At 38.5% G+C, this 144,179-nt stretch overlaps 1 long non-coding RNA gene across 1 annotated transcript; it reads right to left on the bottom strand.

Moving 5' to 3' along the window:
- Window positions 1-51,803: 51,803 nt before the first annotated feature.
- On the bottom strand, window positions 51,804-113,636 carry LOC309608905. Its single transcript, XR_014233155.1, has 3 exons — window positions 91,398-113,636; window positions 71,908-72,114; window positions 51,804-61,812 (listed from the first exon to the last, which is right to left on the bottom strand). It is a non-coding gene; the product is annotated as an uncharacterized lncRNA (long non-coding RNA).
- Window positions 113,637-144,179: the final 30,543 nt, after the last annotated feature.

The raw sequence follows: 144,179 nt of genomic DNA, 5'->3' as shown, positions 1-144,179 counted from the left end.
CCTCCGCATGGCCTCACGTGTAGTCTTAGGATGGGTGCATAGACTTTAGGCCTGATACCCGGACATTTTTGCTAGGATCAGAATGTAGGCTGACTTGCTTATCGAGAGGATTAAATGAAATGCAAAATGTGTTCCTGCTGTTCGGTTTTCTGCGTTTGATGGGTGCTGTATCTTAGCCAGGCCAGAGCTCTAAGAAAGTGCATCACTTGAAATAGTCGTATCATATTCTTTTAGGGATTCATATTAATATCCCTCTTGAGAGACTGACAGTTTGCATCTACCCACCTATATATTTATGTAGTTCTTATCACTAAATTATCTTGAAACTCGAAGGATAAAGATAATGCATTTTACCCACACCAGGTGACTAGGATGAGCTCTCCCTGCTGATGGTGTAGAAGTGAGAAGCATCATAGGTAGAGCTTCACTTTTGGACGAATGCTCTTTAAATAGATATTAAATTACATAGACAAACAAGTCTCAAAAGAATATTAATATACATGACAATGCACCACACTGGTAAGTGAGTTTTTGAGCTTTCAAATATTCTGGGATTTCATCTTCCAACAGAAATTGCGATTTCATTAGCATTTACAACTAGCCTTCCAGGGGTGTTTGCCAAAGGGATGAAAGCAGGAGGAAAAAAAAAAAAAAAAGAAGCAGCCCTTCCACAGGCCCGCACAAAGGTGCTAATTAGTGATAGTTTTCCTCTATGGGAAATGGCCCAGGATGCAAGGCTTGTGACCATAGACCTATTTCCATTATGCCTGGGAAAACAACAAACATGTTAAATTAAATGAAAATATTACTTTGTGGAGCTTATGTCAACTAATGGCTTTCAAGCATACAAGGAGTTAGAGGAGTTATTATGCCCAGGATTATGAGAAATTATGTTCTAGAGAGGAAATTAGCCCCTGCCTAGGTAAGGTGACCCTGAATTTTCTAATAGCAAGACTATTTTGATACAGAATAGATGAGTTACAGAGGGAGGGTAGAGCAACATTCTGTGATAAAAATAAAAATAGATTTTTGTTTCTCCTTAAAGTGAATCCATGCTAACTTACCTACTCAAAACTTCTAATTTTCCAGAGAAGACTCTTCAGTGAATCAATCAATACCAGCAGGGACCATTTATTGAACGTTCACCATATGCCAGGCTTTCTTATCTCATTTCATTCTCATTATAACTCTGTGAGGAATGCATTATCATCCCCACTTTTCAGTCGGGCAAGATAAGAGCCAGTGAGGTTGAATCGCTTCTCTAAATTCACACAGGTAGAATGGGATAGAACCAGGTTTGAACCAAAGCCTTTGACTTAACCAAACTCAAGTTCTTTATCCATCTGAAAGAGGTGTAAAGACCAGACCATGGCCCCGGATGTTGCCCTGAAGCCCAGGCAGATGAGTTGCTTGAATGAATAAAAACTTACACAATGCTGCTGAGCGATTTGCAAGTGGATTATTTAGATAACTTGACTCTCCACTCTTCCTGACACCACAAGAACACACTCCCGGGTATCTCTGAAGGAGAACCATTCATTCAGTAAATATTTATTGGGTACCTACTATGTGTCAAATACTATGCTAGTTGCTCAACCTTGGAAAATGAAGCTTCTCAGTTGTGTTATTATCCCTCTGTGCCCGGGGCAGTGTTTCTGGGAAGAAGATGGAATGGTAGATTCCAGTTTATGGGTGAAAAATGAAGGAATAAACAGGGTTTGGGGAAGGAGGAAGAGCTGTGCTATTGAAAGAGACAGCAGTGGGGTTGGCTAAACTTTTGAAACATCTATGTGTGACTAACTCTCCTTTGACTTTTGAAAAGGGCAAATTTAGAAAATGGCACATGGTGTGCTGTGCATTGGGAACACATTTCATTCCAAGTGATGATTTAGGATGCAATAATAAAACACAGCCCCAGAAGTTTAGATTATGTCAAGGAGACGGCACGGGAAAGGGTTATTGAGGCAAACCCATGGGGTTCATTTGAAGCAACCATCAGGGGCGCGATCCATGTACTTCAACTCAACTCTGAAGGCCACATCAGATACAGATCCCTTGGCCAGTCAGCAGCAGCCTGACCCTGTGTGACAAGGCTTGGTCTGCATGTTATTAATTATATACTAAGGAGGAGTAAGAGAAGGTTCACAGATGGATACGCACCCCCAATGTAGATTCCATAGTCACTTAATCTGGAAGTGAATCCCAAGGTTGGTTCAGATATGAAGAGTTGGAAGAAGGGACTTGGATCAGAGGGTATTAAAACAAAGGGAAATGTCCTTAAGACAGGACCTGAAACTACTTGTGGAAGAAGCCCATTTATTTTGGTGACACACATGGAAAGTCACAGATAATGCTTTGGGTGTAGTCTATTTGTTTGGGTCCTGACCTACTTGTAGAGCTTTAAGCAGAGAAAGGTGGTCAAAATAGAATTTCCAATCATCCTAAAGTCTCTTGAAAATCATATAACAGATTGTGGTACATAAGTCATGAAACTGTTATTAGTGACCTTAGTCATCACCAATTTTTCTAGTATCTTGCAATATCTGGGAGTTTCTAACTCTTTTCCTAATCATACCTTTTCATCTCTCCTTGTACTTCCATCCCACGCTGTAAGGCTGGTGTGAACACACAAATATGCTCCCTACCCATCATACTCTTTCCCCTTCAACTTGTCACATGGCCTCTGAGGAGTGCACTTTGATCAGGCCCATTTTGCTGCCATAAACCCCCTCCTGGATTAGGTATTTTCTACTCTCCCTACCCTTCAGATTCTGCAACGTGGAAACCCAAAGAACCACCCTGGGAATTTTTAGAACAGAGGAGGAGAAATAATTCACCATAAAACCAAAATTCTTTTAGGGGAGAGAGTGGAGAGGGAAGAGGCTAGGAATATCCATGAGTGAATAATTTCATCCCTTTATAATAGCATGCAGGTGAAATCCCAGCAGAAAATGCAATATTTGAGGTTACCCTTCTAGGTATTATTGACCCCAGGGAATCCCTGAACAATGTAACTTATTAACTATTCCAGGAAGTGTCTGTGGAGTCAACGGAACCAGGTGACTTCCACCTCCAGGCCCTGTGGAAATATCACTGGCATCATGGAATGCTCAAATGTGGGGTCATTGCCTTTAGAAGGATCAGATTTAGGACTTTGGGGTGACTGGAGTTGACCTTCACACAGAGGTCTCTGACTTCTGATGCTCTAAAACAAAGCCTAATACACATGAGGTCACAGGAATAAGCAGTCCTGGGTCAACCTGGAAGCTTCAGTGTGGTTAAACAGTAGATGAGGTCATCACAGAGAAATGTGATGAATCACCAAGGAACAGTATTCTGTTTTTGTAGAGAAATGCTTTCCAGTTAAATGTTCACGGCTCCCTATCAATCACCTACAGGAATAATAATTTAGATGAAGCTTGCTCTCATCCTTGGTGGGAAGGAAAGGAATCAGTGTTCAGAGCAGTAATATAACAACATACGTTGCTAACCTCATTACTTCCGCTTATTCTTTAGCAATGACCTAACCAGATAATAAGCACTCAAGTTACAGTTTATTCATGGTACTATGGGCTCTCCAAGACTTATGTCTACTTAATAAGGGTCCACTTCTTTATCCATGGTGCCAGAGTATGGCTGAGTAAAATCAGCCAGGGCATACCTCCCTCAAATGAGAGCATGACTCTGTACTACAGCTCAAAAGGCAGAGATTGAAATGGTTTAAAAGCTATTCATTGAACAGGTATTTGGTGACTCCTACTATAAATTTTATGTCCTCTGTTTGTGAAGTGAGATATGACAAGGAGCAGACACACATGTCCCTTAGCCTCATTAACTCAGCAAATTCAGAGTCTAGCCAGGAGGACAACAATAGAGGGAGGAGTTACAGGTGCTCTGATTATAATCGTGTGGAGGTCAAAGGTCAGGATATATAGAGCTAGTCGAGGGCTCAGGAGGCCTCCAACACCCCAAGGAAGGTCCACATAAGCCGAACCTTCAATGGAGACCATGAAGTGTGGGCAAGAGGGTTCCAGGTAGAAGGTCCCTTTTGTGAAGATGTCATTCCTCCGTAATATCTCCGTGAGACAGACACAGAAGGTTTGTCAGCAAAACGCAGGGGACTTGGGGGAGATGGATACTTCTTTCTCAGGGCAGCTGGGATGCATATTTCAAGTGAAATCCTTGTCAATAACCTTCCCTTTGTACTTTAATGAATGTGTGTTGAACACTTTTCTATCTTCTGCTCAGATCTGTGTCCACAGTTCTGGACAGCTTCCAAAACGGTGATAGGCAGACTTCTGACAAAAGTAGTTATTTTTGAGTTTTTTTTCCCCCTCCTCTTCCATTAGCCATGGCCTCTTGCCATGTTGAGTCTCACAAATGGACACAGACCAATCAATCACCCTTATAAAAATGCCAAAATTCAGCCTTTCCTACTGTGAAATGAATACACTGACCTTAACACAAATGTAGAAATAAATTAAAAAAAAAAATCTATCCCCACCATGGACCCCCTGGCGGCCACACTTAGATTTCCACACATTTCAGTTTGACAAGGCTGACATTGCTGAGAACTTCTTACTTCCTTTATTTAAAAAGCTGGAAGCAGATTAGATATGCCCCCCCCCCACAAATTTACTAATAAGAACTTATTTACATAGAGGCTCTGCCTATGAAGAAGTGTAGATAGGAAGAGCCATTATCTGTCCAGGAGGAAAAGTGAGAGAAAGCTGGATTGAACATAGTGAAGGGGGAAGGAATGCTCATGATCTATTGATATTAAAACAAACAAAAATGAGTTTTCTCAATCTAGGGACCTCTAAGACTTAACTGCTTCACTCAGCGTCAACCTCTAGTTTATGCAGCATAGACCTGGATAAGGGTGAAAACCCTGAAAGTGGCCAATGTCAACTCAAGTCCTGGATTCATCATTTGCCAGCTCTGTGACCTGGAGCAGGTCCCTCAGTCTTTTTAACCTACAATCTCTTCTTCTGTAAAACAAGGACAATACTACTCACCTCCTGGGGTACTACAGTGCACATCTCTTGTTCTCACCATTTCTATGCTTTCAGGAACATAAGTCTAGTTATCTCTGGAGGAGTGTTCCTTCCACTCTCAAGGCACGTGGTGTTAGAGGATGACCTCAGACTCTTGGGAGAGGACACGGGATTTGCCTCTGGACTTTCTGAGCACTGTGACCGCTGGCCATGGGGGCTGTTTCAAGTTCATGCATGTGACACAGGCTGGGACAATGAGACTCCCACTGAAGATATTTTAGGGAATTATTGGGGAAATGATCTCTGGGTGCTGGAGTAACTAAGCCGATAGAAATTAGACCAGAAGCTACTGGAAGCCTTGGAGAAGCCTGTTTAAACACAAACCTGACAGAGACAGTCAGAGGTGGGAGATGGAAAAAGACAGAGTTAAGTCCTTGGATCCTGCTGTAGCTCGAGACTTGTTGGTTCTGTAAGTCAATAAATTCTCCTTTTGTTCTGGTTTGTTAGAACTGGATTTCTAAAAATCTTAATTGATATAAAAAATGTATACATGAGTTTTGAGAATTAAATTATAATTTCCATAAGACACTTAATACCTGTTATATGGCAGGAATTCAATAAATAAAGCCATACATTGTGTTGCATGCACAGTGTGTGTGTGTGTGTGTGTGTCCCTTTAGCATGTGAAAGTTGCCCAAAGAGACAAGAGGCAGAAAAATAGCCAAGGCTTCAAGTCATGACTCTGCCCACAGCTACAAAATCCAGTAATGCCAGGACACTTTTAATGCTGTGCTTAGAGAATAGATCACTTTTTTGGACTTCTCACTCTTTTGTACAATGTGACTGTTGTGATTTGCAGCATCAATATTTAAAAAGAGAAGGAAGGAAGGAAGGAAGGGAGGAAATGGATAAGTTTTTAAAACATTTTTATTGGAGTATAGTTGATTTACAATGTTGTGTTAGTTGGGATTGAAATATACACACTAGTATATATAAAATCGATTTGGGCTCCTGGTCTCCTGATTCTGTAATCCTTCCGCTCTCCACAGCTGTCTTCCCCCTGGGATCCCATAGTTACTCTGTATCCATCACATTCTCTCTGCCCTCTGTCTCCTCTATAAAAGCCTGTATTCAGGAAAAAATAATCTGAAACCCATTTGGGAGCAAATAACAAATTGATAACCATTTAAAGAGTTACACCATTAATGGGGATTTACATGTTAAAGGAGACCAACACAAAAACAAGAGTAACATCTTCAGGTGTCAAAGAGAAAGGAACTCTCAACTGTGGAGCACCTACTGTATGCTGAGCAATGTATATATCCTATGCAATCCTCATAGCTACCTTGGGAGGTGGGTGTTATTATACCCATTTTACAGATGGGGAAACATGCTCAGAGAAGTTCAGAAACTTGCTCAAAGCCACATAACTCAAAGGGCATGGATCTGGAAAAGAGCCCAGGTTTAACTGACCCCAAACCCACGTTTTGATTAAGATTCTTCCTGGTGACTGTCATTAGGTGAGCATCACAGTGACTGGCCATGGAGCTAGGAAACACGATTCAGAGACTATTGCCCCAACATCAGGATGACTTGGAGGCAGGACAGAGGGCAGCAGAGTGACAGAGTGGATTTTATCTAAGGAGATGAATTTTTAAATCCGATCACAGGAACCACCACAGCACTTTTTTTTTTTTAAACTTCAGTTAAACTGATTTTCTAAACTGCATACCAGCACCTAATCAGTTTGGTCCCTTTCTTTCTCCTTCCCTTTAATTTTATTTTAGCTTGGGTCTTGTACGGTTGGCAGCGGAGGGGGGCGGGAAGAATCCTCTGTACTCCTTACTTTCCTATCTGCCACTCCCTGCTTTTGCTCACATTGTAGTCTTAATTTGATCAGCAGTTATGAAAAGGAAACATTAATCCTGGGGAAAAGGACATTGTTCGTGGCCAGACAGTTTCGGTATTGCTTCTAAAGTGAAGTGTTTCGTGCTCGGATATGAGTTTTGCCCCTTGGCATGCTTCTGGATGTGAGAACAGAAAGGGGGACAAAGTTGCTAAAAACTAGACAGATGACACCTGGTACTGGGAAGGCCTGTCAGAGACGTTAGCAGATTCTTTACCCCAGGTGAGTTTCTGGGCAAGAGGGACCCAGAAGATACTTCTGAATATGTATGTGGTTACGGGGGCCTTGGTGATGAGGGGCAGGAGGGGAGGGATGAGAGAAAGGAAGACAAAGAAGCGTGAGCTGCCCCACCCATTGTGACAGACCAGTCTCCTATGCCTGAGAGTGTAAGCCAGAGTAATTGATTATGACTGTGGCTATCATTTACACAGCACTTACTAGATCCTAGGTACCTTTCCAAGTGTTTTATGGGAGTGTTTTATTTTTATCCTTAGAGTAAATGTAGAGGTAGGTATTAGTATAACAGATGAGGAAAATGAGGGTTAAGGCTTCAGCAACTTACACAAGACTTGGTGTGCTCTTAATCACCACACTGAACCATCTCCTGAGTGTCTATTAGGTACCAGGCCCTTGGCTAAGCCTCTAGGATATAGGCATGAATGAAAAAGGGTCACAGAACTCTCAGTCTAGTGGAAGAAATAGGTGAATGAACCACCTGTATAACTTGAGTATTTAGCACAGTGTCCAGCCCATGAGAGACATGCACTAGCTCTTTAATGAATGATGGATGGATGGATGATTGGATGGATGGATGGATGGATGGATGAATGGATGGATGGATGGATGGAGTATAATGTAGTATGATAGCTGCATGAAAAGAGGTAAGTATGGGGTGCTGTGAGAGCATAGAGAAGAAGGAACTAAACCCATATAAAATAGGTGATGCGTGAGCTGAGTTTTGAGGTAGGGTAGAGGTTCACCAGAGAGTGACCACAATCATATAAGACTAACACCATATTGTGATTTCACCATCACCCTGCTTCAGCAAAGCAGCTCTGAGCTTTCTCGTATCATCTGAGAGCAAAAACCAGGTCCCAACCTAGATGTCTATTCACTCTGCTTTCCAGGGCATTGCCAAGCCTTTCTCTGACATTGGTTTTCTTCCTTCTCTCCAATATGAGTGGGCAGCTGCCAGGAGTGGCATGTATTACCCGTGCACCAGGTATCTGTATTTCTCAGACTAAAAATCATGAACCTCCAGGTCCCTATTAATAGTCACTAGAGGAATCATAAAAATAATTAACAAAGCAACAACAATAACTTACATTATACATACAGTACTATATAATGTACAATGGTCTTTCAATGAACATTATGTAGTGAAAGATCCTAACAGCCCTGTGAGAGACAAGGCAAATAGTCTTTCCGTCATTTGACATAGATGGGATTCATGCTCAGAAGAGATGAGATAAGCTATCTATGGGTCACCTCTACGTGCTGCTTCAATACTGCCAACTGGGCATCCTTATCTCACCGAGACTCACAGCAGCCTGGTGAGTAGGTGCTTATCTTCCTATGTTTGCCATTAAGTAAACTGAGGCTCAGGGAGGTTAAGCGACTTATCTGAGGGCACCCAGCCAGCAGATGGGGTAACTGGGACCGAAAGCCAATTGTTCTTAACCTCGGTGCTTGTGCTCTTTGCATTTAAATATCTTGCTTCCTCATTTCTAGAGAGATTCAGAGAAAGAGGACTAGTGACCAAGAATCCCACCTCCTCAGAGGGCTTTCACATAGGTTATTACAAATGTTAGGCGTCTTTACAGTCATTGATCCACAGGCCACCTAAACCCAATCAACTCTGGCTGTAAACCACAGATGCCTGGGCCTAGGGGCAGCTGTTGACAAAGCTGAGAAGTATTCAAAGTTTCAAAGTTGGTCTCTTTAATTCCCTTTCAAGACCATTCTCTCTCATCTTCTTTTTTTGATACTCCGTCACCCTATTTACTATTCTCTTGTTCTCTATTGCTGCCCTAGGTTTTTAAAATAATGTTTTGATTCTTAGGAATCAGGTGTGTGTGTGTGTGTGTGTGTTGGGAGGAAACTTATTCATGCTTCTTAGAATCATACCACATGTGAAAGTGAAAGCATCTACTTACTCAATATTTTGTAGTAACCTATAAGGGAAAACAGTCTGAAAAAGAATATATATATATCTGAAATACTTTGCTGTACACCTGAAACTAATACAACATTATAAATCAACTATACTCCAATATAAAATAAAATTTTTTTTAAAAGTGGTGGGCACCACAGTGAACTGGAAAGTACAAGATCTATTTAAAACATTAAATCTCAAACTTTTTGCTGCCAAAAAAAAATCTATACTTCAATAAAAAAAAAAAAAAGAAAGTAGCATCTACCGTCACTTGCTAGTTATATCGTAAGAACCATCCACAGCCAATCTGATCTCTTATCCTGAGAGCAGAGGCACCGTAAATAGTGAGAAGCCAGTTACAGGTATGCTAACAGCAGTTGCACTCTTTGGCTGCATTCACCATGCAGAAATGCTGCTCCCCAAGAGCTGAGCCCAATGGAAGCAGAGTGGGAACTCTGGCTCAGAGATCCCCTGAGTGTATCTCAGGGAAGTGTCTCCCTCACACCCTGCAATGAAAATGATGTCACCCACTCCCGAAGGCAAGGGAAGCAATGCATCTGCCAATCTAGGGAAGAAGGATGAAGAATAAGACCAAGGGAGCTATAGGAATTTGGCTGACCTGCTCTGATAAGAATCCAGTGGGCAAAGGGAAGGCATGGGAGGGCTGGAGCAGGGGAGTAGCATGGTTGGATCTGTGCTCTCGAAGGGTCTGTGGCTACAGTGTGAAGTTAGAGTGGAGACGACGGAGGGAGGGTGGAAGAGAAGTTAGAAGCCAATTGCTGCAGTAACTCAGATAAAAGATCATGGGATACAGAGTGAAGTAAGTCAGAAAGAGAAAAACAAACATCCTATACTGATGCATATATGTGGAGTCTAGAAAAATGGTATAGATGATCTTATTTGCAAAGCAGAAATAGAGGCACAGATGTAGAGAACAAATGTGTGGATATCAAGAGGGAAGGGGGGGTGGGATGAACTGGGAGATTGGGATTGACATATATACACTACTATGTATAAACAGATAACTAATGAGAACCTACTGTATAGCACAGGGAACTCTACTCAGTGCTCTGTGGTGACCTGAATGGGAAGAAAATCCAAAAAAGAGGGGATATATGTATATGTATAGCTGATTCACTTTGCTATACAGCAGGAACTAACACAACAGTGTAAAGCAACTATACTCCAATAAAAATTAATAAAAAACAAAAGATCATGGGAATGTGAACCAAGGCAGCAGCAAGAGAGACTGAAAGAATAGGAGCCTTAGAGATGGTGCGGAGAGGGTCCTCAGCCCAGATATAGTCTTAGGGGCAAGACTGAACGAGGACACTCAGCCCTGGAGAACGAAGGTGGAGACCACCATCCGTTGGGAAGACAGGCACCACAACACACAGGACCGACCTCCCCCAGTTGCCCAGTGTTTGCAAGCAGGTCTGTGAAGAACATAGAGTGAAGCAGGAGGGAAGTCTCTGGCATTCAAACCAGTTTTCTTTGCTCTCCTGTCCTGACGATGTTAACACCTCTGCTCTCATAGGACGACCAAGGGCATTTTCATTGCCATGTCTGGTCAGAGCTTCTGATTTATGTCCTGCCAAGAAGATAGATTTCCCCAGTAATAGTTATGTTTCCACTGGTGATTTCCGTCCCCTTGGGACCTGAGATTGCAGCCTCCTGAGGCGTATCACCTAAGTGTTCTCCTGTAAATTGCTCCTGCAAATATTCTCAATCAAAACCCAATAAAATGTCTGAGAGCTTGTACTATCCTGAAGTCTGGGAATCGTACACCAAAATCATATTCCAGAATATTAAACAAAAGACAAATTCCAGGCCCATTCTAACAATACAAATCTTTGGAATTACAACTGGGCCTTCATTAACCAAAGAACAGACTTGGTTGTTGAATGAAGAACACTTATCTACAATCTTGTGATATTTAGAAACACCAGCCTATGTTAGAGGCGCTAAAACTGCGTTGAGAGCAAGGGCTAATTTGTGAAAAATTATCATTCAGAAAATTTCTTCCTTTACTAGGATTTTGAAAAGATCCTGTGTTATACTTTCTACAACAGAACTTCACAAAAGCAGATGTTTATAAAAGCTACCCCTCCAAAAGTAGTGATTTTTCTCTTCACCAGAATAACCTTCTAGTGGTGTATTAATTAAGAGTCTATACTGCCGTAACAAAGAATATCAAACAGTTGCTCAAGCAAAATAAAAACTTTATTTCTCCCTCGGGGTATAAGTCCAAGCTAGTGGATGATCGGAGTATCATTTAGAGAAGGGATTTCTTCTGATCTGTTCTCTCTCTTTCCCTCGAATGCTGTTGACCAACATGGCTGAAGCACTATTTTTGTGTTTCAGCTCATGGGCAGGGAGAAAGAGGATGTGGATGGAAGCAGATTGCTTTCCTGAGGATGAGACCTAGGGGTTATTCACATCATTTCTTTTCACATTCCTATTGGCCAGAACTTAGTTCTGTGGCCATACTTAGTTGCCAGGGACCTGGCGAATGTGGTTACTAATTGGGTAGCTATGGGCGCCCCCCCATCCCCGCTTAAAATGAAGGGTTATTGAGGAACAATTAGCAGTGTCTACCAAAGTGTTTTGTTGCTAAACCTCATCTGGGGAGCCTTTTCCCCTGGGCTTTGGCCATACTGAACTTTTAGGGATTCTGGGCACCTCCAGGTTGTCTGATGTCTCTTCAGCTCTCTCTTCTGGGAGTACGTTTGCTTTCCTTCTGTCGGGGAGGGGAAATCCCCCCCCTCTACCCCACTTGAGTTCTTGCGGCTGGACTAATACACAAGACAGATTGGCAGGAGAAAATGAAACAAATGTTAGTTCTTACACATGGAGGTCTCGTAGAAATGAGACCTAAGAAGTAGCCAAAGCAGCTTTTATATTTTTAGACAAAGAAAGAATACTTCTGTGAGGAACTGACAGGACAAAGAAACTTGGGTTTTGGGTGCTCAGTTAGGAAGAATTTGTTGAGTCTGGGCTTAGGATAGTAAATTAAGAAGTAACAGGCTTGTTTATACAGGCTTCTTGACTCTGAATTTCCTTATCTCTGCCAATAAGGGTGTCCTTCTACCTCCAGATGCTGGGAGTGCACCTTTCACATGGAAGGTTTATTTCCTGATTTCAGAGAGCCAGAGAGGAGGGTCAGAGTGGCCCTCTTGCGTTGGCTGTGTCTTTAAGTTCAAAATCATCAATTTGCCATTGCGGCATATTTGGGGGCAGGCCACCCTGAATCCCACCACCCCCCAGCCAGCTTTACTCTTGCTCATCTTCTAAAATTGACCTCAGATGTTACTTCCTACAGGAGAACTTGCTCTGTACCCTGTTAGTTCTCTCGCGAGTGGAAGGCGTGTCTTTCAGAAACACCATACTTAACACTACAGTATAATGTATTGTAATTTCTGCATCTTCTTCTAGATCAGGAGTTTCTCAAGCCAAACCATACTTTAGAATAGAGCCCTACTGAAAACCAATTTAATTAGAATCTCTGGGGCTAGGGCACAGGCATCAGGGTTTTAAAATATTTCCCCAGTTGATCTAATGTGCAGTTACGACTGGAAACAACAGCACTAGCTTAGGGGCAGAAATTTCATCTCTGGACCATTCATACTTGAAGTAGCAGCTGGCATTCTATTAACATTCAATAAATGTTTAGTGAATGAACAAATGAATGAATGAAGAATGGCTTCCTGCATATCAGTTAAACTAGACCCCAAACGAGAATGAACAATTCATATCATTTTCTTGAACACAGAATATTAGCACCAGAAGGGACCTTCGAGATGACACAGATCCATCATGTCTGACAGGTAAGGAAACTACAATCCAAAAAGGGTCTCCTGGTGAGTTTACAGCAGAGACAGACCTCTGGGCCACTGGATGCCAAGTTCATTGGATGGCACACTGTAAGACACCTTGGTTTGATGCATCTACCCACAGTTTTAAACACAAAAGAATTCCTTCCTCTCTCAAAGCAGGGCTGAGCTCTAGCTACCTGAGCCCATGGAATCGAAATAGAAACATTTACCATTCTGCAGGTTTGTGAGGATTTTAGGGCAGTTATTCGTTGTTTGGAACTTGCTCATTATATCGTTTTACTACATAATGAAGACAAATGCCCACAGTTTAGCTACAGATTTGGTTAATGACAAGATGTATAATAATACAAGATAATAGGACCAGGCCATTGCATTCTAACTAAATATTTTTGTCAGATTCTTTCCCTCATTAATCTTCTTTTATTCGCCAGGCTTTATGGCTATTTTGCCTTCCACCTTGAGTCTACGTACACATGTAATTTTAAGAACAGAAATAGTCTCTAGGTTTTTCTGGGAATTGAGCTCTCTCCTCTCTGTATCTGTTTATGTGCAGACGTGCTATCAAGTTTAGGAGGGAAGACATCACACGTAACCCAGACAAGGCCTCTAATTGTTATGCCAGCCCACGCAAAGCTATCTGATTGCATTCAGTAACTGGCAAGGACAGAAAGCATTTTCAAGAGAAATAATATCTCACTGTAAATCTGGGACTATCTGTGTAATAACTGAACAGTAAACGCCACCTTTAATTTTAATGTCTCACATTAGGCAAAATTTTCAAAAGGCGAGCTCTCTGATATTCCAGCCCACCCTGTGGGGCAGGGACACGAGCACAAGAGCGTGATGGACATCAGTGTCAGATTTCCAATTGCTCGTGGACACCGTCAGAGTTCTCAAGCATCAGCCTTTCCAGATCATCATTCTCTCTCATAAGCAAAGGTATTTACCTATTAAGAACTGTTGAAGACTGAGATTCCACAGGCTATCTGGCTGCCAGCAACAACTCTTTTCAGATCGAGCTTTGATGGGGCAGTGTTTAGGTTCTAATGGCCCTTAAAAGCTGAAAGGTGCAAATGTGAAGTGATGAAATCCAGGCCGCGATGGCCATTTGCAGAATGATGCTCGCCGAGCTGCCGAGAGATTTGGCAGCTGATGAGGCATTGCCATCAAAATGTGCTCCCAGAAATGCATTCTCTGTGATACGTGTTTCACTTGATGGTGATCATTCTCACCCGCCCCCCACCTTCCTACAACTAAAGATGATTACTCTGACAGCAAGCTGTGTCTCACCCATCATTTTCTGTCAATTTTCTTGCCTCTGGAAAGGATTCTGTTTGGGTTCTTAGATTAATTCTCTAGGCAAAACACTCGCCTCCTATTCTTGCTATTTCTGTTCAAGATAGATATCCTGGGAGAGTTAACAGCAAACAAAACTTAGACTATGATTTAAACACAACACACCAATTACAAGTTTCAGGGGGGAGTAGAAAAAGATTCAAGGGTAACTTTCCTATCGAAACAACACACACTAGACACGGAGCGTTGCCTGGATTCTGCAATACTCATCTGGTGGCAAGAGGAAGAATTGCTGCTCGACCTCCCATCCAATAATCTAGATTGATCTCCCACCAGGATCGACAGCATTGGATGTGCAAGCCCAACGGACATTTACACCCAGGAGTGAAAAGAAAATAATAACCACACAGCAGGCACTCAACCATTAGCAAGTGGTTTTTACCACTTGAGAGAGTAGTCACTCTTCTCTGATGTCACTAAAGGAGCCCTGGGACGGCATTCGAAATAATTCTTAGGACTAAATTCCTGGGAGTAGGGGATTTCACAGACCCTTCTCTAAAGGCCTTGCTTTGTGGCTTTTCTTTCTAACACTGAGCACATTCAGCGTCTATAAAGATGATGAATTCTCGGTGCCCAAGACGTCATCCCTCCTCAGCTCGTGTGGGGAAGCGTCCCTGACTTATGCAAAACATATTGAGTGATGCGGGCAGATGTGACATTTAAAGGGACAACGGAGAGGGCCAAAGGCAACAGAGATGGGATTCAGCCTCATTTCAAAAAGGAAATTGGTTTCAATTGCAGAGCCCTCATCTCTTAATCAGGGGAGCTCCTAGGAGGGTGCCCACCTCTCATTCTTCTTCCTCCTGAGGCAATCAGTTTGGGGGGGAAGAGCCAACTCTGAGAAACTAGAAAGAAGACTTTTGTCAGTGATGGAGTTAGAGCATGAGGCCTGAATTTAAACCCATTAAATTTTATTAAATTTTAAGTTAAAATTTATTAATACATTTAATTGCTTCCTAGGGTAAGTAAATGCTGGGCTATAGAAGGGGTGTGAACAAAAATAGCAATGTATCGACAGGGAAAGAACTCTGTGGATGGTATACAGAAATGTAGCCGCAGAACCCACCCCAAGCGGGCACTATCCTGTTTCTAACAAATACTGAGTTGGTTTTCAGAGACAACAGAATAAAACCTCAAGTCATGCAGCCGAAGTACACGCAGAGAAGAAAATTTTGATCTTAAATAACACCTGGAACCAAAATTTCTCCCCCCATGAAACCAAGGGTCAGGGACAGGACAAGAATCTGAAGGCCAGGACCCTTTCAGAAGTGAAGGCTGTTGTCCAGGAAGACCTGGTGAAGCCCCTTTCCCACACTTAACCGTAAACAGCCAAGTTCTTTTTTTTTTTTTTTTTTTTAAATTTAAGTATAGTTGATTTACAATGTTGTGTTAGTTACAGGCGTACAGCAAAGTGATTCAGTTATATATATATATATATATATATATATATACACATATATGTGTTCTTTTTCAGATTCTTTTCCCTTATATGTTATTACAGAATATTGAGTAGAGCTCCCTGGGCTGTACAGTAAGTCCTGTTGTTTATCTATTGTACATATAGCAGTGTGTATTTGTTAATCCCAAACTCCTAATTTACCCCTCCCCCCCCTTCCCTAGGGTAACCATAAGTTTGTTGTCTATGTCTGCAGGTCTATTTCTGTTTTGTAAATAAGTTCCTTTAATCAAAACCTGCCCCGCCAGCACTTCCGAATACCAACCCTCCTCCCTTAATTCATAAAACTGAACCCCCGATCAGGGAGATAGATTTGAGCTGTGCCTCCAGTCTCCTTAGCGGGATTCCTGAGACCTCACAATAAGGCTCTTTCTTTTCTCAATGGTCGGTGCCATAGTACTGGCTTCTATGCTTGTTGGGCAGCAAGTCCTTTGCTCGGTAACATGGGGGCCCAGGGCAGGTCACCCCAAAATATGCCCCAATGGCATACTGACCATTTTGAATTAAAAGTCACTTAAGAAACAGCCAGTGCAAGAGGGACGCTCTGACCCTCCTCTCTGTCTCCCTGAAAGCAAGAAGCAAATCTCCCAAGTGCAAGGAGGCCTCCCTGGACCCGGAGGTAGGAAGACATCCTTATCACCAGAGACAGGGAATTCAGAGCTGAGAAGACAGTATAAAAGAAACCTTGTTATTCTCTACTAATTCACTACCCAAGCCCAAACTTTGCTTAAATTCCTTACTAATTAAGCAGCCAAGCTGAAGTTTCTTTGTCCTGTCAATTCCTCTCAAATTCATTGTTTCTTTGTCTAAAAAGCATAAAAGCTGCCTGCTTTCACCCCTTCTCAGATCCCACTTCTATGAGACCTCCGTGCACAGGAATTAAATTTGTTTCTTTTTCTCCTGCTAATCTGTCTTGTGTCAATTTTATTATAGTTCAGCCACAAGAACTCAAGCAGGGTAGAGGCGGAAATTTCCCCTCCCCGACATTACATTTTACTGTGTCTGCCAACCATACTGTATTCTTTCTCTAAGGGCCTTCGTGTCTTTAGAAATACTGCTCTCTCAGTATATCATTATGTTTTCCTTACTATTTCTTTTCTACCACAATTATTTTGCTTTTTCACTCCAAGTTGTATCTTCATTTTTTCCATTCAAAAAAATTGCCCAGACTATCTTCGCCTCCTTCTACATTATATGCCTGTCTTTTAAAAATTTCATAGTACAGTATCACATACATGTAAATAAATTATTGTAATAAAGCCCTCCACATATTTGTTTACTTGTGATATTTGATTTAGCTGGTTTCATATCAAGAAGTCCTACCCATATTTCTCTAATCCTTTTTAATGAAATCTAATATGGCTTTCCATACTTTTTGTGTTCGTGTAAATTATTTGGTGCCTTATAAATTATATCTTTATTGTTCTGCCCAAGAGCTGTCAATTAAAAAGAACCAACCCACATATATATACTACCAAATGTAAAATAGATAGCTAGTGGGAAGCAGCCGCATAGCATAAGGAGATCAGCCTGGTGCTTTGTGACCACCTAGAGGGGTGGGATAGGGATGGTGGGAGGGAGATGCAAGAGGGAGGGGATATGGGGATATATGTATATGTATAGCTGATTCACCCTGTTATACAGCAGAAACTAACACACCATTGTAAAGCAATTATACTCCAATAAAGACATTAAAAAAAGAAGAGAGAGAGAAGGAAACATCTTCAGAAACTTTTAAAACTAAAAAAAAGCAAAAAACCAATCCTCAGGGTCTTTTGTTTTCCTTTCAAAGTCCACATTACACAACTCTATATGCCTGACCACCTCCAGTGTCTGAAGATTTTAGAATCACACAATCTGTTATAGTGGTCATTCTTTAAGATAGTTTTTTATTTCCAAGTACAAGCGTATCTGTTTTTCATACAATAGTCAGTATACAGCTTTAAGGGGGACCAAAGAGGATTTTTTTGGTAGATTACCTTTAAGGCTTATAAAAAAACGAATGCAGTAGATACCATTTATGGAGCATTTACTATGTATTGCCAAGCTCTTGGCACTTTACATAACTTATCTAATTCTTTGCAGTGGGGACATTTTTATCCCCATTTTATAGTCAAAAGAGCTTAGTTTCATGGAGATAAAGCAATTTTCTAAGGTTATATAGCTTCTGAATAGTCAAAGTGGAATTTGGACCCTGTTTACCTGAGACCGAAGGCTCTTACCTATTAAGCCATGCTACTCTATCTTTCTCTTACCTATTAAGCCATGCTACTCTATCTTTAACTGAAAACCACCAGTTTTCTCCACTAACATATGTCACAACAGCAACTTGAGAACTCTGTTAGTGACAGAACAGTCCCACACTTAAAGAACAGGGGCTTAGAGACTACATACAACCACCAGCATGGGGCAGACACTGGTCAGAAGAGCTGGCTGTATCCTGCAGTGGGAACAAGTTAGGTTAGGTCCTTAAAGCATACTACTCAACAACCATGGTATATAGCAGTTCAAGCTGGTAGTCAGATCTCCCACACACACAAGAGGGGGCTGGGTTTACTGGATTACATAATTAAAAGTCCACTAGCAGACTTGGTTCCAAGCATGGATAAATTCGTAAATAGTATGTACATTGTGTTGTCAAGAATACCTCTCTCTTCATCTCTTAACACAACTCTTCCTAATTTGGCTTCATTGTCACACAGGCTATTCTCTTGCAGCAGCAAGATGGCCACAAGCAGCTATAGGCTTGCATTGAACTGGTCTAGTGTCCCTAGTGGAAAAGGGCTGCTTTTTCCTTATTGGCTCAACAAAAGTCCTATGATTCACTGGGGCAGTGTGAGTGATGTGCTTTTTTATGAACCAAGCAATTACTTTGGCCAGAGGATGGTGTACCCTGATTGTTCATACCTGGGCCCTGGGTTTACTCCTAGGGAAGGAATGGAGGGAAGAAAGGAGTGTCCTCCCAATCAGAGTCACATGAAATGAGAGGAGGGAGCAGGTGTTTCTGGAAGAAGGTAAAATGGGTTCTGGGTACTCATGAACAACAAATGTCCACTACACTTTTATAAGAAGTCAGACAGAGACCTACAACAGCAGAGAAACATGAGCTCCAAGGTTGACTCAATACCTGAGCTGCTGAACTAGGTTTCTTTGACTCCAAGGGACAGAGGACAAGATTAGTCATTTAGTTCTACCAGGAAGTCAATTAGCTCTACTAGAAAAGGACAAAGAATCACAAGGGAAAAGAGCCAGACGTTCATTCATTTATACATTCATTCATCCTGCAAACACATCTATTCAATATGCCACTGAATGTTGATCTACTGTGTGACAAGCACTGTGATAGGTGCTGGGGATGTAGATGAGTTCCAGCACTTTCCATAAAAAAATTCACAGTCTAGAAACAGCAAGAGAGAAGGCTCAATTGATAGTTGTAACATGAGGAGTTAAGCATAATATTCCATTTTCTCCCAAGGTAGCCTCTTCTGGGAGCAATGCCCTCAGTCTGAAAGGCATTTTCCGAAGAGAGAGCAGGCATAGCTCATGTATTAGGAAAATGTCATAATCAGTCATGCGCCTGCTTCACTTATTAGGAGTCTATTTGTTCCCTCTGGGATTTTAACAAATTCTAAATCTAACCATAGCTAATTTTCCTACAAGTGAACTAGAAACAGAGCACAAATAACCCACCAATCACTTGATTTTGCAATGAATAGCAAAAAAGAATTTGGCTTAGATCCAAATACAAGCTTCCTTACTTGCTTGATATGAAGCCAGTTTAAGTCATTTCATATCTCTGAGCCTCTATTTATGCATCTATAAAATGGGATGTTAACAGTACAGAGGACTGTTGTGAGAATTAACTGAACTATTGTATGCAAAGCTCTTAGACAAGCACATGGCTTGGAGTGAGTATACATCAACTGATAATAGTTGCAATTGTTGTTTTATGTATGTCATTACTATTGTTATTGAATTATTATTGAATTGAAGATCAGAGAAGGCCAGTGACTTGTCAAAGTTTCCCCAGCTTGTTAACAGCAGGGTCAGTGTTCGGATCCAGCTTTCCTGACTGTTATATGAGGGCTCTTACCCTGGCATCACTGGCCTCCCCATCACAGTCTCTATATTCCCAATACACTTGGTTCCCACTAGTCCTGACGTCACGTATATTCCCTCAGCACATACCTGCTGGGAGGGTGAGTGTGGCATTGACAAGCATAATCATATTTGACATTTGCAGAATATTTTATACTTTTCAAAGCCCTTTGGCATATGTAACCTCATGTGGGATTAAACATTTGCCATGGGTACTCCACTCATGGATAATCAAAGTTGGAGCTGCATGCTAGTTATTAGATTTGACTTCAGCTTGCTTTCTGGGAGACCCACAAATCAGTTTATTTCATGTAAGACGCATTCATTGCCACCGGTTTTCAGGGAAAGTAGGTCAGCCAAAATTGGGAATTTGGTTTGCATGTCTTAGGGATTTGCTTTGTAGAGGTGGGAGGGAGAGGTGTTGGCAAAGAGGGTAGAGATGTGATGAGTTTAAGCTCAGTAGGTCCATGAACAAGGAGTAGCTCTTGGAAGACCTTGCTGCTGGGAGCTGCCACCGTCATCACTAGGAGACCCACTTGGAGCTGGGCCTTTTTGGAATCTGCTTTATAAGAAAAGAAGCAATTGCAGAAAAGCCCAAGGTCATACAGACCAGGAGGGACCAAATTCCAGATTTGAGTGCCGTAGAAATATTATTGTTTAGGAACTCGAGCCCCCTCCGCCCTCCCAAAGACACTCGTGGTCCCTTGAGGCACGGTGAGCGAGTGCACCCTTGGCTCTGTCCAGGATGTTGATTGGTAGGGAGCTGATCAGAGAGAGTTCGTATTTTAGTTTTCTTTCATGAAGACCCAAATTGGGATGGGACCCCGAGACTGCTGAAGAGATGCTAAGTTATAAGCTGGCTGCACGCTCTCAGTATAACGAGTGGCCTGAGAAAGGAAAGGTTCCAGTAACAAAGGAAATGAGTTCCCATGTGTTCTATTTGATGGGAAATAACAGTAGTATTCTGCAAGGAGATTGCAGAGAAAACTTAGCTCTGAACTGAATTATCCTGCTTCAAGGACAGACCGCCAGACTTATTGACCAATGGAGTCGTGTAGAATAACCTTTGCCCGTTCTGGAATAATAAGCCTCCCACAGACTTTACAGAGCGTTTAAAAAAAATTTTTTTTAAGTTCATAAAGAGCCTTTCTTTTCTCACACCACAGAAGGTGACTTCTGTGGTTGCTGGGGGTTGAGAGACTAGATCTCTGAGGCAGTCCCTTCTCTGGCCTTGGATAAGTTTATTATCTCTCTGAGTCTTGACTTTGCATTGGGAAATAAAAATATATATATTAATACCTGTTTCAAAGTGTACACTGTGAACATTCAGTGAAAAAAATGCAGATAAAGCACTTTGTAGAATGCTTGGCAAAGAAAAAAAATCATAGCAGTAATAATAATATTTATTAAGTGCTTAATATGCCCTACATGCTGGGCTTACTGCTTAAACCTGATAACAACCTTCAGTTTAGGTATTGTTATTGTTATCCTAATTTGACAGACAAAGACATTGAGAAACTCTGAGAGGTAAAGACATTTGCCCCTAGTGTCACTGCAGGTAAGTGGCAGGGCCGCACTTCCAACTCAGGCATCCTGATAAAAGAACACACACTGAACCACTTGGCTATCCGTCCTTGATATATTGAGGGAGGACGTTTATATATACATGAGCGTCTTCCGCACACCGATTACGTGCAAGGCGCTGCAAGAGTCTGATCATGAGGCTCCAGGAACAGCTTCTTGCAAATGGCAGGTTATTAGTTCAGAGGGAAGCACAGTAATTGTCAAGAAGATGCTAAAGAAACATGGCTTAGCTGTTGTTGCTGCTGTTTTGAGAGCCGAACATGAGAAAGTGACCTCATGAAAGAGGAAGCAAATGAAACCTGATGGAGTAAAAGCATGGAAAACACAGCGAGAAGCACTTTGTACTACAAGCTCTCTCTGTTTTTTCTCTCCAATGCCATGTATTTATATCATGTACTTAAAGAGATTTTGGAGAATACAAACCAAGTCTGATTCCCCTCTGGGCCTAGCACGCTGCCGGGCCTTTCTAGTGTCTACAGATAGTTGCTGTATCAAATTGAACTGGGATCGGGTCTGGCACCAGCCCGCTGCAACTCCACTGTGGTCAAGACTGTTAAGACGCCAAGGAGGGAACTTGGCAAAGATCACCGTCTCCCTGATTAGGTACTGCTTGGGTGGAAACAGAACCTACAAACAGCCAGAGCCTTCTGTAGGGGGCAGCTGTTTCTTCAGGTGGAATGGGATCTGGCTGTGGTCCTCAAGGCTTGTTTGCCAGAGCCTTCTGTAGGGGGAGCTGTTTCCTCAGGTGGAATGGGATCTGGCTGTGGTCCTCAAGGCTTGTTTGCTGTGTTCTAAGGCAGCCACACCCAAGGTTCTGGCGGGGGGAGGACCATTTGAGATTGAGACCCAGGAAACTCCTTGATGGGAGCACGGGTTTAGTCAGGAAGTCTGCATCCCACAGCATCCAGGTTCAAGGCCAAACCTCTCCAAATGAGAGACCCCCGGTGTGAGCTCCCCCTTTCAAGCAGACGCCACCTCCTGACCGAACCGAAGATCCCCAGCCGGGTCTTTGTGCCCAAGACTGTGGCCAGGCAGGCTGCAGGACGTGAAGTCAGCCTCATCATTCCAGCCATTCAAAGTGAGGATCCAGATACTTCTGTCTACAAGAACACCTTTCCATAACCAAAACATGATGCCTTTTGAGTTCCATTCTTTTTTTTACTATTTTAAGAAGAAATCACTCACAAGTGTAGTGAAATTGTCCCACTTTCCTGATGCGTGTGAGAGAATAATCTGTGGCTTTCCAAACAAACAAACTAACAAACTAAGTCCTGGTAAAAGTCCTCGTAAAAGAAGAGAGGCTTGCCTGTACCTCCAGAGCAGCAAAGCCACGCTTTCCGCCTCTTATCTTGCATCTCAGCTGCTGACGTGCTCCCAGTACCTAGGCCAAAAGGCAGCTGCCATATTGAAATCTGATCCTTTAGGGCCAACCTCTTGGGTGTCACATAGGCAACCTACAGACAAGCTAGACTCCACAAACAGAAATTCATTACGATCAGAAAGTATGGGGGTGGGGGAGTTATTAGTTTCCAATTAGCAGCAAATAGCAGGAAGCTTATTAACTGTCTCTAGTGGTGAGCCACTGTCTGGCAATAATAACTCATAAAACATTTCAGAACATTCTAGGTTAACCAAAGGAAGTTGAAGAAACAAGTCTTGATAGAGCCCAGTATTACTGACCGGCTACCCCCATTGACTCTTCTCAGCAATTTCTTCCCTTCATTTGACTCCCGAGCTCAGTACAGACGTTCCTTTGGGCTGATACGTGCAGTCAAAGCTCTGGCAATGCTCTCTCCAAGACCTTGACTTAGCAACTGCTGTGTGTCCCTGCACAGGGGCTGTGAGGGAGACCTAAGGGACAAAGTGAAAGCTCAGGCTTAATACTACACCTGCCACCCAGGAGTTGTGGCACCTTGGACCAATTACTTAGGGTTTTTTTTTTTTGGCCTCACCACATGGCATGAAGGATCTTCCCCGACCAGGGATCGAACCCGTGCCCCCTGCAATGGAAATGCGGAGTCTTAACCCCTGGACTGCCAGAGAAGTCCCCAGTTACTTAGGTTTTTGAGCCTCATTTTTTTTTTTTTTAATAGAGACTTTTATTTGGAAAGCCAGCCAACGGAGAAGAAGGCTTCTTTATTTTTTTTTTTTTAATTAATTAATTAATTTATTTATTTTTGGCTGTGTTGGGTCTTCGTTTCTGTGCAAGGGCTTTCTCCAGTTGCAGCAAGCAGGGGCCACTCTTCATCGCGGTGCGCGGGCCTCTCATTACCACGGCCTCTCTCGTTGCAGAGCACAGGCTCCAGACGCGCAGGCTCAGTAACTGTGGCTCACGAACGTAGTTGCTCCGCGGCATGTGGGATCTTCCCAGACCAGGGCTGGAACCCGTGTCCCCTGCATCAGCAGGCAGATTCTCAACCACTGCGCCACCAGGGAAGCCCTGAGCCTCATTTTTATCACATATAAACTGAAAGCAATAGCACTTACCAGACAGGGTAATTAAGAAGACTAAATGAGCTAATATGTGAGGGTCTGGCTTCCGATGAGCGCTCAGTAGTTTGGATGATGACAATGGTAGAGGTGATGTCCTATACCGGAGCATCACAGGGGTCAAAGCAATGAGAACCCAAGGCCCTTTGGTGACTCCTGAAGGCTAGATGCCAAGACATTTCAGCATTCCAAGGGAAGAAGAAATTATACCTTCTGATCAGGATGTTTTGGGAAAACATCATGGAAGAGGTAACATTTGAAATGGACCTTGACAGTTATGTGGGATTTTACAGCACAGAGATAAGGGGAAGGGCATTCCAGGTAGTGGAAACAGTACGAGGAAAGGGAAGTTGGTGGAAAAGCATCGAAATTTGGGAAAAATAGAGTAAGCCAGATAGTCCAGAAAAAATGTTTTTGAATGGAATTAGATACACGGCTGAAAGGGTAGGCTAAAACCAAATTGTGCAGGGCCTTAAATGTTGGGTTGTTAAGATGGAGCATTATTCAAATGGCAATAGCCAGCTGTTCATATTCTTTTAACAGAGGGCTGATACCATCATAGACATAAATATTATAGTCCTAGATCTTTATTGTCATTAATCTTCTAACTAGGCATACAGCAAGAATTTCTTAGTCTAGGATAGAAGCTAGAAGGTGGTATTTACAGGGTAAAAATGGCAAGGACCACCAGATCCAATAAGATAAAGATTTTATCAATAAATTTTTATAGCATAATAAACTACAAATTCAATGGCTTAAAAGGATAACCATTAATTTAGCTCTGCGGTCATTAATTTGAGCCATGTCTAGAGTCACCTGGGGTTTGGTTTATTGTAGGCCAGGACACCGTGGCTCTCCTTCCAGTGGCTTCTCGCCTTCCAGCAAGCTCACTTGGGCTTGCTCACCTGGCGGAAGCAGGCTTCCGGGAGAGCAAGCTGAAGCATGCACAGCCTCTTGAAGCCCAGCCTGGGACGGACACATCACAACTCCTGCCACATGCTGTTGATCAAAGCAAGGCACAGGACCAGCTCCCATTTAACAGGTGGGGAAAGAGACACACTTATTGGCAAAAGGAGCTGCAAAATCACATTGCCAAGTGGCCACGATAAAGGGAAAGGACTAATCTGTGGCCATTTTTGCAATCACCAACAAGGCTACTGGGATTTAGCCAATAACTACATCCGGTATACTTACACCCCTTCCTGACTACATATCCAAGCAAATAACATTGAATCCCAACAGACCTTTCCATAATAGCAAGATATGGTGCTGAATATGTAAAGCTCCATAAATATGGGGCATTAAGAAATTCTAATGGGAGTCTATTGCAGTAAGTTCTAAAGAGGAGTTAAGGGCTTATGGCCCACTGACCAAATGTAACCAAATGTGTTTGTGACTTCTTACTCTGGACGAAAAAGCAAAATGTAATGGGCTATGAGGGAAGAATTGATCCATGAAGCAATTTGATAGCAATTGCCAACAGCTTACTGAGAATTAAAGTAATAACAGAAAACTGTCTGAAATGGTTCAAGAGAATAACCTCCAACATTGAAAGGGAGATCATTTTTAGCAAGCAATAAAGAGAAAGAGCCAGCACGGTAAGTGCTGAAACTGAAAATTTAAAAGGAAATTTCAGGGACTCTTGATTCCCATATTTTTTCTTTCTATTCCTTCTTTTATTTTTGTAACACACGAGGAAAATCGGACACATCATCACCGAACTTAGCATGCAATTAAAAGGGCAGTCAGGACCAGTCATAATTTTGCTAAATCAATTTTTTCTCAGTGATGTGTGCAACCCCTCGGAGGTTTGGAAGTGAAGACTGCTTTTAGCTTATCCATTTCCTTTTCCTCACGAGCATGTGCACGTTGAGAATGGTATTGTTAGATTGCTCATGAATGCTAAGTGCCAACCATTGATTTCCATCTTGGGAAGGGAGGGGGAGACAACATTCAGTCAATGAGTTGGTGGTGACCATCCAGTTCCTAGCGTACTGGTACCACAGCCCCACTGTGCTGTGACAATGGGACCCTTTGTCGGCAGTCTTGGCATGAGTGTTAAGGATTAACTGGGCACAGTGCCTCTACCACTCTCAGCTGGGGCTCTCAGTTCAGAACACAACTAAGGTAGAGGGGACAGCCTGAGAAGGCTTCATTTGTCATTGCCCATGGCTCAGTGCTGCTGGGGACAATCTGTTGCTTGAAAGTTGTACACTGGATTTTTTATTCCAGACATAAGCTACACATGGCTCTTCTCCCTTATGATGAAGGCAGCTAGTTCCATTATTTTCTTGCCAAGAGGCATTTCCAGTCCAGAGCATAGATGGGAACACATTTTACTGGGTGACCCACAGCCAAGAAGTTAGTTTCCTTATGCCTCGGCTTTCACTGTAAAGTGTGCAGGATGGAAACAAAACAAGTTTGTGGAGCATGACGGGAAAAGCGTAACTGATCACAGAGTAAAATTTAGTAAAACTAGGAATACTTTTGGCTGGATTCATAATCTTAAGATATGAAGCTTGGTAAATATAGTCGTTAAAGAGTCTATAAAATGTAGAGAGGACATATATGTGTGTACATGTATGTGTGTGCGGGGTGGTTTTGTGTTGTTGTTGTTTGCTTGTTTTGCCTGTCCAGCACATTTTCCTTCTTCTTTATTAAAACACTCCAGTATAATTTTGGGAATCACCCACCACCAGCTCCTCATCATGCTCAGGCCCTTAGGTGAGGCTGGCCCAATTTCCCCAGCTCCAAGGATGAATATATGACTCGAGTGACCAATTAGACTATTCAAATGACTCACTCTCAGTAATTGGTTCCTGGGTAAGCTCTTGACTCAAACCAAGACAATCAGAGTCAATTTCAGAATTTTGCCAGTACTCTTGAGAGAGGAGTATTATCTTTCCACTAAGTTTGCTGAAGAATTAGGATGTAATAGGAACTGCAGCTTGGGGCCACACGATCAACAAAAAGGAAAGCAAAGGGAGGGGATGGAGAAAAATAGGTTCCAGATGACACATTTGAAGCCTCTGGGTCCAGCCATGCTTAAAGTTAGATTAGTTCCTTGCCTTTTTAATTACATAAACCAATAAATTCCCCCTCATTTAAACTCGCTTGAGATGCATCCCTGTCATTTGAAACTGAAAGTACCCTCGCTAATTCCCAAGGTTCTCTAGTTCATCATCATCCTTGTGGCAAGAAGAAGATAGAAGCCACTGGAGGTGATATGTTTTCTTTCAAGTTTCCAGGGATAGAGACCAGCCACCCATTGGGTGGCCCGTTCCTGTGTTCCTTCTTAGAGGAGAGAATGTCTTCTTCATGTTCACACAAATGTTCTCCTGATATAAATTAAGTTAATTTCCTCTCAGAAAGCTGTAGAGAAATTCCATGTCCTCCTCCCCCAAATCATTTATAGGGACAATAAAACTTAAGTTATCCCTCTAATCTTTCCTTTAAGGATGGACTTCCTTCCTCTGGTCATTTTGCTTCTCTTTGCTCTACTTCCTTAGGTATTGTTTGTTAGTTTTTGAAGTAAGGTGGCAATAATCTGACCAGGTAACTTCCCCACTTAAAGCCCTTCACTGGCTCCACACTGACCTCAACATAAAGTCCAACTTCTGAGAGAGTGGCATGGACATATATACACTACCAAATGTAAAATAGATAGCTAGTGGGAAGCAGCTGCATAGCACAGGGAGATCAGCTCCATGCTTTGTGACCACCTAGAGGGGTGGGATAGGGAGGATGGGAGGGAGACGCAAGAGGGAGGGATATGGGTATGTATGTATAGCTGATTCACTTTGTTATAAAGCAGAAACTAACACACCATTGTAAAGCAATTATACTCCAATAAAGACGTTAAAAAAAAAAAAGTCCAACTTCTTTCTGCGGGATACAAGGCACCTCATTTTCATTTTTTTAAATTATTTTTTAAACAATTAAAAAAATTTTATTTATTTATTCTTGGCTGCATTGGGTCTTCGTTGCTGCACGCGGGCTTTCTTTAGTTGCGGTGAGCAGGGGTTATTCTTCATTGCGGTGCGTGGGCTTCTCCCTGCGGTGGCTTCTCTTGTTGCAGAGCCCGGGCTCTAGGCACACGGGCTTCAGTAGTTGTGGCATGCTGGCTCAGTAGTTGTGGCACACGGGTTTAGTTGCTCCATGTCATGTGGGATCTTCCCAGGGCTCGAACCCGTGTCCCCTGCATTGGCAGGCAGATTCTTAACCACTGCGCCACCAGGAAGTCCCACCTCCTTTTCTAGCACCTAGTCCTGTTGCGCTCTCTTGCACCTGGCCCCTGAACATTCTGCTCCACGAACCGAAAGGGTGATTCTTACCCCAGGTTTGCCTTGAAGGTAGGCAGTGTCCCAGGCAAACTCCCAGTGATTTCTGTCAATATAAACAATATGAGTCAGCACCATCCTGGAAGCTCAAGAGATCCTGGAAAGAAATATCATACTGGTCAGCAGAAGAGATTTGTTTGCTAGGCCTCCTTCCTGGAATGGGGTACCAGCTCTGAGGCCCAGGAGGTCTTCATAGTTTGAGTCCCAGAATTCCTTGGGCTACCTGAAGCACCCCAGCTGCTGGTTTGGACAGCACCTCCTGAAACAGAGAAATGGGTACCTGGGAAACTTTGAGGAAGGTGTTTCTGGAGACTGGGACTCACACAGTACAGGTAACAGAGAGGAACTTGGCACCTCAAAGCATGCAGGTGGGGGGATAAAACGTTTCCCCATTTCATCATCAGTGCCCAGTGCAGAACCTGGGAAAAAAGAAGATGCATAATAAAAATTTATGGACTAAACTAGATACTTTTTTAAAGTAAAGGTCTGACAAAGATAGCTGGAAGAAGTATCGATTCTGGTTTCTTCTGCCTCATACTTACTTAACATGACCCAGAATAATGGTAGCTTTTCACAATAGCACAATGTTTCTGATTCATATCAAGTTCATGCCCAATTGTAATCCTTGCTAAACTTATGAGTAACCAAGCAGTTCAAGTATTTCTCTTGAACTTTTGTCTTCAGGGCAAAAAAAGATCTGCATTTCAAAAATATTAGGATGCTAATTGTTTCTTTTTTTCCCTTTCATTTTCAATTACATGTGAAGAGAATATAGCTTTGCCTTGCTGCTCTGCTGTATTCCAACAACACTGTTGCACAGATCTAGGTTCTTTTTTGGTGATAATTCTCACCCAGTGGGTCTAGTGTGAATCACATCATTTCTCAAGGCATGAGTATGTCTTACAAATATTCCTTCCAGAAAAAAAAATTTTCAAGATGGTGGATGCATGTGGTTTATGATCATCTTACCATACTTCCTCTCTTGAACTTCATTAAAATCAAACAAGAAACAAGAACAGTACAAAATAAGTGGAAAAAGTCATAGTCAAGTCAGAAAAGAAAATAACATGACCCCAAGGGGAAAAATCATAAAAAAAAAATCATAAAACATATCTGGTAAATATTGTGAAATATAATAAATATATATAAGAAAAGAAGGTAGGAGTCAAAACATATACCCTCAAACCTCTGGCAGCAGTAAGATTTCCTTAAGAGTCAGAGTTCTCTAAATCATCTACTGAATGATTAGAGAGAAGACAAAAGGATTTCAAAACCTGAAGGAAAGAGAGTAAGTTTGTTTTTTTTTTAATTCATATGTACAAATTTAATGTTTTAACATGTGCATACACCCAGAGTGACATGATGGAGGGAACTTGGCTTCCTGAAAGTCTTCATTGTAGCACAGTCAGTCCATCCATTTCATGTCAGTTACATGCAAATGAAATAATGTTTTTTATTATTTAAGTCACTATATTTGGGGGCCTATTGTGACACCACTCAGATTTACATCAATAGCCTACATAATATGAAAAAGTAACAGAGGAAAAAAAAGTGGCCCAAAAGTAAAATATTAGAAGATAAGTTAAGAATATGTTCCACTACTAAGAGCAAAAAATGATGGAAAATACAAGAGAACAGATAACAGATACAAAGTATCAATCCAGAAGGTCCAAAACCTGACTACTAGGAGTTCCAGAGAGAGAATGAAAATTTTGCATAGAAGGAAATTAGGAAAGAAATAATATATTGAGTCCATTTATATAAAAGGCAAAAACAGGAAGAATGAAACTTCCTGTTATGCATAAGGATAGTCATTACATTGGCAGAATGATTAGAAGAGAGCATGAGGAAGGCTTCTGGGGTGCTGGAATCCTTCCATTTCTCATTCTTAGTGCTAGTTACAAGGATGTTTTCAGCTCGTAATCTATAATTAAGTGTACTCTTATGACTTGTGCATTTCTAAGTAGATTATACATAAGAAAATTTTAATAAAACAAAATGAAAAATTTCCAGCATTGAAAGAAGATGAAGCTTTCCTTCAAAAGAGTTTTTCAAGTGCCAAAAAAGATCCACAACAAAAAACATTGTATAATTTCCATAATTTCTGAACACCGAAGGTAGAGATCTCAAAAGTTACCAAAGAGAAACAAAAGATAATTTACAAAAGAATAAAAAGCAGAACATCATCAAGCATCTCACCATCAGTAATAAATGCTAGAAAACAATAAAACAGGGCCTTCAAAATTCATAGAATATTATATTGTTTCTAGAATTCTATAACTAATCAAACTAGTAATCAGATGTAAGTAAAGTCAAGTCATTTTCAGATATGTGAAGACTCTTCAAGTTTATCTTCTTATTTCCAAGTACGTATTTAAGGATGTACTCCAGCAAAACAGAGATTAAGAACAAGAAAGTGAAGGTATAGGATATAAGAAATGGAGGAACTAAACCAGGAGTCCAATGATAAGAATGACCAGGATGACAGCTGTACAACAGGCCAAAAAAACCCAACTAATTATAGAACAAAAGGTTATTGCCATCCCACAAGCATGGCTTTAGGTAGAAGGGAATGGATCTCAAAGAGTAGTTGCAATGATTAAGAGCTGAACTACATCAATAACATTTTTTCTCAGGATAAGAGATGATCAAAAACTCAGAAAACAAATAAGAATACTGTGTCCCCCAAATAAAACAAATTAGAATTTAACGAAGTGTAGGAATAAAGAATCTTTTGACCTTGGTTCTGAAAACATTGTATTCTTGAGTGGCAGAGAGAAATATAAAGAAAGAGATGGAATATGAGTACACATTGTCTCTTCAGTAAAACATATTTACATGGTCATAATAACGGAAATGCTTTTAAGTGCTTTCAACATTTAGGTAAATCAGTAAAGATTCCATTACAATTGGAGAACAAAATGTAAATGCTATCACCCTTGATAATATAAAAGTAAAAGTACTTATATATACACTTATATATAAAGTACTTATTTATCCTACATCTGAAAAAATTGGGAAAGGGAAGAGGAAAGGAAAGGGAGATGACAAAAAGCTACTGTTGGTATTACCTTCATTTAAAATTTCACAGCCATGAGATATTTTAAAAAATTGTGCTGAGAAATTCATCGATTTATCTGTGGTTAAAAGACTATCAGATAGGGCTTCCCTGGTGGCGCAGTGGTTGAGAATCTGCCTGCTGATGCCGGGGACACGGGTTCGCGCCCTGGTCTGGGAAGATCCCACATGCCGTGGAGCAGCTGGGTCCGTGAGCCACAATTACTGAGCCTGCGTGTCTGGAGCCTGTGCTCCGCAACAAGAGAGGCCGCGATAGTGAGAGGCCCGCGCACCGCGATGAAGAGTGGCCCCCACTTGCCACAACTAGAGAAAGCCCTCGCACAGAAACGAAGACCCAACATAGCCATAAATTAAAAATAAATAAATAAATAAATAAATAATTAAAAAAAAAAAAGACTATCAGATAGTAGAACTGAGCGGGGTAGTGTATTACTTTTCTTTTTATTAATCTATTATATGACTTCCAATAAGTTATGAATGAAAGCATTTGTTAGAAAACGGTCATTCAACACAATATCCAAAGGAAACTTCTGAAAACTCAGAGATCTATATGTTCATAGCACAGTTCCTGACATATAGAAGCCTTACAATGTTTTTGTTAGGAGAATTAATAAATTCTCTCTCTTTGTTCTTTCATTTCCCATGTCAGGCTGCTTTTCTTGACAGAGTTGGTACCCATACCATTAATATTTAGTTGGATTTTTAGACTCATCTGAATATCACTGCATGGCACCCAAGACAAATCTCTAATCAAGAAATCAAACAGAAGACTTCTCAATTAAGATAAATGAAAATCTGTAATAAATGGTTACCGTAAAAATAAAAGCCCTAGTTATGCAATGGCCAATTCTTTGATTTGACTTGTGAATTCCTTTTAAGGAAAAAAGAATCTAGTAAAGAACAAGATGACTCCTCCTAATCGCAGGTCTTTCTTCAGTCTAATCAGTGAGTTGGACTCACACACAATTTCACTTCTGAATGGGTGGACAGTCAATGTTTACCTGGTTCTTCCTTCCAGACAAATCCATTTCCCCGACATCATTTTTGCTCCTTGTTGTGGGTATAATGTTTGAATATCCAATAATAAATTCTAGTTTAGTTTCCCCGTGTTTATCAAATATCCCAAAGCTGTTTGTTAATTTAGCACTTGTAACTTAATTTTTCTCAAACCTCAGAGAATGCTTTATGAACAGCTCACACAACATTTCTGAAAATATTCGAACAATATTCTCTCCATAACATTTTTCTCTTTCGGAAGACTTTTCTATCTTCATATGACAAGAGCTTACTATTTTTTTAGAACTCTCATTACTGACCTCCTTCTCCATATAATGGGCTATTATCAACCTGATTCTAAATGGTAAATTCTGACAAGAGACTGCCTTTCCTTTGAAATGACAACTTTTAAAATGTAAAATAAGAGAGCAACTGGTTTGAAACAATTGAGGAGTTGGGTTTTCTCCATGATGACGATGTTACCGGTGACAGAATTAGCTGACTGTTATTTCTTTGCCTTCAATTAGATACTGAACTATTTCAGCCAGAACCCCTGAGATTCTACTCCTATTAGCTAGTTGGGGTTGGGGAAACTGGTGTAGATTCTCTTGCTGTGTAAATTCTTTGTACTTTATGGCTATTACCTTGGATAATAGTCATTAATCCAAGGGAGTAGTGTTAAACACATGTTTGTATGCTCCTGTCTTTTCCCCATTTGGATGGCATGGCCCAGCCTCTGGCAAGTCGCTAGAGTTGCCATTTCTCAGGGATTTGTTTGTGGAGTGGCCAATTTACCTCAGGGCCTGTGTGGCCAACATCAAGGGAAATATATGACAGGCATGTCATAGCCTGTCAGCTGTTGCAATTAAGTAACGTTAAGTGCCACGACTGCAGATAGGGGTGGTTCAGAATCATGAAACGTTACAGGTGCATGGGAACATCCAATGCCGTTATTTTATATGTGAGAAAACTGAGTTCAGGGATTAACGGGTTTGTTCAAGGTCACACGGGTACTTTATCAGGGCTTTACGGTGTTGTGATTTCTTTATTCCCACCTGCTCACCACACTCAGCTGCTAGAATGATCTTCTGCCAACCCAGTTTTGTTACATCACTCCCCTGCTTGGAAAGCTTTTGTAGCCCCTATGATTTCTAGTGTCAGAGCTGTGAGGGGCAAGCAGCTGGCAGGAGCCCAGCGCTCTATCAGGGCCCAGGCACCTACAATGAGAAATAAATGGTCAGCTCTAGCAACAGCTGTAGAATTTCCATGACAGGGAGGCCGAAAATTTGGGTTCAACTCCCAACTGTATCACTATAACAGACGGTCTCAATGTGGGATAAGCCCTCCCAATAATCTGGACCTTGATTTTCTCATCTGCAAAATGAGCATGTTAGATTAGATAGACGTCAATGGTCCTCTCTGACTTGAAGATTCCATGACCATATAGTTTTCTTCAAAGCTTCAAAGTTCAGAGTTAACATATGCACACACGGGCTCTTTTCCTCGGAGCACCTTCTGGTCTTCCTTTCCTTCCTATACAGAATGAAGAGGTGGTACTTTTCCAGTCAGAACCCTGTAATTTTCCACTTGTGAAGGACAGAACTAGGGGGATAATTGAAATCCAACATTATCCTTTTCTGAATGAACTTATTTCCCAAGACCCTCGTCTACCCCAGCTTGTACTGACTTTACTTTCCAGTTTGGTTTCTCCCAGTTTCTTCCTCTTTTCTATAATTTTCCTCCTTTTCAAAGACTGGTCTTTTACCCCTCTCATCTTTCCATTCGTCTTTCCAGTTTTTCCCTTTTCCCCCTCCATCTTCTTTCTTTCTCTAATTCTTCTTTCAGTGTTCCTATTCTGGTGATACCTCCCCATCGAGGACAGGGATTATTTCATATTCTGGGAAAGCAATCAGTCAACCAGAAGAGTTTTCTTCCAATTTTAACCCAATCTAGATTGTTGTAGAGCAGAATAGGGATTCTTAAAGGGGTAGGAAAAAAGTAGTTTTCCCCAGGGCAGAGAAAGACCATGGTCTTTGCCTTCTCACTTAACAGATTCCTTAGCCAAACTGGTTTATTCATCCAAAGGGAATGACTGATGTAACTTTGCAGCAAAATATTCAACTGAAATTCTCTGCAAACTTGCAGGCAATCCCATCTCTCTGGTTCCTCATGAGTCTAACAAAGGAAACAAGGGATTGATCTTGCTCCATATTAAGAAAAGTTATCAGCTGAAGCTTAAGGCTGGTCTGAATGCTCTGCACTCTTCGTAGATTATCAATCCTCAGAAGTCTACAGCTTCAGGTTCGCCAGCCTCTCCTCCCATCTCCCTTTGACCCTTAGCTACTTGCTACTCTTAGCATGTGGCTTTTCCCTGCCATGGGAGATGTAAAAGCAAAGGGGGTGGGGAAACACAATACAAAGGCAGGAAGGAAAAAAATGCCAACAGAGTGGGAGATAATGGAAAGCGGCAAAAAGCAAAAAACTTTTGAAAGGGAAATATTATCGTACTGGTTTACAAAAGATTTTTTTCAATGTGTCTGTGCTGAAAGTGAGGGACTCCTTGCATGCCATTCAGTGCTATTCCCAAGGCTTTGCTTTCATTGAATGTAATTTCTTTTCCTAGGGCACTACATTTGCAGTGGCACTGGTTATGGTTTGGGGTATTTCATCCATTTGTGACCTTTCTTTCCCAACACCATGCTTACAGGCAAATGTTCATACCAGTTAACCTTTTCTGTTTCCCCCCAGTGACCTTATGAATTTCCAACAGGAAAAATACAAAATCGCCAATTTGTTTTTTCATTACCCAGAGGATAAACACAAAGTGGGAAAGCCTTTTATCTTGCCGCACTGGCAAACCTCCTCATTACTCAGCATCGAACAAACATTTGCTAAGAGTTAATAAATCCACCGTGTGGCTTTCTTTGTGCAGGGAATGGCCTACCATCCAAGGCAATCTCTCATTAAGGAAAAAAAGAAATAGAACATGCTCATATTTTATTCATGGCCTCAGAATCCCAGGGAAAAAAATTTAAAAATGTATAGACACAGAGAAACCCAAAACAAAAAGACTCACACTTTCTTATTTCAAATGACACCTTCTGACTCTCAGACCCTCAGAGGAGAGGCTGTTCCACATACACAGTGGTCCCAATACCATTGCCATTTCAGCCTGCTAGTCTGATTGCTAAAATTGAGCCCAGAGACCTTTCACCACATCCCACAGTAAAAAGGGACAGAGGTTTATTAAAGCATAGCCCTGAAAAAGTCCACTGGGTAATACGTTTTAGAGTCGTCAATCACAAAGATCCTCTCAAGACTATTTAGACTTCCTTTTACAGCTTTCCTCCGCAGAGGTGTCCAGGCAGAATCCACACTAAAGGTAGCAGCATAGCCATTGCAGCAAATTTTAATTTACCAATGATTCCTATTCCTGCTAGCCTGGGAAGGCTCTGGTGATTTATTGGACTTGAGCAGAACTCTCATCCATTATAGTTTGTCTTAACTTAATCAAAGGTATCTTCTCCCTTCGGAGCATCTCACCTACAAACTCTGAGGTCACCATTATAAATGTGCCCGCTTGACTTCTTTTTCTGATTACTGTGAATGAAGCATCACAAGCAACTTGATACATTCTGTTAATACTGTGGCCTCAGCATTGAGATGGCTGGAGTTATGTTGTATAGAACTAGCTATGTAGGGAGCTGGAAGGTGATTGTGCTGGGGTTTTGATTGAGTGATGTAATTGATGGTTGGGAGCAGAAGTCACAGGGATTTCTTGGTTGTTGAAAAGATCAAGAAAGTAGTTTTTTTTTGTTGTTGTTAAGGGAGATCTTCCCATCCCTCTACCAACAGCAATACATAATCCCCTCACTCTCCACCCAACACACACACACACACACACACACACACACACACACACACACGCACACTACAGACAGCCACGCTTTCTGCAGAAAGCAAGAAAGATTTAGAGCAGTCTTTAATCTAAATGCTCCCTGAGCTTAGTGGTTGATACCAAGAGGACAAAGTGTATCTGAACAAATAAGTACCTGAGGAAATAGATATATTTTAAAATTTTGTGTAAGTAATAAATTATAACCCAAAGAAAACAGAATCATGAAATAACTGGACATTTATCTGTATGGCAGAAGCATCTTGGTTTTGTTCTTTAAATGACTTATGGTAAGTGTCCAAGAATAACCTCTTGACTTTGTCTGCAATGTCCTTTTAATACACAATCATTTGAAACTGATAATCATGAATTTAAAATTATTCATTGACTAATTCACCCAAATTCTCTTCTTTGTAGATTCTGAAGTCTTCCAAGTAGGTGACTGTTACATTCATCTTTGTAACCAACCCCTGTACTATGGCCATTGCTTGCCCTGCTCAGGTATTCATAAAATGTGGATATTCAACTGAGTTGCTCACACTTAGGGTCAGAATCCTATTAATTTTTATTGTCTTAGTATATTTGATCATAATTCTAAGGATAAATATGAACTGATATAGCCTCCAGTTGACTGCTTCACTTTTAAATCATAAACTTGTTAAAGAGGCACATTTTTCTGAATCCAGCTGGCCAAAAACTGTGCCCTGCCTGGGTCACCCATAGCACTTGGGACAGTACAGAAACACAATATATGTTCCTCTGCTATTGTTTGTAGTAAACATATTTTATTCTGTTAAATATATCAGAGTAGAGTGTCTCCATGGAACAATATTAAAAAGAAAGCCTGGATCCACATATATATGGACAACTGATTTCTGCCAAAGGGACAAAGAAGATCCAATGTAGAGTTGATATTTTTTTCAACATATTGGTTCTAAAAAAAGAAGAAAAAAGCTTGCAAAGAAAGTAGAGGTCATTAAATAACAAGTTGAGAGTTTACATCAGGGTCAGCAAATATGACTCAGGTAAATCTGCTTAGAGCCTGATTTTGTAAGTAAGAATGGTTTTGATATTTTTAAAGGGATGTAAAACAATAAAGAATATGCAACAGAGACTCTGATCAAAAAAGTCTAAAAGATTCACAGAATATTTAAAATATTTACGGAAAGAGTCTGCTTGACCTCTCATTTAGATGGTATTAGATAGCCAATCTTCATCTCTTTTCTAGCAGTGTATAAATTCCTTAAAGGTAAGGAATACATTTATATTTCACTCTTATTTTGGTGGGGAGTTTAGCAGAATATAGAACTTTAGATTCTCAGTTTGAAAATGTTATGAAGGCAATCTATATTTTTGTCTTGTTCCATATCATATTTTCTATTTGTCTCTTACGTTCTGAATTTTACTAGGATCTATATAGTAGTATATTTATTTTTATTTTCTTCAAGAGCTTTCTAATCAGTTTCTGTAATCACTTTAATCTTTACGTTTTTAAAGAAAAATTTGCAACCAATATTCTTTGAAATTACCTCCTGACCTCTTTCACTCCTTATAACTCTTAAGAGAAGTATTATTGGAACTTTTCATTCCTGCTTTCACATCTTTAAATGTTCTTTAAAATTTTCTACTTATTCATCTCTGTTTTGCATTCTGGATGATTTCTCCAAATCAATCTTCCTGTTCACTGATTCTCTTTTCAGCTATATTTAAGCTTCAGTCTGCCATTTAGTTTTTTTTTTTTTGAAATTCACGTTCTTTTATTTATTTATTTATTTATTTATGACTGTGTTGAGTCTTCGTTTCTGTGCGAGGGCTTTCTCCAGTTGCGGCAAGTGGGGACCACTCTTCATCGCGGTGCGCGGGCCTCTCACCATCGCGGCCTCTCTTGTTGCGGAGCACAGGCTCCAGACGCGCAGGCTCAGTAATTGTGGCTCACGGGCCCAGTTGCTCCGTGGCATGTGGGATCTTCCCAGACCAGGGCTCGAACCCGTGTCCCCTGCATTGGCAGGCAGATTCTCAACCACTGCGCCACCAGGGAAGCCCATGCCATTTAGTTTTGCATTATGGAAACTCTGTTTGGTTCCTTTTCAAATCTTCTTTTTATACTTTATAAGATCCTATTTTTCATTATCAATTCTGTTCATTCCTTTATCTCTTAAAATTTGTTAAGCATTTTATTTTATTGTCTCAGATTATACTCTTTTATTTGCAATAGTCTCCTGGATCTCTCTGTGGGGAAAGTTATAAGGCTTACAGGGAAAATTACAGAAGTAGGAAGAACATGGAGTGCAGCCTGGCACCAACCAACATTCATGGAGTAAATCATGATTAAAACAAAAGGATAAGAGACTGGAAAGGTAAGTTGGTACACAATTTAAAAGAACATTTTCTTAAGTTAAAAAATATTGGAGTTTATAATGTAGGTAAATGGGGAGCCATGGAAGTTTAAGCAGGGAGGTGGTCTGGTAAAAAGAATGATTTGGGGATCAGTGAATATTGAAATTTTAAGAAATTTTGGCATTTTTTTCTAACACAAGCACTTTAATTATGGGGAAGGAAACAGAATTTGTGAGATAACTTACTTTGCTTAAGAGCATAGAGCTAAGGGAAACCACTTTATAGAAGCAAGATGATAAGTAAAATTGGAGGAGGCAAGGAGATTGATAGGAAGACCTAAAATAGCCAGCACAATATTGAAGAAGAACAAAGTTGGGGGACTGACAACACCTGACTTCAAGACTTACTATAAAGCTACAGTAATCAAGACAGTGTGGTTTTGGTGGAAGAATAGACGAGCATATCAACAGAACAGAATAGAGAACCAGAAATAGAAATAAATTTAGTCAACTGATCTTTGACAAAGGAGCAAATGCAATACAATGGAGCAAAGATAGTTTTTTCAACAAATGTGCTGGAACAACTGGATATTGACGTGCCAAAACAATGAATCTAGATACAGACCTTACATCCTTCAGCAAAATTAACTCAGAATAGATCACAGACCTAAATATAAAATGTGAACCTATAAAACTCCTAGAGAATAATATAGAAGAAAACCTACATGACCTTGGATTTGGTGATGTCTTTTTAGATACAACATCAAAGACATGATCCATGAAAGAAAGAACTGATAAGCCTGACTTCATTAAAATATAAGAATTCTGCTCTGTGATAGACAAAGAACATGGATGTGTCATGTGGCTGCAATTACCTTCTTACAGTTACATGATACTTATGGCCCATGAAGGCAAAATTCTGCCTGAAATCTAAGAACTAGAAGATTTGAAAGCTTTCATGTTTGAAGCTGAAGGACCATTTGATCAAGGCTGAAGAAAATGAGCATAAATATGTTTCTTAGCCCATCAGACATATAAGAAGTGATCAAAATAAGTGCATTACTGTTTACACAACTTTTGTAGTTGGAAATGAAAAATTTATGTGGAGAGTGCCGTCTTTTATTTTCTCTTCTATACTTTTGCACTAAGCACATATTACTTCTCTTAAAAGATTCATGTTTAGATTGTGCAGTTCCAAGGAGAGGAGTCAGCCTCTACTTATTCTGTGTCCAATACTCAGTACTTGTACTGAATTTTTCCAGTCTCTGAAAGTTATGAAATATTGAAATGAACCACTGTGGACACTGGCATAGCTGGGTAGAGATTTCAGGAGTTCACTGCGGCTTAAAAGCAAGGAAACTATTAATTTCTAAAAGTCTATATTAACCTGGAAATTACATGTATCTAGCAGGTGTTGCCCAGGGAGCTGTGTTTCCTTAGAATTAATGACATGCCATTATTGTAGTCATTTTTCTAAGTCTCTAGAGTGTCTGTCATTAAGTTTAACTGTACTTAAAATGATATAAAGTGTCATTAGTCCCATGCTAAATCATTTCGGATTACTGATTTATTTGCCAGGAAAATTATCCAGGTAATTTTCTCAACTTGACTAATGTAAGATTTCACACGTGAGTACTCCTGCTGGATAAAGCTTGGGAGGTTTTTTTTGCAGCCAAAAAAAAAAAAAAAAAAGTTTGCTTTGAAGCTCCACACAATTGTAACTTAAAGCTTTGCTGTTCTCTTCTCTGAGGCAGTTTCCTCACTGAGTGGGTTGGACTAGACCAGTGGCTGCCATTTAATTTGAAAAGTTTTTTTTTTTTTTACCTTCATGTAATCAGTCGAAACGTTTCTTCAAATAAAACCATAATTAAACACTCGGGACAGCTCTGGCTGAAGCAGGAAATCAGAAGAGCCCCTGTAGACCTTTTGCCCACCCCTATTTTGTCCCATCCTTCTTCCAAACCCTCCAGAACTCCCTGAACTAAATAACCTTTAGGTCCTTTCTCCTTCCATTATTTTACTTTTATGTAAGCTTTCCATTCTATCTGGTTCACTGTTGGTACTTTCATTCTCTGCATTCTTTCCCTAAATAAGAAGTTAAAGTAAGTGAGGTGCTTCTGATTAATATGGAAAAGAGGACCAGGAGACAGATTACTCTAAAGTATATGGTCCAGTCTATTTTCTTAAAACAAAATGGAGGTGAATAAGAATTTAGAATTGGCACATCTCTCTTATGCTGCAAGTTTCCAGTGTGGTAAGGAGGACAGTCAGGTATTCAACACAAAATCATTGTTTTCATTTATGTATTCTTCAAGGCATCGTTCTATTGTGTGTAATTTTTCTAACTGTGGTTATTCTAATAAGATCAACTACTTAGATTTATAGGGGTAACCTGATAACTAATCCAGCACTGTGCATTGATTTATGCCAGCTTCTACCGGTTAGGTAAGAGATACAGTGCTTTGATTCATTTAGTCTAAGAACTGATAGACTGTTTGAGCCCATGACTCTGAAATTTATACCATCATAGCTCACCCCTCCAGAGTATGGTCTGAAGCCTCTCCTCAGTTTTGGAAATTTTTATGCCTTGAATGATTGTTTATACCCCATTCTTTCTCCTCTCCTTCTGGTACTTCAATTACATGTATGTTAGACCTTTTCACTGTGTTTCATATGACATATGGATGTTTTTCTATATTTTCCATTCTTCTTTCTCTGTACTTCAATCCAGACACTTTCTAATGATCTGTCTTCTAGTTCCCTAATCTTCTCATAAGTTGTTTCTATTCTATGATTAAACTCATCTACCGAGTTTTTAAATTTTCTATTCTAGAATTCCCATTTATTTCTATTTTTTCTAGTACCAGTGTTCTGCTGAAATTCCCCATCTTTTCATTAAGTTTTTAAAATATATTAATCATAGTTAATCCATTTGGATCATCTATGGTTCTTCTTAATAATTTCTTTCTCTTATCTTTTGGTCATTTGCTCTTATATTCTGACATGCCTGGTAACTTTTGATTGAAAGTAGACATGATGTGTGAAAAATTATACAGATAATTTGAGGCTCTAAATATATTATTTTCCTCCAGAGCTACATTGTCCAATAGCACATGTGGCCATCTAAACTTACATTAATTTAAATTAAAATTAATAAAATTAAAAATTATTTCTTTGGTTATACTAGTCTCATTTCAAGTGCTCACTAGCCACATGTGGCTAGTGGCTACCTCATTAGAAGCACATTTACATCCTCATGAAAAGTTCTCTTGGACACTCTGCTCCAGAGGATTTATTATTGCTTTTGGAAGACTGTTACTGCAGGCTGTGACTGAGGTGAGTAGAAGCTGGGCTTACTCTTTGGGAAGTTTGGTCTGTTTCTGGTTGATCTTGCTCTCAGGATGAGACCCTTCAGGGTCTCCAAATGAAATCCTGAGCTATTCACCAGCTCTCCCTCCTCTAATTTTTTTCTCTGCAGCTCCGTTAGACTGTCCATAGGTCCAGTCAGCTTCTTAATTCCTTGGTTATCACTTTCTTCTTGTCTCCTAGCCTCTACTCAGTACCACTTATGAATAGGCAAATGCCTTAAAGGGGGAAAAAAAGATAGCATCAAATATTGAGCTTCCCTCCATGTACTTCCTTTCTCTTCTCTTCTTGGCTTCTCCAGTACTGTCAGTCTTAGTATTATCTCAAATATCTTCAAAGAGATTTTTTTTTAATCCAGCTTTTCTAGTTATTTCAGCAGGAGAATGGTTTGACATAAGCTCAATCATCATAGCCAGAAGCAGAATCTTCCCATTATCTTTCTAACTCACTGCTGTCAGGTTTTCATCCTCGCATTGAAATACTGAAATATTAAGACATTGAAATATTCCTGTCCAGGTCACTAATGACTTCTTTGTTATCAAACTCAGTGGTCAATTCTTAGTTCTCATCTCATATGGACTCACAGCAACCGCAGCATTTGAACTCCAAAGGTATATATTAAACTTTCTACTTGGCTTTTCCAATTAAAAATTTAATAGGCATCTCAAATTTAATGTGTCTAGTTATAAACTCTTGATCTCCCCATTTTGCTTCTCCCTCAATCTTCCCTCACCTCAGTAAATGACAACTTTATGCAGAATTCTAACTGCACTGGCAAAATACTTTGCAGTCACCTCTGACTCTTCTCTAATGGCTTTCCATTTCACTTAGAATACCATCCAACATCCATGGCCTACAGGCCAAAATGATCTGTCCTCTATTTCCTCACTTCATCTTCTGCCACTTTCTCCTCCCTTACTTTACTCCAGTTATGCTGGTCCTTACTATTCCTTGAGCACCCAGAGAAGCTTCCCTCACTGGGACCTTACACCTGGCATTCTCTCAGCTTGGACATGCATCACCCAGATATATGCAAGGTCTTTGCTGGGATATGATTCCTTAAAAAGGCTTTACCTGATTGTTCCATAAACTAGTACCCCTTCCATCACTCTCTATCACTTTACCTTGTATTGCTTTTCTTCTTTGCTCTTATCACTACTCAACAAATCATATACTTATTTGTTTGTGTTTTGTCTTCTTTGCTAGAATGCAAACTCTATCAGAACAGGAATGTCATCTGTTTTGATACTGCTTTACTCTCAGTGCAAGCCACACAACTGCAGAAATAATTCATCCCTGTTTTACAGGTTAGGAATGGGAGAAACACAGAGGTTAAGCAATCTGACCCAGGACACACAGCTAATGAACGGTAGAGCCAGGACTGAACCTGGCTGCCTGACTCCAGAGTCTATGCTCTTACCGACTACACTGTACTCTCTCTAGTGGAGGAGGTTTTAATTAATAACCTGGGCCACGTGGATCCACAAAACTTTTGCTTTCAGGATTTGTGCCTAAAACTAAAAGAGAAAACACAATGGTGTCATCTGGCATGTCCCAAATCCTCCCAGAATCCTGCTTGTTTTGTAAAAAGATGAGGATGGAAGAGAAAGAATTCTTATCTGTAGTGGGAGAGTAAGCCTATTTCTAACCAACCTCCAGTATTTCCAATGTCAAGCCAAAGTAAGAAAAAGATCCAAGAGGAAACAAGAAGGAAGAGAAGGAAGAGGGAGGTAAGAGAGAGAGAGGGAGGGAGGGAAGGGGAAGGAGAGAGAGACCATGCAGCCTCATGAAGGTTCAGATTTTACTTCTTTTCACATCATACCAAACTCATACCACAACTTAACCCCATAATTGACTAAATGTTCTTTTTATTGATTCTGATTCAATCTAAGGAGAGGGAGGAGGAGTAAAGGAAGTAATGAAATCTTCCTAGAAGCCGAAGCATTCATGCCCTTTTAATAGATATCAGTGGTAGAATAGAGAGAAGAAAGCCAAAAGAAGATAGGTCCCTGGCTGGAGAACAGAAGAGCCATGTGATGAGAGAATTCTCTGTCAGAAAGGCTCAGAGAGAAGCAGAGGAAAGATGACTCCAGGTAGGCTAATCAAACCTGTCTGTCAGTGGTTAAACTATGAATGGGGATGGCCTAAGCACAGCCACTTATGAATAAGGAGTTTAATAGAGGTTAACAGTCTACTCAGGCTATGTGTTTAAGACTGGAGTTTAAATAAGCTCTTACAGAAATGATGCAATGTCTTGTTAGAAAGGAAGAAAGACGTCTGATTTGTATCTGCATGTGCTTTTATTTCTAAATGTTTGCTCTAAAAAGGGCCAAGGAATTTACTACCTTTTGAGGCCACTTATTCTATGAATGGACCATTATCTAAATGTTAGGTAATTTATTTACATATGAAGCTAAACTCTGCCTCTCTATGACTTTTCTGAGTAATGCCATTTTTGCTTTGTAGAGCTGCACTGGTAAACTGTGATCATTTTCCCAAATATCAGTTCATTAGGTTTTTAAAGACAGTTTTCATATTACCCTACAGATCTCCTCTGTTATGTTCTCTACTTTCTTCTTTGGTTTAACCCTTCCTTTAGATAAACTCCAAGCCCACATACCAATCATTACCTGCTAGATATTTGGATCAGGACGTCATTTTACTTAGATCTCAAATTCAACATGTATAAACCTGAACAGAATCACTCCGTACACCCTAGACAAACTCTTCCCCCGACCTTCCCATCTGCCACGGAGTCATCTTTGACTCTATTGTTTCTCTACCCCTATCCCGAATGAAATTAATCACCATGTCTTTGTGAACATTATCCCATTTGTTCCTTTCCTCCCACTTCCCCTGCCTTGGCTGGAATCCACACCATAATTACCTCTCTCTTGGACTTCTAATTGGTCTTCTCACCTCCAACTGCCCTTTCTTCCAATTCATCTAACACAGCCCAGTTAACATTTTTACTCAAAATTGCCAGTGCTTTCTCATGGCCATTAAATAAAATTCAAATCCCTTAACCCACTATTTGGGGTAATCCACACGGTGGTCTGACTCTGTGGGATTTGTCTTAACCAGATCTCTATTTTAACAACAACGACAAGAAAAAAACAACAATAATAATAGTTAATATATATTCACTATTTCTGAATCCCTTAAATGTCCTGTGTAGATCATACCTTCTAGAATGATGTTGCCAATATGGTAACCACCAGCCATATGTGGCCATAAAGCACTTGAAATAAGGCCAGTCTGAACTAAGATTTGTATTAAGTGTAAAATACACACTGGATTTTGAAGAACTAGCATGCAAAAGAATGTATTTACATATGAATTAATCTCATTAATTTTGTATTGAAAATATTTGTATATAATATGTTAAATAAAATGTTATTAAAATTACTTTCACCTATATCTTTTAAATTTTTATAATGTGGATCTTGAGAAATTTAAAATTATATGTCTGGCTTGAATTTGCGGCTCACATTACATTTCTATTGAATAGTTCTGCTTTAGCATGACAAATATGTATGCCCATAGACAAAAAAAGGGAGAAAACAATATAGAAATAAAAGAATGATGGGATTTGGGGAAGGGTTTACATATTTTTTAAAATAGTCTTTACCATTTTAATTTTTATAATCAAATGTATGATTAATTAAGTTTAAAAATTATCATATTCATCCCTCAAGATAACCTTTTCTACATGAAGCCTTCTTCCGGAATCTCATCCTTAAGTAATTTCTCCCTCATTGGATTTCTGACGTCTGTGGTCTGAAACCTGCTACACACAGACTCCTCCAAGAAAGTTTAGCTTGGACGGGAGTACGCTGAGGGATAATCACGAGTACTGGGGAATCACCATGTGTACACAACTCAACTACGGGCCACAGCAATTCACACTGACTCTCCAGAGCCAGGCTTCTCAAACTGTACTGTGCACACCGATCTCCCGGGGCCCTTATTACGACACAGATTCTAATTCAGTGGGTCAGGGTGGGGCCTCAAATTCTGTGTTTCTAACAAGCTCCCAGGTGATGTCAATGGTATTGGTCCTCGGCCCACATGAGTAGAAAGGCTAGTCTAGACAATCTGTCTGCAAAAATTTCACACTCTGAGATTTCCTCACATGAGAGTGAAGATCTTTGACTAGTAGCCAATCAAGTTGAATGCTGGCCTGAATTCAATGCCTCAGACATTCATTGCGGGTCCCCTGTGTGCCAAGCACTGTGTAAGGTCCTGAGCATGATTAGTGCCTGACACCTAGGAGACACCACGGATGTTGAGTACCTTGTTGAGTTCACAAATGTCTGAGTAATGAGTCATAAGACACTGTTCCTGCCCGAAAGGTGTTCTGCTGAGGAAAACAGTTAAGGGACAACTACAGCACAATCTGAAGTGTGTTAACAAAAGAGAAATTCAGGAGGGAGGGTGGCCTGAGAAGACAAAGGGTCACCTAATTGAAGACTCCCTTGGAGGAAGAAGGCCACAGGCTCAAATCTCTTGCACAGACAGGAGAGTGACCAGCTAATGAATGCTATGGATCCCTTTTGCTTAAAGTTTCCAGGATCCAGGAGTGTATCTACCTATTTTTTATAAGCACTGCCAATAGGAAGCCTGTGTTATCTCAGGGACTGATGCCATCCACGCAGGAGCCCAAGGAAGCCTAAGCATTGCCCTCAACTCCGCCCCTCCTTCCCTGTCTGCATTAGGTGGTTGCAAATTCCTGCCTAATATTCCTCCTAAATAGTTTTCCTATCTGTCCCCTGAGGTCTCCATCTCCACTGCTACTATAGTAGGTTGATTAGCACAGTAGTGGATTACTGCATTAACCTCCAAATGGGTCTCCTTTTCTCCATCTTATCTTTTCCCTCCACCCCTGCAATCAGAGAGATCTTCCTGAGAAGCAAAGCTGACCATAGTGTTCCCTGTCTCAGAATCTCAAGTGGCTCTCTACTGCATAAGAGATAAAACTGAGCTCCTTATTTGACACACCCTTCAGGTCTCTACTTGAATCGCCTCTTTTTAAGCTACCCCTCTTATAGCCTGTGCTTGGGATGCACTGAATTGGAATTGATTACATATCTTGAATCTTGTCATGGTGGATGATGTTTCCAACCTTAACATACACTGCTGCTTCATTCTGAATGCTGTGTATTCCCCCTCCACCCATTTTCCCTGCATTTCCTCCTATTTCTCCTTCAAATCTCAGCTGAGATGTTAGTTCCTTGACAAGCCTTCCTTGCTTGCCAAGTTGGGTAGGGGATGGTTAAATTGTCCAAGATAGCAGTTATTATACTACATCATAATTATTTTCCCCACTTGAGTCTGAGTATCTTGTGCTAAAGAGAACTTGGTGTCTTTTCAGTGTCTATTTCTAATGCCTAGACCAGCTCCTATCACTTAGTAGAAACTCAACGTGCATTTGTTGGGGTTGCCTTCCTAGGCAATCGGCCAGGTGACAAATACCCTCTGTCCTTGAGTGGGCATGAGAACCTGATTAGCGAGGTTGCCCTAAGGAACTTTACCCAAGTTAGAAGTTGGATGGAGGTTGTAAATAGAGGTCTGTGGGTGTCCCAGTGGACGAGTGACAACTATTATATATTTATATAATCAGTACTAACTGAATAGACTAGAGAAAACGAGCCTGGAACCTAAAAGCCCTCCTCTGGCCAGTCTAATCAATGTAAACACTGTCCAAACCATCACTTAACTGGTCACCTGGAAATACCTAATCTCCCAAAGGATGCATTGGCAGCTAGAACTGAAGAAATTTTCCATAATCAGTGAGGGTTTGTTTTTTTTTTAAAATCCTTTGTTCCAATGACAAGAATATAAAAGTACACAGTTCTCTGTACAAATGACAAGAAGATAAAAGTCTGAATATGATATGAAGTCCATATCTTATTATGCATTACATTTTAATTAGAGAGAATGCTAAGTTAATAATGTGAAATTTTTGTGTAGGAACTGCTACTATTATCAATAAAACTACAACACTGAAATAAAATTATAGAAAAGGAAATATCATACCTTTGTTTGTAAAGAATTTGCATTAAGCTCAGAGAGAGCAAATAATGAAGAATGAAAGGAGTCTTTGTTATTCTGCAATTTCTATGATCTGCCAAAATGTCAAATAATCCATTTAGTCAATCAGAAAATTAAAGAACGTGGCAAACCTCAAGGTAGTTTGAGATTACAGCTATGCAAAGTACTTCAACTATAACATGAATCTATGTCACAATAGCAATTACTTAATGACTTGTTTTTCTATAACTTTGTTGATGCAAAAATACAATTTAGGTTTCAAATTAATTGTGGCTTCTCTCCTATTTGAATCGTGGGTACTTCATTTGACACTGTTTACACACATTCTTTCAACTTGTGCTTTAATGAATCTCACTTTTATAGGGAAACCACATCTATTTAAAAGAAACCCTTGCTATGTTTTAGCCAAAAAATTTAATTATAATCTTCAAATCTTTCTTAGAATGTGGTAAGATCAAGCTTTGGAGGGGATTTGAGGGTTTTGAAAAGAACCATGAAATACTCTGATAACCCAGGATGGGGAAATCACTCAATTATTCAACAAATGTTGAGTTCCTTCTAGATAATAGGTCCTCTGGTAAGTTGCTCCAGGAAAACAGAAGCAACACCAGAAAAAGCCCTTTCTTTCACAGAGCCTAAGTTATATTTGGGGATAAGAACATTAATTAATTACACAATGAATAATTACAAACTGAGTCAAAATTCCTGAAAAAAAGGCACACACTTCTGTGGGAATATGTAACAGATGAACCTGATCTAGCATGGGAAGATAGGGAGGTGGTGTATGGGAGGAGGAGAGTCTAAAGTTTGAGTAGACGTCCCTTCCTAGAAAGATGGAGATGGAGTGGTGAACTGGAGAGCCTTCCAGATGGAGGCAGCCATGAGTGTAAAGAGGTGGGAAAGTACAAACTTGTTTAAAGGACTGAGGGACACGAAGGAGAACAGAGTGCACAGAGCAATGGGGACAGGGAGGCCAGGGGCCAGATCCTCTAGTACTTTGGAAGGCATGGTGATAACTTTGGCCTTTCTTCTAACAGCACTGGAAAACACTAAAAAGGTTTTAAGAAGGAGAGGAAGTTGACATGTCAGTTTTGAATATGAAGAGCTATGTCTGGCTGCGCTGTGAGACTGGAGACCCAGAGAGGGTGCAGAATAAGTCGGAAATGCCAAGCTGCAAGCTGCAGGCTATCGCAGTCGTTCTGGCATTTGACCTTGGGTCGTGGCAGTGGGGACAGAGAAAAGTGGATGGATTGAATAGATACATAAAAGATATAACTTGAAATTAGAAATGGGGTGGGGGAGGGATAAGTTAAGAGTTTGGGATTAGCAGATACAAACTATTATATATAAAATAGATAAACAACAAGGTCCTGCTATATAGCACAATCAATATAATAAACTGTAATGGAAAAGAATATAAAAAAGACTCTCTATATACATATATATATATATAAATATATACACACACACATGTATCTGTATAGATATATACATCTGAATCACTTTGCTGTACACCAGAAACATAACATTGTAAATCAATTATACTTCAATTAAAAACAAGGAAATGGAGTAAGAACTATACCAAGGATTATTCCTGGATTTCTACTTTACGCAATGGATATAATTCACAGATATTGGAAACCGTGGAGGAGGCCCAGGTTTAGGGTAGAAGAAACCTAATTTGTTTTGAACGTGTTGCAAATGATATACATTTGAAACATCCTAGTGGATGTAGTGGAAGGTAGTTATGTATATGGATTTGGAACTAAGAGAAGAGATAGGGAAGAAGTTATGAAGCCACAGGCCTAAAGAGGCTTACCTAGGGAGAGAAGAGGAAAAGACCCAGGCCCAAATCTTGAGTAACTTCATATTAAATATTAAATATTAAAAACCCGACAAAAGAAGTGGAGCTGTAGCCAGAGATATAAAAGGGAAAATAGGAAATTGTTGTGTCATAGATGTCAACAGAAGAGAATATACATGTTTAAAAGGCTCTGATCAACAGGCTAGATCGCTATGGAGACGTCAGTAAAATGAGAACTGAAATAGCCCCTTAGATTCAGCTACATGGAGGTTGTTGGTGACCTTAACAAGAACTGTATACAGATATGAGTCATGGGTTATAAGCAAGCTGTAGTGAACTGAGAGTAAGTAGGAGGTAGGAAGAAGGAGATGGTGATTATAATCATAATAATATTGGCTACACTTGTCTAACGTTTACTATGTTCCAGGCACTATTTTAAGTTATAATTCATTTAGCTCTTACAACAACCCTGCAAGAAGCACCCTGCGGCTTTAGTGTTCCTCCCTAGAGAGGTTAAATAACTGGTCCACCCAATGACAATACTCTGAGAAAGTTTGGTGCATGTAGGAGAGGTGAGATTTATTTAGGAAAGTAGTTGGAGGGGTTGACTTTAAACACCTGGTTTGTTTTTGCAGCCACGGGGAAATGTATTTCTATCCCATCAAAGAAATGGAGCTATGGCTCCCGTTTTATACCCACCAGGAGAAATGGCGTTGCATGTCCCAAACACGGTTCAGTAGATACCGAGCCCTGCTCAGCTAGCCAAGGAGGCGCAGATTGGAAAATGCTTTGTGTAAACAGTTATCATCTTAGACTAAGAATTCCTTTTAATTTAATTTTTACATCTGTGTGACAGTAGAAGGAATGACTGGACTTTTTTTTTAAGGTGTGGAAATCAGAGAGTAGGAGAGTATCAGAGAATGGGAGAGTTTTAGGGTATTCAGGAAGTTGTGGCCTCCCACCTCTGAAACCAGGATTAAATGTTGCGTCTCTAGGACGCCTTTTCTGATCCCCCAAATGGAGCCCTCCATATACCCACTGAACCCCAGCATCCCTTTTCATAACCCTCATTCTACTTTGACCGCAGGTTCTGTCTGTGTCTTCCATCAGTGCCATTAGGCCCCACTGAGGACTGCGCCTGCCTTGCTCTCGGCAACATCCCATCCCCTGGTACGGGGCTTGGCATATGAACCAGTGAATGAACTTAAAATCGCCAAGTTACATTTCAAGTGAAATTACATTTTTGCCATTTTGTGTCAATTTCCAACCTAATAACCCTCTAGACGCTACATCTCCAAAGTGCTGTGTTTCACCAAAGCATTTCTGTGTATGTATCTCTTGAGCTGAGCCTCAAAACCACCTGGAGTAAGGATGGAAATTATCCCAGATTACAGATGAGGAACTTGGGTCATGAGAGCGAGTGACCTTCACGTGCTCACACATCTAGCCAGGGGCAGAGTTGGGCCCTCCGACTGTGATTCTACTGTCATGTTTACTAGCCGTCATCGGACAATGTACTCTGTGAATACAGACAGCTCCTTGTGTGGATTGCAAAAGGGTGCTGAGTCACTTTGAAATATCTGCTCCAGCACTCTCCTTTATTCTCGATGTCACCTGCCTTAGCAGAATTAGGTTACAGACCTTCCTCAATGGCACTCTCTACACAAGGAAGTGGGGGAGGTCTGGAAAGCCTCCCCAAGGCACCCAGGGACCCTCGGCACCCTGCTTCCCTCATGGGAGGCAGGAAGCTTACTGCTCAGGTACTCAGAGGACATTTAGCCCCGATAGGGCCCGCTCTGCCCTTTCTAGCATCATTCTGACCTTTAGCAAGAATTATGGGAAAATGTTGGCAACAATAGACAGAAAACAGCAGTTGGGGTGGCTCGGGGTGTGGAGTGATGGGGGACAGGGTCACAAATCCTCTCTTTCCTGGGCAGGCTCAACCATTAGAGGAAATGAGGAAGGGGATGTGTGTGTGTGTGTGTGTGTGTAGGGTGGGCTGGGCAATCACTCCAATCCCAATCCTCTGAGAAGGAGGAGTAAGGGATCCTATAGTATCACCATATACAAGACATACAGGGGGGTTTGGAGCTGAGACACAATATCTCAACAACTGGCACACCTGGTGTGAGTCATGCCCTGGGGTTGAGGATGGACACCAGGGACATAATGAGAATATATGAAAAGCAGCCGGTGAATCACAATCTCTCAGCCCCTCAGTTTCTAAATCTGAAAAAAAAAAAATGAGTACAATAACTTCCTGGTGAGATTGCTGAGAGGATTAATCAAGATGATGTATATAAATGACACGGCCTGAAACAGGTTGGTGGATTATTGTTGTTTTTAGTTTCTGTGCACCTTGAAGGGAAAGATAGTGTAGAAATGGAGTGAGAGGGAATGAAGTTTTGAATATCTAAGAAAAGGTTATTATCTAGACTTGAGAGGGCATAGCTGCTGACGGATGTTGGGGTCCATTGGCTTTAAAGATTTGGATTTGATAAAACTGAGGAAAATATTTATTGAAATGATTTCCTATAATCTAAATAAGAAGGGGCCATAACTAAGAAATACATATTTAAAGTAAAAATAAAATTTTCAAAATCATGAGTGTTACTTGTTTAAAGTCTGGTTTCTTTCAGGGGAGGCTCACAACTTTCTGCCCTTGAATTTAAAATAAATTTGTGCTCCTGAAACAAACTGATATGCCCACATATACACATCTAGCCCACACAGCTATGGTGAGTGACAATTAAGTCCATTCATTCTGTTTCCCTTTGGAAGTTTCCTGTCAATTTGAGCTATTTGTTTATTTTACCTGGGCTCCTACATTTTCTTGGGAGATATTAATGCCTATCAGTAAATAATAGTGTATTCTCCATAAATAGTTTGGAATTTCAGAATTCCTGCATTTAGAGGAGGCACCGAAGTTAAGACATATATTCACATACAAGTGCTTTTTATCAGGACACAGTGCCCTATTTAAGCTATCAATTGATTCATCCCTCAAGATCTTTCTGGAATAAACAGAGCTCTATTAATTATTCTTGTTGACCACGGACATTAAGCACTGTTTGATCTTCACTTACGGCACTCTTGGAACAATTCAATCCATGAATAAGGTAAGAACACTTCATCTGAAAAGAGATCTTACGAAGGCATATACATGTGAGAAAAAAAATACAGGACCAGCTTTGAGGATTTTAAAGGAATGGCAAAATACAATTCTAAGCTTTTCATTAGTGTACATTTCTCTAGAGGGAAATGGGAGATTATATGTGTTTATACATGAGATAGGTGTCTTCAAAGGTGCATAGATTTTTATCAATGTACGAGCTGGTTTGAATAGTCATTCCCACAGTGCCCAAATGATAATTTTGTGTTAGCTCAGAGAAGCACAAAACATTCTTCTTTGCTAAGAAAGACCAGTTACCTAATTGTTTTACTTATATTCAAAGAAATGCAGCAAATGCTACTCGTTTCTTGACTGTCTCGTAGTGTATGAAATTCAGAAAGAAGGTAAATGTGAAGGGGCCAGATTGTGCAAGAGAGACTGAGATAAACAAAGTATTCCAGAACAAGTTAACACAGTCAGTAGTACAGGTAGTTCAAGTTAAAAATTATATCCTACTCACCATAAATATCACTAATCTCTCAACATCAAGAGATACTCTTGTGGACATTTTGACATGAATTTTAATGAGGAACAGGTAGACACCGATAGTTCACAGATAGCATGGTGTACTCTGATTCCTGTGAGCTGACTCACTGTTTTCACATATTTTTAGGTGCTGACCTGAGAGCCAGCAGCCCTGTGTCCCTCACTCCCAGCCTTGCTTGCAACCAGCAGGATGATCTTGGAAATTCACTGTTCCTGGGTCTAATAGAGGAATTGGAAAATATAATTTCTGACTTTCTTCCATTTCTAAAGTAATTTCTTTCATTCTAGATCTAGAATCAAAGTTCAAAATGTAAATAAAAATAGCACAATTTGACATTCTCAGGAGGAATCAATCAAAAGAACTGAGAGAGCAAGGGAATCTGGTTAACTTGTAGAAATCAGTGTGATGCTGTCAAAAAAAGTCAAACAAAAATTTTCTGACATTTTCCTCCTGCTTGGAGTGTGGATTGGTACAACATGCCTGGAAAGCAATTTGGTAATATAAATAAAGAGCCAAAAAGACGCCCATTAACTTCTGACTCAGTAATTCCACAACTAAAAATTTTTCCTAGGGAAGAATTTGGATTAAATTTGATGGACAAAGATGCACACATCACACTATTACTTATAAGAGGGGAAACTGGAAAAGTAAAATGTTTGTCTTATGAGAAGATAATGCTTCAAGCGTGGTTAATTTGAATGATGAGAAATACAAGTGATTCTTTGCTGTTAGGATATATATTGTCAGTATCTTGATACACAGATGCCAGGAAGTACCCGATGAAAATTACTTTGAACAAATATTTGAGTGTCTACTATGTGCAGACATGATTCTAGACTCTGGTGATGAAGCAGTAAACAAAAGAGACAGATCCATCCCCTGGCCTCCTGGAGCTTATGTTCTAGTGAGGAAAAGCAATCAATCAATTTTTAAAAATCAGGTAAATATGTAGTATATTAGATAATGAAAAGTGTTATCTATAGAGAAAAATGAATCCGGATAAGGTGGTGGGAGTATGGAGGAGGAGGGGACTTATTATTATTTTTTTTTTTTATTGAGGTAGAGTTAATTTACAATGTTATGTTAGTTTCAGGTATACAGCAAAGTGACTCAGTTACATATGTTATATATATATATATGTTTTATATACATATATGGGGCTTATTATTTTATAGGGGATAGTCACTTGAGAAGTCTCACTGATAAAGAGACTTTTGAGCAGAAACTTGAGGCAACGAGAGGGTGAGACCTGTAGATTTCTAGGAAGAGTGTTCTAGGTAGAGGGAATGGCAATTTCAAAGGCTCTGCAGTAGAAGTTCATTTGGTATATTCAGGAAATACAACAAAATCCACAAGGCTGGGCTGGTTGAATGAGGGGCAGGAGATGACATCAGAAAGAAAGGACAAATGCAGACCTGGTGGGGCCCTGTGGGTTACAGTAAGCACTTTGAACTTGATTCAGCAAGCAATTAAGTCATAGATATTTATTAAGCTCTCTTTGTGTAACCTGATTTTGGATGACCAATAAGTTACTTATATATTCCCTATTAAAACATGTTCCCAGAATATTTTTATGTCTCTTGGCTAGAAAGTTTTATTTCGTCATGCCTAATTAAACATATGAAAGAGAAAAGAGCTAATGGAATGAAAGAATGAACCATGAGGGCTGCTAATATTATTACCTTAAACCAACCAGTTTATTTTATATTCATCTTGAGGACGACTAAAGGTGAAAAGAAAGGTGAGGGGGTCTGGCAGTGGTGGGGTCTGTTTCACGGAATGTTGTGAAGGGCAGAGCCATCCAGTAGCATCATGAAAGATCTCTTCAAACCCCATTTCCCTCCACCCTTTGACCACCAGTGTTTCAAATCCAGGGACAGTTTAATCTGTAAATACAGAGTCTGGGGCAGCTCTTTCTGGAGTAGCTATGCTTGGGAGATCCGGTTCCAAGAATGGTTTAGAGATGGAAGACCTGAAGCTCATGACCAAGAGGGTCATGTTATTTGGTGCTCACTGAGGTCCTGGGCTCTGTTCTCCTGTGAAGACCCCACTCTGATCCAGAGCTAATGATGAACCTGCTGCTCAGTCATGCCTGACATGCAGGTGTGAGTGACTTTGGTCATAAAGGTAGGCACGTGAGAGTGTGGGTCAGCATAAGTCCGTTCTCACTCGGGCAAAGACAACTCAGAGTACATGCCTACTTGGCAAGGTCCAAATTGTGACTAAAAAGATGAGGCTTTGTTATTTGAACCATGGTTTCAGAGGCCCCGGGACTATCCAAAGAACAAGAGAAGAATTCTGAACTCTTTATTTCACCAAACAGGAGGCCTTATAATTCCATAGCACCATTTTGGGATTTGAATGTATAGGGCAATGTGTAGCTTTTCTTAAGCTGCCCAAATCCAGATCCCATAGATATTATCCTCCATTGATTAAGATAATATTGTTGGTGAAACCTCTGATGAAGTGAAACTTCTGATAAAGATATGGGAAGGAAACAAAGTGAGAAGGATTGTTCTGCCCCATATTCACACTCTCATTCTTTTCTGATGCTCTTGCCTCCTGCTTGTGCCATGACCACTGGTGAGACAGAGCTTTACTCATTCACTTGTTGAGTGAAATCGCTCTTTATTGCAGCATTTTGTTCCACTGGCCAACACATTTATATGCACTTGACATAGGAATAGACTGCGAGATTTACTGTCAAACAATCACCCTGAAAGGCTTGTGACAGATTCAATATCCAGAGCTTTGGGGGATGTTGAGCCCTTCCTGCAGGCAACCACTTTTGCCCAAGTTGCCTCATAGTTACAGCAAGTACTGGAGTTTAAAGACAACCATACAAGAATAAAGGAGGGGAAAGACTGGGCAAATACATGGCCATCCTTGAAATCAGAGGCATGCTGGTAGTCTAGACTTGTCCTATCTCACATGGGTAAGAGTTAAATGCAGCCCACTGGGATTCAGCAGTAATTAATTAATCTAAGTGTGTCCATTAAAATCTACTATCTGTTTCTAATGGCACTTGTGAAGATATTTAGAATATGTGGTCCAGGGTTGAATACTTCATACATTGGAAAAATTTCCAAGAACTGCTCACTTGAGCTTTTCATAAATTCCTTGATAAATTAATTTTTAAGTCCTTGACTCTTGCCTTTGGAAATTTGGCTGATGTCCTAAATCCTGACATAGATCTTTCCCTGATTCTAGGGAACTTTCCATGCTCTGAATGCTTAATTTTGTATATGTCACTCATTACATTTTATCTTGAATGTCCTAGTAGTATCTGCCCTACTCCAGAATCACACTCTTGTAGTAGACCTTTAACTGAGTGTGTATGCCCTACTTTCCTAACCATACATTCTATATCTTATGGTGATATGGCCTTTTACTTCTTTATTTCCCTCCCCCCCATCTTCTTCCTTCCTCTCCTTTCTCATTAATTAATCCACTAATATTTGAGTAATTACTAAGGATCAGGGATATTACTAGGATCTGGATATATAGGAGTAAGAATGAGGTTTAAAGGATGAATTCAGTTATAATAAAAGAACTCTGGATACAAATACGGTGTCACAGATTTTCACTATACTCTATTTTTTATAGCAATACACTTATATTATTCTGTAATTGTTAATGTTTCAGCATTTGTGTACTTGTGAAGTCCTTTTACTTATCCACAATTATCCTATAGACTTTAGTGATAAAGTCTGTTATAATTTCTGTAGTTTAAAAGTTATACTAGCATCAAAGTTACAACTAAATGGATCAGTTTCCCCAAGCACATTGATATGCAAATGAAGGGAGGACAGAGTTCTCTTGGTAGTACCAGTGGGCAGTTGTGAAGGAAAAGGCATCATTTATCTTTCTGGAGCAGCCCAGACATTTTCAGAGCACAGGCTAAAATCCCATTGTGTGGAGGAAATGGAGAGGCAAAAGATAACAAAAATAAGTTTTATTGGAATTCTCATTGAAAAAAAATACAGAAAACCAGTAAAAATGAGTAGAGGTCAATAGTCAATATTAAAACAGTCAAGCAAAAATAAATATACAGAAAACAGTAGAAGTGAAAATAGGTCAGTCATCATTAAAACAGTTCAAGGAAAAAAAATTAAACTATTGATCCAACAGAGAGATTTCAGCCACATATGGAAAGGAGGCAACTAGGCATTCTTTTTTTTTTTTTTTTAGTTGCTTGCTTGTATTTTATTAGGCACTCTAGTCTTTTCTCTCTCAAAGGGGCTGGTTTTAGACTAACATCTGAGGGGAGAGGGGGAGAAAAGGGAACAAAAGAGGGAAGAGAGAGAGGAGGGGGAAAAAGTAATATTTCATGAACTGTTTTTTGACATGTTAAACGCTTTGTTAGGCACTGGTATGCCTAACGCTCCTTTAATCCTTACAATATCCCCCTGAGGTGCATTACTTCTCCACATTTTAAAGATAAAGAGGCTCGCAGAGCTTAAATGACTTGCCCCAGTTCCTGAAGTTGAAGTGGCAGAGAGATTAGCACCCAACTCTGCTCCAAAGCCCCCTTTTCCTCTGACACCCGGAGTTTCTTGACTATACTACACCTGTAAAGCGGGAAACAACTCTCAGAGGCTCTATGGATCTGAGGAGGTGTGGATCTAGCCCACCCAATGTCTACCTTTTTTGGAGCTTGGGAGTAGAGCAATCTGGACCACATTTCCAAGAGGGCAAATCTGATTTGACTATTTCTTCTTTGTTTCAGAAGAAAGACCACATCAGGAGAAAGGAGGCATAGGAGGACTAAATGCTGCCTCCCAGATTGGCGGGCTAGAAATAGTTCCTCTAGAGCACATTCGTTAATAGAAAACGGAGAAAAATATATGATAAACAGAAATGTGCAAACCCAAATGTGTGTGTAAATCAATGATTACAGAGATGAATCAACTCTTGTAACCTAAATTCCTTAGCTGTCAAAATCTCAGGATAAAGACACTCAAAGAAACACCACACACGTAGCAAAGCTATACGCTAAATCATTAATCCACGCTCACAGCTCCACAGGCTAACATTTTCTATACTGATGGTCCCTTCTTAGTTGATGATTTTTCACAATGTATTTCATGGCTTCCATCCCTACATGAGACTTTATTACTATCACATAGGAATAAAAAGCCATAAAGCACTAGAGTGAATTTATCTTGGTCGGATGCAAAACTTATTTTCTTCACATGACTTCACCACCATTTCAAAGCTAACCAGTCATTTCATGCTATTTTAAGGAACATTTTAAACTACACATAAGTGACAGGAAGCACACTTAAATTGTGACATCACAAATTAACAAGATTTTACCCTTCAACGACATGCTTAGCTACAAGGACCAGGAAACAAGACCAGAAGACACTCAGCAACACTCAACCACTGAATTCACCAAAAACAAAGGACATTGGGGACAATTCCTGGAGAAAAGCTCATTACTTTGACATTGGACTTGGAAACACATGAGGAAAGACAGAAGACAGACAAACCACTGATACAAACTGAAACCAGGGGTATTATTTCAAGCCTCTGGCTTCAACTTTTTCCCTAGGAAGCGTTCTTTCATACCCACTGCCAGCTTTTAGGCTTTTCATGTTGGAGCAGGTGGGGAGGAGGGCCTTAGCACCTGCTTGCACTAAGTCAGCATTAAGCCTTCTACACCTAAATAACAAAAAAGAAAGAAAAAAAAGAAGGAAAACCTATAGCATGCTAAGGGACCACAAGTGCTACCATCTACAGACCTTTGTGGAGACTGACACCATCCCCCTCCCCCAACTACGGAAGCAAATAACTAACTATGCCAGAAACGATACTGTGCACTAAATCCCGGTGATCTAAGTAACTCCGGTCCAGAGTCCAAGAACATTCTTTATGCTGATTAAAGTGACCTTGCTTTTGGCATTATTAATACACTTAAAAGTGGCCACACTGAAACCCAATTCTCTGGGACCACTGAAAACTCAACGCCTTCAGTTCCCATGGATTTTCTGGCCTCTCCAAAATAAACTTGGAGTGCCTACTTACCAACTCCCAAAACAGCATCCCAGACTATTAAGCCCTGCCCTCCACTTTGTGAAAAATATTGTATTATTCAAATTCAAATAAAAGAAACAAGCGCCTGAGTTTCTCATTAGGAGTAAGGTCTAGGCAAGCTCTTCTAACCTAGAGGTTAGGAGAATGAAATCTTGCTTTATGTGACTCACAGGGACAGAACTGGAAATAGTTAAGTGAAAGGAAGTGCAGACATAAATTCAATTATCCTGCGTGAAACATGCAAATGATTTAAGCACTGCATCTGAAACTCTAGCTTATATTCATTAATCTCAGGTTGCACTTTTGAAGGAGAAAGACTTGCTAACTGGGTCCAGATTAATGCACTCCCAAACCTCTCCAATTTGTTTTTAGGTGAGGGTTAAATGAGATGTATTAAAATAAACACAGCTACTCCTCTGTCTCCACCTCCCATCCCCCCTCCCACCTCAACCTCGACCCCCAGCTGCCTCACCTCCTCCGCCACATCCCTCTTTCCTGTAGGAAAGGAATTTAAAAGCCCTAACATTTTCCTTCTGAAGATACGTTCGAAGAATAACCTTGTCTCTTAGCCTTTCCAATACTATCCCTTTCCCCACAAGCCACCAAACTCCAGAAAGAGAATCAGTCACATCTTCAGTCCTGCTGGTGCCTAACAGAGGCAGCAAGGATGTACCCAGATGGGCAAGCAGCCTCGCGTGTCCACGGACAGCGGTTCTTTCTACACATTTGGGCCTAAGTCCTTGGACCAGTAAGTACTGAAGGGTGGTTTCAAAGAGTCCCGGCACATGCTTGCTTGAGGCCAAAGTTGCTGCAGGTTGGCATGGCGATCCTGTGACTCAGTTACGTGGGCAACTAGGGAAGTGAGAGCAAATCTGGGCTTTTTGTTTGCTGTTCTTCCTCTGAGGCTCCCTCTGCCAGCAGACACTGGTCTACAGCAGAGGAGCCTCGAAGGGTCTTTCGAAAGGATCCCTCGCTTTCCCTCTCCCTCCTCCCCGGCAAAATTACCCTTAAAACTAGAACATGATTTATTTGTTTGTTTATTTAAGATATTAGTTTGGGATATCAAGAAATAACATGTTTAAGGGAGAACGTTATCTTGTGAATAACAGTTTTGAAAATAGTAAAATATGCTTTTCTTGGTTTCTTTTGGACCTGATCTTCAGAAAAATAGAACAAAGGAAGAGGAACTACGGGCTGCTGCTGGGAATAGACTCAGGCACAGAGGTGGACAGAAGGGGTCCTCCCTGAAAGAGCAGCCCATCAAGGAGTTAAACCAGGCACAAAAAAAAAAAAGGCCTTCAAATTTCATACTGAACGCGATGCTTAACTTGAATCATGCTCTTCCCAAAGGGAAAAGGTTAGTCTCATCACTGAGCTCTTACTCTCCTCCCCCCTCGCCTTCTGTATGAATTGAAAATTCAGATTGACCATTCATCATGATGTGTCACGATCATTTTTTCCTGGTCCAAAAATCAAAGGAAAGCCTCGGATCACATCTGAGAACCCGCTGGCTGGCCAATCCTCCTCGCCTACGTGCACAACAGAGAGGAGACGAGAACAAGGGCACATACGCACACAGAGACGGAGATTACCGGACAGGCACTCACACAAATACACACAGCTATTCACAGCCACGGGCTCAACAGCCTCCCGGCCCCAGTGGGTTGCTGCATATTTGCAGATGTAAAATTAGTCACAGTAAATAACAACAAGGACGAGACTGGTATCAAATCTGTCAACAGCCTGACAAATACTCTAAGCGCTCTTAGCTGGGAAGGACACTTATGATAGTCATCGCTCCTAAAAGAGAAAATGATTATACGCTACCCAAACCCTAAGTACAAGCTAAAGATATTCACCTCATGAAGCCATTCCTCAACTAGCCCCTTGGCACTTGCTGGAATTATTCGCAGCACGAGCTTTACTTTCTCATTTTCTGCTGACTCCATGTGGGTAATTCCTTGCTCATGATTAAAAGGGAGCTGGGCAGATCCTTCAGAGCGTGGCTTAAGGTGTGGCGGGGCTCCGAGTGCATCCTTTGTCTAAGGCAGGTTGCTAGTAATTCATCAGTGGACCAACAGGCAGGCTGGGGGAATATTCAGGCACCTAAAATAATTTTTTAAAGGCAAACTTCATAGATATCTTTATATAAACATATTTTTATAATAAAACATGCAGTTGACAGATGAAATGAACTGTTTACCTTGGAAAAGAATAGGCAGGCTTTTCTCTTCCAGATAATCACTCCGGCCTTTCTGAATGTCATCCAAAAGCGATTCTGCCTTCTTCGACTTATCCAGCATCTGAGGCTGTGAGATAACCCTCGTAGCACTGGCCTCCTTCTCTGGCCCCTTCATTATTAGCCTCCTGGTGGGTAAGATAGAATACAGTGAATGTAATAATCGTACTTCACACAACAGGCTCGCTCTCTCTTTTAAATGGAAAATCCCCTTATTACAAAACAAGGGGTGTTCTTTTTCTTCTACCTTTAAGTAGGACTGCCACATTCATTGCTTTTTACAAAAACGCAGCTGCTTTTTAAGCTACAGATAAATAGAATCTGCTAGGCGGTAATTCGACTCAGTCCGAATGCATTATTTTCTAAGACACTTCGGCGAGGGGTTTTTTATTATAAACTGGAATGAACAAGGAAAGTCCTTTTCTCTTCTAATTATGAATGTGTTTTGTTCCCTACTATTAACCTACAATGTCAGATTGATCTTCTTCTTCTTCCTTTTCTGCAGCCGGTTCGATAAATCAACATTTTTTTTCTGGAAAATTAGAGGACGGATGATTAGGTCTTCACGGACTCCAATGACAAAAATAAAAATAGCACAAAGGAGAAGCGAATGCAAGTGCTGTGACCATAAATAAACACAATGAAGGGGCCCTCTGATGTCTAAAGTAAGGAAACCTGTTTTGGCGCCGAAAATTAAGATAAAAGGGATTTACTTGTTAATTTCATTTTAATTAACTTAGGTTTAGTAAAATTAAGGCTTTCCAGGCCTTTTCCTAAAGTTGACCTTATATTGATTCACCTAAAAAGATAGAAAGTAGAATAAAGATAGAATAAAACAGTAACATTTCTATATAGAGTGCCCGGACCTCTGGTGTTTGCTGTGTCCTTGTAATGTGTAATCTTTGGTAATTTTGCCAGTGTTCCCCTCGCTTCTGAAAGCAATGCAGTGAGGAATTAAAACAGAAGAGGAAACACTGTGATAAAGTGTATTCAATTTGAATTTCTGCTGACATCACTTTAAGTCCAAAGATAAACACAGGAAAATGGTGAGTTCCTAATAATATCAAAAGGCAGTCTAGAAACTCCATTAGCCTAGGTGTTGGTTTAATTTTGATCCCAATGTTGATATTTCTGACTACGGTATTACAATAGGCCGTGGTGGCTATGCTCTATGTCTATATGGATATATTGCCTTGCCATGGAGAGGAAATCCCCCAGGGTATCAGTGGGGTTCCAATTAAGGAATAATAAATACTGCTGAACCCCGACAATAAGTGGAGATTGCCACTATATCACAGAAGCACAGGCAGGGGCCCACTACTCAGTCTACAGATTTAAAGCCGATGCTGTCATTTCCCTTCCTTCAGCAGTAATGGAAAGCAAAGTGTTGAAGATGAACTGCGTCTGGCAGATCATTTCAGAACAATCTATTCCTGTTTGTCTATATTATTTTGAGTTTATTTCCAATAAGGGTGATAGTGGAAATTGGAGGGGCCTTGTGCAACACATAAAGGCTTTCATGGAAGAACTCTGTACTGGGATCACATGCATTTTCAAGAGACCTCAGAGAGACAGAGAGACAGAGAGAGAGAGACAGACAGACAGACCTTGAAATCATATTTCCATCTAAAGCCATGCTGCCTTTCCTGTGTAATTCTGTTTGAAATTTTTTCAAGGGGCTTATTTATTTCAAGTGAGATACAGACCAAAATTTCAGAACACCCACTCTAGGAAGAAATATATTTGCCGTGAACAGTGGTGACAGAGCTTTTGAGATTCTACCAGTTGGCTTAGATTTGAATCAATTTTCTGCCTGATATGCCAGGGAGAAATGAGGCCCCGTCAGGTTGCTGGCCTTGGCATCAGAGAGCAAGTGGAGCTGTGGCAACACAAGCCCAGTTTACCCAGAATAAATAACCAAGTCCCTTCACGGAGAAACAAATCAAAGTACATCAGGCATCACTGTAAGAATGAAATGTAATCCTTATGTGTCGATATCGTCATTGAGCTAAGGCCACAATAACAAGCCTGCTTTGGCGATCAAGAATATTTATTTTTGTAATATTGAGATGTGAAGAAAATAGAAGAAGAAAAAAGATCTTAGTTGTACATTTGAAGGAATTCAGTTTCCTAGATATCCTGATTTAGAAACATTACATTTATAGAAGTAGGTTTTACTGGATTACTCACAAAAATAGCTTTGAACTTCCGCTTTCTGCATCCATTCTTTCATCCTGGTAAATCATTACCACAGATGAAAGATAGATTAGACAGGGTTGAATGTGAGCTTGTGAGGACAGCATATGATCACCATTTCTGCCTCTGTATTATTATTTTAAGGTAATAAAAATTACTTTATGTATAAGGTAATTTAAGCCACTAGCCAGAACGCTTGGCTCTTATTAAACTTTCAGAATAATTATATATGTAGCTCTACTGAAAGCAACTCTATGACGATGGAGAGAAGAACGGCTGTCTTGTTGAAGACACAGTGGGGCAGTGCTTTACCGTTTGGGCCTCATTTCATTCCTTCTTTGAGAAAAGAATAGAAGAAGGAAAAGCAAAGAAGAAGAAAGGAGGAAGAGGTGGTAGAGGAGGAGAAAATGTCAAAAACTCACTGAGTTCAGTAAATGAATTCTTTTCCATATAAAAATAATTATCTTCATACAGTGCCCCTGCCGCTTACAAGCAAACTCAGTTTTAACCATTCTAAGCCTCACTTTCGGCCCCTGGAAATCAAAGATAGTTGTGCCTGTCTTATGGGGCTCCTAGGAAGATTAAGGGAGGCTGTGAGTTATCAATGACACACCTGGTAGATAGCAGTCAATAAGGAGCAGCTATTAGTATTCACAGCACTGCTAACTAGACACTAGACTACTCATTCCCCTTGTGCCTCTTTACCTGGAGGTTCCTGATTAGTTCCCAAACCATTCCGCCAAACTCTAAGAACACCCAGCAAAGCAAAATAACTCATTCCAAATGAAACCTGGCACACCCTCGCTCCTTTCTTTCACCAGATTCAAATCACTTTACACTTTCAGTGGAAGGGCTGGACATTGATTTTGTTCTAACTCCAGGTCCTGAAGGGTAGGAAAGATGGTTTATTTAGAAATGGGGAAAAGGAGGCACCAAATGTGTAATAATCCGAGCTAATTGGCTAAGCTACTCTGTTTTGTTTTTCACCCTGACCGGGGATCGAACCCAGGCTCCCTGCATTGGAAGTGCAGAGGGTCTTAACCACTGGACCGCCAGGGAAGTCCCTAAGCTACTCTTGTTTTGAAAGGGTTTGTCAATATAGCCAAGTTTCCAATTTACTGAGATATCATTTCCAGGGAGAAACTGGAATCCATTTGGTTTTGGAGTTGTTGCCTTCTGACCCCAAATTCAAGTTACCGTGCACGCCTCACACATGGCTGCACACATACATGCGGATGTGCACACACCTGACACGCACCTGCATTAACACCCTGTCAGGTGTATGCAGCTGCATTCAAGGAGCAGACCTGCTCTAGTTACCTCCTCTGGAAGTCTCCATTCTTCCCCAGCTAGTGATAAAAATCACGGTGCTGCATTGCAAATGCTAGGTAATCTGATAATGCAAAACCACCAAAATGCCTCATCTCTACTAAAAAAAAATGCCAGCTAACCACACCCAGGTTGTAAGGGGACAAAGTCAGGACTGTGGCTCTGTCAAGATGAACTGAATTTCAAGTGACAAAATAGCAATGACAAAAAACACTCATGTCCTTAAACATACTTTGTAAGCTTCCTTGTAACTTTCATCAACATCATTATTTCTGTTTTCTAAAATGGAAAAGTTAAGTTATATTATGAAGATGAACTTTGGTATAAGTAGATTCAGTTTCTTTCAAGAAAAAAAAATACATAGCTATGAAAAAAAAGTCTGCCCTTTATCCTCTTCCCTCTAAACCTATTTTCCGAATAGCATTGTTTGAAATCTCATTTTTTTTTCTTTTTTCACACACACACACTGTATTTTATTTTTACAAGAGATAAACTGATGCCAAGCACTGTAAATGGATGACCACAACAAAAGCAACAATGATTGCAATTACCAAACACGAAACCCACTCATACTATGTCATAATAGTGACATTCAGTCCAGTTTTATAAAGCCAAATATCTTATGATGATCCAACTTGACAGTTATTGTACAAGCAAATACAGACTCTTAGAAAGACAACTTCAAAAAGATTTCCTCTTCCTGGTGGCTGTTTGCCCATGAACAGAGAGGCTCCAGAAAAAGGCTCCAAGCTCCACTGACCACAGGAATTTCCAGCCAGGATTCTAATCACCACTGAAGAAGGCAGTACAAAGGCAATGGATGGGAGCGACAAAATGTGTTGAATTTGGTGTTTCCTACAAATGAGAAAACACTGACATCTGCCCCCGCATCACATTCAGCACAGAGATGCTCTAAATATGAAAAGTAAGACAAGCTTTTTAACTCCTCGTCAAGGCTTCCTGACATCCAACACTTTGGTGAGGTCAAGAAACGTGTCCCCAGCTTCCGTTTTCTGTTCTCCTTCAGGAAACACAGTGAAGAATGGGGCTGCCCAGCTGCCTTTTAGCAAGTCACACTTGGGTGACTCCCATCCTTACTAAGGGAGTGTGTTCATCGCATGTGGACTCACAAGAAAAACCAAAATCAACTTAACACAAAAGAAATTCACATAGTTTTGCTTCTTTAATATTCTATAGAGTGCCTTGGAATAGTTAAGTTGAAAAAGTTTTATATAATGAAGATTACCGAGGCATAAATCACATAGGTAAAAACCCAGATGTAAGAGGGAGTTGAAATCTACAAGCTAATTAAACAAGGGCTTCTGACAAGACATTATGCCCACTAATTTTCCCCAAGCTAATATTTTGTTTTTGAAGGGGTAATAAGTGGAGAGTTATCATGGCTGTAGATTCCACAGTGTGATCCTTTAGCAAAACCTGAGGGGGGGAAAGAAGGTTAGATGCATGGATTTCTGTGCTGAATGGATGCCAGAGCCAAGACACAAAGAATGGATAAGTTAGAGATTCGGTAGAACTAAATTTGAAGCCAGCCAGTAAAACGGATTGAACCTTATTACCTCTAGTCACTGAGAAATTCCCGAGACAGTTGGATGCAATTTGAAAAGGTCAGAAAAATATTTCCTGCACAGCATTACTACTTCATGGTTTAAGGGTATACATTTGTGAGATGCCAACTCTAATCATTTTTATTGACTTGGCTTTCCAGAGACAGACAGACAGTCTGGGAGGCAAGACTAGTAGATAAGAGAAAGGCAATCTTATAAATGAAAATCTCTCTTATTTTGTTCTCTTACTTGTGACTGTGAACAATCCTAAGTCTTGCCCATTCAAGGGGAAATTACACCAACTTCACTGAAGAATGACAGAATGGAAATGAAATCTAGGATAGTATCACTATAGTTCTAATAAGGCTATTTTATTGTAATTGCTATTTATTTACCCTTTACTATATGCTAAGCATTGTGAAGGTAAATGATACCACACTTTAATCCAAGTGTGAACATTTAAAATGAAACACCTTAAAATACACCAGGGTATGGATGTTAATTTATTGTAAGCATTTACTTTGAGGGATGGCTTCATGAAAGAGGGAAATCCACAGGATGAAAATTAAATACAAAGGATGAAAATTAAATAAAACATATAAGCATACACTCAAGATATTGTTTTCATGAAGGCTCTGTTGTGATTAGAGCCATTCTACATACAAAGAAAAAAGATTCTCTTTTACTTTAAATGTGACTTGCATGCAATAAGAACCTTCGTTAGCAAATGCATTTGTGGGTTTGTTTTTTTTTTTTTGGCATGCAAGTAGAAGTCAAAGCTGACTTTTCAAAACAGAATGGCATGATCCATTCTAACCCTGCAATGGTTTAATTAATGTCTGACTTTTCTGTCTGGGAACAGCCATGTGTTTGGAGGCAAGCACAAACTATTTACTCTCCTCCCATTTAGCAAGCGAGGCTGAACTTTTTAATGGCCTTGAGACCTGACTGCATGCTTTCATATGAAGCTCTGGCTCCCTGAAGATGGCCTGGCAGCTCACTAGGGCTTTTCAACCAGCAAGGTGGCTTTTCCTCTAGAAGGCCTTCGTTCCGAGCAATTCCACACCTCATGAGATTCAGGAATTTCAAATTGTACCCTGTAATAAATAAGGCCACTAATACCAGCAAGACTAGAAGATTTTCATAATCTCAGGTATGGAAAAGACAAGTGAAAAAGCCAGCTCATTAGCTAGACATCTGTATTCTTGGCAGGGAGGGTAAAAATATTGAGCTGCTAAGTGACTTTTTTTTTCTATCTTACTGAATATTTGGCATTGGTTAATACAAGCAATAACATTTGGAGGCCTTAAAAATTTTTCCATCCTGTGCAAAATCTTAGCTTTGACCGCCAAAAAAGTGTTTACTGAAAGTTTGCGGTGGTATAAAGGCTTCCAGTGAATCACTGGAATTAAAGCTTGAGCCTGTCCACATCTTCATTTCACAGGACCTGTATTACTAGCAGCAAAAGTACCCAGTGTGTGCATCTCTGAATTTCAACTACCGAAGCTCTCCATAAGGAAAAATTTTGAACCTTTCACATAGCCATTAACATCGTAAATGATGATGATGATAATAAAAATCCTAAAAGTATCATTTACCAGTAAGAATAATGATGATAATAGAAGTAATGACCATTAACTGAGTATTTACTAGGTGTGGGCACCATGCACACATTTAATCCTCACAGCCAACTTAAAAAAGTAAGTGTGATTTTTTTCTTTTTCCTCCCATATCACCCATGGGGACAATGAGGCTCAGGAGGCCAAGAAGCTCATCCAGGTCAGACAACTAGCAGGTATTGATGCGGGATGCAAATCCAGTTTCTCTGATTCTAGTCCCTATCATTTCAAAGCCGTGTACTTTTAACCATGCTCAGGACCCAGCTGTGCTACTCTTCTCGGATCATACAGCATTTCTGGAGCTGTGCTGAGCCAATTTCACTGCTCAGATAGACCAAGTCAAGCCCACCAAATGTTTGCTTCAAGTCCACCGACTGCAGCCACCTTCTAGAGTTACTACAGGCTAATAGCTGCCGATAGATCTCTTTTCTGTCCTCACAGAATTTAGTTCTCCAAGGGAATAATACACTCATAGCAGCCTCCTTAATCAAATTACATGGCTCATCTACACCCCATAAATTTTGGAGCCTAATTGTATGCGAATTGCTTTTCTATTTGAATTACCTTTGACTTATGTTCAGAGAAGAGCAAGAAGAGAAAGTTTTTTCTTAGCTGGGCTGCATTAAGATGGAATGTGTTTTGATTTGCATTTCTCTCACGATTAGTGATGTTGAGCATTCTTTCATGTGTTTGTTGGCAATCTGTATGTCTTCTTTGGAGAAATGTCTATTTAGGTCTTATGCCCATTTTTGGATTGGGTTGGTTGTTTTTCTGATATGGAGCTGCATGAGCTGTTGTAAATTTTGGAGATTAATTCTTTGTCAGTTGCTTTGTTTGCAAATATTTTCTCCCATTCTGAGGGTTGTCTTTTCGCCTTGTTTATGTTTTCCTTTGCTGTGCAAAAGCTTTTAAGTGTCGTTAGGTCCCATTTGTTTATTTTTGTTTTTATTTCCATTTCTCTAGGAGGTGGGTCAAAAAGGATCTTGCTGTGATTTATGTCATAGAGTGTTCTGCCTATGTTTTCCTCTAAGAGTTTGATAGTGTCTGGCCTTACACTTAGGTCTTTAATCCATTTTGAGTTTATTTTTGTGTATGGTATTAGGGAGTGTTCTAATTCCATTCTTTTACATGTAGCTGTCCAGTTTTCCCAGTACCACTTATTGAAGAGGCTGTCTTTTCTCCATTGTATATTCTTGCCTCCTTTATCAAAAATAAGGTGACCATATGTGTGTGGGTTTATCTCTGGGCTTTCTATCCTGTTCCATTGATCTATATTTCTGTTTTTCTGCCAGTACCATACTGTCTTGATTACTGTATCACCGCACACCGGTCAGAATGGCCATCATCAAAAAATCTACAAACAATAAATGCTGGAGAGGGTGTGGAGAAAAGGGAACCCTCTTGCACTGTTGGTGGGAATGTAAATTGATACTATGGAGAACAGTATGGAGGTTCCTTAAAAAACTAAAAATAGAACTACCATACGACCCAGCAATCCCGCTACTGGGCATATACCCTGAGAAGACCATAATTCAAAAAGAGTCATGTACCACAATGTTCATTGCAGCGCTATTTACAATAGCCAGGACATGGAAGCAACCTAAGTGTCCATCGACAGAAGAATGGATAAAGAAGATGTGGCACATATATACAATGGAATATTACCCAGCCATAAAAAGAAACGAAATTGAGTTATTTGTAGTGAGGTGGATGGACCTAGAGTCTGTCATACAGAGTGAAGTAAGTCAGAAAGAGAAAAACAAATACTGTATGTTAACACATATATATGGAATCTAAAAAAAGGTTCTGAAGAACTTAGGGGCAGGACAGGAATAAAGATGCAGACGTAGAGAATGGACTTGAGGACACAGGGAGGGGGAAGGGTAAGCTGGGACAAAGTGAGAGAGTGGCATGGACATATATACACTACCAAATGTAAAATAGATAGCTAGTGGGAAGCAGCTGCATAGCACAGGGAGATCAGCTCGGTGCTTTGTGACCATCTAGAGGGGTGGGATAGGGACGGTGGGTGGGAGGGAGATGCAAGAGGGAGGAGATACGGGGATATATGTATACGTATAGCTGATTCACTTTGTTATAAAGCAGAAACTAACACACCATCGTACAGCAATTATACTCCAGTAAAGATGTTAAAAGAAAAAAAGATGGAATGTGTTAGCTCAAGGGATCCTTCCCTAAACACAACTTTTAAAGGGAAAATGGTTAGCTATTCTGTTATTGTCATCGACAAATAAGTAGAATGAAAAGAAAATAATGATGGGTCACAAAGGTTTAGCACATAAACTACTGTAGGTCTTTTATTTCAACAGAATGTACCAAACACAGCCAGGTTTCAACAAAATGTTATTTTACCTTTAACGGACAATCACTGATTCTAACCAATTTACCAAATGTATCCCCAGCAATGATTCTTCCTATTGGGAGAGAGGTGAAGACTGTTACGTGTTGAAATGCTGGTTGGCAGTTCCAAAACAGGTCGTCCTGGTACCTGTCTTCACCTGCCTTTTGGAGGCGGACTCTGAGCCCCTTCTGTCTGGAGGAGAGCCTAGCTTACTTGCCACGCCCCCTTCCAGAAGGAGACCCCGAAAGGGAACTCTCCTACTGACAAAGCTACCTTAGAGCTCAAAAGGCATTAAAGTGAACCGAGAGGAGAAAAAGCAGCAGCGGGGCTGTACTTCTTGCAGGATGTAGACACTACTGAGGTCTAAAAGTGAAAGCATTTAAAAAATAGAAATGAAATGAGGTGCAGCTATCAAAGGCGGAGAGAGGAACAGGTACAGAAAAGACGAGTCGCAAAATGAACTGAAGTCTGGAGTGTGAATCCCCCAGGGCTTCTGAATCCTTGCTTTTCTTAAGCACAGAGCAGGGCAGAGAACAACGCAGAGGAGTGGGATTTGGGGGACTTTTCTTTGCGCCCCTGAAGTGCTTGGGGACAAAAGAAGTCCATTTCCGAACCAGAGGAAAAATGTAAAATACTCTCCAAGGTTTTAATATCTCACATTGAGAAATCAGTTTCTAAGCCTTGGTTATCTTCAAATGAAGATGCCTGCATAAAGGTTTTTTAAGACAGATTAATTGGCTCACTCCTATGTTTTTTTTAAGAAATTGCAACCTACTCTCCAAATTGCAATTTCGTAAAACAAAATCTCTGTAATAAAAAAAACTGGAAGAAAACATCAAGCTAGCTTGTTGTATGAAATCCTCTCTCACCTGATTCTTCCTGTAAGCACAAACTCAGTTTCAGGCATTAATAGCATTACAATTAACTTTCTAGAAATGACACTAAGGAGTGATGACATACAACTAAAATACGGTACTCATAGTAGTAGAAGCAGTTAGCACACTTCAGATGCGATGGAGAATGAAAACAGTCTTTCCTTTCTCCTCTCTGGATCAAACAGTACTTTAGTGATTTCTGAAAACCTATTATTAGATTTTTATTTTAATTATTCTTCCCACATTTCAATGCCACAATGTTAAATGCTTTGTGTACCTCGCTGTTCGCCTCAAGAGCATTTTGGCAGCATGAGAACTCAAATGTTATCCCAGTCCATTTTCTTTGAATTATAGGAATCTCCAGAGCATGTGCTTTCCTACACTGGGAGATAGCATGGCTTCAATTTTCTGAATAATTTTCAAAATCAAATTTGAACGTTTTCAAGAGATATGATCCTCCCTGGTGGATGATATGAAGCATAACCTAAGGGGAAAACATGAAAATAATTAGCATAAAACATATTAGCATATAGATGCCTTTGAAATAATAAACAGCAGAAAACCAAAATGCTTATCCCCAAAAGAAAGTTATGAGAAAAGATGAAATTAACGTACACTTCTCACATGACAACCCCAGCCTGGAAGCCGAACAGAATATTCTCATTCTGTGAAGGATGGAATGACTAGGGTGATGGAGAAATAAGCCCCAAACCAACTCCCCTTTGCTCATGATCCCAGCATCAGTATTCTCTTTTGGCCCTTCACCCCAGGCATTTCCCCTCCCAACCCCGGGTTCTCTTTTAAACAGAAAAATTAGGAGGAAAACATGTATCATCCTTTTATTTCCTCGAAGAGCCACCACCAAATAGACAGAGCTAATATTCTCTTTTTCTGTGTTTTTTTCCCTCATTTAGCTGATTTTCTATCTTCCCCTAGATGGCATAAGAAATGCCAGGCCTGGTGATTTCAATTACCAAGAGGACTGAGGGGCCAGTGGGTCAGGGCTTCGTGTTTGTTAACAGTGGACCATGAACACCATTGATTCTTTTTGTACTTTAAATTGGTACAGCCTCTCAAGGTAGTAAGAAAGCATGGTGTGTTGTGATAGGGAGAATATGGTCTTTAGAGTCAACCCTCATGTAAAAATCTGATCTGGGTAACCTTGGAAAAGTTTATTAAACACACTTGGTTTCAGTTTTCTCGTCTATAAAATAGTGAGAGTGTTGTCTACTTTTCTGGGTTGTTGTGTATCAATCAGATGTTATACAGGTATCCTCTGATTTTTTAAAGTTTAGACCAATTCACTTTTATGAAAGACCTACACTAATACATGTTTCTTTTACTAATTGAAAGAAATCCGAAGGGGATTTTCACTTTTACGAAAAAAGGAGAAAAGTGAAAAGAGTATTCAGGGTTTGTTTTGCAATGAGCCATTCTAGAGGCAGTGCATCCCAGCAGAAAGAGTGGCATGGCCAAGCCCCTTCCCTGGGAACTACACTCGGCATCTCAGCAACAAGCCGCCATAGCTTTGAACTGTGTTTGTGAACATCCGTGCTTTACCTCAATTTATTTTGTGCATCAGTTACCAAGATGTGTCCTAAGATGATTGCTTCTTTGCTTTACACCATTTTGGCCTATGAAAGGTTTCATAGAAATGCTCTACTTTCAGATAGCAGGGGGAAACCTGCATATGTAAACTGGAATATAGTACATGCTCAATAAAGGTAGCTCAACTCACCTCCCTCAATGGCTTTAGTGAAAACTCCATAATTTGGGGTTTCTGAGATTTGGTAAGCCTACTTTCCAACCACACTTTCCCAACCCCACTTGGCATGTATGTGGGTGAATGTATGGCCAAAAGACATTTTATTAAGGAGAGATGCCACAAAATATGTTTGGTCTTGGATCCCTGGTGGCAGGGGGTTATGTAGGTGGCAGTATAAATTGCACTGGAAATAATAAAGTCAAGAAAATAAAGATCCTACAGAAATATTTCATCTCATGAAGCCAAGAGTGTGGGTTTAAATTTAACTTTGCAGCAACTGACAGTAGTCCACAAATATTTTATATGATTCAAAGGTAGTAAGGATTTGTCAACCACATCTTAAATTATCTGACACAGGTGAATTCCCTGAACAATTCCCATGTTGGACTGTCAAAACACAGGCTATGTCCCCATATTTGGACACCATCGACATTATTTCAGTTCTTATAATATTTCGTTACTTTTAATGGCTGTCAGTATAGCATTTAGAACTCTAAGAAAGGGTCCTTTGCCAATAATACCATTTGATTTTCTCAATTCATTTTCAACTTTGAACTTTTAATGGATGCTAATTACTTAACAACCATTGTGTGTTTTGGTCTCCTGGCATATAAAATGGCAAAGGAAACATTCATTACAAAATACTGAATTCTGTAGAGATTTGAAATTCCAACTTGGCTTACATCACCTCATTCTCTTTCTGTGGAGCACAGGTCTTGAACTTACCCTTTGTTATTAATACCTGCTTCTATGTCAACAGTTACATTTTCAGTAATAAATACCCATCAGTTTCTTGAAGGTTTATATTGCCTCATCAAGACCTAGCACACTGCTGACACACAGTAATGAGACTGGAATGGGGGGAAACTAAGAAAGAAAACCCCTCATATGCATGTTTTCTTGACAAATATGCTACCTAGTTGAGTTTGTAGTAAACATGTTGGTGAGTAAGTTTTGGCTGATTGGTGTGAACACGTAGTGATGGTCCTCTGTTTACCTTTTCCTGTTTAAACTTACCTCATGGGCCAGTCGTCTTGAGACAGACATCATCTGCATGACATTCCTGCTGAATGTCATTTAATTCTCATCTTTTCTATTCGCTCAGGCCTCATAGAGGTCTAGTTTATTGCCCTTAGGGCCAGTTTAAAAAAGAAAATGTTCAGAAAGACACAGCCCAGTGAATAAACCAAAAGCTAGCGTTTCTTTGGCTTTCGGGATTTGAAAATATTTTGATTGCCTGCATGCCTTCCGAGAATGGCTCTTCTGGCTATAAAAGGAAAGGGCCTGTTTCACAAATCAAATAAAAACACATGTATACAAAAGGTATTCTCAACACTCTACCAGTCACATGGTAAGGTAAAACATGTTCTCTTCTGAAATCCAAAAAGGATTTGAGGCTCTACTGATTTGTTCCCATAAGGATATTTCGACTTGTTACAGGGCCTGGTTTTAAAGCTAATGATGTGCAGATGTGTTTGTTCTAGAATCATTTTCAGAGTTTTAAACCATTCGAGGTGAGTAGCAGGGAATGAGCAGCCCTGTATTTCTGCAAAATCTAAGATCTCTTTTCCATTTTGTCGATGTTCCCAAATCATTCTTTCCCAAAGTTTCTGCTTTCAGAACTTAGAGTCAGTTAGAGCTTGATCAAATAAATATAAACCTTTCAAGTCAACCTCCACTGGTTATTTTTAATGTTCCGTTAGTAGACTTTTCTTCATTTGTTCTTTATACGATCAAAATATTTTTCTTCACTCCCACCACAACAGAATAGTCAAAGTCACAAAAATTTACTTTGACACCAACATTTCCTTGATTAAAAATATAGATGTGAAAGATTAAATCTTTACCATCAAAAATATATATTCTTCAAATATTCTCAATGACTAGGAAAATAAGTTAACGAAACAGCAATGTCCTTCTAAGATATAAGCCCTTCGAGGATGAAGACGGCATCCAATTTGGGATATATGATAGAAAAAGAACAATAGTTTTTCATAATAATAATGATTGAGGCATATCTCCTTCAGTTCTCTTAAATCATCCTCTTCCATTTCCCACTTCCTCTTGTGCCTGCAATGACTAAGCTCTCAACATTGCACCCAAAGATAAGCCCTTATTGTTATCTTGAATGTTTTGTCACCTGGTGAACTGTTGTTTAAATAAGAACTGGCACATTCCCATTTCTCATCCCACCCAATGACACATATAATTTGTAAAAACCATGTCCCATTCATCTCTTCAGCTCTAGAGGTGTTGGACATATTTGTGCGGAGTCATAGTAACATTGCAATATTAGCAACATTAATGAGTAGAACTTTTTCATCCCTAGGATTTTTTTCCTCATCAATTCCATGACCTGAGCAACCAAGATGTCCTTACATAGGTAAATGCATAAATAAACGGCAGTACATCCAAACAATGGAATGTTATTCAGCACTAAAAACAAATGAGCTGGGCTTCCCTGGTGGCGCAGTGGTTGAGAATCTGCCTGCCAATGCAGGGGACACGGGTTCGAGCCCTGGTCTGGGAAGATCCCATATGCCGCGGAGCAACTGGGCCCATGAGCCACAATTACTGAGCCTGCGCATCTGGAGCCTGTGCTCTGCAGCAAGAGAGGCCACGATGATGAGAGGCCCGCGCACCGTGATGAAGAATGGCCACCACTTGCCACAACTAGAGAAAGCCCTCGCACAGAAACGAAGACCCAACACAGCCATAAATAAATAAATTAAAAAATAAAAAAATAAAAAAAAAAAAAAACAAATGAGCTCTCAAGCCAGAAAAGACATCAAGGAACCTCAAATGCACATTACTAAGTGAAAGAAGACAATACTATATGAAGTTCTGGAAAAGGCAAAACTATGGACCCAGAAAAAGATCAGTGGTTGCCAGGGGTAGGGTTGGGGAGGGGAGAGATGAATAGGCAGAGCAGGGGATTTTAGGGCAATAAAAGTACTCTGTATGATATTATAATGATGGACGTATGTCATTATACATTTGTCCAAACCCATAGAATGTACACCACCAAGAGTCAACTCTAAGGTAAACTATGAACTTTGGGTTATTATGATGTGTCAATGTAGGTTCGTTTGTCCTTGGTAAAAAACTTATTGTCCTGGTGAGTGATATTGATAATGCGAGAGGCTATGCATGGGTGAGGGGAGAGCTCATATGGGAAATCTCTGTACCTTCTTTTCAATTTTATTGTAAATCTAAAACTGCTCTAAAAAAATTAAGTCTTTAAAAAATGCCAAGACCTGTCATATTTCTGGCCTTGCCGTATTACGATCCTGATGAAAAAGCAAATATATCTAGCCCTATACCCTGAATACCTGCTTGCCTTCTGCCTGCTAGAAGAGCTTGGGGGCAGCTGAAAGCCAAGGTCTGAGAACCCTTTCCAAGGTCACTAACTGGAAGTGATAGGGGAAGAGACACAGGAGAGAATGTCTACATTCCTTAAGGTCAGGCTCAATCACTGATTAGTTCAAAAAATTCTTTTCCAACATTTGTTCTCTAAAGGTAGGACATGCCTGCAGGTGTTATTAAAAATTCTGTACAGTGCTAATAATTGCACAGATCTCCCATTTATCATTGTGATGTACAATCTGAGAGTTAGACTCTGAATCTTAGATGTGTCCCACACTAGCAACATGATTTCTTTCCTCTGTACTTGCAATGTCAACCACAGAGTGTTGTGGAAAGAAGAAAACGTTAACAGGAGGTGCCTTATAAACTGTAAAGTACTCTGTAAATATTGTTAAGTGTTTTTGTGAGATACAGTTATCATGGTGATGATGATGGTAATGATGATGATGATGATTGTTAGACGAAGACCAATTCATTTCATAATATGTAAAAGGGAAGGTATGAGGAAGCAGACTAGAGAGAGTATGATGATAAAATCCAAGAGTGTAATTTAAATCACAAACGTATGATTATGTTTATCTGACCCTGAACGAGAAAAATCATGGGCTCAACCAAAAGTTCTTGTGCAAAATGGATTTCTTCAGTTTTCTTCCAGTGTATCTGAGTATGTTTACAAGAAATTGATGCCTAATAACAGATGTCATTTATTGGGTTTTCTTACCATGTACTCAGTATTGTTAAGTAATTCTGCATTCATTATCTCATTCAGTTAGTAGGGGCAGGAATTGATAGCCTACCATATTAGGTAATATTAAAATTGCACACCACATAAATGCATATTATATAAAAGGAATATGTAGGACTATGTAAACCCAAAATAAAGCTATTTCATTTCTGAGTGAGATTTCATGGAACTGATAAATTCAGGAAAAGAAGGAAGGCAGGAAGATTAATTTGAATGAATTGGTAAAATAATATGGCTAGGTGGATAGACAGTAGGAAAGGTTTCAGGGAAATATACAGGTAATGAACATAATTCCCAATTCTAGTGAAGATATGGTCCCTATGGCTGGAACACTGTTCCCTCAGTACACAAATGCATCCCTCAAAACTGTGCTATTCTTCTGAAGATCTGTTATATATTACATTCTATATACTGTCCACTCCCTGATTACCTATGTGTCTGGAAGTGATTTTTGCCAATTAGTAGGGAATTAACAATTCTCTTCTGGCACTCACCTGGGACAAAGCATACACCACCATGGGAGGTCTGTGCTGAGTTATAGAAACTAATCTTTAATCAACCTAAACAAACCCAATTGGACTGACACATTTGTTGCTAAAAGTTCTATGTTTTGATTTCAAATCTAAATTTGATTATTCCATCGCCATTTGTGTTAGTAAGAATAAAACTTGAGTAACCATGAGTAAGCCAAGGTAGAATCCCCAATGCCAATAGTTCATTTAGCTTGACATTATGCTTTGGGCTTGTTAACATAATATTTTAATGAGCACAGAAACTTGAAATATTTATTTATAGCATTTATCATCTAGTCTTCCCCTTTCCACAGAAGAGTAAGTAGATAGGCAAATCAATGAAGAGGGTAATACAAAATATGAAAAGTGATCGCCTCTATAGATTCCCACTTCTTAGAGCAAAATATGAGTAATTCTCCTTGCACCACTGTGTTGAACTGAATAGCATATTTAAGAATAGCACAGAACTAATAAATCATGATTATGTGATGATTTTTGCTAATCGAAAGGGTGGATAAACTCCTGAGATGACTTATTTTCAAGCCCTGGAAGCCACATTTTAACAGCACATGAAATGTCGAAGGGCAGGCTGATGAGTTTGGACCTGGGCTCTGTCACATCATAGTATTTGTGCTTCAGATCCCCCATCCATAAAATAACAGTCCCCCCACCAAAGGTTCCTGTGATGCTTAGAACAGTGCCTGGCACATACTAAACATTATATAAGCGTTAGGTATGATGATCATTATCATTATTCACAATCATATGTTCATCATTTAAGAGACAAAAGAAAATCTCCATGTTATGCTGGTTTTAGCACAAGGGGGAATTAAATACCATTTCATTATCTCAGTGATAGTCAATTTATTCACTATTACATACAGCATGCTTACCATGTATCAAGCACTACAGTATTAAACAAAGCAGAAAAATTTCCTATCCTTATAGAGTTTACATTCTAGGGGGATGATAGACAAATTTATAATATAATGTCTGTAGTGAAGAGTACTAAGGAGAAAACTAAAGGAAGGCAGAGAAATGCAGAGTGACCTTTACTCTGTCTCCATATTCAACTGGGTTTAACAAAATGGCTCATTGCAGGCTATGCTCTTCCTCCGAAAGGAATTCTCCAGCTAACATTCTAGGTAACTGGTTCATTGAAATCCCAACCATTTGGATGCAACAAAAATAATCCAGCATATGAATGCATCCAGAAAGACATATGTACACTGGTTTTCTAAAATGTAATGTGTATGTAATTTCCCGAATGGCTGGTTGTCACATCCATCTGGTCTTATTTCCATAGCACTTGAATGCACTACGAGGATATAAACCCTAAAAGCCAGAAAACAGAATTTAAATACCCAAACACATACGAGGTGTGTTTTCAAAAGCAGCAGACAAGCGAGCACTGTGGCAACTTCATTAACTTAGCCACAGTTGAGAGTAGCTGAGACTAAAGCATAAAGGCCACAGAACATAAAAGGCATTCCACTGGCAGACCTCATTAAGTGGGCTTAAGACAAGCTTGACAAGCTAATGGCAAAAAAGTAATTTGGAACTTCTGGACATAAGATCCCTGAACAAGTCCAAATACACCAAAACTCTACCATGCATGCTATCTGAAAAGGCAACAACCGGTGTCAATTAGGTCCATGTAGTTTATGAATCAAAGCCCAGGGATGGGTGTTGTCCTATTCAACCACACTGAATAAGAAATCGTGTTCTATGTGTTTTTGGATTTGGGCTCTGGTCTTATTTAAACTGCACAGATGTTGTAGGTTCCTAAATTAACAGTGGTCTCCAGGGAGATGCTCATCAGGCTGCATATACTGGGAAAGGCATGGCTAGAATCTCGACACCACACTGTTCAGAAAGCATTTTCGCTACTGTTTTCTCTTTCTCTAAAAGACCTTTCCTGTTTCTAAATTCTGTCGGCACCTATGGAGTCTGGACCATGTTAGAGTGTAGTTACTCACATGTTAGAATTCTCTAGTTGCTCTAGGTATGTGTATATCCATTCCAACTATTTTAACAACCCTTGAGCGGAAGAGCATTCACTCTCAAGAAATGATAGCACTGGTGTGTGCCCTGCACAGTGGGAAGTGCCTTATAAATGTTGTCAATTCCCATATCGATCTTTTTATGATCAACCCAATTTTATAGATAAGCAAGCTGAAGATTCAAATAATTTGCCCCACCTCTAATTAGAGGAGAAATAATGATCTATACCCAGCCCATCCAATTTCAAAAGCTACATTCATATTCCACTACTCAGTGCAGGAAGGAATAAATGCTCGTTGAATGAACATATGAATGGACAAATGCATTATTTAATATCAATAATTTTAGAATTAAAGGAGGAAGAATTTACCACCTAAACTATATTGCTGTTGCAATAATAGGTATACAAGGATAGGATACTTATGTAAAATTCTTGAAGGCACTGCGTCTTATGTTTCTATATCCCTATTCTATATACCTACAGTGCTTTTTTGCAATATCTCACAAATACAAGGTACCTGTAAGATATTTGTTGAATCAGTGAAATACTTTAACCCAACATAACAAATTATAAATGGGTGAAATGGCATTTTTGGGTCATTTCCCCTCTCTATGCTAGCTCCTTACATGAAGGAAGAATACATTTTTCAGAAATCTGGCTCCAGGTGCTAATATCTTAAGAAATCGCTAGACTTGCACCCATGTTTAGACCTCTGGGCCTTTTTCCAGGCCTGAGGGAGACCTCAGTTCCTGGCCCCAGCTTTTCCAAATAAGGCCCACCCCATTTCCACATAAGCCCTGGTAGTATCTGTGGAAATGATAATGTCTAACTATTATGAACAATCAATGAGTCAGAATATCTTAATAAAGTTTTACTGAGGAGAAACAAATTCCACTCCACCTGTCAAAACCTGGATAATGTCCTGGATTTCATAATACACTCATCACTGGGTCCTATACTTAAATGTAGTAATATTCTCTTAGGACATTACTCTGCCAATATTGCATGGAGAAACAGCATTATTAGCTTCTTTTTTCCAAACAGCCCAGATAAAGACTCTGAGTGTATTTTCCTTCCATCCCCCTGCCCTGTCCCTCACTGTAGTAAGAGACATTGGGTAAGTCACTTAACATCTCTGCATATCTCGTTTATAAAGAAGAATGTAATGCCATTTGCCTTATCCTGTTACTGTGAAGATTATATGTGATAATGTGTACAGAACAGTTTTTGAGCTATGAAGTGTTAGATAGCTATAAGAAAGAAGGTTCATGAACTACATACCTTGGGAAGCTGGGTGTTTAATTTCATTCCTATATAAATGGTATGTGTATGTGTATAAATACGCATGTGTATCTATATACCTGGGATAAATGGGCTTGTATATATACTGGTGGGAAGTCTGAATCAATTTACTGCATAAAACTTTAAGAGTTAATGAATGTCACATTAAAAGTATTTCTCTAATTGTGTCTGTTGGTTTTTAATATGGAGCTACTGTATTTTATACAGTAATTGTATCTATTATTTATTGTCAAGTTGATGACAGGCATCGAGTTAAGGTGTTTACATACATTATATAATTTATTCATCATAACACCACTATAAGTAGGTATCATTCTCTCTCTGTTACATGGGTAAACTAAGGCCCAGAAGAATTGAGAAAATGCCCCAAGATCACACGGCTGACACATGACAGGCAAAATCTGCATTTAGGTCTGCCTGTCTACTAAGCTTTGTTTACCAATTCAAATCCCATTCATTTGAAATTTGCATTAATTCAAGTGTAGCATACATTAGTTATACTTTTCAGGGAGCAAGTTCAAATGAATTCTATCCTTTGTGAAATGTTAGGGTTCCTTTGACCAAAACATAAACTGATCAAAAATATGCAATTTTTTCAAAATAACCAGAAACTTAAAAAAGTTTTAAATGTCTTACAGCCCCTGGGTCAGGTAATACATGGGATCCTGTAGCATAAGTTACTGAGATTTATAAATGGGGTTAATGACCATGATTTTTACTCAGTGGTAACCACAGTTCATTCAAGGAGAACCTGTGTGCATGCCACTACTCCTGTGATAGAGCTGCGTGAAGGCAGAGGGGAGATTTAATAAAGAAGTAAAAAATATCCCTCAGGGAGCCTACAATCTATCCTTCTGAAAAGAAACCAGCATACATGAAGCAGTGAAAGAGTTAAATTAATCTTAGAATATATTAGTAATACTTAGAAGTAATAAAACTAAATCAAAATTTCTTCAAAGCATTAAGTCCCTCAGCCTTTAACTCACTCTGACCTGCTTCCCCCACATGCCAATTAGAGTTCAAAGAAAAGATTCCTACGTTTCATTTACAGATCCATTGAACCTTGGGCACAAGTGATAAATCCTTAATCAGTCAGAAAGAGGACTATATTTATTCTTAAAATTAACTAATTTGCACCCTGAAGTTAAGTGATTTGCCTGAAGACAATTCATTGGAATGTCTGATAAAACTCCTTAACTCCATTTTACATTTCACATCACTGACCTGTTTTCCCATTTTAAGGTTATTACGTAGAAATGCACACATGAGTCAACAAAGATTCTAGAAAAGATTCTGACACAGAACAAGTTCATGTCTCCACATGGAGACAAAAAGAAACTTTTACTACAATATTTAGGGAATCTAATGGTGAGCAAAGATTCCCTAAACACCGCTTTGAATAGAATAGATGGCTGAAATTTATAGAGAGGATTTTTCTTCTTTTATCTATGCTTGGAAAGCAGACTTACATTAACTCAGCAGTTGCTCTGGTGAATCCAGCAGCACAGGAAGTAAACACACCCGACAATCAAACTGGTTGACTGACTCTCGTGTCTGAATTCAACTCTTCACTTAGGTGATTTTATGAATGTGTGTGTACACACACACACACACACACACACACACAGACACACAAACACACACACACTTTAGTTATATAACAGTGAATTCTCTTGGGCTGTCCACAGAACAATGCAGCAAACTACCATTAGCTACTGGGAAATAAAACCTTCCAAATTTTCAAGAATAAAGAAATTCCGAGAATAAAGGAATTTTACATTAAGCCTCTTTGAAAAGACTAATGGTAAAATGATAATAAAAGGCAAGACAATTCTGAAGGTGGCTTTTCCAAGTGTACTATTAAATAACCATAACTGTAACATACATGAATTTTATTTTAAAAATACTGGGATTAGCCTTATTGATTAGACAACAAATAGCAATAATATACTACAATTGGTATTGATACAGAAAATGGAATGCAAATGGTCCAAGCAGTGTGTAATGTTCTTTTTTTCTACTTTGATTTAAGGTATTTCAAGCACTGCATGTTCTCCTGGGCTAGTTAATAGTGCTATAACATTTTTGCAGCTAAAATGTAACTAGAGCATTTTCACAAATTCCTTATTTTTAGTACTAGATTCCATTGTAATTTTGCTGGGTCTAAACCTATCTTAGAGAACTCAAATTACATAAAACTTTGGGGATAGAAATTAGCATAATTGAAATAATTCAATTTTTGGTAATTATAATTCTCACTTAAACCTAAATTAAATATGCCAAACTATAATTATGTTCAAATTTGCATCATGAAAATTATCCCCATTTTGCTCATGGCATCTTAAAATATCTAATAAGGGATCTTAAACTCTTAAGTTTGAGTCAAGAGGCCTTATTTTCACAGCCTTTGGGAAGAAGAGACTTATTATGCAGTAAGCACAGTTATTTTGCCTCTTGGGAAAAAGAATATGGGTCCATTATTTCTTCACTATATGATGTGCAGGATTTGTACTATAATCTTTGGGTACCTCTAAGTTACATTGCCGTTAATGAGCGCTGAGTGCCTGAACAGACAGTAAAAGATTAATGCTTTCTTTGGAGAGAATCCTTAAGCAAAGCAGATCATGCTTTAGGACAAAGGTAATGGTAACCTCAGACAAAAATAGCTGTAATACTTTAAAACTGGGCGCTTGAAAATAAGCACTGCTTTTCTATTCATTTTTAAATGATTAAAGATGCCAGGCAATCTGAAGACAGTGAGAAATCACCTTTCAGCCCTGCAAACTGCTTGCTGATTCTTAAGAATCCTTTGATCAAACTTTTATTATTATTATTATTATTAATTTGGGATGCAAGAAGAAAACACCCATAAAATACAACTCAGTGTAAGCTGTCTATGTAACTAAACTTTCTATTTGATTTCATTAAATTAGCCAGTTGATGTGATTAAACGTGCAAGGTGGTTTATTTATCTTCATCTTTGGGACAGTAGGTGGATATAATCTAGGAATATATTGGTCAAGAAATAGATGACTCTGAATGCACAGAACTGACACACTGTCAAAGCACACAACCAGTTTCTTACAAAGGCACACAACCAGTTTCTTAGCAAAAAAAGCCATATGAATATATCTTCAGTTGAGTAAAATATTCACGTTAATACTGGAATAAGGCAGAAGAACCCTGGCTGACATCCCATCTGTTCTTATGAATTAAATTTAGAAATCATATGTAATATAGACATTTCTGTCTGAATATCATAAAGCCCTGACACATCCAGGCTTTCATTAGAAAGCTCCACGATGTGACTTGAATAACAATCTGTCTTAGCTAATTAGTATTTTCAGTTTAGCATATTCACTTCCAGACATATTGCTGTTTGCACATGGTAATTTAGGTAAACAGATACCATCCACAGCTGCATCAATTAACACTGCTAATCAAAACTGAATTCAGGTAATTAGGCACATTTATGCAAAAAAAATGTGTAATTTTGGAGAAAAACTAGATTCTTCAGTAATATGTCAATAAGTAAAATCCCCTTTTGCTTAAGAAGATGAAGAATGAGAGGAGAGACATCATCATTAATATATACATCATGCAGACAGAGTAAAAATCCCTAAATTAAATCTCGAACTTTAATTGGCCTGTATTTTCAGAAATTGGGTCATATTTTTCATAAATGTTTTCCTCAATGTTTCCACATAGTAAAGTTGATTCACATCTGCCTAAGGGTTTAATCATCATCAAGCAGGACTCAAATGGTTAATGAATGCTCAAATATTTATCTCATTAGAAGAGATGTTGGTCAAACTTGCTCTCCCATCTTGCATAGCATCTCTTAGGGAAGATGCTCTCAGTATGTTTTGTCTCATCACACACTTTAATTTTCTCTGCTGCAAAGTACTTTCATTTGCAGTTAGAATCACAATAGTAACTTCTTATTTTCCTGCAAATACTCTTAAGCTTTCCTGGTTCTACACAATGCCCTTTAGTTGCTTTTTCATTCATTTTCAAAATGAATATTGTGAATTATTTCCCTGTTTTCCTATAGACATAATCCAATCTGATCATTTTGATTAAATACTCTAATCAGTTCAGAAAAACTAGCTTCACTGTTGGTAGGTTTTAAGTGACTAACTAGTGACTAACAAGTCAGGGTTGGGATAGGTTGATAGGCCTAGAGGTAAAGCTAATTAAAGGAGAAAATTGGGCCATTTTAAAAAACATCCTGACGTAGATGTGGGAATATAGCTATAACTATCTCTACATCTCTCTCTCTCTCAACTTCTCTCTTCCCTTTTCAGACTTTGAAGTTTGAAAGTCTGAAACTTTATTTCTTAGTGCAGACACCAGGCCTTTAAGTGAAGTACTGATTTCAGCACGCCTAGCATTATTTAGTGGTAATAGTCACTTTCAATCCAATTTAGCAAACATTTCCTCAGTACCTACCTGTATCAGGCACTTTTCTAGGCCCTATGGGTAGATACAGAGATGAATTTGGACCCATCACAGTTCTCTGAGCCATGCTCTGAGAATTTGCAGACCAAAAGAACCAACTTTCAAAAGGTGGAACAAGTCTCCAATGGAAAAATATATCTGTCAATCCCAAACTTTTGGGACCTCCTAGGCTAATTCTTCAGAGGTTTACTTTTTGTCTAACCCATGCTAATTCCTTTATTCTCATAATAAATCGGGAAATGAGAACCAAAATTGTTTTTGCCAAGTAGCATGATGTATTTTTCTCATGTTGCAGTCACCCCATAGAACTCATATTTTTAAAATATTTATTAAAAAAAATTTCCCCATATACTCCTTTAAACTCAATTGGCATAAACAATTGGACAATACCCTATGGAATAGAAATCTAACAGACTCTGTGCTCATATCCAGTTTCAAGAGCAGGAATTATAAAATCTGGAGGCACATTTATCAATGGTTGTCCAACTATTCAACCAATGAAAGTAGATGAGGTGGGATGGAGGTTCCTCTGACTTGGACTCTGTTAGACACAATTATTTATGAATTTTAAATGAAAGATAGGTAAGCACACACATTTTAAAGACAATTTTTAAAAGAGCCTAAGACTGGTTTTCAATGAACTAAATGATCAATATTTGCGGAGGACAATTTCTGGTCTCCATGAAATGAGCCAACTAAGTGATATTCATTGCCTGGACGCGCCAGTGAATAATCTGTGTCGTTCTAAACCACCTCTTCTCTTACTTCCTTAGCAATGAATCAGGAGAGAATTAATTCTTTCATTGTAGTTCCTGCGATTTAGGAAATTACTTCATCTGGGGAAAGTGGTAAACATCCTGTGTGCACAATAAAAAAGTTTTGGCAAAGTGAACACTACGGACAATGCAAGGGCAGCTCTGGTCTCAAAGACCTTGAAATATGGCACCAGCTTCCAACCCAGGTTGTGCCATTGACTTGCTATGTGACTTCAGGCAAATCACTCTCCACCCTGAGTCTCAGTTTCTGGTTCATAAAATCTGGCTCATAGACCCAACTCCCTGGTTTGGAGGGGGTACCTGGAACATAGGAGGTGCTCAATAAATGTTGAAATGGAATAAAGGTCAGACAGTGATGGCTCCAGAAATACTAATGCTAAAGGCATTTTAGTCAAAGTTATCATATTAAGCAGTTCTCCAGCTTCCAAGGTATTATGTAGAGGTGGTGTGATCGTTTAATACAAATAGCAGGGAATGCCTCAATAGGCCAGAGGCCACTACACTATATTAGGGAGCCTTCCAATTCACTTGAAAACTAAAGCTAAGGAACTAACCTTCACAATTAGCCAGAAAGTCAACATTAGAGCATTTATTGTCTTGAGAGCATATTATTTTGCCAAACAAATTACAAAAAAATAACTCATTGGACTGACATAACCCACTAATTTTATGCTAGAATGAGTGTCAGTTAAAGAGAATAACATCTTGAAAAATTCCTGTGACAATTTTTTCACTCGTATTGATTTTTAAAACGCTGAAAATCCTTGAGTTTGCCACTTGTTCTCTCTCTTTAGCCCAGAACAATAAAATTGCTCATGGTAGCCCTACTCTAAATTTTTGTGGAATTGAATTAAATTGTTGACTAGCAAATAATAGGCAATGTATAAAATAATGCCACCAGTCACTTTTAAAACTGTATGCTTTTTTGAACAGAAGGGCTCCAACTAGAATATGTGGCCCATGAAAATATCAGACGGATTAATTTTGGCCTGTTAATGGCAAAGAATGTTATTTCATAACTAAAAGTGAAAATGTCAGGTCTGGGACTAGATGGATTTGAGGGGAACAGATTGCCAGAAACAAAGGCAACAAAGAAATAAAAACGTCTTCTAAACACACTGAAGCAAAACAAATGATTGGATTTGGGATTTAACAAAATATAATCTTATTTGACCTTGCTCTTTCACCAAGTATTTTTTCTACCCTAAGACAGTATGACTTTCTCTTCTCGTGCCATGATTTTCTTTTATGGAAAAGACTGCTGAGTATTAATGGCAACACCGAGATGTTATCAGTAGTTTGGCACATTAGCATTTTATGCTTAGAAAATGCTGCATTTACAACAAATTACAATGCCCCAAATTATTTTCATTCAGTTCTGGTAAGAGGTAAAACAAGAATAAGCAAATTAGAGAAGATTATTGACTTATATCTGAAGAATTAGTAATGTTTATTTTAGGGATTTGATTTAATGATAGTGTTTATTTTTTTAGTGAAAATATTATCATGGAACAGCTGGATTTTTTAAAAAGTTTGACAATTCAATGTACCAAAACTAAAGCTGATAATCTACACTTTATCAGGCAAGGTACAGAAAGTATTTGTTTACCATTTATGGTTGAATACTGGCCCCACGATTAAGAATTAGGAAATTATCCTTATAGAAAACAGATCTTAGTTAAACATGTTATTAATCTATGCTGCAAGGTATTATCCCGCTCTCTGGAGGATGTCAGAGTCACTTTGCTAGCTGAATAATCTCAGTCGGTCTATCACAAGTTTTTCATCTTTGACTTTCTTCATAGGCCTGGAGTAGAAGCCCATTGTTCAAAAGGACGTTAAAAGAGTACATGAAAAGCATGTACTGAAAGAAACTATAGCACCTCGGGCTTCTTAATTTTTACACTACAATACCTTGGACTTTTCTACCTTGACACATTCAGAGTAACTTCTTTGATGAAAAGAGCGAGAAATAAATTACATATGGAAGGAAGAGAACATTTATTATCATTTTAATAGTCCACAGACACATAAAAGGAAGATGCGCTCACCATGTGGTGGACCTAAAACTAAAAATATTCACTGACTTAGGAATAAAAACATTTAATATGGTATGAAAAATGGAAACAGTTTTTTGAAGCGACGTGAATACGCAAATTTTCACAAGGCTTCAAGAAAATTTAACAAAGAAAAATAAAACCAAATCATTGCATAGCTTGGTAAATAACTACAGTTTGCTCCTCTTAAAACGTTTTTGAAAATACCAACTCTATCCATAGACTATCAGAGACCATGGGGAATGAAATTCCAGTCATCGGAAACAGTCAACTTTTACGAACAGCTTCATAAACAACTGTACCCCAAAGCCCCCATTTTCAGAAGACGTCATATGGATTTAGTGTGGATCTAATATGCAGTTTAGGTGGTTGGCACTGGATTAGAATAGAGATGTCACTGTTATTTATTCCTAGACTTTTCAGGCTATTCCCAGACTGTTTTCCTATTGAGAGCACACATTTTCAGTGTGTGGAGATTGCTTTCAGGCTCCCTCCTTTTGTTGGGGTGGTGGTTTTGATGCTTTGAATGGGGGGGGGGGTAATGCCTTGACTCTTCCCACATGTTCCCAATTATCTATACGTTATTCTGTATTCTCTGCCACCAGCATGCTTTCGACTGAGCTATAATCCTTCCAAAGCAGCATCTCATTCAGACGTGCAAAAATGAAAATTAAAATAGGAGAGTATATTATTATTATTATTTGAATGACATACGACCTGCTCAATGTTTGCATTTAAATTGGCCAGAATAATTCAGCTCTGGCTTTTAATTTCAGAAGGGTTAATCACCCCAACAAAGGTCAATCAAACTTTAATCTTGAATAAAATTGCTACAGCTCCAATCACCTGCAGGACATTTATTATATCCCTATTTCCATGTGAAAGAATGCATTGCCTTCATTATGCATCACTAATCTTCTAACTCTTTACATTAGCACATTTTACCAAAAATATTAATTCCTTTGAAACTCTGACAAAAGTTCATTTCTACACATCTCAGGAGATAATCCTGTTTAAAAGAACGGGTGCATCAGCTGTGAACCACTTTCCTAGCCCTTTCTAATCCTCATAGACCTTTGCTCCTCCAGCTGAGTTCTTACAATAGCAAATCTCAATTACACAAAATATTATGGAGGTTTAGGTTAAAACAACATTATATTATTTTAGGAACGTAATCCTCCCTGTTGTCTGTGATTGTGCCATTCATCTACTTGTTTCTGTCTATAATGTTTACTGCATACAAAAGTTATTGATTTGGAGACAGCAAATGTTAACCATATTTGAATAGCAGTAGAAAGACTCAAATTCATTAATTCATTCACTCAATAAATATATATCGAGTGCCTATTATTTACCAGATACTAGGAAGGGAGAGATGTAAAGTCAAAGAAAAAAAAAGAAAGAGAGCCTTTATCAGGAAAATAACAGTCTCTTCCGAAAATGATGTCCAGAATATAATAAAATAATGATTTAAACCTCAACTTTCAGTTTTTCTTATCAACGTCATTAAATTTTAGTGAAGATTAGAGATATGTTAAGTCAAAATTAAACCAAAATTTCAATAAACAGTCTTGTAAATTATCCAGACTCTTAAAGGCTTTACAATTTATAATCCCATAAAAGGATTCATTTTTTAAATTTGAGAATATGAAATCTGATTGTCAAATTTTAAAATGACTATGTTCAGAATATCTAGTCTCCCGTGGTTAAGAATAAAACCAGGAGAAAGTTTATGGGCTTATTAAAAAATATACGTGCTGTGCATTAATTTGTTTCTAAAATGTTATTTCAGGATGTTTAAAAACTGCTATTAACACAAAAGATAAATAGCAATGGACAAGAAACAAATTACTGTGCTTTTTTGCCATGATACAGTGCCCGGATGACCATGGGGGGAAAGTAAAAGAACCTTAACGTTTGTCCCCAGTTACATTGCAAATTGATTGCCTTGGTATTATAGCTGTGCTGTGACACAGCATAAATAACCCAAACTTTGCCTTCTGCATATTTTTTGAGATGCTTTCCTCTCTCTCTGTACTCAGAGGAAGCACAGAGGCACATGAATTATTATGGAAATAATTCACATCCATTAATTAGCAATATGTGAAGGCTATCATACGGGAAACTCCCCAGAGCGTGAATATTCAATCAAGCAAAGCAAATCACAGTAAAAAGAAAATACAGGTATAAACGTCAATGGCCATACAGATATTGAGGAATAGCACATGATTTCAAAAAATACCAGTCTTTCTAAGTGTTATAAAGAAAAAGCCCCAATCACTGTGTTTGACTTAAGTCAAGACCTCAGCCCTTTTCCCCCCACTTTGAGCATTTCTTGAAACCGAAATAGAACCTCTACATATTCTATAACGCTTGCTTTTTTTCACTCCTATAACTAGGTTGACACAATAGAATAAAGCAAAGTAATGGCTTTTATGTTGTTGAGCAAAATAAATCCAAGTGCTGTACAATATAAATGCTCAATTGATGTTTGTTACCAAATAGTCTGTAAACTGATAAAGATTAGCTAGACACAACAACAGGCAAATACATTGCTTTATATTCCATTCTCAGCATCAAAAGCTATTTCATTATATTTCTGAATTTCTATATTTGGAAAAAACCCAAAGCTTTCTGAGAACGTGCTCTAAGTGCTCAAGAAGCATATGGATCTTTATCTGAATTATTTTAGTCACACAAACAAAAAAAAGCCCACTAACCATCAAACAAAAGTCTTAATAAGAAAGCCCAGGAGGTTGGATTATGAAAGAAACCTACCTTTGGCTGAACAAGTTTGAGATTTCTCATTTTGCCTACACAGCTTTGCCGTTCCACCTTGAGCAAAAGTCGACTCCGAGTCCCGTGTGATCTTTGTGACAATGACATCATATCACTGGCAAATTTTTCGATTTAACTTTGCAGACGTAGTAGCAACTTTGTTAATTATGATATTAGCCAGCTGGCAGGTACAATCAGTCAACCGCTGTAAGAAAGCCAGACAAAGAGACATCTAATCATTGCAACCAGAGCAGATAAATTTTGTTCCTTTCTCATATGTGTCACAGATTCTATCCCTTCTGACCCTCTCCTCAGCCATCGACTGTCAAATTTAGATTCCGCAAGCTCCCAGCTTCCCTTTATCCCTGCCTTAGATCTGAAACTCCTGGTTATCAGGAAGACACGCGTCACCAGCTGTCTCAGAGCAGGAAAGCAATCAGGTGAATACTACTTATTATCTTGCATTGCTTTCCGAGAAGTGACAAGATTGATTTGGGACCAAGAATACACTCAGATCTCAGACATGGAGTTCCTAGGGTTTTTAGTTCAAACAGTAGGGTATGTGCAAAGTTGCAATAAGGAGGACTTCAATCTCAACATTAAGGATATGGGATAATAGAATGAGGAGAATTCTTAAAATCTACCAGAGTTCCATTTTCAGATGCCTTTGTATTTTCTTTTCCACCTTTGTGCTACCTTGGTAATGTCTTATGAGCAGATTGTTACCAGGAGGAGCCAGCTTAATGGCTAAATAGCTTTAAATCAACTTATGGAAGCGGTATTCTGACATTAAGAAGTTGTCTCCACCCTTTCCTTTTTCATCAAGAAGAGTACTCTATAAATTCCAATTCCTGGAACGTATCCTGACATAAAAGTTCAAATCATATTTACACAGAATAATGAGAAACTAATTTGGGCATCTCTGGTAACAATAACTTATACAACTTTAGATTGAGAGATAGGTATCATTACATCCTAATACACATTTTCCCTTCTAAAGGTCAGTCTACTGAATCATAGAGAAATGTGTAGATATACACAAACATATATAGAATTTAGTAAAATTTAAATGCATATTAGGTAGCACATGTAAAATTCCTAAAAAATGATATGACAATATCTTTGAAAGTGAAATATTCACTTGGTCAGTGAAGAGCTTGATCTGCTTGGTAACCTTTAAACTGATGTAATATTTACTAAAGAATTATTTTCTTCCATTGAAATGTTTAAGCATCAATGAAGTAAAAAGTTTGCACTACAGTGTTTAAAAAAGAATAATATACACTATAATAATAAAGTTATATTCATCAAGAAATTAGTGGGTCTTTCTGGGATGGAAGAGTTTGGTGAAAAGTTAAAATGCAATTTTGAAGTGCAATTTTACATAGGGATTCTTTATATTTGGTTACCTAAAGGGGACCAAAATGGTTATCTTGACCTGTGAAAATTGCAGTTCTCATGCACTGTATTAATCAATCATGGTATGTAGCCTAAATTTACATTTTATTTTCACATGAAGATGTTCCTGTAACAGAGGGTCCAAAGTCCCTGCCCGTGGTTTATTTAGGCTAAATTGCTGAAAAGATAAATGTATTTAGACGCAATCTAAAATATATACAATGAGGATAAGATGATTTAGGGATACCACAAACTACAGAGAAAGATATTTTCATCCTAAGATGACAAAGGGTTTCTTCAATATCAGAAAGGTAGGGGAAAATATGGTTTCAGGGATTCTTAAACTATATACATACATATATATGTGTGTATATATATATATATATATATATATATATATATCTCTTTCTGAGAGTAAGATATATATATCTATATATATCTATATATATCTTTCTGAGAGTAAGATATTCTTTACTCTTCACATCTTGGGCTGATATTAAGAAATGAGTCAGATACCCTAAAAGCAAAAGAACAAAGAAACTGGAAATGTTGGAGAACAAGAGTATGTTGTAACACAATGTCAAGGACAAAGAATCTTAGATGTGGCTTTTAGAAATGCTCTGCTAGGAAGTGAGCTGTGCCCATCACATTCATCGCCGTAGCCTTAGTGACCATCATGGGGTCTGGCACATAGTAGTTTCTCAAGAAACACATGTTGATGAAAAATGAAAAATGAACACTTCTGTTGCATACACCCTCCCTCAAGGCCAAATTTACTGACTTTAAAAATTAATAATGCAAAAAAAATCACTCCTTTGGCCTTATGTTGATGGCTGTATATTAATTAGGCACATATTCATTCAAAATTATATCTTTAAAATACTGAAAAAGAGTTCATACCTAAAAATAATTCAAAATAGACATTTCTCATAAGATTCCAAAATAAGCATTTCAATAATGCTATCTGCTCCTATGAAAATAATTCTGACTCAGAATTTCAAAATGAGTCAAAAAGCTCTTTACACTTTGAGAGAAAAAAGGAACTCTTCTCCAGAAAATTCCAAGAGAATAAAATATGTTACATACACGAAGTTTTTCATCACAGTAGTATCTATAAGAGAAAATGCAAACAAACTAATGTTCCCAAAGAGGGAAATTATTAAATAAATTATGGCAATTACTTGTATGCAGTCATTTATGTGATAATGAGGATGACTGAGAAAACCAAATTCTTATGACTATGGTGAATGAAAAAAGCAGAATACAGACTTGTACATACACTGATTACTGTGTACACGAAGACCTCAGAATACATATAGTACATATGCTTGACATTATATGGACAATAATCCTAGTTGCAGTACTCTTTGTAATAGCAAAAGACTGAGGATAATCTAAAGAAAATCACCAAAGGTAACTGGTTAAATAAGTTATGTTATATCCATACTTTAGAATGCTGCACGGCATTAAAATGAACAAAGTACTGACATGGAATTATTTCTAGGATACATTTTAAGTGAAAGAAGAGTGGTGCAGAACCACGTGTGCTATATGTTATCATTTTGTTTAATAAGGATTTTGTACATAAAGCTTGTATATAAAGAGAATATCTTTGAAAAATACACAAGAAACTACTAACAATGGTTGCTTCAGTATGGAAACTGGGGCTTGGAGAGCAGGAGTGGAGGAAGAACTACTTTTCACAATATATTCTTTGCTATTGTATGAATTTATGTATATATATATATATATTTATTTATTTTAAAATTAACAAATTTAAGATTTAAAATTTTTTTCATTATCCTTACTTGAATGTGCAGTCAGTATATCTTTGCTTCTTTACAAAAAAGCCCATACACCTTCCATTTCCCCATGTTACTGGATACGGTTCACCAGCTTATTTTTTCCCAGTTGATCTGAAGGACACAGCACTGTTTTTTTGCACCATAACATGACCTTGTCAACTTTTGCTTCCAACTCTCATCTCAATGCTATTTTTTCCAGTTCTACATAATTCGTTTTTTTTCTTCCAGTTTTATTGGTGCATAATTGCTTACAGCACTGTATAAATTTAAGGTATACAGCAAAACGATTTGGCTTACATACATCATGAAATGATCGCCACAGTAAGTTTAGTGAATGTCCCTCACCTCATATAGATACAAAGTAAAAGAAAAAGAAAAAATATTTCAAGCTATTTTTGATAGCATTTGTTACATAAGTTGATTTTCCTCACGCAGTAAATGCCAAAATGTTGACATTCCTACAGCATCTCCTTTCTCAAAGGATGTCATCCTTATAAAGGATTTAATTCAGCACATGAAAGACAAACTGCATTCTTACATTCTGTACAATTTTAGAGTTGTTTCAAATAAGGCGTCTTCTATTCATGTTACAAATGTACAATTGTTCGTCCTCAGATAGGCAGTTTGCTCTCAAGGCTAAGTTCCCTAGATGCCAGCAGAATGTCTAGAGCCAAGGGGGTACAAGATGCAACAAAGCAGCTACACCCCCCAGTATATAATAGATTGTGAACTGATAACCCTAAAGTTTGATGTGGGCTTAAAACTTAAGGCTTTTCAAATATGCAAATTTGAAAACTCACTGTTAATTAAAAATATTATCTAAACAAGTGTCAATTGATACCTTCATAGGAATCTTTCAAGTGGCAAGTTTTCTCCCTAGTTGAAACAAATAAGACTTTTTTACTTTTAAAATGTGAGACTACCAGTCACAGATGTTAGCCGTCGGAAGGCTTGGATTCACAACAGGGTGATCTTAGGCAACCTTTGGCCTCTACTGCCTCATCTGTAAAACAGCATCCAACTGGTAGGAGAAAGAAGATGCTTACATGTGTTACTTGATGTACTGGACACAATGGCCAAGATGTGGGAGCGCTTGACAACAGGTGCTCTCATCACCAGCAGCAACATGGTCATGATTGTTAATAATAAACACCGTTAGATGGTCCACTGCTGCTCCAGGATATGAAAAACTGCTGGTTCTTTTCACTTGTTAATTTTTCTTTTCCAGAGAAAATGTTATCCATGAAATGGATACGCGTCCATATAGCAATTGGTAATACTTAGCTTATTATATACCAGCACTTCTCAAATTTCATGATCATGTCATTCCCTTGGCGATCTTGTTAAAATGCGGATTTTGATTCAGTAGGTATGGGATGGGGCCTGACAGCCCACATTTCTGACAGGCTCTGAAGTGACTCTGGTGCTGCTGCTTGCGGAGTACCAATTACATACCACTGTGGACTTTACAGAGGGTAAGAATGACATGACAACAAATATTAAACCATATACACATGTGCACAACCAAATGATAATTTTCTCCTTCTCTCTCTCATGCTGACCTCGCAGAGCAGCACTTACATTTCTCAGTCGTGAAATAAAATGCAAGTGTGCAATGAAAGGACAAGTAGAGCTTCCTCTCTACATTAACTCCTGGTGGATACAAAGGCAAGGGCGAAATCCCCAATTATATCATTCATAATGAAAGGATCACATTTATGAAGACTTTTTTAAGTGAAAAGGCAAAAATTTTAACCTTGAGATATTTTAAAAGAGTGATGACTGTTATTTTCTTTCTTGTCATAACAAAAGTATACAGTCATAGTTTATATTTACTCTGGCCCAATGACAAAATAAGGTATTAACAAAATCCCTTTTCTGTGGTCTCTGTGCTTCTCTTGTGTAACTAAATATTCATGTTTCTAAAACAACTACTTAAAGCTAAATGGTCTGATCGGTAAGAATATTATACCCTCAGTGTGCTGATATAGCCTATCTCTTAACAATTTTGGAAACATTTGCTAAGCTTTCATTATTATTTCTATTGCAATGAGCTAATTCATTTGATTTGCTTGAGGTTAACTGGTGAAAAGTATAACTCGAATATGGTAAAATAATACTCTAAATTCTAAAACCCAGCATACCGGCAAAACCTTACTAGAAGCTATAAGATCCGGCTCACTTTTGGTTTGGTTTGGTTTTTCAGGCTTTTTTAAAAAAAAAAAAAACTGAGATCCATGGTAAAAAAAAAATATTTACAGCACAAGCAAGTACCACATATACATTCAAAATATTTTTGAAAAAATTTGTTCATGATAACAATACTTAGTCTCATTGTACGCAACACGTGCTAACATTTCTTTTTTTTTCTCTTTTTTCTTTTTATGCTGATGATGATCTACGTACTAAGTTGATTTCATGACGCACTAATTAGTCATTCAAACTTCTGAGTTGAAAATAACACAGCCTTGGGTAACTTCTGGTTCTCTGGCAATTTATGGGTGCAACAGATACTCAAGAATTGAGGTCACGCAATGACAGTCATAGACCAAAATACATGGTCAGAGAGCCTGTACAAGAGCATTTCAGTGGCAGTCAATTGTTAGAAACCATATCTCCACCAATACACCTATAAATGTTTTCTTCCCTTCTTTGGAGGATAATGTAAGAAAATCACCTTTCACATTTAGGTAGGATTAACATAGGTCAAGTGAATTACCCAATTACCCTTAAGAAGCAATAAGAAAGCAAGTTAATAATTATATGGGTATGAACTGATGAACGTAAGGAAAGGTAGCAGTGTAGTGTCTTTCAAATAAATTCTAATACGGTAAGCTGCATTGACCTGAGAGTTACATTGGTGAACCAAATGAACAGTATTCTAACATAAACTGGAACTTTTCAGGACTTGTAAATCACAGAAAAGCATAGAAATAAAATAAGATTTTGGCTTGTGTCGATCCATTTCATGTGGGCAAGGCCAAACCTTTCAGAAGTTCAAGCAGCACAGAATCATTACAATCAGGCATTATGTACCTAGACTAAGAGTGTAGGCATTTTTGTTTCAATTTTACAGAAGAGACAGAGCAATCAGGCATGTGAGATAAGAAACTAAAAGAAATAAAATCAGGGAACCTAAATGAGGTTCGTTGAGATCACATATCTTTGCTTGGCTGGTTGCTAGATCTTCTTTTTCCAATGGAAGCATTAAGTAATAAGTAAGTAGGAAAGAAGTAAGTAAGTAAATAAGTAAATAAATACAAGGAAAGCACATCCCAGTTGGTAGTAAGCTAGACAAACTGGTTAGAGGGGAGTAATACTATCTTTAGTGAGTAGTTTAGAGTAGTTGTGCTTGAAGAAGGATTGAGTAACCTTCCCTACTTCCTTCCTGTACAGTTATTCTCAGATTCCATATGGCAAGTACAAGAATAGTGATGAAAGAATCCCCAGTTCAGTGCTGAGTACCACGTAGGGGCTTGAGGGGTACTTCTGAGTGGAAGGAAGTTAGCTGAATATTTTTAAAACAGCAATATGATAGGGTTACGAGTAGGGATTAAATTTCTTATATACTTTATCTCTAAATGTTTCTAAGGGAAATGTTTATTCTGACCAATTCACTAATAGTTATTAGTATATTTAGTGCATGTATGTTGGGATAAAGTATATGTTTAATAGACTAGAAGGTCATATCACAATATTCCTCCTTTCGGAGAGAAACCTTTTCATAACTCTCTCAAGGGCTTCTGGCTCTTGTGAGACATCAGTTTTTTGCTCAGCTGAAATTATTCTGACAGCTTTGACATTACATTACCATCACAAGATCGTGGTATACTTAAAGACAAATGAGGCATTGTGGGGGAATTAAAAATAAAAAGAATTAATACAAGTCTTCAAGATACCAGATTAGAATATCAAAGGTTACTCAGATAAAAACTTGATATTTTCTGGTTCAATTAATCCTAACTTTATATGCTTTAATGTGAGGACAAACAATCCATGCTGTTCCTTCAACATTCCTCCATTCCCACCTCACACGAGTTCACACGTACATGTTTCATTTGAGAAATTTGTTTAAAAGAAATGTTATTTTAGCATCCTATAACCTAGTATGATCTTTCCATGTGGATTAGTTCTGATTCTACCTGATTTTCCCTGCAACTCAGTTTTTCTCAGTCCCATCAAAAAGAGGAATATTGCCCAGCAGGATCTTTATAGTTCTATGATAGATTTTTCTAAGCGAGTTGCATGCCGCTTACTTCAATATAGTCTATTAAGATATTACGTTATCATACAATATACTAAATTGCAAAGATCAGTCGTTTTTATTTTCCGTGCAAATCTGATCCCACGAAACACATGCACATTCATACACACACAGTGAAATACTCTTACGTCTGGTGGTCCCTTACAGAGTAACATCATTAAATTGCTTTGGGGATTTTTTTCAAGAAAGTTTACTACGACAACAACAACAAAAATGTCCAACGTGAAAAGTGGAGTTTGTAGCTGAGTTTTAAATGGCAATTTTTATTTGTTTATTTTTTCGTATAATTATCCATTTATTTTAAGAGCACCAGTTAGAATTGGAGTTTGGAAGACTACGCGTGAAGACGAAAGATGAAACAGATGCAATACACAGTTAAGATCAAAGAGTCCCATCAATTCATTCAGAGAGTCAAAATCCAGCTGAGCCTCAGAGCCCTGTCTGCATAATAAGAAAGGTTGACTAAAACATAAGGATTAAACAGATGAGCTGCCTCCTGCGGAGGCGTGGGAGGGAAGCCCCACTGAGACACTTGTAAGGACACTTCGGAAGCACACACCTGCTCCTCCACAGTCAAACCTACAGGAGACCAGCCTGGCCAAAGACGTTCCACTTATGTTCTAAATTGCTAGTTTGAAGAGAAAGGAATATATGTCCAATGGACGTCCTTTTATTTGTCAAGATATTTTCAGTCCCGGAAAATGACAAATTAATAAATCAACTCCATTTTTCCAAGGTGACTTACCAAGTGTTTGCTTTTCAAAACTGAGAAAAAATAGTGCAAATTTTCCTATGTCATGAAACAGTATTAGGAAGATGCCTACCTTGCGATTAAGTTTTTTTCAAATGAATAGTGTTTTTCTTGAGACAATCTTAGATAACACTGGTAAATATATGTTCGTTCCATTTTCCATTTTCAGGAAATCATCGTTTTTTAGTAGCATGAAGTATATCCCATTTTTTTTTATGAACACAGTGCTGGGTTATACTCATACCTATGCTAAATTGTATAATTTGGTTCTAAATAGCAAGAAGAGAGCACAGAAACCAAATGCACTTCAAGTGCTGTACTTGTGACAAATGTTATATTTATTCTAAAGACCTCACCACAATATTATGTTGTAGCTACTGATAAGAAACCATTCTGAACACAAAAATAATTTCCTTTTAAGAAAGCTAACCTATTTTAAGAAAGCTAAGACATCTAGGCTTTTAGCAACCTAGACCTGCTGGGATAAAAATTGTGTGGAGTTGCATCAGTAGATGTCACGTATAATTTTTAAACTCTGCCTCTGCTATGGATTAATGTTCTCAAGCACTGCATGTAGGTTGATTTAAATATGTAATTAACAGAGCCAAATAAATGGTAAGCGTTAGCTTTTGTTTTATTCACCAAAACAAGCAATCCAATTTGAAATGAGAGCAAGGGAATCTCTGAGGAGTAGAACAAGTTGCAAAATGTCAAGAAGTGGCTTCATGGGGTTGAAGTACATTCTCTGACCTGCTCCCTATTAGTCTAATTACATTATCACTCACTCACTCAACCAGCCAAGCAACACATTTTTAGCATTGGTTATGTGTAAGGCACGATAAGAGATACAGAGAATTACATGTGAACCGTAAGTAACAATACTACACCGTAGCACCAAATGCGTGATGTGCATAAATGCTGCGGAAGTGGACCATTATGGGCTGAGAAAATAGAAGTCTTCGTTTAAGAGGTGGGATTAGGTTAGGACATGAGGGATAAGGTAAAGATAGAGGTGGAGAGGAGGGAATTGGTTTTCCAGGTGGAAAGAGATACAAGCACAGAGATAGAAGAACCCAGAATCCAGTTTGAGAGAGAGCATGTCATTCAACTGGCTAGAGAGACATTGGCTAGAGAGACATTAAGTGTGAGGTTGAAAAGGTTTAAAAGGTAATTATTAGAAGTCTTTGTTAGTACTAAACTAGTTTCCTCCAGTCTTTCTCAAGATACAGTCTGGAGAATCATCTGGCATTCCTATTGAAAACCCAGATGATCCGACCCACTCCAGACTTTGTGAATCAGAATCTTCAGGGATGAGAACTGAGAAACTGGATTTCTGAACAAGTTTGCAAGTTACGATATTATTTTTAATCGCTTAGAAGCAACAGGGAACATTTAAAGTGTTTGGGGAGAAGTGAACTGAATGATATATTAGAAGGACTTAAGGAAGGGAAAATTGGGAGACAAGAAGAAAGTCTGGGCAAGAAGTCCAAAACAGAATTTCTTATTTTAACCTAGATGTGTGGTGATAATAATCACCTTTGCTCCAAATAAACATCGATATTTTCATTTCTCTCAAAAGGCCTTAATCCAAAATCTTATCAGAAATTCCTACATATCAATATTCCAATATGTTTTAAAGACTGACTTTGAAGATCAACTGATTTTGGTAAGACATTACTATTCCCTTAAAAAAAAAACAAAAAACTTTTTAAAGTACACTATTCTACCTCTGATAATTCTGTTTTAGGTGCCCATTTTCAGAAGGTCTCACTCAATTCTAACCCTTCAGGTAAACATTAGTTTGGTTAATCCTTAGAGAAATTAGAAAGCCATCCATAAATACTATCATAGTTTAAAAATTAAGAGAAAAAATAATATTCATTGTTGATGAAGGTATTGAGAAAAGAGGACTATTACTATCTATTTTGAGAGTTTAAATCGACACACCATTTCAAGGGGCAATAGGTAAAACCTAACAAAATTTTAAATGCCCATACTCTAGCAAAAGAAAAAGTGCTTCTAGTAGTCTAGCTTAGAAAAGCAACTACAGAGACGCATGAGGATAGATCAATCACATGCACGTGCACACACACACAGATGCTCACATAATCATTAATATTCAGAAAAAAAGGGGGAGAAAATTTACATGAACATTAATAAGGGAATAGTTACATAAGTATTACAGAAAGCTATGCAGTTATAGCTATAAATTCTGAAAATCTATGTTATTGTAGAATAATATTCAAGATGTATAATTTTAAGTATAAATTGTAGAAAAATATGTATATAATAATGCAATTTTTAATGAAAAAGAAATGTGTATTCATACATTTCTTTGCTTGCAGAAAAAGCTCAATTGTGGTGGAATTGCAGAATGGAACAAGAAGTGAAGGGTAGGGCTTTCACTTTTTAATTTACACATGTCTGTATCACTTAGATTTTTTTATCAATGAGAAAATACACTTTTGTAACTTAAAAAATAAACTTAAAAATTTAACTTTGAAGTAGCTAAAATATACAGTATTTACAATCTATTAAATGCTTGTCAAGGATTTTAAATAACTTCTGAAGATAGTGTCACTTTTGAAGGTGGTGTGGAGCGGAAACTGGCTTCCTTTCACTTTGATTAATTAATTCTCAAAATTTAATGGAACTGCAGGCTTTTAAAATCATCCAGAAAAGTTACAGATGTACATACTGACTTCTACTTTACAAAAACCTTTCCATTTTAGTTAATCTATCAATCTTTCTACTTGATGGAGGAAACTTTATATTTACATTTTTAAAGAGTATGAAATAAATACATACCCATAATATTAGAGCTCATAGACTAAATTATGTAATTATGCTACTTAATCATTCATTAGATACTTTTCATAAGACCACCTTCACTCATTCTCCAATTTAATACTATTAGGTGCTTAGTTCCCATAAAATATCCTAACTTATATGGGAATGCTGAATATGAACATTTATTTTACATTTAAGTGTAATAGCAATTTGTTCTCATAATTTCATCCAACAGATGCTAGTTAAGTCACTAACTTCAAACTACGTTCAAGATGGGGTTTTTCCCTACACCAACAGAGCAATTTTTTAAAAAATTAACTAATTTATGTATCTTTTTAAAAGTCAAGAAATATCTTTGAACTCTCAAACATTATAGGGAAAAAAAACCACATAGTTTCATCATGAAATTCTATATAGTTAGGTAGATTTATGTATTTCCCAGGTTTAATTTTCCAATTTTTAAGCAATTAGTTTTAATCTGAATTCTAGCTAATTTAAAGAAACATGAGGGGAAAAGTAAAATATAAAATAGTTATGATGTAAAGCAAATCATATTTTTATGTATTTAATAGTACCAATGGTACACACGTATCCTTTGCTGGCTGTTATGTTATAGTGAAAGGAACAGCTTTACCAAGCCTATTCAGATAGGAAATAATAAGGAGAGAACTATTTACTGCAGAGTTTTCATAGAGTTTGATGGCAATTAGTAAGTCGTATAGCTCTTATTTTATTTAAATTACTTTTAAAGCCATGTTTTACAAACTGAGAATACTTAAGCAAACACTGAGTTCTTGAACAAAAGTATCCTTTCTATAATGTAAAACTGGAAAGTTCAATAAAATAAAATTATACAAAAGGTTTTCTCTAGCTATATGATCGACTATTGTTGGAGTAGCTTCTGCATCATTTTGGCATAAATATGTTAAAACGTGAGATTTCGTCTCTTCACTGACCTAAGACTTTTAGTACTTTCTGAATCCAAGGTTACAGTCAGTTTGATACAAAGAACATCTAGGATGGACCAAAAATTATTTATCAACAAAAAGCTTATAGAAGAGACAAAGCATATAGCTATGAAACAATTAGAAAATATTTTTTAAATAACAGTGTTACTATGTGTAGTACAATCATAGAGTAAAAGAATGGGTCACAAAAATATTCACCATAATTTCTCTGGTGTTTCCCAAGTCCTCAGGTTTGGTCGTTTTTCCTTATAACTATAACAAACATATAAACACATATTTTAGAATATGCATAAATATTCTTCAGCTTTATCAATGCTAGTGGCCCAACCGCTGCCCTGGGACGTAACACCCCGTAGTCATGTAAGAACTGCAAAAATTGAGAATAAGATAGGTAAAGTTCCATGGCACATATTGGTAGCTCGACAAACATTGTTTGCTATGATGATTTTTATTTCTTTCTGCTATCAGGGAAACTTGTTCATTCGTTTAACAAATACTACTGTGCTCCTCCTATGTGCTAGATAGGATGCTTGGTACAATGTTTGCTGAGGGGGACAGAAGATGAATAAATGGATATGGTTCCTAAACAGACATGAGCTGGTGTCCTTGTTTTAAAGGTTTTTTTTCAGAGAAAGTAATTCTATAGTCTTTTTTTAGCGATGTTTTCCAGGTCCACCATAGCTTATTTCAACACCTTAAAATACTTATACCTTTGTTTTTTATTTCTATTAGCTCTCAAAAAACATAGTCATACCCTTTACATGCATTAAGCTTATGACATGTGTGCATGTTTTTTGTTTGTTTGTTTGTTTTTAAAATACCTTTTAGGTTATATACAGCAAGGCAGAATAATAAAAAAATTAACACTTGTCCTAGTTTAAGCCTAACCATTAAGAAGCTTAGGATAAAAAGGAAACTGGTTTGATTTTAAATTTAGGCTACATAAGTCATATCAGAAACAACCTGCCCAGCAGGTGTGCTGGGGGTTAATGCCATAGCTTTGGGTTTAAGAACAAGTACTATTAACTTTTTAAAAGGTTTCACAAAACCAGCACCACCAAAGTAATAAAATTGGTCTTAATTCTTCTTAGTGTTTGTGCAGCTGCAGAATTTTTCATTTTTTCTCAAAATACTTCTACTTCACCAGCAACAGATGAATTCATTAACTTCATTATTAATTCAAATGATTTTTTCATTTTTGTAAGCCCCAAGGTTGCCTCACTAAGATCAGCATTCTCTCTGCGTGCCATAAAACGTAATCAATCTCTATTATAGTCATGAAAATGGTATTTGTCACTTTGCTGAGAAAAAAAAAAAATCAATGTATCTTCCAAGGCTGAGCAGGAATTTAATGCAGTGAATTGAAGACTGTTAGAGAAATTTAGCTTGCCAGGAGTTTAGGACAAGCTAATCGAAATTTGGAAAATTCACAGAAGATTAGCCAATGAAATACATAGATATGCCATAGAAATTAATATTTAGGTAAAAGAATAACCTGTCATCTCCAATCCTGACGAGAAAATGGATTTAGACAGGCGAATCTCCAAGGGGTCGCCACTTTAAAAAACAAAAGTGAAATCATACACCAAGAAAACATTCCTTGAACATGGTTGATAAATAAGAAAGGCTTCATTCTCTTTTCCTATAAAATTTACCAGGTAAAGAGATACTTTCAGAGTTGCAAAATTGTAAGAAACCTTAAAGGCAAGAAACCTATAGAGATATTATCATTAGAAATACACTGGCTCTGGGGTTAAAAAAAATTTTTTTTTTAATTGAAGTATAGTTGATATACAATATTATGTAAGTTACAGGTGCACAATGTTGTGATTCACAATTTTTATTGAGCTTTTAAATTATTGCAGTGGTTAACTATGGAGCAAAAACGGTGTTGCAGAGTTGGGGAATCAGAAGCACATCTTGCCTGTTTTCCACTCAGAGAGGACCCCTGACCCTGATCTTCCAACTTTTGCTGAGTGACCTTCAGCAAAGAGGAAGCTTGACCCTTGACCACCACTTGTCAACAGAATAACTCTTCTAAATAGAAAATTTGCTGTCTTGAGCTGAAATCTACTTTTTAAAAAACTGCCACTCTTTGTTTCTAGTCCTATATTTGGAAAAATGTAAAGTCAGTCTTTGCCTTTCCTTTGAATCCACCCCTTAAATGCTTAATGTCAGCTGTCGCTTCTTCCGGCCCTTTTCATCTCTGGACATAACCTATCTAGTTTCTTCATCCATTTCTCCTAGCACACCATTTACCATACACATGGTTTCAGAAAATTCAAGGCATTGCCTTCCCAAGTCACTCCAATTTATCAATATCCCTTTTAATTGGTATCACCAAAAATAAAGTATGTTTATTTAAAGTATAAAACAAGTATGTTCAATCAGCGTAAAATACATTAGAGCCCTGTTTGCTATAGTTGGAAACCGCGATATAAAAGCAAATTCCCTCCTTCCTTCTCTCTCACAGTAGCTTCATTGGATTTGTTTCGGGTTGAGTTCATGATCAATTAGAAGAGAAGTTCTACGAAGGCAGGACATCCTGTCTGTTTTGTTTACTGCTCCATCCTCAGCGCTGAGCACACAGTATGCACTCAACAAATATTTGGTAAATGAATGTTGTGAACAAAGCAGCCATTTAAAGCTGCTACATCTTTCCTTACTTGCACTGTTGACAAGCCAGGTCCCTTCCATTCTGTACGCATGAAACTGATTTTTAAAAATCTAAACATAGAGCTTTGTATCTGCTGAGAATTGTCTTGGTTTTGACCACATCTTGCAATAGCTAAAATGATATCCAAATGCATATACATGAACAAAAGATGACTATAAAGCAATGGCTCTGGTCAGTCTATGAATCAATGGATTCAAAGCCATTTGTCATTGTCACACCCCATAGTTTTCAACTACAAACTGGATATCTTTCTATAGGTTACTTTATTCCATTTTTAATCCTGCTATAATTAGTTATTACATTTACTCTTCAAAATGACACTTATCGTTTCCTACATGAGACAACTGAAGCAATTTGCCCTGGTTCACACCATAAGTAAATTCCGGGGTCAGGATTCAAATTCAGGTACCTCAGGACAAAATCCTATATGTTTTTCACTATTCCATGCTCTCCTTCTTTGGAAAATTGAAAGATACTGTGAAAGGGAAAAATGGCAACGAATTTCTAAAGAGAGACCCTCTAGAATAATTTGTATATTCCTGATAATGAGGAGAAGTATGATTTCCCAAAGAGTTTATTATAAGTTCTCAGTAGAAAACAATTCTACTTAAGATAATTTCCCTTCTCTGCTCTAGAGTTTCAATTAGAGATCAAAATAATAAAAGAAACTTCAAATTTGAAATTTATGTCAAATTTTGAATTTCATTCTTTATGACTGAAGAAGCTGATAGAGGTTGGAAACAATAAAAAAGTTTACAAGAGGAGAAATAAGATCCCAATCATGGACTCCATGCGAATAAATTCTGCTTGCACAATCTCAAATCAACTGTTAAATTTAACTTTTAAAAATTGTGCATAAAAAAAATTTCACCACATCTACTTGTGTGGTGGGAGTAGGGCAAAATAGACTAGTGATAAATTGAATTTTTTAAAAAAATTTGACCATTTTGGTGGGTGTCACATAGAGTAAACACGCATGACAAATGTTTCCATCACTTACTGGGTTTCTGGAAGTAACTCTCTATGTAATAAAAGATCAAGGCAGTTTTGACCAATGAATTCAAACAATGCCAATTTAGTGAAAAATATTCCCCTTAAATAGGCTAAGATTCTGCTGAGACAAACTGGACAATCATTTGTTTGAATAACGGCATTACGACCATACAATGTACCAAGCCTTGAAAATTCAGTTTCTTAGAAAATACAAGCACATGATGGTTTCATCTTCATTTCCAACAGATTTGCGGATACTCAATTCATTTTTATGACTTGTTCAATTACAAAGTAAATAAGTGACTCATAGAAATCACCTATTAGATGGCAATGATGAAAACCAAAGATTTTATTTTCTCTACGGCTTTAACCTGCCCCTCTCTGGTTTTCATGAATAGGATTTTTTAATGCCTCCATCTGTTGTTGGCACTCTCAGAAAATGTTTCTCATAGTTCAACTGTAACTTTCACCAAAATTACAAAGTTGCTTTATTTCTGAGGTCACCAAACAAATCAAGTTAATTAAATGTATTTGTTTGATTCCCACATGGCAGATCACTAGCTCTTAAGAGACAGTTAATCCAAGTCTTGTGTAAATATGTCTCCTCCATTATAAGTCTCAGAGTGTAAATGTGCTCATGTTAACTGAGCTATTCGCAATAATTAATTTACTCAGCAAATCTCTGGTCACCCACTCTGTGTCAAACACTGCACTAGATTATGGGGATTTGAAGAAATAAGGCATAATCCCTTTCCTTCAGGTAGGTACAGTCTAGTGGGTAAGACATAAACATGAGCGTAAACTTTCAACACAGCGGGGTAAATATAGCATTACAGAGAAACATGTAAGTTCACAGATGTCACCGGTACCCAGAAATGTGACTATCACACAGTAGGCACTCAATAGATATTTGTTGACTACAGGAACATATGAATGAATCAGGTTGCACTAGGAACAAAGAGAAGAGTCACCTACGTCAAGCTAGGGCACTTGTGCTGGGGACTGGAGTGATGGATAAGGATGAGATGCTTGATTCAACTTATATTTGCTTCTGTAATATTCTGACCTCATTTAGTAAGGGGGGGAGGAGGAAGGGAAAGGTAGTGAGAGAAGGTAAAACCATCTTAATTGTCCATCTAAGAGGATTTTATTATAAGATGATTTCTCCTAAATTTCAGGCTCTCAGCCTGAACCTTGGAGGAAAGCAGTTCTTTTTATGCTGATTACATTGTGGCCCTAAGATATAAAGTAACATATTTGGATTTAAGTGGTTGAGAGCAGAATCAGACCAGCAAGTTCGGTATATAGTCCAATTTGTCACACCCTAGAGAATGTATTAATGAAAGAGCTTTTTCTATTTGAAGGCAGACTTCAACAAATTTCTGTGACAGTAAATTGAAGGTTTGACTTAAGATGCCAACAGAAGAGAGGAACTCTAGTATCAGCTGTATGCCTACAGTGGAATCTTCCTAAATAAATTTATAATTATCCTTTCTCAAAGGTGTATCTTTATTATCCCTTACTAACTAGAATGCAAGTGAGAATTCAAGGAATTTCAAAGATACCTGTTGAGACAAAGTAATGATGGTCTCCCGGTTAAAATCCTATTCAAAGGATGAACTTTCTGAGAACTCATTTTACTACAAAAGCTCAAGAAAATTAAGCCAATGAGTCTAGGTTTCCTCCACTTATGCCACCTTACACAATGATGAATCTAGTAAAGAAGACAAGCTGATTCCTGTCTAAATATTTGTCTTCTTTTAAAGCTGAGTTGAATAAATTAAGTCTTTCTGCCTAAACCTCCAAGATTGTGGTAAAAATAGAAGCAATGTTACAAAACTTGATTATTTAGTCTCTCCCACCCTACATAACTACATGACCACGTTCAGACTTCTATATTTTGCCCTACTGTTCTTCTGTCATAACCCTGGATCAATTTCTAACTTGGGGTAATTTAACTAATAGCTCTTCTCTATTCCTGTTCCAAAGCTAGTCAATGATGCTCAAAACACTTCCAGCACTGGGCAGATTGATGCCACTACAAAGGGGTGACTTCAGAAACCCCTTCACTTACACCTACTCACCTCTCTGTCCTAGTCCTCCAGGCAGCTGTTAAAAACCTTTACTACTCTTCTTGTCAACTGTCAGCTGACTACCTTGCTTCATTTCCTAAAGAATAAAAGAGCCAAAAGGTAGAAACCTCTTAATTTTACCATTTGACAATTGTCTTGAGCTTCTTTCCTCCTCTCTGGGAGGAGAGAGGTATACATTTTCCTTTCCAAGGCCCCTCTTCCAGGTGGATTGTATCCTCTTCCATCTCCACCAGGAGTTGCTCCATTAGGTAATCTGTTTCTCTTTCATTACAAACATCTCTCACTACAAATGTTCTCAAATCCCTTACTTTCTCAAGAGTCTTCCTTTGATCCTACCAGTACTTGTAGCTACCATTCTATCTCCCTCTTTTCCTTCAACACCAAATGTGTAGAAAATGTAGGCTGCTTTGCCTTTACTGGCTCAACTTCCTCAAGTTATATTTATTATTCCACCCCTTATAATATGGCTTACGTTCCCACTAATTCAATCTTTTTGAGATGACCATAAACTTCCTTATTGCTAACCAAAGGCTGATGCTTAATCTCCATACTACTTGGCAGCTTAGTGAAATGTGGCACCAGTAGGATTCCCTTCTGATCAAAATCCATTCTTCCCTAAGTCTTCCCTGGCTTCATTCTGTCTCCTTTGACAGACTCTTCCATTCTACTCATCCTTTAAATGTGAGCCAGTTTGCTAAGTTTCCAGCTGTGGTACTCTTCCATGCTTTCATCCCTTCCCCTAGACTGGGGGTTTGGGGGAAAGGTACTCGCCTGTTACATAAATACTACAAACACTCGCCTGCCTCAAGAGGTACAAATAAGAATGAAACAGTCACAACTCTTTTGAGTTCCACACCCACATTACTAATCTCTGGAGATCTCTACTAGGATTCTTTTCAAGTATTTCAAATTTAATATTTATTTCCCTCCCCATCCCCAGTAAATTTTTCTCTTCCAGTATTAACCGTAATGGCATTATTATCCATTATAGTCTTCTAAACCAGAATATTCAATGCCATCCTTAAAGGTTCCCTCTCTCTATCCCATCACATTCAATTGGTCACTAACTTTTATCAGTACTAACTCAGAAATGTTTATTGTATCTAGCCTTTTTTTCTTCATTTCATCATTATGCTTAAAATCAGCTCTTTATTATTTGGGCATCTAGAAAATGATAAAATCTTCCTTATCTTTCCCTCTTGTTTATCCTTTTAGCCAGTATATGTATTTTTCCACAGTTGGCAGAGTTAACTATCTTAAATATAATAGTAATAATAACAACAACTAAGCATTTCAAATCACAAGCCTGTTTAAAAAACAAAAATGCAATCATATACATTGGCTGACTATTTTCTACGAGATTAAAAATTCAGATTCCTTTTGTTTGCATTCAGAGCTCATCGCCATCTGGCTTCATCACATCTTTCTAATTCATTACCTCTCTTTCTTCACATGTACATACACTCCAAGCTTCACCATATTGAAATTCCCACCAGAATTGTGAGGTACCTTTGCAGGTGTTATTTTTTCTCTGCCTAGAATGCTTTCCCCCCATGTCTGCATTCTGCATCTTTTAGTAAATAGCTTGAATTTCATCTTTTTAGGTAAAACCTTTCCCAGTTACCTCATAGAGTTACTGAAACCAACTAAACCTTCTCTAATTCCTTGTGTGGCAATGTATCCATTTTTCTGTCACCCTGACTTGACAATGAAGTCCTTTAGGACAGAGAATTTATCTCACTCATCTCTATATCTCTAGAGCCTAGCAGAGCACCTGGATTATAGAAAGTAGTCAGTAAATATCAAGTTAATAAATTTTTTGATCCATACATGTTTTACATTAATCACTGAAAATTGATGATGGGAATTCAGATAGGAAAGAAACTCACCATTATTTTCATTTCAATATGTCTCCCATTTTAAACACAAAGATTACTTTTACAAATTAGGTAAATAGCTTATAAAGACAGTAGATTTTTAAGCCATTTTATAAACTATATTTACGGGACAAATTTAGACAGTAAACAAGATTGCTTGATAACTAATACATCACTGTCAATTATATTACATTATAAAATCTTATGTAGTCATATATGTTTATATTTTTCAGTCTACCTATCTAATTTATATATATTGAGAATATAATTTACCACTAAATGTATCCACAGTAACTATAATGGCCACTTATATTAAAATAAATTTTTTTAGTAATAAAATGACTTCATATATACAGAAGTCAATAAATATTATAAATGGTTCACACCTTCATGTATTAAATTTATTGTGTATTTATCCTCTTGATGATGTATAAGAAAATAAACTGCTTTTCAGGTACCTAGATCATATAATATTTTCTTTCTGTCCTATCAGAAAATTTACAAATCAAACTTTTAACTTTTTTTGGCAATAAGATCTAAATAGGTAGAATTATTCTTAAATTCATTTCAAAAACTCTGTCATGGCAGTGATATCAAAACTTAAATCCAATTCTGAAATTTTTCTTTGTATTATATTGAAATCTCTAGAAGAATAAAAATAAGTAATCTTAGTAAAATGGGAGCCACCTGTGTATTATCCACCCATTATCAATGTGCAACAGCAACTATGTACATTTTGTTAGCTGATGGGTCAAAAGAATGACAGGGTTAGTAATATGTGGCATTGTCACCATATATACTTTTGGTTTTCATGAAAGGAACCACACTAAGAAGCTTGAAATATTCATTACTGCAGAAGACAAGTGTTACTCTCAGTTTCCACTGTAAACCTTTTCAGTTTTTGTTGTCATATCCAAGCATTTGCTGTATTACAGTAGAAGAAATCCAAACACAGTCCTATGCAGCTGTCAATTTTTCTTTAAACTTTTGACAAAACCCGAATTCTTTGCAAGCATTCATTTAGAAGATTTGTATTCATCACTGATTACCTAGGCATTCTTAACTCAGAACTGTCTCTACACTAACCTGTGATTCTATAAGCATAATAATAGGAGTTAAGTACTAATATTTTCCTGATTGTTTGTTGAGTACCTTAAGGAAAACCATTACATTGATTTTGCCTTAGACACCTCTAAATAATTTGTACAATCTGACAACCAAATTTCACCTATTTCAAAGTATAAATCCCAGAGAGAAAATGAGAACCTAATATTTTCCAATTAAAATCTTTCATAAGGCATCAACAGCAAAGTGAAATAAAAATGAACATAACATGAAGATTAAAATGAGATGCTCTCAAACAGGGGTGACCAAGGTTTCCAGGAAGGTAATCCTTCTTATATTACTTCCTTTACCATTTCCTTCTCTAATCTTAGCAAGTAAGTCCAAGGGTTATTTGCCATGTTTCCAAAGGGTAGAACTCAGTATAGCAGTAAGTGAAAATAAGGCACCTATTTTCCTATCCTCATATCCTGGATATAAAACAAATTGAAGTCTGAAACCATATGTATTAGGATATCCAAGATACGGTGAAAGAAAATATAAAAATAAATATAAGTGACCACTTTTAACAAATGTAATTTTGTCTAAGAACTTTTTCTTCATGTTTCTAAAACGACATACAATACTCAGAGTCTTTTTTTGGGAATACAAAAGCCACAGATAAAAGCTGGGGGTTTATGATATCACACCCATTACACATGAAGGTGGTTATTGTGCTAATAATACTTTTAGGGCAATTGTTTAATATTATAATGAAAATGCTAACATAAAATAAGAAGTATATTTTAGGAAATGTAGTCTTTGAAATTTGGACTAAACCTAATCATTGAAGTGTATGTCTGTGCCTTCTTAATCAGGTATTTACGTCTACTTTCATTGGGCTTGAGATTTAATATAGTTTAATAAGACAGGGCTATACTAATAAATGATTAACAAGATCCACATTTCTTGCTCAGCTTAAGAAAATTTCTGAAAGTCCATTAAAAATAACTACAAGCTGTGCAATTGCATATTTGTGGTTCTAAAGAACACTGAGAGCTGATAGCTAATAAAATGGGTTCAGAAGGCTCAATGTACATGGAAAAAGGCAGAGCTGGCTCTTAGTAAGATGTAAAGAATAAGCAGTAGAACAGAAAGAAGGGATCAGGTGGGATGAGTGAAGAAGAAGACAAAACAAGAGAAAGTAGATTTTGAGTTTGATGTATGTGATGGAACTACCTGAAGATCTTGAGCAAGAGAGTGACATATTCAATACAGAAGTCAGGAAATATGACTCTGAAGGCTGCAATGGGTTTTACAGAAGGGAAAAATGATGAAAGAGTAAGCAAATTGTCTTAGCAGTCTAGTGACAAGGAACATAAAGATTGCCATTTATATCATTCAGTATTCTAGCATAGTATTCTTTCTTTGTGCACCAAAGAATACGGCTAACTTATATGACATTGACATTAATTTCAGATGATTAGGGATGTATTTACTCTCCATTAGTCATTTAAACCTGACGTCACAGTCCCCAGGTCAGAATTCACAGCTCTTGTGTGTGTGTGTGTGTGTGTGTGTGTGTGTTGGAGGGGGAGGGAGGGTTGTTTCACATTGACACACAGGGGGCCATTGTTGAATATTTGAACTAGTCACCAACTAGCTTCACATAAACATCTGAATTTCCAACTTTACAATCAGAAGATCTTTAAAAAATTTAGAAGTTAAAATTGAAAGACCCGGCATTGCTGTATTTTTATATTAACAATACATTGTCTTGGTTCTCAGACAGGGCATGCCTTTTCCATTTTGCTGCAGTTCCCACTATTCTATATCATTGCCCTGACTGAGCTCCCTTCAGTATTAATGTGAAGGGGTGGCTCATTTGAGTTCACAAATCTTAGATCTAGATCTTCCAAAATGGATTTATGCTTTGAAACCATTTTTCCCAAATAGTTTCTCTTGCCACGTAAAGTACTAATCAACAAAGTCTATCATCATATATATTCACTGCTTATGAAGAATTTTCGTATATTAATATGATACACACAGTCATCCCATAAGCTAGGCAAAGTACCGATCACATCCACCATTTTACAGATGAGAGAAAAGAAGTTGTGAGAAACCAAGAGACATACCTAAGCTGACCCTTGGTAAGTGTCCGAGTTGACATTAGGTCTTAGATCTTTCATCTTCTAGTAATTGGTCTTCTCACTCCTCCAAGCTCCCGGGGGTATATTCCAATTCATATATTCTGGGATTTACAGAATCTACCCTATTATGAAACCCACTCTCATCTCTCATATTTGCTCAACATTTTTTCCCCACCCCATCCTACCCCTGGACTCCACATTTCACCCAATCTTAGCCTCTATTCACAACTGGCTAGCTTCAATTGCTATTTCAGCTCCAAACTAAAACCTCACTTCCCAAGGAAACTTTCTCAGATACCCCAAGACTTGGACATATTTCCTCACTAGTTAGACCCATTATACCCTCTACCTACCTTGTTGTCACATGCTTAACACTGGATGAGTATCTGTCTCCCTGTCTGGACCTTAAGTGCTACAGGATAGGAAGCAGTGTTTCTCATTCACCGCCATGTCTCCAATCCCTAGAAGAACTGTCTGGCACATGTAAAGGCCTGGTGCCAAGTTTTTGGTTTTGTGTTTGAAAATAGTGTTTTAATTATATCAGTCTAACTTAATAAATGAACAGCGACTGACATTCATCGCATTTTCTACCAACTTCTTCAGATATTCAGATGTCTTTATTCATGTCAGAACAGCAGGATTCTGGATGGGAATACAGTATGTGTCTGTTCAAAAATAGGATACTGGGATTACTCTGGCCACTTTCTTGACACGTATAAGGATGTGCTACCTTCACACTTTAGCCGACATATACCGTAGTAGTGGCACCCCTTATCAATGACCCTTAAAGTCTGTGTGGCCTCACCCAGTGTCTAGTTTGTAGCCAAGCATTCTGAGGCAGTCTATCTGGCTCACTTGGGCAAATTTTCCTGTTGTTTGATATAATCTTTTTTCTTTGTTGGCTTTGTCTAAATTGCCAGTTAGCAATGCATGGTGACAGCCGTTATTCTTAAAAGTGTTTATTTACTTTTTTAAAAGCACCACACTTTTCCCCTGGAATTCTCAAAAAAAAAAAAAAAGGGCGGGGGTGATGTTTTAAAACATTCTCTAATCTCCCTATGGGTTTACTCATTTTCTTTTCTTTTCTTTTTTTTTAAACAAAAGCCTCTGTTTGGTCAAGGTTCCCATAACTAAAATTGATTAAGTATAAGCTTATTTTTTTTTTAAATTAAATGTTATCTTAGGTATGCTTTGTCTCGTAGATCTTTGAGGCAAGGCTAAAGTCCTATTTAACAGTTAGGAACTCATTAACTACTAATGAATTTTATCATAGGGAAAGAAGGAAATAAAAATCATCAGCAGATGGTGAGTTTCTGAAACTAGAAGAAAGCTGCTGGCAATCAATATGGCAAAGACAATCAGTAGGGAGATATTGAAAGCATAAATAAAATGTTGCTTTTAGCCACTCTAACTTTTAGCTATTGTCCAGACACAAGGAATATGATGTGGAGAAGCAGAGAAACAACATAAAATATTCCATAAAAACAGTAGTTCCACTGGGAAACTTATTAGTAAGAGTCCTAAGAAAACATGTCATGAATGAAGACCCAAGGAAAGTCACACTGCACAAAAATATTGATATAAGTGTTTACCATTATTAAATTTAAAACTCTTCTTGACTGTTCCATATCTAGGCTGCATGTCACTCATTTTGTGAAGCACTTTCTGATTCCACAGCTCGAGTTTGTCACTTCTCCTAAATTCATAGGCCAGTCAATCCCTATTTATTGTAGCAAGTGCTACAATGCTCTAAATCTATCTCTGCGTCCCTGTGCATCCCCAACCAGGCTGGAAATTCTTTGAAGGTGGAACCAAGTCTTCATAAATGTATCTCCCATAGGACGTGGCACATGGTAGGTACTCCATAAATGAATGATCAGTGTATGAATGTTTGCAGCAAATCTGAATAACAGATTAGATATCAAGGTAGGGCACTGCTTAAGGACAAGAATGGAGCTTCATTTGAATTTCAGGGTACTAAGGTCGCCAATGCCATGGTCAGCAAAGGGCTCCATTATAAGCACAAATAAAGATCCTCTGTATATTCTGCCATTATTTTTACCTCCACTGATTGCAGAGAGTCGGTGACGCAATTTAACACAATGATTGATCCAAACAGATCCTCGAATCTAGCACCTCTTCTGAGAAGTTAAAGCCCAATTAAGATTAACCATAACCGGCACTAATACCATGTAAACACAGCATTCCAAACATCAGTCATATGCTTGGAGGGGTGGGACAGGAATCAGACAAAAGCTAAGCTTTGTCTTGAAATCCGGGATACGATGATGCTAAATAAACATCAAAAATAGCGACTCTGACATTTTCTGTTTATTAAGCCTTTTCCCCTCATCTATTTCCCGCAGATACTTCTACAGATGGCTGTGGAGACAGGCACCTGCTGCAGACCCTGTTCTCCCCTGGGAAACATGTGTTCACTGTTTTTCATGGCCATTCTATTTTAAGACTTGCTTTCAGGAATGCCGAAAAAGGGACCGCTGCTAAGCTAACTTGCTCTGCCCAGCAAGAAGCAGGTGACAAGCATTTCTCTAGTCACTGTGGGAACTAACCAGAAATGTTTGCTTTGCTGGCTTTGTTATCATACTTCTTTTAATTTCTTTCATCTACTTGAATACAGTGGGAGAGAATATTCATTAATCAATACAACAATGAACCTGTCCTCTGGAGAGAAAGTGATATACCTGCAATATAGTGTTATCTCTATTATATCAAATAGGCTAATTTACAGTGGTCTACATTTCTCAGTTATGTAGGTTACAAGAGGATAGGCCTTCACATAATAGCCATAATCTATACAAAATTAATTTAGTTCCTGTGGGTACATTGTTAAGATGTTCTATTTAACTTCAGTTAGATAAAAAACACAAAAAACAGGGCCCCTGACTTTTAACTTGTAACTGTGTTTTAGTATATTTCCAACATGGGTATTATTCAAGGCCTCATGGGTAAATATTGAAATTAAATCTATGGCTACAAGATTTTTGTTAATGAGTGAGGAAACTGCCTTATCTTCATATTCCAAAGGCCTAAAGCAGCGTTCCTCAAAGCACTGTCAATGCATTGGTGCTGGTACAAGCAGTTTTGTTATTGGTCCACCATGAGATATCACAGAAACTGTGAGCAAGCATTTAGAAGCGCCTATAGCCATGTGAGAGTAATTTTATGTTTGCTGAATCTAATAATAAAAAATTGTGTTTTATATGTCTTTTCTAATTTTATTTTTCCAGTAATTCAATTCCATCCTATTTTATGAAAGTATTAATCCACATCAGATTGTAAATTACGAAGGGAAAAAAGGTCCTTTTTGAGAATGAGTACACTCAGCATGGCAGGGATGCCTCGTGTTCAGGGTCAGGCCAACCTGGAGGAGATTCCAGTGCTTCCACACAGAGCCACGGGGACAAGTTGTTTCAACCCACTGTGTCTCAACAGCTTCACCTGCAAGATGCACATCATGCTGTTTATATCCCAGGATCTGTGGGAAAATGCAAAAGCACTGGCTTTGGTATCAGAGAGCCCTCAGTTTCCTCAACTGTAAAAGGAGTATAATAATACCAGTGTCACAAAGTTGCTGTAAGGATTAGACAACTGGGTAATGTCTGTAGCTCAGTGCCTTTTGGCATCCACCAAAATCCCAAAGTTATCAGTTATTATTATTGAAAGTGTTTTTTTCACATAGTAGGTGATTGATAAATACTAGTTTTTTTCTTTTCTCACTTGTGTAGAGGGTGTTATGCCGCATGGGTTCAGTCCAAACTTCTGAGTGACCTGGGAGCGTCTCAGACTGACCATGCTGCATACGGATGCTCTAAAGAAAGATCTGGATCCTTTGAGAAAGAGTTTGTGGATCTAGCCCATCCATACAGGCCCCTTCTGTTTAACGGTAGACATTTCTCCTCTTAGAGTTTCACGTGAGAATTTCTCTCTGGGCTGTCTCTGCATTAAATGATACAACACTGGCAAAAGGCAACTGACAGCAATACCATAAGAATACACAGAATAGCTATGTCAGGTAATAAGGGAAAATGTCAAAGGGAGAGAATCCTATCTCCTCTGTCACAAATTACTAAACACAATGTGTCTGTTCATGTCCTCCCTTAAAAAGGCAGCTTGAGGAGGTAGTCATAATGGGTGAAAAGAAGACCAAAAAAGCTTCTACTCCACTTTTGAGTTTACAAAACCCTTCAGTTGATTCATACAACACCAAGGCAGAGCCCACTCTTCCCCCTTCATTGACCAACTAAAGCTAAGAAATGAAAGGGTTTTCCAACCATACGTTGCCCGTGTAGGCATACCTGAAACATGAACCCACTCCTTCAAATCCTCAAACCTGTGCACAGAAAATACAGGTAAAGTAGTTACAGAAACGAAGAAGACGATTTCAGGAGCATGTCTCAGAATAATAGTTTGATGTGTGAAAAACTTTAAACCATGAATACAGGTCTTTGTGAAAGAAGGACAATGGATAACCAAGAACGAATATGTGGATGGGATGTGGGTAGAAAAAAGTGGTTGTATATCCCCAAATAAAGAAGAGTATTAGGAAAAAATGTTCAAAGGACTACCGCTGTGGTCTAAGGCATAACTAGATTCAAAACCCACAGATACAAATGGAAAAAAAAAAAAAAAAAACAGAAAAGCTGACAGACATTCCTAAATGACCCCAGGCTTAGAGAGAGGCAGCCTTTGAGGATGTTAGACAACCCCCAGAACAACCTTACCCCTTGGCCCAGTTAACCATTCCCACGTTGGGGAGACTTCCAGAAGGCAAGGGAGAGATCACATCGTCAAATTTCTCCAGCTGCTGTCAGATGCCTGCAATCTCATCAGCTCTGTATTTGATCTTTGATAAGAGGTCAGTGACCTTTACAAGGGCAACAGCTCAAGTGTTCTCCATCATCTAGACCTTTGTGGGGATAAATTTCAGGTCCTTACTTGAAAGGAGGTTTTACTCTGAAAGGCAAGAAGAGAGGCAAGCACCAGGCATTCAAATGGAGTAAGGAGAGAATGCACCTTCTCAATAAAAGCTGGCAATGCTGAAGGTGGATATTGACTTTTCACAACTTTGCCTAAGATTAGCCATCATTCTTTGAATAATGCATCATTTAGAAAACTGCATATACAGGGTATGTGTGTATCTGCACTGACATGCAATAAATAATAGTAATACTAAAGATCATTGCTGGTATTTATTGACCTCTTACCATCTACCAAGGCTTGTGCTTTACACTCATTATTCCATTTAATCTTTACAGCAACCAAATGGGGGTGGGCATGATTGCTTTCCTCATTTTATAGTTGAAGAAGCAAATTTAGAAACTGTTTATACAGCTAGTAAGTGGTAGAGCAAGAATTTAAACCAGTCAATCCAATTTCAGTTTAACCTCTACCTTTGTGCACTAAACTTAAGCTGCAGTGTTTTCATCATAACACACACACACACACACACACACACACACACACAAACACACGCACATCAATATTCTAGACCCTGTAGCAAAGAAGCCAGAGCCCTCTATCCATTGCGTTTTTAATCTCCTGGTTTAATATGCACCAAGTACACAAAAACTGGATTAAGAAGGAAAAGAATGCAGCAGTTCATCTTCAGAAAAGTTGGGAAACAAGGAGGGAAAGAGTGAAAGTGGAAGGACATAAAACTTTTAAGTGTGGAACATTTGTCAAAGTAGAAATGGAAAACGAAGAAGAACTCTCTGTATCTCTGAAAAACAAACATTGAAAATGTAAACTTTTAAAGTGTGAAGGAACTGCTTTAAGTTCAACGAAAACCTACAGATTCGACGGGGCTTTCTGCTAAATTCTGACAATGCTCATCTAAAATCCCTGGGTTGAAAAATGTGCACAGTATTAGTAATTATGGTAGTTTACAATTCACCTATCAATTGCCAATTCATCTGTCTCACAAACTTGTATATCTCTATTCTGTGTTTTTCAAACAGGGAGGGGGTAGAACAGTGCTTGGCACATAGGAGAAGCTCAGTGATCGTTCTCTGAATGAGTCATGAAAGGGTAGGCACGGCACTCACCTCAAATATCAGTTTTATTCAAAGGTGAGCAAATTAAAACTTTCCTATATAATAAAACAATCACAATACATAATGGAATAGAATACAAAATGTAAGTGCATTTGTAAGCTAAAACCCAAAGCTGCAAATTAAAAATGGACTTGTTTTGGCACCTGTTTAGGGCTGCACCCCCGTTCCCCAGGGACTCCTTAGAGAGACCCTGTTCTCTCCCCTCCACCATTTTTATTACTTGGCTGAAAAATCTGGACAAGTATATACATATGAATATGTGTGTGCATATATTTAACCTGGATCATGGATCACTGACCTTCATATTTAAAACTGAATCTGTTTAAGGAAACTGTTATCTTTAGGTTACGTTAGAGAGAAATGGTGCATCCTTCCTCTTAGCTCATTAATAGCACAGTGGCCCCTAAGAACCATAGTAGCTGAAGGGTAACCGCTTCTTTCCCTCTCTTGTCACCATGACAATTATACTGTGATTCACATTTCATGCAGTTATTTGATCCAAAACCAAAAGAAAGACATTTTATCTTTTCATTTAACAAGTTAGAAAAAGAAACACAATAAGAAAAAAAAGAGAAAAGAAAAAGAAACACAAAAAATTCATCCTTATTCCCCACGCTTCTACCCCTTGCCCCTGACCACGACTATCCTGGGAAAGGGTTTTGAAAACCAGAAAGCACTAACTAAACAAATGTGAGTGAGAGCTCATGCTACTAGACAACCAGGAGGCCACTTCACCCACTAAAGTACAATGGAGGGTAGCCATGTCGAGTGTCCCAAAGACTTTGGCTATACTCAGGACAATGTGGCTTTAGTAAAGCAAAGAATTGCATGGTGACTTTTTGAAATATTTTGAACTTATTGATCCTGAACCTTCCTTTAGAAAATAAATGAGTATCAGAGATTCTTCATGGACCCCAAGCGACATTTATAAATAGAAAATCTTTGTCAACTTGAGGCCAAATTGGCTAAAGAATTTGTCTAATGGCTAAAATAGAAGGGACTTCACACTCCTGAAAATATTCCACGTACAGACATGGTGTGGACATCCATTGGCCTTTAATCATTCATATATATGGGTGTGTATACATATATGCACACACAAATATATATGTATGAAAACAATATATTTATATACTGTTAACACTTTAAATGTTATTTTTCCATTGCACCCTCTGTTAACTTTTGATCCAGTCTGATAAAACAAAACAAACTAGGGTTATACTTCATGGTAAGAAGATACATGTACAGGCTCTAACTCTAGTGAAAGAAGAGGTTTTGTAAAATTTGTTTCAATATATGGCATGTGGGCACCAGCTGAGGAATATTTTGATTTATTCATAAGATCTGCTATGATATTATCACAATATTCAGATGCATCTCAAGAGTGCTAGTCTTCCCACCTTAAATGTATATTACATTTATCCCTCCTAGATGACTCTTACATAGTGCTCTTAAGCTTCCTTAAAATATATATTCAGTATAGATGCAAAATGATATTATTCATCCCAATTTCACCACTCACAAGGAAATCCCCTCCAAGGAGACAACTGAACAGCCCACTGCTGCTCAGGGAGAAGGACTAACGCCTTTCCTCATGCCCTCTGCTTCCTGGGCTCTCCTCTGCAAGGACGTGAGAAAAGGCATCCAACGTGGCAGAGCGACAGGTCAAAAGGTCAAGGATCAATACAGTGATGTGCGTTAGGGTATTTACTTGATTAAGGGAGCTTCATAAAATATTTAAAGAGGTTTACACTTACCACTTAGGAAATACTAATCAAATTAATAGAACACAGAGAATTCTCAATTTCTTGTTCTAATAGAAGCAAACAATAACATGTAAAATGTACTGTTTGAAGACCTTCACAAATACCTATATTTAATGGGAGTTTTCACCCCACACATTTAGTTTCTGCTAACCCAGGAGTTATTATTAAAACTACTTAGGATTCCTCCACTACATCTTATTTAGTCAGTGGTAGGCAGTAGCCCAATAACATGCTGAGTAGAAGGGGATACCCATCTGGATTGACAAAATGCACCAGAGTTAATCCTCGAAAGTGAAATTTCTGCATCCTATAATCAAGAGTTGCTGGGCATTTGATTAAATACCCCAGGCATTTGGTCCCCAGCCTACTTTTGTTTCTCCCCACAACTGGCAAACAAGAGAGATTAGACCAAGAACCTGAAGAAACAAAGTGTGTACTTTAGTACAGAAATGCTTTTACCTGTCATGCCTGCTGTGAAGGAAGTGGGCTGAGCTTTCAAAATGTTAGCCAGCTTAATTCCCAGTTGGTGGCACTGGGAAAATGTAGCCATGCGGTCTTATTGCTCTGTTTCTGTTCTTTAACTGCCAACTGGACTACAATAGAGGAGTCAAAGGGAAACAAAAGAGAGATGGATCCAAAAAGAACCCGAAGGATGACAGCAAAGCACGCAAAGAAAATGCTAATGAGTCAAAGACACTGCTCACCAAAGTTGGCATCCCAGACTATTTTCACACTAAAGATAATTATGCTTCAATTAATTGCCACTTTTCTCCTCAAAAACTCATGCTTTACAAACTACAAATTATCTAGTGGAAATTCCTCACTGCAACGTTTTAGGAAAAGTCACAGGATGTGCTTAACCCAAAGAGAGAATGGCTACTATCATGTTGCTCAGACATGGATAAGATACATTTTACATATTGTGGGAGATTTTGGTATAAACATAAAGGGTAGTGATGTTGAAAACGCTAATATTTTTGGACTACAGAAAGAGCCCATGAGCTCTTTTTTGATGGAAGACAGTATCTGTACCAAATAAAGGGGACTAGATATTTGAGAATTCTCACATTGTATCTACAGGCACCTGGAACTTTCCATATGTCTGGCTCCTCCATCACCTCTCTGTTGTCTTTTGTACTTTTTTTCTTCCCATGCAGATGTTATATTATTATAACAGTAAATGCAAGGCTGTCACTTACCATGAAATCTTTAGTTTCCATTTTACTTTTAGAATACTTCAAAGTATTCCACTGTCTTTGGTTTGATCACATTTAAGAATTCACACATCAAAAGTTAAACTTCATCAAATGTTAGAGAATCGTATGCCTTTCCCCCACAATAAGAATTATAATGTACTTAATTTATTTTTATTTAAATATGCATGATACACTGAGTTGTAATTTACTAAGCTGGAAAGGATGGAAAAACAATAAAAAGAATGTAATTTATGCATAAATAAAATACATTAAATAGCCTAGCTTTAAATGCCTCAAATTGGTCACAGTTGAGACAATGCATATAAAGCTTTATATTATGGGTTTCTGTGTCAAATTGAAATCCAAAACTTTCTTTGGGCTGGGATAATAATAAATAAAATTAAATGTAATCTCAATTTATGGGACATGACAAAATCTTACCTCATTACATGGGACATCTAGAATGTTGCACTTTCCATGTTATTTTACTAATAATGCATCAGCAAACTTCTAATAGTCTTTCTTATAGAACAGTGTTCTTCTGGGTAATCAGAGTCAGGGTATTAACCAGACGATCCAAAATTAGAATACAAATTATAAACAATTTTTGTTGTTTCTATTGTTTCAGCCAGTCTGAAAGTTCACGATAAGAAAAAAAGTGTTAAGAATTTTCCACTGGACACCAAAAAGAAAAAAATATTAAGGTAATTCTATATATTACCATGAACGTGCTAGCATTTCATATTTTAACTTCCTTATAATCAGTTTTTGATCCCACAAAGTATTAAAACTCAAATTTTACCTGCCCCCAGACATAGCAAAGTGGTGGTAATTTGGCAATTTTCTACTTGGAGGCCTGAATTATCTTCGTTGATCATCTGCTGTGCTCAAATTCATTATAAGAATGACCGATGTACCACCTCGCTTCACACGAGGAAGACAATACTACAGAATGTGGGTCCCAGGGTAGAACAACCAAATGCTACCTGGGGACAGATGAGCAAGCTAAAGCGTGTGTGAGTAACTTAAAATGTTCCAGTTATTCTTTTGCTTATAACACAATCTCTATACTCCCCATTATGAGCTCCAAAAACACACACTTGGAAGCAAGAGCCATGAGCATACGTCATTTTCAACTGCCGGAAGCCAACTCACAATATATGGCTTACTTTGTAGAGAGACGAAGCAGCACAGGGCTCACGATAGGACGAGTGATGCATAAGATGTTCTTCAGCTCACTTCCCCTGGGATTTATGCTTCCAAACCTAGGAACACCGTCTGCCTGCATGGATGGAATGCTAAACAATGCGGTGAAACAACCGACGCCTTATGTATAGCTTTTCAACTTCGCGAAATCTAGAAGAAACTGTAAACTAAGTATACAAATAAGCAAGTATGTGTCTAAAAATCATGGCACAAATTTGCTGGACGAATACACAGTTTAAATAAGGAAGATCAGGGCTCATATTTTGAAGTGATGGGCTCATATTTTTAAGTTTGTGTGAACAATATGCTTTTTCTTAGAAGCTGAAGGACTATTGCCCTCTTGGTTACAGGTTTATGAGAGAGATTGTTTTGTATTGTACATCACAAGTATTCCACAAGGAAATCACTGGATCTGAATGACAGACCAAATGTTGGTCAAAGAGTCAATTTTTTTTCAAAAGTACCCAACGGAATAAAGAAAAGAAGTGAATCTAAGAAAAATATATGCGAAAAATGCATATGCTCAAATTCTCATTTGACTGCCTCATTTAAGTTTTTTGAAAAAAATGTCACCAGTTTTGTAAAGGCATAGTTTCAAATCAGACTTGTTTCTAGTCTAAATTTAGCCTCTGTTCCTTGTGTCATATATCTTCAGGCATGAGAAGAAAAATCAATGCCCTTACTCACCTTTGGAAGAATTTCACTGCCAAGTCTCTGTGGCTCTATGGGATCCAATAATCCGTGGCTCAGTATCGATTTTTGTATGACACCTGTAGAAACAGCCTCTCCTTCCTTTCTAACAAAATATAGCAACAAAAGTCGTGTAGTTTCTGAATAAATTAAACAGAGGCTATTAAGCACAACTTCATCCTACAAGGAAATGTGGTTTACATTTTCTAAAAAAAAAAAAAAAAAATGTTACCTTCGCTTGATTTTTCTGAGCCACTTAACAACTTTCTAGGGATAACATGAACATAAAAAGATAGTTTGAATGTAATTTTCTTAAGTATGTTGCAGCTAACTCATATATGACAAATAGTACTTATTTTCCTAAGAAAATAGACAATGGTAAAGCCTGTCAAACTTCAATTCCCAATTTTAAAATATCTCCAAAATCAAAACCCTTTTTAAATATGAGAAACCACAATCATGTCTTGAAAATCAAAAGTTTTGATAAAATAGAAGACCCTTTCAGGCAGTGGAGTAGAGCATATCAAATCCTAGGAGAGAGGGTGGGTTAAACTTTTGGGTGTGTTTTACAGCATTTTTTTTTTAAAGAGTTGGGAGAACAGGCAAGAGACATCACTTTCCTTGAGAAACATAAATATAAAAACAAAATCAAAACCCAAGAAGTCTTGTTTCCAGCATTCTTCACACACCTGATTTAAACCTCAAAGGTACTTGTTTCACCCTGGGCACACTTCTTTGGGCATATCTTAATACAGTCCCCGCAGCCATTCTGCAGTGAGTGGAGTAACTACGGTTGGCAACCCACTCCATCACTCACTCCATCAGCCTGAGAATCTGCAAATTAAAAATGCAGTGTTAAAAAAAAAATTCCTTTTACCTTTGCTTTTTCTCGTAAAATTCTAGAGACGAAAACACAAAGCAGGTTGTTTCCCACTGTATATGTGACATGTGATGTCTTGGTTAAAAGTGACACAGCCATGTTGCACTCTGACAGGTCTAGTGTTAAGACCTGACAGATATAAACCTGCAAGAACAACCTCCCTGCCACAGATATTTAAGCTCATGTTCAAACTTTGACTTGATAGTCGCTTTATTAGCTTGCGCAACAGTGAGTGCTACTGCCTTTCAAGTTCATTATAAATTATGCTGTTCTTCACATTACTGTCAATTTAAGCTCGCGTTTTACTAAAATGCAGATATTTTAACCGCTCATCAAACCTGCGCACATTTTTGAGTTAAAGAATTAGATCAATCCAAACTCCAGTTCTCAAGGGAGAAGTTCCATTGTTTATCAGGCCATGTCTACACTGGCTGAGCAAAGCGCTCGGTTCAGAAGGAGAAGCGCCTTTGGCAGCTAGAGTGCACATAGCTGACCCATGGAGGCTCGGGTGGAGCTTCTTCACCTAATTACACAACAGCAATGAGATTACTGAGCATTTGATGAAAATGACCCATGTTGTTCTAATTTATTTACATGGTAGTCATTTAGAATGTAATTCAAAGAACCTATAAAAAATAAGAATGCTAACACATCACAGGCAACGATGAATGTAGGTATTGAAATACCTGATAACTCAACATTTGGTTTAACCCAATCATATTCTTCCTAAACAAGACAATGGTGGCATGATTTAAAAATGCAGTACTTTTTTTTGACTGGTCTAGATTAAGCTTATAGCTCTGATTTTATATTTATGGAGAACAATCTTCAGAGTTCAAATAATTAAAAAGGTTAGTTCAATCTCACAAAAAAAAATGGGTCAAAATGGTAATTGGTATTTTGGAGGAAATATTTACACTCTTCCAACTTGCACCACCAAAATTTAGTAACACCCGGGGTGCATTCTATTCTGGGGACAGTACAATGCCCTCAGATCATCTTGAACATGGAGATCCTTTCATCAATTTTTAGAATAAAAAGAGGTTTAGCAGAAATGTTCTTCTACCAGCTCTGAAATTATAGGCTTCCCCCTCCATCCACCCAAACACACTGCACCCTGTAAAATAACAGATACACCACTAATCACATTAGGAGTTTTGCCAGGATTCCCCCATCGGTGAGCAGGCAGAGTTGGACCAAATTGTCCTGAAGGAACAGAGCCTCTCTCACTCCCATGGATGCCCTCAAAGGGTGTTAAGGAGCATCCATTGCAACCCTTTGAAGAAAGGAGGAATGTGTGGGAATTTATCAGAACTGTGCTCCTCGAGCGTCACTTTACATTGCCCCGAAATAAATTAGCTATGTTTATGCTATGTAAACTCCGAACCCCAGTTTCCCTAATGCAGGTAGAATTACCTCCCATTTTTTTCCTGCTACTCCCATCTTCAAAATTTTGAGGATAGGGGGTTAGTCTCTCTGTTTAATCATCATTCAATTTAGATGCTAAAGCCCCTTTGTCTGGGACCAAATCCTACCTTCAGATTGAGTCATGGAAACACACTTGTTGGCTAACTTACAAATTACCACTCAAATTCTAAAACCAAAATAAATCTAGGTGATCTAAGAATCGCTTTACATAGCCAAGTCTATCTAAGATAAATTGAATCTAGTATCTTCTTTTCCTATGTGAAAGCCCTAAGAATGTCTAAATATAAAACCACTGTTGATATCTTTGCCACACCATGTTTGAGCAACTCGTGATGATGATGATGATGATGATGATGATGACGACGACGACAGAGCAAACACCCTTATGGTACTGACTGTGTGTCTGGCACTGTTCTAGATGCTTTATAGACATGAACTCATTTAACCCCCATGACAACTCTGTAAGGTAGTTACTATTATGTCTCTTTTACAGATAAGGAAACAGTCACAGAGGCAGCAAGGAAGTTGCCCCAGATCACCTGGTCAGGAAGTGGTAGGGCTAGGATTTGAATCCAGGCAGTCTGGCCCCAGAGTCCTTTTACGTTGTTTCCCTTCTCTTTGCCCTGCCACGGTCACCAAACCAATGTCATTATGGATAGAGATTTATATCAAAACATGGCTTCTATACATTGGCTCTTCCTTTCCTATATGAGTGGAATTAATATGCCTGGAACTAAAGCTTTACCCTATGAACGGTTCAGGGCCCTGGGCTTGTTTATCTGCTTTTTCCTCAGGCATTTTCTTCTATATTGAGCCAGCATCTTCTTCTTTCAGAATAAGTTCGATGCACTCAGAAGCAAAACTGATTCTCACTAATCATTGTTTCGGGATACCATTTACTCCCTGAAAACTTAAATCCTGGAAGATGTTCACTGAATGTGAAAATAAGTCAGAAAAGAACTGCAAGAATAAAAGTGATTAAGTAGGGCCTTTAGTAGAGTAGGTACCTAATTGCAGCCTAATGGGCCTCCTGAGGTCAAATCCTGACACTACCTTTCGCAAGTTGCACAAGTTATTTATGTCTCTATGACCTAATTTCCTCACCTATAAAATGGGAATAAAAATGGTACTACCGCTGAGGGTTTTGAGGATTAAATAAACTAATCTTTGTAAAATGCTTAACTTACTGCATGGCACGTAGCAAGCACTCAATAAATGTACACTATTGTTATTATTAGATTTAGTTTGTATAGATTAGACTTGAGCTGCAACTAAGCACTAACAATCAAAAGTTTTGCCATTTCAGTGTAAAAGCATTAATACAGATTTTGGGAAAATTGGATGTGGTCGCAGGAAATTCTTTCAGCCCAGGGACAATTTGGCTTTAAAAATTCACCATGACATAGCTCCACAAATAATTTCATTCCCCTCTATTTGGTGAGAGCACAGACAAATTACAGAAGATGACAGAACTACCTAAAAAATCATCAGAGCTTACAATGCTGTCAGACACCCGCCTCGAGAGCCAGAAGCAGTTATTTCTATACGGTTACATTTTAAGTAACATAAAAGGATTACTTGCGTAATTGTTTGTTTTTTATATCATAATCCAGATTTCTGCACAGAGTTACTGAAGAGACATTGACCGGGGCAGCAGAGATGCAATTTTAACAATTGTGCAATTCAGCAGCAGGAAAACTGTCTACACACCCAGCTTGTCTTTTCTTTCTTTGCTCCCTTCCTTTCTCTACATTCTAAAAGCTCAGGCTTATGCTTAAGTCCCAACTCTTTGAGGCCACAAGGGAGATTTAGAAATGCCTGCTTAGGAACCTGAAATAGAAATTTCCATCGAAGAGAGAGTAATATAAGTACTGGAAGAAGATGACTCACTGAATGCCCACTAGCATTGAACTCTTCGGTAAATGTGATACAAAGAAAAAGGAACAGATTGAAACCTTTTTTCCTTTCAGTTCTAAAACGGACACAGTCACCAGAGAGAAAAAGCAAGAAGCATGGAGGCCCCAAAAGAGAACTACCGAGAAGCTATTCTAGGTAAAGCTCACACTTTTCCCTGGATGTTCCCAGGACGCTGAATTGCATTTTTGTGGTCCAGGTGCCATGGGACTTGGGAACCACTTGCTGGTCCCCAAGGGGCTAGCAGGGAGCAGGGGAACATCTCCCTCATTTCCCAGTGCCTCAGACATGGGGTACTCTTTGACAATCCTGAGGGGAAGAAAATATTGATGTATAAAGTAGGACCCTAATCAAGAATTAAAATTTTGAATAAAGGGGTCAGTGTGTAGCCTCATCTGACACAAAGAGAGTAGACAGAAAAAGGGATGGTGAGACAAACACAGAAGGTGTTCATTTTAATCCTACATTTGCATCTGCGAAAGCTCACCACCGTCAATCTTCAGAAGGCTCAGACTTATAAACACACAGATGAGCAGACTTTCATTCTGAAATGAGATTTTAGCAATAGTCAGGTTCCAGTTCTCCAGATAAGGATGGTGTGTCCCAGAAAGTCACCAGCCTAAAGGATCATTGAGTGAGGGGCAATTCTAGGATTAGAACTCATGGAGATAGAAGGAGGTGGCTGAAGTATTAGAGAAGAAGTAAATTTCCTGATAGCAATTGTTAGTCCAAAGAAAATGGAAAGGCCGGGAAACAAACGTCTTCTGCTGGCAAGAGAGGTCAGCAGCCTCAGCTGGGAATTGTCTACACGAATGATAGAGGCGTGAAGAGGAGAGGCTGTACTCGGCCCAACAGGATGTGGAGAACAGGGGGCAAGGAGGAGCCACAGAGCATAATCTGCTTTCTTACTGGAGATGCTGAGCCATCCGGAGCAGAGGAAATGGACCGTCTCAGTGATTCTATGGGAAAGTTATCCTATACTCAGGCTTTCTATCTGCGAGCGTCATTAAGTCAATGGAGCACTGTGCCAGGCACGAAATTATCCTTAACAAATAAAATTCTCATTTGCATGTAGCAGTGTAATTTTTTTCTTATTGCTACACAGGAGGGTCTCATTTAAGGCCATTTAAATCCTCTAACTTGAGTGATTTTAAAAAGGATGCTACTTATTTATATCATATACAAATGTCAACAAATGACATTGATTTTCCAATACCAGATAATCTCCAAACACCAAATGGGAAGTTAAAAAAAAAAGGAAAAGAGAAAAATCAGATCTGCCGAGGGGTCCTCACTGACCACTCTGCGGACCTGCTGTCATTTCTCATTATCCTTTTTTATGATTCCCCACACGGATTCAACCCAGGTGATTTGGTTCTTAGCAGAATGAATGTGAATTAATTCTGATCATAAATTTTAATGAGACAACACTTCTCAGGTGTTCCAAATGCAAAACTTATCTTTTTCTGTGGTGAAACTGGAAATTCTTTTCTTCGGAAACCTTGATTGTTTCACCTCTGCTATTTTGTCTCAGTGGAACAATCTGCATATCAGTAAAGTTGGATGCGACAGAAGTGGAATCTCAGGCTTCCTGTATCCTTACCTCCATTCCACGGTTACATATTTCTCCCTCCCTTTCATTCACAAGTTTTATAATTTTGCAGAATTACAAGTCGTACAGCATGACATCAAGCTTGATCCTGCCATTATGCCTGATTGTTCAAAATTACACTAGTCCCAGAATGTTGACAGAATTCCTTTCAATATTTTCTCTGTTGGTTTATTAAGTAGCAGTGTCAGACTTACAGAAATAATCATTTCTGGGGCTAGCTACTCGTTCAATTCTTTGAAGACTGACATCATATTAAAAAAGATTCTCCCCAATCTTCTTCTCTTCTCTCTATCCCAGTATATTTGACACATCAGAAATAATTAGAAGTAGCTTAATAAATACAGGAGACACTTCTCTTTACTATTCCAGGATGAATGAATATAGGAAAGCTTTGTTATCAGCTTTATTTTAGTTGGAAATTTGCATTCAGCATCAGCCGTTATCTTATGAAAAAGCAGATGCCCTAATGTTTCAGATTTCTATTTCTCCGAATCCAGCCCTACCTCCCAGGCACTGTTTGTTCCTTAGAGATAATTATTAATGGCAAAGGCACTTCTTCCCCTGAGGTGTCCCTCGCTTTCTCGTGCCACTTTTCATACGAGCAAGTTCAAGGCAGCGACTTTTCTATGTCACTTTTTAATATCAGGGCAGCTTGTTTCAAAGCAGGTTTCTGATTAGGATGGAAAAAATAAAACCAGGAGGTGATGATAAAACCTTGCGTTCAGAGCTCTCTCTTATTTCACACTCTCTCCTTAGAATGGGCACTGCCTGTTCTTTTCATCAAAGGCAGAAAATCTGTTTTGTATCCAAGGTAAATGGAGAATGCCCACATCTATAGTTCCTTTCAAAGCTTACTATTCTCATATATGGTAAAAAGCTATTACAAAGGGTCCCACTTTATCACGGTCTTGGTTGTATTGTTGGATAAATAAAGTCATCTCTCGGCAAAATGATGCATTCTATGCACCTCTCTAGGTGGATGGAATGCAATCTAATATTGGGGACATTATCCCTTTTCACTGATAATTACAACAAATTTTCTGAATCTCAGGTTTGTTGGTTGATATTAGCTCCTCTGACGAGCTCTAAGAAAAAAACTCTGCCAGATGGGTTTACAAGGAGAGAGGCCCATTCTAGCTGAAACCTCCTGACACAGTTCTGGGAGATGAGTTTCTGAGATGGCTGTGGTTTGATGGAAAAAATTCTTGACTTGGACAGATGGAATTGGGTTTCTTCTCTACCACTTACTAGCCACGTGGCTTTGAGCAAACCACTTATACTCCCTGAGGCTTACTTTATAAAACGCTGGTAATAATACCTCTTGAAGCTTATATAATAAATTGGACAGTGTATATGACAATGAAAACACTGGTTCCTAATAAAGCATCATACAAATGCTCAGGATTATTTTTTCTCAAATACCAACCTAGGCCTATGAGCAAATAAATCATGGACACCAAACAGAAATCTAGGGGGAAAAGTCACATAAAATATAATCATGTTTATTCAACACTAGGAATAGGGTTTTCTTCTAAAAAATATTACCATTTCTAAAATTTAATCTTATGTGTATATCATATATACAGGTGACCAATTTTCAAAAAATGATAATGCAGTAAAATACTCGAAATGACATACAGAGTAGACATAAATGAACACTTTTTAATAATTCGGGAGGCCTTTCATTGTCTTAGCACACCTAAGGGTCATAATTATGATTATCAGTGGCTAAATTACTGGAGAAATGGAGGGAATTGAAATGACTCTATGATATAACAGAATAAATTTTAGAAAGTAAGTCATGCTATCCATTTTTAATATTGTCATATGTCTCTATTTCAAAAAAGTAGCATCACCTCAGTAATTCTAAGTTATCTGACCTGAGCTTTTTAGTGATTTGTGTTCTCTCTAAGGGGATGTTAACCACAGCAGAAATTTCCACATTCTAACATGTCAACAAGCACGTTGCCCAAACATAATGACTTGTAGGTGATGTTTAAGGCGGGAGCTCTACTTCTCCGAATGTGGTGCGTCAGGCTTGGAAACAGCAGCAGAAGTAATCACAGAGGTGGGAAGCAGGGAGGAAATAATAAGCTCTGTCCTGACTAATTGATGGGACTGTCAAAAAGATGAAATGAATTCAAGTTTGAGGAAGACTTTGTAAGTTACTGGAATAGACAAATGTAAGGTAAATTGTTATTATAATTATTACTATTAATAGTCTCACTCAGTTTACAATGGATAAGTTATATACAGCTTGAAAGAGAAGAGTTCTTTTTCAAATGATGGTACGTTTATTCCTCCATCATCCAATTCTTTTTCTCAGCTTATCTCTCAGCCAACATGAGTGACACGTATAGTCTCTTCTTGTTTCCTTCTGTTTTTGGTATAGTTTGACACAGTTGGAATAGATGGGAAGATCTTGCAGAGAATAGAGCTGCAAGTGAATTTGGAAATTTTAAAAATAGCTGCCTGTGAATAGTAAGGTATAAAGGTTTCTTCTATAGAAGGTTAAAGATGCTCTTTTTTAATATGGCTAAAAGCATGTAGCAATTATTATAGGATGGTAGAATATTCTGAGGCTCAATATCTGCAAACTGTATCCGTTAGGATGCCATTGTCACAAAAGGCAGACAGATGTCATAATGATCTCTACTCTGAGCTTGGCCATCTGAATTGTCTCCTTGAAATTAATAAATCTGCATATGTGCATGTGTGTGTGTTTGCAGGCATGGGCCCTTAGAATTGTATAATTATAAACACACAGTTACACAAAAATATGCCACAGTGAGAACCAAGGGCACATTTGGCACAAAACTATCAACGATCATCCGTAAGCCAATTAAAAGTAAAACTAGATGAATAAAAGTAGATATTCATTTCCCCACTACGGGAAGGACTGTTTTCATCTCTTTAATTAATTAACACAAGCATCTTTGAATACTGCTGTAAGCACACCACAGTGCTTACATGGGGAGGGGAGAAAGTATACAGTGGTTTTATAATGGGCAGTACTTTCATAAACAGAATGAAGGAGATTTACATCAGCTAGCATGGAATGATTAATATACATAATACAGGTTTTTTTGTAATTGAGCCTACTACTCCATGGTGGTCACCGAGTTCTGTAGAAGAGATATTTTTAATTGACATAAGTAGCACCTTCTCCAGCATATGGCCATTTACCCATCACAAGTACTTCCAAAGCTTCTCCCAGGACACTATGCCCATGACAACCTCAAATCTAAGGAGTCAAAAATACTAGTAAATCCATCATGCTTGTCAGCCCACATTCACAGCTAAAAGGGTTTTCCTTCTTGTTTGTAATGGGACAGATTTAAAGCACTAGAGAAAAAGTCGTACCCTACTTACTACAAAACCTATCCATACCTACTTACCATAGAAAATCCCCACAAGCTTCAGAACATGGGCTCAGGTGGAAGCACACACTGCTTCCCCAATGCCAAGGGCACCATTCTTTATCCCATTATCAGTGCAGCTAAGCTGGGATCCTTTGAAATAACGGAGCACAAAGAATTAAGAGTCTTAAAAACTGGGTCTGATATTTTGTCTACAATATGATCAACCTGACTTATGAGTTGGCCCTAATCATTATTTGTTCAAAAATATGCCTGTACCATGACCCAGGCACTTGGGTCAAGGTGAGAGCATAAGATGAATTATCATCTATTTACTCTCCTCAAGAAACTTACAATTGTACAAGCAATAACTTCAAATATAGAAAAGATCTTAAAAATTAATCTTTTCTCACCTTTGAAGAATTCATGTGTTTGTTTTTGATATAACCTAAAATCTTATTCATTATAGAAGTGAGCATTAACATCTATGTCCACAGCTTTAGAAATTAAAATAAAAGAGTTAACTAATAGAGGTAGTGAGTTTAATGGTGAGTTGGCAAACTATGACCAGTGGGCCAAATCCAGCCTGCCCCCTGTTTGTGTAAATAAAGTGTCACTGGACCACACTCATGCTCATCTGCTTATATATTACCTATGGCTGCTTTTGAGCTACAACAGAAGAGGTGAATAGATACAACAGAGAATATGTTAATTAAAATTGGATGGTGTGCTTAAAAAATGGAAGGTACCTATTTGTCTATTTTCCACTTTGGTGTGTTCTTTTTGGGAATCTATTTCTGCAGGATATTCTGAGTGACTTCTTAAGGAATGTGTGTTTGTTCCCTCTCTGATACTAGGAAAAACCAAAAAAAGGATGGTGAATAAGTAGTATTGTAAGACATAGGTAGGGGGAACATAAATTAGAAATGAAGGGACTTTACAAGCAATGCTTTTAAATCTCGACTTTGCCACTTCATTCACACCCAAATGGGTCAAGTGCTGAAGTTTTGGTGCCTGTGGTGGGGCTAAGAAGAAAGGCTGGAGTTGAATAATTAGGACAATAATGGCATTTATTTAACCAGTCCTTAGAAATGTTTATAATGTTGTGAGAACTGCTCCAATTCCTGAATGTCCCAACTTTATCCTGAAAAGAAACTGGCAAAAAAAACTGCTTAAGATAAATTTTTGCAAAACTTTGCATGGATGGAGCTACGTAGCTAACTGCCAAAGATGCTCCAATTTAATTATGCCCGGCAAGTTGGCTGGGCTTGTCTGGCATTTCATTAGCAAAAAATAAACTTCACTCTTCTGCCTGAGAAAATAGCATTTGTCATATTTTGGGGGACAGCAAATCTCAGTGTGATACTTCTTGGTACGAAAAATAATATGTCTGAAATGTGCATAAATAAAGCTTTAAGATCTTTTCTCCAACATGGTAACTGACCACCCCAGAAAATCCATGTTTTAGGCATGTGACTGAATAAAGGTCACATAAAATATACCTTTAAATGTTGAAAAAGATCACAGAGAAGCGATGTCATAAAAGTAAGAGGACTGATCTGGAAATTGAGAAAATAGACTCTTGTGACACTTCTAAACAAATTGTGGTGTTCTGTGCAAGTCAATAACTTAGTCTTTATTGAATTGAAGCTTTCTGGGGGAGTAAAATATAGGTAAACTATGGATGCTGGGAGAGAGGTTAAAGATACTTGTATATTTGTGACTCAGTTACTGTTCAGAAGGAAAGGTAAAATTAAATTAAAGACACAATGTATATAAAAATATATAAATTTAAATGATCAGCTTTCTGACTCAACTGTCAGCAGTGGAACCAACTGTTTCTGTACCAAATTCTTATCCAAAGATGTCTGAATTTAGTTGAAGGAAATAAGTAGCTAACAAGTTGTTAACAGCTATTGGTGGACCATGCAGCTCACAGAAATACAAATTAGAAAATGACAGTTAATTCAATGACCGGCATATGCACAGGGTACTGATAAGAATAATTGGGATGGAGGGTGACAAGACATAGAAAGGAAAGATTCTTGGAGGAGGTGACACACTTGTGTTGACTGAAGAAAGATTAGGAGTGGGCCAAGGAACAGGAGTGAAAAGTGACTTAGAGGCCAAGGAGTCTGTAAAAGCAAAGCGATGATATGGCTTATACCTAGAATTCCCAGCTATTGTGTGCTGCTGGAGAGCAAAGTTTAAAACAGGAAATTGTTAGAGATAAGACTAGAGAGAGGCAGGAAGTAGCATATTTAGGGGTAGAATTTAAGATGGGGCTATTTTGGGCTTTATCCAGCAGGGCAGGAAAACACAAGAGGGTTTTAAGCTTGCAAGTGGCAGGTTGACTTTGGGTTGTATGTAAGATGGATTTGATGGTGACAAGGCTGGTGGAAGAAAAGCCATCTAAATGGTGCACATGCCCAAGCAAGAGATAAACCACAGCAAGTGGCAGTAGGTCTGAGCTACAACAGTGGTAGTAATGATGGTCAGTACAGTCAGATTCAAGAAGTATTTCAGGGGCTTCCCTGGTGGCACAGTGGTTGAGAATCTGCCTGCCAATGCAGGGGACACGGGTTCGAGCCCTGGTCTGGGAAGATCCCACATGCCACGGAGCAACTGAGCCCGTGAGCCACAACTACTGAGCCTGCGCGTCTGGAGCCTGTGCTCCGCAACAAGAGAGGCCGCGATGGTGAGAGGCCCGCGCACCGCGATGAAGAGTGGTCCCCACTTGCCGCAACTAGAGAAAGCCCTCGCACAGAAACGAAAACTCAACACAGTCATAAATAAATAAATAAATAAATGAACGTGAATTTCTTTAAAAAAAAAAAGTAAATTGAAATTCAATTTTCAAAAAAAAAAAAAAGAAGTATTTCGGATGGAAGATTAGCAGGTCCTGGTAATGGGTTTGATGTGAAAAACAACAGAAGTGGGCAATGAGAAGCCAAAAATGACCCTGGGGTTTGTAGTATGGGTGAATGAGTAGACAGCAGTTCTACAAAACTATGCAGAGAGCACTGATGGAAAAACCAGGTTACGGGAACAATGAGGAGGTTTGTTTGCACATGTTGGGCTGGAGGGTACCCAATGGACAGGGCAGGCAGTTGGATATTCGAGTCTGAATTGCAGGAAAGAGATCCGAACTATAGTACATTTAAAATGTCTGAGTAACTGTAAATCATGACAGTGAATGAGAGTACAAAAGGAAAGTGTGGGGAGTGAGAAAAGCAATGGGCTGAGGATGAACCTTGGGGAAGAGGAAGAAAAGAAGGCCATGAAAGAGACAGAGAAGGAACAATTAGAGGATGATCTGGCAGGTATGGTGCTGTGGAAGCCAAGGGAGCAGGGAACTTTAAGGAAGACGGAGTGATTAATGGGGCCAAAAGTTCAGAGAGAGCCAGGAAAGACCCCATAGCCAGTGGATTTAGCAATCCAAGAATCATAAGTTCCATTGTGAAGTGAAAGCAGGTATCAGATGCTGGGAATTGTCAAGTGGAGACAAAGCAATGTGCAAAGCACATATAGATCACATTTTCAAGAGGTTTGAGTGAGATGGGGAGTAGAGAGATCGAAATGAAGATGGACGGGGACCAGAACAAGGGAGAGGACTTTTAGGACAGGGAAAACACAGGGATACACTTGAACAGATGACCCGAGTCATCGCAGATGCCTGAGTGACAGCCGAGACCACAGCAAACTCAGCTATGGCTCCGTCAATGGCTGTTCCACCCACTTCCCTTTCCTCTTCCATCAGTCCTTTCTGTTCTTCTACTACATTCGCATTTGAGAAACTTTCTGGTCAATTAGCCCTAGTCCTAGGATGGCAGGCTCTTTAGCAAGCAAACACGAAATGAGATAGGCAGATTCATAATTTTCTTATGACATCTCCTGAGGAAATCAGAGAAAAGATTTTTTTTCTTAAATAATTACTGTTTTTAAAAAATCTCTTCCTCAATTCCTATTTAAGCCCTGTCAGTCATTACTAGAGTGCTTATACTTTACTTTATAATAATGCCTTTGTGATAGATGTACAGACACATTATGAGTCATTGAACATAAGATCTGATTTATTCATCGATGGCAAATATATGTGCAGTTAGTTTTCTTCAGTTTAGAATCTCCTACACTGGGAAGGGATGGCACAGCATAAATAGAGGCTCATCTGGATATAAATAGAATCGAGATTCTCCTGGCTTTGTCACCACCTAGCCTCTGTGACCTATACAAGTCCTTCCTCCAAGTTCAGCCTTCATTTCAACTATGTAATAAGATGCTTCCATCTGATGGTTTCCTCATCCAGAATTTCCAGGTAAAAGAAAACTATGACCAAAACTCCTGTTGTATTTTCTAAGATTTAGGAAATTACATCAAATATGTTCTGAAGCAAATATTAAACAGTTACAAGGTCATAAAATTATGGCATATATCATGGGAGAGAAATACCTACTGGAAATAATTAGAAAAGATAGTTTATACACATAGTCTTTTCTTTTTTCAAATGAAAAGCTCATTTGAATCACACAATATTTTTCTTCACTTTCAAAGTCTAATATCAAGTGTTTGATGAATCAAAGCAGGATTGTTCCAGCCACAGTACACACGCGAGTGTCTCCAAAAGCAAAGTCAGAATGACAATTTCTGGAGACAAATGATTCATTTCTGTTTCGGCTCTATTCACTAGAACATAACCACAGTTGAGATTCAATCTGAGGTTCAGTAATACAAAGTCCATGCCTTTGGTTACCACACAGACAGCAGTTTCCCTCTGTAGTGTCTCCCTAGACAATGCCAAATGAAATGACCTCAAAGAACTCTGGTGTGTGGGAACTAGGAAATTAAAAAATGCTTTTAGCTCTATATAACTTCAACATGTTAGTATATGTTAATACTTTGTGATCCTGGATTAAAAATAGAATAAATCCAAGTGCAAAGACATAGCCTTAATTCTCTTTCTTCTTCATTCCATAGTCAGAGAGAAAAACATACAGTCAGTATGTTTGGCCCTCTTTCTGGAATTTATTATATACCCTCACTCAGTCTTGCTCTACTTGTAATTCCCCCCTCAAATAAGCAAAACCTTTGAACAATTTCTAATTCCTTTCTCTTCTTTACTGCTTCTGAGTCGTCCTTCTGTGGCGCTGGGTTTTGTTAATGTTGTTATTCTATACGCTCATTTCCTTCATGTCTACGAAATTTCCCACCTTTTAATTTCACATCACATCGACAGGCCCAGTCCAGGACTCGCCTGAATTATTATGGCCTCTTTTATCTGGTCCCCTGATTTGTGAACATTAAAACTCTTCATCTGCCTTTACATGGCTTTCAAACTTCAAGAATAAGCCTGTGGTCAATACACAGCAGAACTGCTAGGGCTGCTTCCCTATTTTCCCTGGACTTCATCACTTCTACTTCCTCCACAGAAGAAAGTTTCACGTTGACACTTTATTCTGTAGGCTCTCCTAGCTTCACAGTCTACAGGGGCACCTCACCCTGCCCTATCTGCTCTGTCTCTTAACCCTCTCCAGTCGGTCATATTCTTCTCCAGCAAGTCATCTCGAAGCCCAAATCATTCAGCCATTCCTCTTTCATTACTAAGCCTTCTCCCAAAGGGTGTCCTGAGTTTGTGATGATGTCTTCAACTCATCCAGTCTTCTCCCTTCCTTCCCTCAGCAATGCCTGGCTTTAGCCTTCTGTGAGAAATCTACCTTTGCTGGCAATGTCTAGAAAGCAAACATACCTTAGTTGTAATTTCTCAAGCACACACCACTAGCTATGCCAACCCTTTTTAAAATACCTAAAATTACCCTAGGATTTGCATGTTTTATACCTTCATGACTTCAGTGGTATTTTCTCACTCCAAATTTATTATATCTGTATCTCCTTTATTAGACACCAAGCTCCCCAAGCGCAGGAATTATATAACTATAAGTCAACCTTTTTTGGGTACTGTCCAATCATCATTTAAAAAATAATTTAGATAGTGACAATAATACAGAAAGTATTATGCAAATTTTCCTGTTCTTCCAGGAGGACATAATGAACCACAAGCTATGTGGTCTTGGTAACTACACAGCTTGGCTCTAGCAGCTCCCCAGTGGGTTCTGAAAGCACTAAGCCTGTTTCTCACCTTGCTCCCAGTTCTGTGGAGCTAATCCAACCACAGACTTGTCTTTGAAGTCAACTGGAACATCATGCATGGGTGAGCTCCAGAGAGCACACAAAAGCAGGGAAAGAAAACTGACATGTTATTCTTAACCAAAGGGACTGTGCTATTTCCGTGTTTCTATACACACTTGGGCATCCCACAGACTTCAAGAGCCTGCAGATGAAGTAGGAGAAAAAGCTGAAGTTAGCAGTGTCTTGCAAATGGGGAATGGGCAGCAGATGAAGCCGCAACAGAATGAAAGTTTTAAATATCTAGTAAACAATTCTCATTTTTTTTTCTTTGTCCAGGATCATACAAATCACACATATAAATTCTTCAAGGTAGAAAACTCTTCCCTGAGAATGTCAAGCTCTTCTGGAAATGGCATCCACTCTTTTTTTTTTTTTAACATCTTTATTGGAGTATAATTGCTTTACATTGTTGTGCTAGTTGCTGCTGTATAACAAAGTGAATCAGCTATACGTATACATATATCCCCATATCTCCTCCCTCTTGCGTCTCCCTCCTAGCCTCCCTTTCCCACCCCTCTAGGTGGTCACAAAGCACCGAGCTGACCTCCCTGTGCTATGCAGCTGCTTCCCACTAGCTATTTTACATTTGGTAGTGTATATATGTCCATGCCACTCTCTCACTTCGTCCCAGCTTACCCTTCCCCCTCCCCATGTCCTCAAGTCCATTCTCTACGTCTGCATCTTTATTCCTGTCCTGCCCCTAGGTTCTTCAGAACCTTTTTTTTTTTTTTAGATTCCATATATATGTGTTAGCATACGGTATTTGTTTTTTCTGACTTACTTCACTCTGTATGACAGTCTCTAGGTCTATCCACCTCACAACAAATAACTCAATTTCGTTTCTTTTCATGGCCAAGTAATATTCCATTGTATATATGATGGCATCCACTCTTAATCTAAGACATAACAATTGCCTTGTAGGCAAGCATTCAATTCCATGCAACAGCCAGTTATCTAGACTATTTACGGAAAAGGAGTTGTGCTCATTAGAATGAGAGGCACCATCACCATCTTCAAGAAGAAAAGCATAAAGCAGCTCTCATAGCATATAGCCCTCCACGGCCACTCACAGAGTGCACTCTCAAACAGCATCGGTCTGCAATACGGCAACATGGTGAAATATAAATTACAGCTTTAACATTGCTTCTCATAGTCAAGCACATGAAACTAAATGACATTTTGAAAATTAACTAAATTTATTTTGTACCTGTCTTTTGACCCTGCAAGTCCTTGCCTAAAAACAAATTCTACAGAAATAAAAGAAACAACAAGAGGACCTAATACCTAACAACTACGTATGCTTAAGTGGGTTTATTTTACCTCTTCAAGCCTCAGTGTGGTCATTTGTAAGCTGTGGATAATAACAGTACTTCCCTTATAGCCATGTGGGTATGATGCCTGGCATGTGGGAAATGGTCAAGGAATGTTAGTAAGGTGGGTGTTGTAATCCTTATTTTTCAGAGAAAGAAACTGTATTTCAAAGATGCTAAACAATTGGTCCAAGATGATACCAGGTCTGGGATTTGAATCTAATTTGGTTTGATTCTAAGACTCTACACTTCCTGCCTCAAAGGCTGCTGCTTAACTTAGAGTCCCAAAGTGAACAAGAAAAGGAGACATCAGCTGAGAAGATTCTCCAAATTCCATCCCGATAATCATTCTAGGATGCCTGTATTCTAATAAACCTTTCTCCCAAAAGTGTGTGTTCAAATATTACAATATTAGACTTTCAAAAACCATTCAAGGTCCTCAAATCACAGAGTACTAAACTCAAATGTAAAAAGGACTAAAGCCATGACTAGTCAATATAGCCTAAAAAATGAACATAAACCTGAAAAATCTGACAATTGTAAATTACTAACAAGATGTGGATTCACCATAGGTACAAGAAAAAGGCTCTGTGCTCCTGGACATAGATGCAGCACTCTCACTCCAATTTCACCTTTAAATATTTCCAGATGAAGCATAAAAAGTTATATTTGCCATTAGAAGTATCATTCATCAAAATACTTTGGCTACTTTATTGGGGGAAAGAACAGTATGACAACGAGCAAGTTATGCCTAACTTAAATGAAGAGTGAGCTTGCCGGAGATGGACTGAAGAGGTATGCCATCCCCTCAAACAATGAACAAGGTGAGGATGTCCACACTCAAACTTATTTACTTTTAGACGTGTGATGCTGAAATTACATTTGGAGAAGACAATGGACATCATGATCCAGCAAGTGAAAATGAAATTGAGAATCGGTGAATCTCTAACTCAACAAAAACTTGATCTCTTTTTTCCTAAATGCTTTCTTTTATTTCTTCTGGTTCACAAATTTAACCATTTTCCTTATTCCCTGATGTAGAATTCTTTGGCCTTCTCAAGTTTCCCTTTTTATCTGTTTCATTTTTCTTCAAATGGTATGAGCCTACATGTGTAGTTTTAGGCTAGATAGACTGTCTCTAAGTCTCTGATCTTCATGTTCTCAATCCTACCGGGGAGGTAGAGAGAAATCCTACTGGGGAATTTTTCAACCATAACTTTTTACATTGCGTTGAGTTCAAAAGTGCCTATTGCAAACGGCTATCAAAATGAAATGCAGCTCAGAGCAGACAGCAGTGAGAGGAATTCCTTATTTGGGGACAGTGAAGTCTTTCACAAGTCACAGGGAGGTGTGTCATGTCTCTGCTCTCATTACCTATTTAGACAGGTAGATGGTGAACCCTGCTTCCCAAAGACACCAAGAATCGAGAACTGCTACATTCTAGACAGGATGCTCCTATCTAGTCTCCAAGTATCCTTCTGTCTGATCTTCCCCGTGAGGTGTCTATTATAAGTCCATTCACGCGCTAGGATACGAAGGAGAATCAGTTCATTGCTGCCCCCTCACCCGGCCCCTTAAAATAGGACATTTGTCTTCCCTGCTTAGTGGCCGCCAAACACTGTCCATAGGAAATATCTGGTGGGATTGGGGTGTGCCTTTTTCTACCCAATTCTTCCCTTTCCTGAGCAGAGAAAACAAAAATGGTCAAGGCTCTCCTCTCTATGTCTACAAAATACAAACTCCTCATGATAAAAGAAGAGAAATAATTAAGTTATCACTGGGCTTTTCAACACAGTTCTCAATGTAACTAAGGGTAAACACTTCAAGGCTTGTTAAGCAAAGTTTTAAAAAATTTTGGCTGACTAATCTTTGGCTTTGGAAGATGATAATCAACATGCAAACAAAGTTTTGTTTTTCCTTAAAATCTTGAAAATTCATATTCGAGATAGAAACTGAAAATTGAACCAATCCCAAAGCTCTTTGCTTAATGTTAGACTTTATTTGGAATAGAGTTTTTGTCTACGTGGGCGAATGGTGTAATAGTTCTGTCAAGAGAGCAAAGCTATGGGCAGGGCTTTTTACGTACAGGGATGTTGTTAAAGGCAGTTTTGAAAAGTTTTCCATTTCATAGAATATGTTAGCCTGTCTTCTCAAGATAGCAAGAAAGTTGAAGTATTTCAAAAAATATTTCAATTTACGTTTGTGTCCAAATTTTGGAAGAATATCGCAAACTATAATTAAGGTAATGGTAAACTCCACCTCCCCACACACATATTTTATTATAAATCGTCAATTAAAGTAAGGCATTTTTAATTTTTGGACAGTTGAATTAATGACTAACTAACCATGTAACA

The sequence above is a fragment of the Balaenoptera borealis genome, assembly GCF_965194805.1.
Source record: "Balaenoptera borealis genome assembly, chromosome: 13".
Lineage (NCBI taxonomy): Eukaryota > Metazoa > Chordata > Mammalia > Artiodactyla > Balaenopteridae > Balaenoptera > Balaenoptera borealis.
Note: the sequence above shows the minus strand (reverse complement) of the source record. Positions and strands in the feature narration are given on the sequence as shown.